The 121,896-nt window shown below is 44.6% G+C and overlaps 1 protein-coding gene and 3 long non-coding RNA genes across 14 annotated transcripts; 1 reads left to right on the forward strand and 3 right to left on the reverse strand.

Annotated features, from left to right (window-relative positions):
- Positions 1-32,931: 32,931 nt before the first annotated feature.
- Positions 32,932-37,836, reverse strand: LOC309366109. The gene is made up of 3 exons (XR_014166513.1): positions 37,699-37,836; positions 36,075-36,201; positions 32,932-33,117 (listed from the first exon to the last, which is right to left on the reverse strand). It is a non-coding gene; the product is annotated as an uncharacterized lncRNA (long non-coding RNA).
- Positions 37,837-44,600: 6,764 nt separating this feature from the next.
- LOC309366003 lies at positions 44,601-51,390 on the reverse strand. Of its 4 annotated transcripts, none has more exons than XR_014166380.1 (3): positions 51,188-51,390; positions 47,291-47,420; positions 44,601-44,822 (listed from the first exon to the last, which is right to left on the reverse strand). It is a non-coding gene; the product is annotated as an uncharacterized lncRNA (long non-coding RNA). The 4 variants fall into 4 exon arrangements; XR_014166381.1 differs by having other exon boundaries at positions 51,130-51,390; XR_014166382.1 differs by lacking the exon at positions 51,188-51,390 and adding an exon at positions 50,442-50,583.
- A 97-nt stretch (positions 51,391-51,487) lies between these two features.
- On the forward strand, positions 51,488-115,294 carry LOC309365898 (uncharacterized protein). 7 transcript variants are annotated; one of them, XR_014166272.1, is made up of 3 exons: positions 67,325-69,159; positions 79,861-79,996; positions 81,289-81,464. XR_014166272.1 is itself a non-coding variant. In XM_081904504.1 (3 exons), the coding sequence occupies exons 1-3, from the start codon at positions 67,998-68,000 to the stop codon at positions 115,142-115,144; spliced, it is 558 nt and encodes a 185-aa protein (XP_081760630.1). In that variant the 5' UTR covers positions 67,325-67,997; the 3' UTR covers positions 115,145-115,294. The 7 variants fall into 7 exon arrangements, 2 of the variants coding, with proteins under 2 accessions (XP_081760630.1, XP_081760629.1); XM_081904504.1 differs by lacking the exon at positions 81,289-81,464 and adding an exon at positions 115,119-115,294 and having other exon boundaries at positions 67,325-68,393; XM_081904503.1 differs by having other exon boundaries at positions 67,325-68,393.
- Positions 115,295-117,937: 2,643 nt separating this feature from the next.
- Positions 117,938-121,447, reverse strand: LOC309366092. Of its 2 annotated transcripts, XR_014166494.1 has the most exons (3): positions 121,309-121,447; positions 119,392-119,524; positions 117,938-118,113 (listed from the first exon to the last, which is right to left on the reverse strand). It is a non-coding gene; the product is annotated as an uncharacterized lncRNA (long non-coding RNA). The 2 variants fall into 2 exon arrangements; XR_014166495.1 differs by lacking the exon at positions 121,309-121,447 and having other exon boundaries at positions 119,392-119,753.
- Positions 121,448-121,896: the final 449 nt, after the last annotated feature.

A 121,896-nucleotide genomic window follows, 5' to 3' on the forward strand; every position in this document is an offset into this window, starting at 1 on the left:
CGTCTCCACCAAGGAGGAGAAAGGGGACTCCCCTGAGAAGGAGGCTAGTTCACCAACACAGGAGCCAGATATATGGAGAAATGTGACTCAAAGAAGTAGGAGGCCCAGGGTTCGCTCTGATTGTTTAGACATACACAATCACTTTGAGGTCCTCTCCCCTAGCATGGAAGACGAAGAGCAGACTCCATTTGAGGATCTCTCCCTCATTACAGTCGATCAGGTATATGAAGACGAGCAGCAAAGTCAGACCTCAGGGAATGTGCAGGCGACCTTGGAACACACAACTCACGGAAGAACCCCGACCAGACCTAAGAGGAGGCGTGTAGTGGTGATAGGGGATTCCCTACTGAGGGGAACAGAAGGAGTGATCTGTGGGCCTGACAAGATGTCTCGGGAAGTGTGCTGTCTCCACAGGGCTAAGATCCAAGATGTAAATGAACGACTGCAAGGAATCATAGAATCATAGAGTTGGAAGAGACCACAAGGGCCATCGAGTCCAACCCCCTGCCAAGCCGGAAACATCATCAGAGCACTCCTGACATATGGTTGTCAAGCCTCTGCTTAAAGGCCTCCAAAGAAGGAGACTCCACCACACTCCTTGGCAGCAAATTCCACTGTCGAACAGCTCTTACTGTCAGGACGTTCTTCCTAATGTTTAGGTGGAATCTTCTTTCTTGTAGTTTGGATCCATTGCTCCGTGTCCGCTTCTCTGGAGCAGCAGAAAACAACCTTTCTCCCTCCCTCCTCTATGTGACATCCTTTTATATATTTGAACATGGCTATCATATCACCCCTTAACCTCCTCTTCTCCAGGCTAAACATGCCCAGCTCCCTTAGCCGTTCCTCATAAGGCATCATTTCCAGGGCTTTGACCATTTTGGTTGCCCTCCTCTGGACACGTTCCAGTTTGTCAGTGGCCTTCTTGAACTGTTGTGCCCAGAACTGGACACAGTACTCCAGGTGAGGTCTGACCAGAGCAGAATACAGTGGCACTATTACTTCCCTTGATCTAGATGCTATACTCCTATTGATGCAGCCCAGAATTGCATTGGCTTTTTTAGCTGCCGCGTCACACTGTTGGCTCATGTCAAGTTTGTGGTCAGGATCACACTTCAAAACAACCTTGACAGATTAGAGAACTGGGCCAAAACAAACAAGATGAATTTTAACAGGGAGAAATGTAAAGTATTGCACTTGGGCAAAAAAATTGAGAGGCACAAATACAAGATGGGTGACACCTGGCTTGAGAGCAGTACATGTGAAAAGGATCTAGGAGTCTTGGTTGACCACCAGCCATCTCGTCCTCTGCCGTCCCCTTCTCCTTGTGCCCTCCATCTTTCCCAACATCAGGGTCTTCTCCAGGGAGTCTTCTCTTCTCATGAGGTGGCCAAAGTACTGGAGGCTCAGCTTCACAATCTGTCCTTCCAGTGAGCACTCAGGGTTGATTTCCTTCAGTATGGAGAGGTTTGATCTTCTTGCAGTCCATGGGACTCTCAAGAGTCTCCTCCATCACCATAATTCAAAAGCATCAATTCTTCGGCGATCAGCCTTCTTTATGGTCCAGCTCTCATTTCCATACATCACTACTGGGAAAACCATAGCTTTAACTATACGAACCTTTGTTGGCAAGGTGATGTCTCTACTTCTCAAGATGCTGTCTAGGCCTGTCATTGCCCTTCTCCCAAGAAGCAGGCGTCTTTTAATTTCGTGGCTGCTGTCACCATCTGCAGTGATCATTGAGCCCAAGAAAGTAAAATCTCTCACTACCTCCATTTCTTCCCCTTCTATTTGCCAGGAGGTGATGGGACCAGTGGCCATGATCTTCGTTTTTTTGATGTTGAGCTTCAGACCATATTTTGCGCTCTCCTCTTTCACCCTCATTAAAAGGTTCTTTAATTCTTCCTCACTTTCTGCCATCAAGGTTGTGTCATCTGCATAACTGAGGTTGTTGATATTTCTTCCGGCAATCTTAATTCCGGCTAGGGATTCATCCAGCCCAGCCTTTTGCATGATGAATGCAAAATACAGCCTTGTTGTACTCCTTTCCCAATTTTGAACCAATCAGTTGTTCCATATCCAGTTCTAACTGTAGCTTCTTGTCCCACATAGAGATCAGGAGACAGATGAGGTGATCTGGCACTCCCATTTCTTTAAGAACTTGCCATAGTTTGCCGTGGTCGACACAGTCAAAGGCTTTTGCATAGTCAATGAAGCAGAAGTAGATGTCTTTCTGGAACTCTCTAGCTTTCTCCATAATCCAGCGCATGTTTGCAATTTGGTCTCTGGTTCCTCTGCCTCTTCTAAATCCAGCTTGCACTTCTGGGAGTTCTCGGTCCACATACTGCTTGAGCCTTCCTTGTAGAATTTTAAGCATAACCTTGCTAGCGTGTGAAATGAGTGCAATTGTGCGGTAGTTGGAGCATTCTTTGGCACTGCCCTTCTTTGGGATTGGGATGTAGACTGATCTTCTCCAATCTTCTGGCCACTGCTGAGTTTTCCAAACTTGCTGGCATATTGAGTGTAGCACCTTAACAGCATCATCTTTTAAAATTTTAAATAGATCAGCTGGAATACCATCACTTCCACTGGCCTTGTTATTTGCAGTGCTTTCTAAGGCCCATTTGACTTCACTTTCTAGGATGTCTGGCTCAAGGTCAGCAACCACACTACCTGGGGTATACGAGACATCCATTTCTTTCTGGTATAATTCCTCTGTGTATTCTTGCCACCTCTTCTTGATGTCTTCTGCTTCTGTTAGGTCCTTTCCACTTTTGTCCTTTATTATGGAAATCTTTGTACGAAATGTTCCTTTCATATCTCCAATTTAGCCATGTTCAAATATATAAAAGGATGTCACATAGAGGAGGGAGAAAGGTTGTTTTCTGCTGCTCCAGGGAAGCGGACACGGAGCAATGGATCCAAACTACAAGAAAGAAGATTCCACCTAAACATTAGGAAGAACTTCCTGACAGTAAGAGCTGTTCAACAGTGGAATTTGCTGCCAAGGAGTGTGGTGGAGTCTCCTTCTTTGGAGGTCTTTAAGCAGAGGCTTGACAACCATATGTCAGGAGTGCTCTGATGGTGTTTCCGGCTTGGCAGGGGGTTGGACTCGATGGCCCTTGTGGTCTCTTCCAACTCTATGATTCTATGATTCTTTGATTCTTTGATTCTATGATTCTATTGAAGCACGTGAATGCTAGCAGGTACTCGCTTGGTGTTAAATAAGGATCAGGCAGACTCAGCAATGGAGAATAATAAGGTGAAGTTTATTGCCAGGCAATAAGAACCCAGTTTGGAATCTCTTCCAAAAGAAACTGGGACCTCGATTGACAGAAATCCAGAGGTCTTATACCTGAGCGGATCACAGCAAATCATAGATCATGAGACAACCATGAGACAGCCACGATATTGTCAGCAAAGAATTAGCCAATTAGCAAGCTTCTTGCCATGCTACCAGCTCCTGGTCAAGCACTGGTCAAGCACGGAGTTTTAGTTCTGCTTTCCTATGCTTTCAGTGACGCTCTGTCTAACCTCTCCCCTAGTTATGACAGGACAGGGAGTTTGGAGATTTTGTGGTTTCCCTCTTCCTCTTCTGTGGATTAATTTAGCCTGTATCTGAGGGGATTTTGTACCAGAATCTCTGATTCACGTCTTCCCCTTGTCCAGGGTACACAGATGTTTGTAGGGGAAAGGTCGGCTCCTAACTTTGCTGTTTCAAGCAATATGCAGTTAGCTAAGGCACAGCTTCCCTTTGATTCAAAATGGATTATAAAATACTGTAAGCCCTGATTATGTGTGAGCATATATGAATATATTGATTACTGATAACTGATTATATGGATAGCCTAGGGGTAGCCCTTCTTCCTTGCCTCACTATGATTCTATGATTCTATGATCAACTCCCTCCTGGAAACCTATGTCCCCACTGTGGAAGGACATGTGGATCCAGAATTGGCCTCCACAATCACTGATGGTCTCACTGTTAATACTGTGTTTATGGAAGACGTAGGATATATTGCTGTTTTAACTGCATTCTTTGCTTTTAATATTGTGTGCTGCTTGCAGATTTTAACAGGTTTGCTTTCAAGTCAATTCAGGTTTGCTTTTATCAAAGTGACTCTAGTGTTGCAAACTGTTTACTGTCTAGAAAGATTTTTAATAATCTCTACGGCCTTGGCCCAAGTACACCTGAAGGAGCATCTCCACCGTCTTCGTTCAGCTATAGACGTTGTTTAGAACCTCGAACCCAGATAATAGAAAATTGGCAACCAGTGCATCTCTGAGCAGCGTAACATGTCCCCAGTAGCTGCTTCTGTGCGGCGTCTGGCTGCTGATTTCTACTAGTTTTATCAACACTGTTTACAAGGTTTAGCCTCACGGAAAAACCAAAACATAACCCATGGTGGTTATAGGGTATATGCTGGGGGGGGGGGTTGCCACACCTCCCTTCCCATTTTGTCATATTTCGTTATCCTCATTGTGGCTCAACAGACTGTTTTGGGAGAATCCTTTCTCCTACTAGGGTTCTTTTGTACAGATCTGCTTTGCTTCTGCACAGCCATGCTGGTTGAAACCTCTGTCTCATAAGGGCAAGGTGCTATTTTGGCTGCATAAGCAAGGACGGATACCTGAAAACAGGAAAGAGAGGGAACAGGGTTTTTCAATTTGCTTTTATTGCAAGGGACAAGCTGGTATAATCATGGAACATTTTGCGATGGCTTATTCTTCCGATCCAGATGCTTTGGTGAAGAAGCAGAAGGCGTCTCTAGCTGGGGATGAAGCAGCATTCTATGTGGCTCTTAAAAGATCTTGGGTAAGCAGGTCTCCTCCATCGGTCTAACCTGTTTGAAAACAAAGCAAAATATACAGCAGTTATTTCCATTTCACCTGGAATCAGATGTCAAAATGATGAACATAGGAAGGTGGAGCATTGCAGGGAAAGAATGAGCTAAGGCAATCAATAACAAGTATTTCAGGGAAATGTAAACTCCTGTGGACAAGAACAAATCCATTTCTGAGCACAATTCAAAGTGTTGGTGCTGACCTTTAAGGCCCTAAATGGCCTTGGCCCACTATACCTGAAGGAGCATCTCCACCCTCATCGTTCAGCCTGTACACTGAGGTCCAGCGCTGAGGGCCTTCTGGAGGTTCCCTCCCTGCGAGAAGTGAGGTTACAGGGAACCAGGCAGAGGGCCTTCTTGGTAGCGGCGCCTGCCCTGTGGAATGCCCTCCCATCAGGTATCAAGGAAATAAACAACTATCTGATTTTTAGAAGAGATCTGAAGGCTGCCCTGTTTAGGGGAGTTTTTATGTTTGATGTTTCATCGTGTTTTTAATAATCGGTTGGGAGCCACCCAGAGTGGTTTGGGAAACCCCGCCAGATGGGCGAGGTATAAATAACAAATTGTTGTTGTTTGCTGTTTTCTTGGCATGGTTTTCTGAATATATTTGTATTGTTCTAGAGCAGATCCCCAGCTCATCTGAGAATTGAACAACAACAAAAAATGACAAATGAAGGGCAATAGAAGGTATAGACAATATAAACAGGTAAAAGAAAAAGAAGGAAAAAAAGTGAGGTATGCCTAGGTCTCTACTGTCAGATTCTGATGAACAAATGAGGACAGATTCCAGTTACACAATAAACTCTGAGAATGTTAAAACTCTTTAGAGATATTGACATGAGTTTTCAGAATGAAGGATGAAAAGAGTTAGTTATGTGAGGAGAGGACTTCCAGAACAGCGCACTCAGTGTTGGGTCAGAGTTTGAGCTCTGAGCTGCTCTAGACAGACTCGGCACCTTTAGAGGCGAAGCAGGAGCAGCAGGAGGCGTAAGTTGCCCCTACTCGGGTGGATTTCCCGGGAGCAGAGGCTCAGCAGCGCAAAAAAGGGGTTTCCCCACACTAGAACTGGACTTTAAGACACTTTAAAAAAGAAATTTAGGGGAGAACCTCTGCGCAAAGGAGCGACACCGCCCTCTGGTGCCTTCGCCTCCAGACCCCATGAGGTAGCGCTGGACTCTCCAGTAAGATATTGACACAAATTCAAGGAGCATTCCACCCCCCCAAATTTATACAGTGAGAAAGGGGTTATCTAAACCCCAACAATACATCAGAAACAAAAAAAGGGAGGACTAACAAACAGATAAAATTAAGAAGTTGCAAGTGGAATGCTAAAAGGGGGTCATCCCTCACAACAGAAATTAACGCTGGAGGACCGACAGTGCGGTAGAGATTTTGAGGGGCTTCTCTGCACTCCCAAAATAACACAGTCAACCCAAGAAGTGTCACTGGAGTTTGGAGCGGGAGAACAGTTTAGACCAGCTAAACAGACGACAGAAATAAGGAGAGCTCTTTACCAGAGACTTGCAGAGATCTGGAGATGCGAGGAGAAGGCTGAAGTCAGCAGATTGATAGAGGTGGGTGGTGGCCATTACTGAAAGACTACACTGGAGAAGACTTTAAAGAGCTGCTTTAACACCAGAGAAAGATAGAGTGAGGAACGGCAGGAAGAGTGACATAGCAGCCACTAGTGGAAGTAAAAGACATAACAGCTAAGAGACATAATAGTCAAGAACTGTAGGAAGAGCTACACAGCGGCCACTAGTGGAAGAAGAAGACATAACAGCCAAGAGGCACAATAATTAAAAATAGCAGGAAGAGCGACACAGCGGCCACTAGTGGAAGAACAAGTTACAGTAGCCAAAAACGGTAGAAAGAGCGACACAGCGGCCACTAGTGGAAGAACAAGTTACAGTAGCCAAAAACGGTAGAAAGAGCTACACAGTGGCCACTAGTGGAGGAAGAAGACATAACAGCCAAGAGACATAATAGTTAAGAACTGTAGGAAGAGCTACACAGCGGCCACTAGTGGAAGAAGAAGATATAACAGCCAAGAGGCACAATAATTAAAAATAGCAGGAAGAGCGACACAGCAGCCACTAGTGGAAGAAGAAGTTACAGTAGCCAAAAACGGTAGAAAGAGCGACACAGCGGCCACTAGTGGAAGAACAAGTTACAGTAGCCAAAAACAGTAGAAAGAGCTACACAGTGGCCACTAGTGGAGGAAGAAGACATAACAGCCAAGAGACATAATACTCAAGAATAGTAGGAAGAACGACACAGCGGCCACTTGTGGAAGGAAAAGATACAACAGCCAAGAGGAAAAGTAATAGCCATACCCGCAACGACAATACTTGCCTAAAGGAACTGTAAAGCATAAACATCAAAGGGGAAATTTAAAATTCCAAATATTTCCAGCATAAAGGTAAAATTAATTACCCATGAAAATTAGATCCAATTACACTTCCCACAGGGGAACTCCCAATAGCTTTAATCTTTGGAGACTATATAGAATCCGAGGCGGAGAAGTGGAATCAAAAGACAAGTGAACTCAATCTCAAAACAACCAGCCATCCAAAAATACCCAAATACCCAAATGGGTTCAAAGAAAATGCAATCAACAATTGGCTAAACTTAAATTGCCAGCCAAGCAAGGAGAACTTCGATGGCGGAAGGTGAAGCAAGTATGAATTTAAAGGATTTGATTATTGCCATGCAGAAAGACTTAGGGGACAGAATAAACTCAGTAGGCGGAAATATTAAATCACTGGAAGAGAAAGTAGTAACTATGGGCAATAAAATTGAAAAAAATTCAGCTCTTATAATGGACCTTACACATCAAATGAACCAATTGACAATGAAGAATAAAGAAATTGATAAGACAGTGCAAGAAGTAAAGGCAAAGACATTGAAGCAAGAGGAAATAACCAAAAAGATGGGGGCTGAGCAAAAAGAACTGAAAAAAACCCCAAGACAAAAACAAGGGGGAAATAGAGAACCTAAGGAAGATGCAGGAGGCAATTTGGGACGAATTGGCTGTCCTTGAGTTGAGACAAAAGGAAATGATTCTCCGCCTGAGAGGAATACCAGAGAGTCAGGATGAGGACATTTCGACAAAATTGTTAAAAGCCCTGGCGGACTGGTTGGGGGTTCAGGAGGAGGACTTATCACTTGATATTGATAAAATCTTCAGGATAAAACTGCATATAAGAGGAATTAACGTAGGAACTCGCTACTACAAAATTAAAGCCTTTTCCGATGATGTAATCGTAACCACTGAAAATCCAGTGGCAAGTATCCAAAAAACGCTTGCACAACTGGAAGAATTTGGGAAGGTCTCTGGGTTCAAACTGAATAAAGGAAAATCCAAATTATTAACGAAAAATTTACGGAAGTTGCAACAAGAGGAACTGGAAAATACAACAGGTTTAAAGGTAGCCAATAAGGTAAATTATTTGGGGGTTTGGATCACCAATAAGAATATAAACTTATATAAGGACAATTATGAGAAGAAGTGGAAGGAAATTAAAAAAAATTAGAGACTTGGGGAAAATTGAATTTGTCCCTGTGGGGGAGAATATCCACAGTTAAAATGATGGTATTGCCAAAAATGATTTTTATGTTCCAAATAATACCTATAATTAGAGGCGTAAAGTGTTTTAAGGATTGGCAGAAAGACCAAGTATTTGGCAAGGGGAAAAATCACACATAAAATTTAAGCTACTAACAGAGTTGAAGGAAAAAGGAGGCTTCGCGGTCCCTGACCTTAAACTGTACTTTGAGGCAGCGTGCTGGACATGGATTAAGGACTGGATATTAATTAAAAACACGGAAGTCCTAGATCTGGAGGGATGGAATATTGTGTATGGGTGGCATGGCTACATAGGCTATGACAAGGTTAAATCCCACAAAGGATTTTTAAATCATATTGTGAGAAGGGCATTATATGAAGTATGGGAGAGGAGTAAAAAATCAGTAGTAACCAAAACACCATGGTGGCTGTCACCAATGGAATCTATGTCGGTTCAAAGGATGAATATGAACAGCGATTGGCTAACATATAAGGACTTAGTAGAGGAAACAAGTAGTGATCTGAAAATAAAGGACCTAAGCAAATTGAAACAGAAGGGAATAACCTGGCTGGAGTATTATCAATTAAAAGCCGCCCTTGAAAAGGATAAAAGAACCAAATGATTTGACAAAAAAATATCCTATCTGGAGAAGGATATTTTATATAATAATCAAAAGACACTTTCTAAAATGTACAAACTACTTTTGAATTGGGAAAGAAAGGAGGAAGATATCAAAGAAATTACAGTAAAATGGGAGAGGGACCTGGGACATATGATCAAACCCAATATTTGGAACGAATTATGGACTAAAAATATAAAATTCACGGCTTGTTTCCTTATAAGGGAAAATCTTATGAAAATGTACTATAGGTGTTACCTGACCCCTGTAAAACTAGCAAAAATAAATAAATCAAATAATAACAAGTGCTGGCGGTGTAAGGAACAGATAGGAACATACTACCATATGTGGTGGTCCTGTGTAGAGATACAAAGATTTTGGAACATGTTTTATAAAGAGATAAAGAGATTGATAAAAACTACATTTAGCAAGAAACCGGAAGAATTTTTACTAGGAATGGTTTCAGATAATATTCCCAAAAACAAAACCAGGCTATTTATGTATGCAACGTCAGCAGCAAGGGTTATAGTGGCAAAACACTGGAAAGATAAAAATACGCCCACTAAAGAGGAATGGGTAGTCAAATTGTGTGAGTACTTGGAGCTCGCAAAGCTGACAGATGCAATAAGAGATAAACCTTAAAAAATGGTGAAAGAAGAATGGGAATGTTTAAATAATTATTTAGGGGACAAGGGCTCAGCAAGAAAGATCTGGCTATGTTTAGAATGATACCGCATAGAGAAATGTTCCCTGATACCAAGATGAGGGATTCCTTTGGAATGCAGATAGAATTAATTGATAAGAATAATGATCTGTTGTGAGCTTGACAGAAGTGTACAATAGATGAGCATTCCTGCTTTGGCTCATCTTCCTTTTTCTTTTTCTTTTTTTTCTTTTTTCTTTTCTTTTATCTTTCCCATAGTTGCTTATGTTCTGTGTCATGTACTTCGATATTTTTTGAAGTTTTTGAAGGTTTTTTTCCATTACTATTAATGAATTTTCCTTTGTAATTTTGGTTGTCTATATTATATGTAGCTGTTTACATGTACCTGTTTAAAGCAAAAAAAAAAAGTAAAAAAAAGAGTTAGTTATGTGAGAAATATGGGGAAATCCTGGTACTAAATTTGAGCCGGACCTTTCCTCTTTTACTCTATGCAAAAGCAAAGAATGGCACCAGGATTTAAATGATATTGTCAGAGCTGCCCAAGATCCCAGCTCACAGAGGACCAACGCCAGGTCGTCGTTATATACAAAAGTCTTTATTGAAGTTCAGTTTCCATTTCAAAGCCGTGGCGTGCAGCTCTACGTCTTAAACCTTAGACCGCCGAAGTTCCGTCTGAATCTCCTCCCCCCTGACACCAGTTTAAGACTCTAGCCCTGCTCCACCTCTTCCTCTGCTTTCTCCTCCTCTGGGTCCTCCTGTCCGCTGGGGCATTCCCCTTTCTGGACTCTTCTGACGCTGAGTCCCCTGACTCCTCCCCCTGCCTCCGGCGGGCTTTAGGACCTGGTTCCCAATCCTGGTTCTCTGCTGTCCCGCGCGCCTGTACATTTGAACTTGGCTCTCGTGCCAACCCAGTGACCTTCCTCCTGACCGTTACCCTGCTTCTGTCACTGCTTCCCTCTTCCGGGATGCTAGCTGGACCTGACCTCCCCTCCGTTGCCTGACTGTCCGATGGAGGCGTGGTCAGCCCTGACTCATCTTCTCTCCCTGCTGGCCCCGATACCTGGGACTCTTCCCCCCCACTATGCTCTGGTGGGGAAGCTGGTCCTGATCTCCAACTGCTGCTCTGAGAGTCCCCGCTGGCCCCTTGCTTCTGGAGTGTCCCCCTTGGGACCCCCCTTGCCCTGGCCACCGGCGCCCCCTTCTGTGAATCTTCCGATTCGCTGGAGAGGCTCATGGAATCTCTCGGGCCACTGTCATCTTCTCCTACGCTGGCCTCAGAATCTTCCCCTTCGCTCTCCATTTCCTCTCTTCCCTGTACTTCTGCTCCTGAGCCCCTGACAGATATGTTAATGAGTTGAGGAATGTAAGGCATATGACAATGCCATCAGCCCTACATGTTAAGTATATCTGAGCAAGGACTACAACACTAGAAGATAAGAAGAGGTTGTAATATTTGCAAAAGGAGATGTGTTTCCTTGGCTGTAAGTCCCATTGTGGTTCACAGAAATGAGTCTTTAGTCAAGCGATTGTGGAGAGAAGCCTGAAGACCCTGAAATCAGAGGCTTCTTGACATGCTCAGCCTGGAGGGTTCGGGCCGTGGATGCTATTTGTGAGATTACGCTTACCTCTGGCAGGTTGTTCAATCTCTTGTTTGGGGAACCGAGATTACTCATTTTTACAGCACTTCATGTTCAAGAACCCCTTGCATTTTCCAATCTGAGTCATGTGGAGACACGTGAAAGGTATGCAACGCCCCCCTGCAGCTTTGCATTCTTTCTTAGTCTGTGGTGACTCCTTGGGTTCTTGACTCTGTTCTGTCTCCTGGGGTTCCTCACTCTGTTCTGTCTCCTTAGAAAATCCTGCACAAAGAGAGAGAGAAAATATCACTGTACACTACAGGGACCAAAATAAAGTTACAGGTTTTCAGCGGGCAAAGAAAATTCAGAAGAGGAAGAAAAAGGGGGTACAAGTTCATTGGCAACTCAGGGTACAGTGACATTCCAACTCCCACCTCCAGCCATTGGCCACACATGTTGTCTGGGCTGGAGTCAGATGCCGGTCATCACAAAGAAACAGTTGTCAGTGAAGTTTACTTTTTATTCAAGGAATCGGAATACAGTTCAGTCACACGTCCCAGTAGGTCTTGAGCCTAATGAGCAGTTACCAGGACTGAAGGTCCCTGCCTTCCACTCCTTCTAAGGCTCCTCCTCTTTCAAACATTTCCCAAGCACTCTCTAAAGCCATCTGCCCACCTCTGATCTTTGTTCTGCTTTTCTCATTGTCCTGCACGTTCTTGGAGACCAGTGAGGGGGGAAGCTTGTCGCAACTGGAGAGAAAGACTTCTGGCATTCTTCAGCAGCACCACCACCCCTCCTCTGCTTCAGCCTTGGAGACGGAACTGCTCCCTGCCACAGGTTCCTCCTGCTCACTAAACCCTGTTGCCCCTTCAGCATCCTGCACATCCTCCCAATCTTCTCCCTCTGAGCTCTCCTCAGTGTCCCACCACCAATCCCTGGGCTGTGAGCCTTCCTCCTCTGGGATTTCCAAATGTTTAATGTTCTGAATAGTTCTCTCCTATCCATTCCATTCTCCCACCCCGGTTTTACAAACAAAGACACCTGTATAGACCTCATTAGGATATGGACTTATTTGGAGAGGACTTTCCCTAACATTTTGTGCGGTTTTCCCTGCCCTAAAGATTCTCGGAACTACTGCAAATCTTAAGGTGCTCCTCAACCCTTGTTGATATGTCTCTCTGCTGCATGAGTGCTGTTGCTTTAAACAATGCAGGATATCCAGTACTTGAGCTCTCCAGTAAGGATCTGCAAATGTTCAGCTGAAATCCACACTCTCGTAACTAAAGCCAGTTAGATCTAATTTCTCCCTCCGGGGCATCAGAAAGCAAACATTTCCACCCTTTCATGGAGCTGCCCAGCATCAACCAAGGATCCCCAGGCTGTGGCTCTTTCCTTGAGAGCCACAGTCAGTTGGTATAGACAGTATTAAGCTAGGTGGACCAGTGGCAGAAGGGTTAAAAGTACTGAGCTGTTCTCAAAACCTTTGAATAGTGTTGTTTCCCAGCCCACTATGCAGGACCTGAAGACAACTGCCTTCTTCTGTATCACTTACCAGACGTAGCCAGGAGCAGCAAGGACAGAATAGCCAAACATAGCTGGAGGATCTTCATGGCTCTGTTAGGATAGACGGTCTAGTGAGGCTGGGTGCAGGGCCACAGGCCAGAAGGTTGTCAGGAGAGAGACGAGTGATCCATATTTGTAGGATCCTTGGGAAGCTGTTTCCTCCCACTTCCTTGCAAAGTCCAGCAAGTCGTCACCATGCCCTGAAGGAAAGTAGGGCTGTTGGTTCAGCCATCAGCACACTGTCTTCCCCAGAATGACATGTAGAGATGGAAAGATTAGAGATTTTGGCCCATTGTGAGATCTGCAGGCACAAAGACTGGAAGAAGCACCCAGATGAGTCACTGAGCACCTACTGTTAGAAGTAATGTCTGTGTACTGGAAGAGGCAAAGGTCACCAGTGTCAAAGCAATGATTCTTCAAAATCAACATCATTGGACTGGTCATATTGTTCAGTTGCTTGATTAGTGGTCAACAAAAGAGGTTTAAAGATTCTCTGAAGGCAAATCTTAAAAAAAGTAGTATAAAGACCAAAAAATGGGAAACACTGGTCTGTGAGCACTCCAATTGAAGAACAGCCTTTATTAAAGGTATCATGGTATTTGAAGATGCTCGAACTCAGGACAAAGGGAAGAAACATGCTACGAGGAAGACACGCTTGGCAAACCCTCACCATGATCAACTCCCACCTGGAAACCTATGTCCCCACTGTGGAAGGACATGTGGATCCAGAATTGGCCTCCACAATCACTGACGGACTCACTGTTTATGGAAGACAATCTTACTTGGCTATGAGTGATTGCCAAAGAAGAAGGAGAATATTGTAAGATCGATCCATGACTGATTTGCTATAGACCAATAAGGACCTTTCACTCTCAATTGTTTAATGGGGCAGCAAAAAGCCTTTTGCTTCTCCGCTCCCCCTTCTATTCTAAATTATATGCCTAAAATAAAGGAAAGCTTGGGAGGAACCAGGAGTGGGATTTTTGTGTAGAAAGACAATGAACTCCACTCACTTCAGATTGTTGTTGTTGTTGTTTAGTCGTTTAGTCGTGTCCGACTCTTCGTGACCCCATGGACCAGAGAACGCCAGGCATCTCTGTCCTCCACTGCCTCCCGCAGTTTGGTCAAACTCATGCTGGTAACCTCGAAAACACTATCCAACCATCTCGTCCTCTGCCGTCCCCTTCTCCTTGTGCCCTCCATCTTTCCCAACATCAGGGTCTTCTCCAGGGAGTCTTCTCTTCTCTTCTCATGAGGTGGCCAAAGTACTGGAGCCTCAGCTTCACAATCTGTCCTTCCAGTGAGCACTCAGGGTTGATTTCCTTCAGTATGGAGATGTTTGATCTTCTTGCAGTCCATGGGACTCTCAAGAGTCTCCTCCAGCACCATAATTCAAAAGCATCAATTCTTCGGCGATCAGCCTTCTTTATGGTCCAGCTCTCACTTCCATACATCACTACTGGGAAAACCATAGCTTTAACTATACGAACCTTTGTTGGCAAGGTGATGTCTCTACTTCTCAAGATGCTGTCTAGGCCTGTCATTGCCCTTCTCCCAAGAAGCAGGGCAGGGAGGATTGCCTGGTTCTTGCCTCCTCAAAATCATACACCCAGGGCTACATTCTCCCTGGCCTTCCCCACTCTACACCCCTGCTCCAACCACTATCCATTCATTCAGAACACAAGCCCGCTCACCCCTTTGTGTGCAGCAGCATTGCAGGAAAGAGAAGTGAAAGGTCGTTATTAGTCTATTGCAAATCAGCCATGGATCTAATAGTCCTCTTCTTCTTCTTTGGCGATCACTCATAGCCGAGTAAAATTGTCTTCCATAAACTCGGTATTAACGGTGGAGGCCTATTCTGCATCCTACTTTTTTTAGATTTGCCTTCAGAGAGTCTTTAAACCTCTTTTGTTGTCCACCAGCATTACACTTTCCATTTTTAAGTTGGGAATAGAGTAGTCGCTTTGGAAGATGATAATTAAGCACAACAACATGACCAGTCCAATGATACTGATGTGGAAGAATCATTGCTTTGACACTGTTCACTCATGAGACAGAGGTTTCAACCAGCATGGCTGTGCAGAAGCAAAGCAGATCTTTAGAAAAGAACCCTAGAAGGTGGAAGGATCCCCCAAAACAGTCTGTTGAGCTACAATGAGGATAACGAAATATGACAAAATGTGAAGGGAGGTGTGGCAACCCCCCTAGCATGTACCCTATAACCACCACAGGTTATGTTTTGGTTTTTGCGTGAGGCTAAACCTTATAAAAAGAGTTGATAAAATTAGTAGAAATCAGCAGCCAGACGTCACACAGGAGCAGCTACTGGGGACAACATGTTACGCTGCTCAGAGGTGCACTGGTTGCCAATTTTCTATTATCCAGGTTCGAGGTTCTAAACAAGGTCTATAGCTGAACGAAGAGGGTGGAGAAGATCCTTCAGGTGTACTTGGGCCAAGGCCGTTGAGATTTTTAAAAATCTTTCTAGACAGTGGTTTTCTTTAAAAAAACAACAACCAAGCATGACAGTAAACAATTTGCAACATTATAGTCACTTTGATAACAGTAAACCCGAATTGATTTGAAAGCATTTATAAACCAGTTAACATTTTTAAAATCTGTAAGCAGCACACAATATTAAAAGCAAAGAATGCCATTAAAACAGCAATATATCCTACATCTTCCATAAACACAGCATTAACAGTGAGACCGTCAGTGATGGTGGAGACCAATTCTGGATCCACATGTCCTTCCACAGTGGGGACATGGGTTTCTGGGTGGGAGTTGATCATGGTGAGGGTTTGCCAAGCGTGTCCTCCTCATACCATGTTTCTTCCCTTTGTCCTGAGTTTGAGCGTCTTCAAAGACCATGATACCTTTGATAAAGGCTGTTCTCCAATTGGAGTGCTCACAGCCCAATGTGTCCCATTTTTTCTTAGATTTGCCTTCAGAGAATCTTTAAACCTCTTTTGTTGACCACTAATCAAGCAGCTGAACAACATGACCAGTCCAATAATGCTGATCTTGAAGAATCATTCCTTTGACACTGGTGACCTTTGCCTCTTCCAGTACACAGGCTTTAGTTCTAACAGTAGGTGCTCAGTGACTCACCTGGGTGCTTCTTCCGGTCTTAGCGTCCTCCACATCTCACAATGGGCCAAAATCTCTAATCTTTCCATCTCTACATGTCATTCTGGGGAAGACAGTGTGCTGATGGCTGAACCAGCAGCCCCACTTTCCTTCAGGGCATGGTGACTGCTGGACTTCGCAAGGAAGTGGGAGGAAACAGCTTCCCAAGGATCCTACAAATATGGATCACTCGTCTCTCCCCTGACAACCTTCTGGCCTGTGGCCCTGCAGCCAGTCTCACTAGACCGTCTATCCTAACAGAGCCATGAAGATCCTCCAGCTATGTTTGGCTATTCTGTCTTTGCTGCTGCTGGCTATGTCTGGTAAGTGATACTGAAGAAGGCAGTTGTCTTCCGGTCCTGCATAGTGGGGCTGGGAAACCACACTATTCAAAGGTTTTGAGAATAGCTCAGTCCTTTTAACCCTTCTGCTTTCTAGCAAATCAGACCACTAGTCCACCTAGCTTAAAACTGTCTCCACTAACAGACAGTGGCTCTCAGGGAAAGAGCCACAGCCTGGAGATACTGGGTTGATGCTGGTCTGCTCCATGAAAGGCTGGAAATGTTTGCTTTCTGCTGCCCTGGAGGGAGAAATTAGATCTAACTGGCTTTAGTTATAGGAGTGTAGATTTCAGCTAAACATTTGTAGATCCTTATTGGAGAGCTCAAGTGCTGGATTCCCTGCATTGTTCAAAGCAACAGCACTCAAGCAGAAGAGGGACATATCAACAAGGGTTGAGGAGCAGCTTAAGATTTGCAGCAGCTCCAAAAAGCTTTAGGGCAAGGGAAACCTCAGTAAATGTTAGGGACAGCCCCCTTCAAATAATCCCATATCCTAAAGAGGTATGTAAAGGGGTGTGTGTGGGTGTGTGGGTGTAAAACTGGGGAGGGAGAATGGAATGGAGAGGAGAGCACTACTCAGAACTATAAACACTTCCTTATTTTATTGTATTATCAAATTTGTTAGTTCCAGGTCAAAGCCCTGGTTATAAAGCCAAGCTTTGGCTTGGTTCACAAATATATGCAATGATGGCTCCAGGTGTGCCACCTTGGGGAGAGCATTCCGCAAACAGGGACCAGCAGATAAAAGCCCAATCTCATGTTACCACCCTCCAGACCTATCGTGGAGGGTGCAAATGAAGAAGGGCCTCAGATGGTGATCACAGGGTCTGGGCCGGTTCCTCTGGAACAGGTTTCTCAACCTGTGGGTCTCCAGATGTTGTTGAACTATGACTCACATCACCCCTAGCTAGCAAGGCCAGAGCTCAGGGAAGATGGGAGTTGTAGTCCAACAACATCTGGGGAACCACAGATTGAGAACCGCTGAGAGAGAGGCAGACCTGGAGGTATTGCAACCCTGAGCCATTTAAGCCTTCATAAGTCAAAACTAGAACACTGAATTGCAGCTGGAAATTAATGGGTAGCCAGTGCAGTTGGGCCAGGAATGGTGTAATATACTTGGGCCCTCTTGGCCAGGTGAGCAACCAGGCCACCAAATTCTACATCAGCTAAAGGTTCCAAACTGTCTTCTGAGGCAGCCTACGTATAACGTGTTGCAATATTCTTGAAGGTCCCATTTCTATGGATTCCAAAGCAGGGATGGAGAACATGTGTCAGGGACTGGCTGGACGAGGAGGAGTGGTGTTGAGGTGCCAGCTGGGAAGCCCCAAATGCAAATCCAAGAGGAAGAAGGCTCAGAACCCGGGGATTGTTGGTGGGACACTGAGGAGAGGTCAGAGGGAGAAGATTGGGAGGAGGTGCAGGATGCCGAAAGGGCAACCAGGTTTAGTGAGCAGGAGAAACCTGTGACAGGGAGCAGTTCAGACTCCAAGGCTGAAGCAGAGGAGGGGTCGTGGTGAAGAGGTTGCTGAAGAATGCTGGGATTCTTTGTCTCAAGCTGCGACAAGCTCCCCTCCTCACTGATCTCCAAGAAGGTGCAGGACAACGAGTATGGCAAATGGTTGAAGGAACTCGAGGTGGGAGTTGGAATGCCACTGTATCCTGATGTGCCAATGAACCCTTTTTCTTCCTCTTCTGAATTTTCTTTGCCTCCTGAAAACCCATAAGATTACTTTTCTCTCTGCTGTGTACAGTGATATTTTTTCTCTCTCTCTCTCTTTGTGCAGGATTTGCCCAGGAGACACCACAGAGTAAGGAAGCATGCAAGGCTCAAGGTGGTACTTGCTTACCTTATACGTGCGTCAAATTTCCTGAGATTGGAAGCTGCGGGGGGAAGATTAAGTGTTGCAAAGAAAAGTAATCTCGGTTTGGCAAACAAGAGATCAAACATATTGCCAGAGGTAAGCGTAATCTCAGAAACAGCATCCACGGCCCAAACCCTCCAGGCTGAGCATGTCAAGAAGCCTCTGATTTCAGGATCTTCAGGCCCTGGTTTCTCTTCAGATCATATAGATCTTTCGCCTTTTACTAATGACTCATTTCTGTGAACCACAATGGGACTTACAGCCAAGGAAACACACTTGGGTTTTGCCCCATATCCTTTTGCAAATACTACAGCCTCTTCTTATCGTCTAGTGTTGTAGCTCTTGCTCAGATATACATAAAATGTAGGGCCAATGGAATTGCCATATGCCTGACATTCCTCAACTCATTAACATATCATTTAAATCATGGTGCCGTGAACACTTTCAGACTTGATTCTGTAACTGGAATCTGTCCTCATTTGTTCATCAGAATATGACAGTAGAGTCCTAGGCATGCCTCACTTTTCTTTTCTTTTGCCTGTTTATATTGCCTATATCTTCCATTTTCCTTCAATGGTAATTTTTTGTTTTTGTTCAGCTCTCAGATGAGCTGGGGATCTGCTCTAGAACAATACAAATATATACAGAAAACCATGACAAGAAAAGAACAACAACAACAATTTGTTATTTATACCTCGCCCATCTGGCGGGGTTTCCCAAACCACTCTGGGTGGCTCCCAACCGATTATTAAAAACACGATGAAACATCAAACATAAAAACTTCCCTAAACAGGGCAGCCTTCAGATGTCTTCTAAAAGTCAGATAGTTGTTTATTTCCTTGTCATCTGTTGGGAGGGCGTTCCACAGGGCGGGCGCCACCACCGAGAAGGCCCTCTGCCTGGTTCCCTGTAACTTCATTTCTTGCAGGGAGGGAATCTCCAGAAGGCCCTTGCCGCTGGACCTCAGTATCCGGGCTGAACGATGAGGGTGGAGATGCTCCTTCAGGTATACTGGGCCAAGGCCGTTTAGGGCCTTAAAGGTCAGCACTGACACTCTGAATTGTGCTCAGAAACGTTGTTGTTCTTGTCCACAGGAGTTTACATTTCCCTGAAATACTTGTTATTGATTGCCTTAGTTCATTCATTCCCTGCAATGCTCCGCCTTCCTATCTTCATCATTTTGACATCTGATTCCAGGTGAAATGGAAATAACTGCTGTATATTTTGCTTTGTTTTCAAACAGATTAGACTGATGGAGGAGGTCTGCTTACCCAAGATCTTTTAAGAGCCACTGGATTGCTGCTTCATCCCCAGCTTGAGACGCCTTCTGCTTCTTCACCAAAGCATCTGGATCGGAAGAATAAGCCATCGCAAAATGTTCCATGATTATACCAGCTTGCCCCTTGCAATAAAAGCCAATTAAAAAACCCTGTTCCCTCTCTTTCCAGTTTCCAGTTATCCGTCCTTGCTTATGCAGCCAAAATAGCACCTTGCCCTCATGAGACAGAGGTTTCAAACAGCACGATTGTGCAGAAGCAGAGCAGATCTGTAGAAAAGAACCCTAATAGGAGAAAGGATTCTCCCAAAACAGTCTGTTGAGCCACAATGAGGATAGTGAAATATGACAAAATGGGAAGGGAGGTGTGGCAACCCCTCCAGCATATACCCTATAACCACCACGGGTTATGTTTGGGTTTTTCTGTGAGGCTAAGCCTTGTAAACAGAGTTGATAAAACTAGTAGAAATCAGCAGCCAGACGCCACACAGGAGCAGCTACTGGGGACAACATGTTACGCTGCTCAGAGATGCACTGGTTGCCAATTTTCTATTATCCGGGTTTGAGGTTCTAAACAAGATCTATAGCTGAACGAAGAGGGTGGAGATCCTCCTTCAGGTATACTGGGCCAAGGCCGTTGAGATTATTAAAAATCTTTCTAGACAGCTTGCAAAATGCTGGAGAAGAGGAGGAACTGGGGAGGTAGCAGGTGGAAGGGGCTGGGGGCAAAGGGTGCATTTGCAGTGCTGTGGATGAGCAAGATGAAGCACTGGGATGAAAGAAAGGGGTTGTGGGTCAGGGGGACAGATATTCTGGAAGGTAGTGATGTCTGTGGTAAGTGGCTGAGGGAGGTTGAAAGGAAAGACTGGAATGCAAGGAGAGTGTTTATAACATTTCTAGGCAATGCTTAGCTAAATGGACTCAATATGAGGTAGCTTCCTATCTTCTAAAACACACACCCTACCTCTGGAATCCTTTGGAAAAAGATGGCGGGTCTCAAACACCCAGAGATGGAAACCCTCCCATAGTAACTTGATATATTTCAGAAGTCATTTCTGGAAAGGATATTGGAGGCAGCCTGGTCCAACCTTCAGCTCAGGGAAGAATCTCCATCACAGGTTGGAACTGCAGCAACCTTAAGAGATGACTGTTCAGCCTCTGCTTATACCTCTTGGGCTTGCCGATCAGGTCGGTGGTTCAAATCCCCGTGACGAGGCAGCTTAAAAGCATACCAGTGCAAGTAGATAAATAGGTACCGCTGCGGCGGGAAGGTAAACGGCGTTTCTGTGCTCTCTGGTTTCGGTCACAGTGTTCCGTTGCACCAAAAGCAGTTTAGTTATGCTGGCCACATGACTCGGAAAGCTGTCTGTGGGCAAACACCTTCTCCCTCAGCCTGAAAGCGAGATGAGAGCTGCAACCCCATAGTCGCCTTTGACTGGACTTAACCATCCAGAAGTCCTTTACCTTTTACCTATACCTCTAGAAGAGAAGACCTCCCACATCAGACTGATCAACACAGAACCTCATTGCATGTAGAATACTAGCTTTCAGAAAGGAAGGCTACAGAAAGATGGGAACTGCAGCCACATTGGCTACTCCAGGTTTTGGATGTCTTTAAAAACACTAAAGCATTTTGCAGCTGCCAATTATCTGTTTTTCTCTTTGGCTTGATGGTATTCCAATCTCTGGATTAATTTGTAGTTTGAAACCCCCTTTGCTTCATCTTCAGAGTGCCTAATGTACACTATGAGCCTATTCATTTTTTCAGTTTGTGTTTTAAATCTCCAAACTTTTTTTTGTTGCTACACTGTACATTCCTGCTCTATTGCTTGTTTTAAATACTTCTATTTAAAAATGAAAAAAACCTCCACATTGCCCTAAGATAGGAAGGCAGCTTTTGTTTTGTAAGAATGAGGAAATGCTGAGAGAGGAAAGAGGCAACTTGAAACGCTCATTAACGTTTGTGGTTTGTAACTGGGATGTTGTATTTGTGGAAACTGCTCTGACTGACAGACTGTAGCAATACCTTTCCTTTTTTTTATATATAATTTTTTATTAAAAATTTTCCATAAAAAACTCCAATCATATCATTTTACACATCACATATTTTAACTTATTGGACCTCCCTCAACTTCTCTGACAATCATTCGTAGTTCAAATCCTATCTTCACATTCCTTGATTTTAATATTGCCATTAAATACTATATTTCTATCCTTGCTTGCCTTCTAACAATATTCCTTGTGTTTTCACAAAGCTTCTTTAAAACACACTAGCGTTGTACACTCCTCACATACAGTTTTCAAATACTCCGTAAATTTTCCCCAGTCCTCAAAAAACCTATGATCCTTTTGGTATCTGATTTTCCCAATTAATTTATCCAGTTCTGCATAGTCTGTTAATTTTGTCCTCCATTCTTCCAAAGTCGGAACTTCTTCTTGTTTCCATTTTTGGGCCAACAATGTTCTTGCTGCGGTGATTGCATACTGAAAAAGTTTACAGTCTCTCCTATTTATGTCCATTTTTGTTATTCCCAGCAGAAAGGTTTCTGGTTTCTTAACAAAGCTATATTTTAGCATTTTCTTTAGTTCATTATATATCATCTCCCAGAACCCCCTCACTTTCTTACAATCCCACCACATATGCATAAATGTACCTTCTTTCTCCTTACATCTCCAACATTTGTTACAAATTTTGTACATTTTTGCTAATTTTACTGGTGTCATATACCACCTGTATACCATCTTCATTACGTTTTCTTTCAATGTGACACATGCTGTAAACTTCAGGTTTTCATTCCATATTTTTTGCCAATCATCCATTTCTATGTTATATCCTAAATCTTTGGCCCATTGAATCATAACCACTTTTACTTCCTCATCCATTGTATGCCATTCCAACAAAATTTTATACATTTTGGAAATTATCTTACAGTCATTATTAACAATTTCTGTTTGAAATTTTGAATCTTTTTCTTTGTACCCTTTTTCTTTCACATCCTTTTTAAACATTTCACTTATTTGATAGTAGTGCAACCAATCATAAACATGTTCTTTTACTTGTTCGTATGGTTTTAATCTCCACTTCCCCCCTTCCTTCACCACCAAATCTCCATAGGTAATCCAGTCACTTCTCATATTAATTTTTTTAACACCTATAACCTCTAATGGGGATAACCAATGTGGGACCCCCATTTCCAATATATTTTTGTATCTGTCCCAAACTTCCAATAACGATCTCCGGAAGATATGATTTTCAAATGATTTATAACCCTTTTTCTTTTCTTTCCAAAGATACGCGTGCCGTCCAAATCTGTTGTCAAATCCTTCCAAATCCAGGAGCTTTGTATTTTTAAGTTTAATCCATTCTTTTAACCAGCAAAGACATGATGCTTCATAATATAACTTCAAATCTGGCAGGGCAAAGCCTCCTCTTTCTTTTGCATCTGTTAATAGTTTATATTTAATTCTCGGCTTTTTGCCCTGCCAGACATATCTTGAGATCACCCTTTGCCATTCTTTAAAGATCACCGCTCCTTTTAATATTGGTATCGTCTGAAATAGAAATAACATCTTTGGTAGCACTGACATCTTGATCATTGAGATTCTACCCCAAAGGGATAATTTTAGTCTTTTCCATACTTCCAGGTCCTTCTTAATTCCATTCCACACCGGGACGTAGTTGTTTTGGAACAGATCAAAATTTTTTGGAGTTAACCATATTCCTAAATATTTCACCTTCTTAGCAATTTCAATGCCCGTTTGTTGTTGCAATACTTCCATCATTGTTTTTTTCCATATTTTTAGCTATAATTTTGGTTTTCTTCCTGTTTATTATAAAGCCTGCCACCTCTCCAAATTTTTCAATTTCCTCCAATATCTCAGCTGCAGTCTCCGTCGGCTCTTCCACCATCAGAACTAAGTCGTCAGCAAAGGCTTTAACTTTGTATTGATTTTGGCCTACTGTCACCCCCTTTATGCTTATTGAATCCAATAAGACCTCAAGGACCATTATGAATAATAGTGGTGATAACAGGCAACCCTGTCTAGTACCTTTAGAAATTTTAATTTCTTCTGTTATCATATTATTCACTATCAACTTCGCTTTTTGCTCCGTATATATTGCCTTTATTCCATTTAAGAAATCATTCCCCATTTCCCTCTGTTCAATATTCTTCAACATAAAGTCCCATGATACGTTATCGAATGCCTTTTCGGCGTCCACAAACATCAGCATTGCTTGTTTCTCATTCCTGGCTGTCAGGTACTCTAAAATATTTATAACATTCCTCACATTATCTCTCATCTGTCTGCCAGGAAGGAAACCCGCTTGATCTTCATGAATGATTTCTTGTAAAACCTTTTTTAGTCTCTCTGCCATTATTCCTGCAAAAATTTTGTAGTCCGTGTTTAATAAAGAAATTGGTCTGTAGTTCTTTACTTGAGTTAAGTCCGCATCTTCTTTTGGAATAAAGGTTATGAATGCTTCTTTCCACGTCTCTGGAATTTCTCTCTCCTTTAATATGTTGTTCATTACTTCTCTCAGTGGTAACATTAGGGTTGTTCCCAATTCTTTATAGTACCTTGCTGTAAAGCCATCTGGTCCTGGGGCTTTCCCATTCTTCAATTTTTTTATCGCCGCCTTCATCTCCTCTATATCAATTGGGGTATTCAGCCTTTCTTGTGCTTCTGTCGGGATCTTTTGCACCTCTTTCTCTTTTAAATATCTTTCTATTTTCCTCATGTTGTTCTTTTCTTTTCGTTTATACAATTGTCTATAAAAGTCCAAGAATCCTTTTCTGATATCTTTGGGGTTGGTTATCTCATCTCCTCCCACTTCAATTTTATTTATTATGTTTTGCTCCTTCCTTTTCTTAATCTGCCAAGCAAGCCACTTTCCTGATTTATTTGCGAATTCAAAGTTCTTTTGTCTCAATTTTTTAATGTTCCATTCCACTTCTTTGTTTATTATCATTGCAAATTGAGTTTGTAGAACCTTAATGCTTTGTTTAATTCTTACATTATTTGGTTTCTTGATTAATTTTTGCTCATTTTCCATAATTTGTTTTAAAATTTCTTTCTTTTCTTTCTCTCTATTTTTCTTTTTGATCGAATTCTGTTGTATGAAGAACCCTTTCATCACCGCCTTGCTTGCATCCCAAACTGTACTCATCCTCGTTCCTTTGTTGCAATTATCTTCAAAATATTCTTTCAATTTCTTCTGTGCCTCTTGCACAACCTTTTGATCATCTAGTAGATAGTCATTCATTCTCCATCTGAATGTTCGTTCTTCAAAACCTTTAAGTTCTAATTTAATGGGACTATGATCTGAGATAACTCTTGGTTGAATTTCCACTTGAAGAATTCTTGGAGTTAATTCATTTGATATCCAAATTTGATCAATTCTGGACATTGACTGATTTGGTTCTGAATAAAATGTGAACTGTTTTTCCAATGGGTGTCTTAACCTCCAAATGTCTATTAAATTACAATTTTTGACCATTTCAAAAAAAGTTTTGGGTAGTTTTCCTTCTTTCGATCCATTATTTCTTAATCTATCCATTTCTGAGGACACCACCCCGTTCATATCTCCCATCACAACTATCTTTTGATCCGCAAATTCCAACAGCTTTTCTTTCAAATTCTTATAAAAATCAGTTTTATTTCCATTAGGTGCATAGATCCCGACAATCATTATTTTTTCGCCTTGCCAATTAATTTGAACTGCAATGATTTTTCCTTCATCATCCTTGAAAATTTGCTGGGCTTCAATTTTACTTTTTACATACAATATCACTCCCCTCTTTTTTTCTTTATCTGAAGATATAAATTCATTTCCAAGTCTTTTATTAATCAAAATTTTCCTGTGTCTCTTTGCCATGTGTGTCTCCTGCATACAAATTATATCTAAATTCTTCTTCTTTAAGAATTGTTCCACCTTATTTTGTTTTTTCTTTTCGTTCAGTCCATTCACATTCCAATTCCATATATTTAAAGCCATGTTGTTTCCAATTAATCAATTTAAATTTTTTCCCCTAAATTATTATAATCTTTCTTCCTCTTCCTCTTCCTCTTCCTCTTCTTCTTCCTCCTCCTCTTCATCCAGTTGTCCTCCATTTTTCATCTTTACATCCACACCTCCGGTTGCTCCTTTGGCTCTAGCAATACCTTTCCAACGGCATTTGATTTCCGCAAGTTTCCCTTCAACCACTCCCAGTGTCACAATGTCCCAAGGATCCTACAAATATCGAAAGCTCCGTCTTGCCCTGGAAACCTTTGAGACTTGGCCTTGCTTGTAACACTGAATCCAGCTTTCCCGCATTGCTCCATCCCAGCTGAGTCATGAAGATCCTCCAGTTGTGCCTGGCAGTTCTCTCTTTGCTGCTCCTGTCTTCCTCAGGTAAAGGAGAGGGACACTTGACAGCCAATGGGAAGGGGAAGAGGAATCAAGACGTTGTTCTGTGGCCCTGCAAAGGGAACAAGCGTTTCCCTCTAAATTTTATACCATAGAAGGAAACTGGCTTGGTCCTTCCATCAGAAATGGATTTGTCCAGAAGCTGCACCCTGCACCATGTGCTGCAACTCCCATTGCACACTTGCGCAGAACTGTAGCAGCTTCTGCTCTGTTTTGAGATTTCTAAACCATTAAGCAGCTTACAAATGCTTTTAAATAAATAAAATAAATACAAATAGCTAGTGATGTTTCTTTAGTGGACACTGACAGCCAGAAGATACTTGCATGAACAAGCACTGGTGGCCTTCTAGCTAAATTTCAAGCAGAGGCATGGCCCAGTCCGTGGTCTACCTGGCTCAATACAGTCTACACAGACTGCCAGTGGCTCTCTGGGATGCTAGGCAAGAGTCTATCCAAACCCTCCTTGGAGATGATGAGTTGGTGCTTGGCTGTTCCACCGAAGAGGGGAAATACTTGCTCTCTGCTGCCCCAGAGGGCAGGACTATTTGGATCAAGTTATGCATAGATTTCAGTTGAACATTAGAAAAACCTTCTTGATGGTAAGAGCAGCTGTGGTGGGCTCTCGCTCACTGAAGAGCCATCTGTTGGGCGACGCTCACATTCTGGATTCTCTGCATTGTTCACAGGGTGGAGTAGATGACCCAGTGACGCCCTCCATCCGCTCCTATAAACCAATAGGAAACTCAATCGGAATCCTGGTTTCCATGTGGGCAAAACAACGCCATCCTTGCACAAAAGGGATGCTTGGGGGAGGAGCTCAAGCACAGCAGATATTCAAATAAATCTTAAGGGTGAGGGACTCAGGAAACCTTCTCCCACCCAAAAAAGTAGCCCATTGTCTATTTGTGGGGGTGGGGACTGGAGAGGAGGGCGCATGGAATGATGTACCATGGAAGAAGCCATGGCCAGCTGAGACCATGAAAAGGAGCACTCTGAACTATAAGCACTTCGTTGAAGGTCCCATTTCTGATGAAGTGATTCTGAAGCAGGAATGGGGAGCAACTTCAGCTAATGGCTGAGAGGTGCTGGGAGTGGAACACCCCAACATCCAGAGAGTCGCGGAATCCCCCGTTCCTGAACTTGTGCCTCCCTTTCTTCCTCTTCTGAATTTCCCCTCCCCTCCCCAGTGGACAGTAACCTATTTTTCTTCCTCTGTGTAGGATCTGCCCAGCTATCGCCAGTTAATGGTCATCAATGCAGAGCCTCCGGTGGTCGTTGCAGAATTAGAAAGTGTCGCTCACCCAACATTGAGTTTGGGAAATGTGGATGGCTGAGGAGATGTTGCATAAGGTAACTTCAGCTTGATCTCCAGACAAGAGATCAAGTGAGTAGCCAGAATGTAAGATCAAAGTTTTTTTGATGCTTGCTAGACTTAACCAGATGTTTCTTTAGATGTCTGAAGGCAGCCCTTTTAAGGGAAGCTTTTAATGTTTAATAGAATATTTTATTTTAATATTTTGTTGGAAGCCGCCCAGATGGGTGGGGTTGTTGTTGTTTAGTCATTTAGTCGTGTCCGACTCTTCGTGACCCCCTGGACCAGAGCATGCCAGGCACTCCTGTCTTCCACTGCCTCCCGCAGTTTGGTCAGACTCTTGTTGGTAGCTTCGAGAACACTGTCCAACCATCTCGTCCTCTGTTGTCCCCTTCTCCTTGTGCCCTCCATCTTTCCCAGCATCAGGGACTTTTCCAGGGAGTCTTCTCATGAGGTGGCCAAAGTATTGGAGCCTCAGCTTCAGGATCTGTCCTTCCAGTGAGCACTCAGGGCTGATTTCCTTCAGAATGGATAGGTTTGATCTTCTTGCAGTCCATGGGACTCTCAAGAGTCTCCTCCAGCACCATAATTCAAAAGCATCAATTCTTCAGCGATCAGCCTTCTTCTCCCCCCCCCCATTTTATTTTATTTATACAACAAGAAAAACAACAACAACAACAACAAAACACAAATACCAAATTACACACAAATTACAAAAATAACCATACACACAAAATTTTCTTAGCAGACAATAAAACATCTATTGGTCTTAACACTAAAGACCCAACCTCCCGTCCATTCCATATTTCAAATTCATATTACTCATTGCCAATACACATTTTTTTTCATAATTAAACTTATTCTCAATAAATCTAATTTCTTATATCTACCTTGCAACTATTACTGAAGTTCCTCAAATGCTGCAACAGAATTTAAACTACTATATTTATTTTTCAGATATTCTTTGAAAACCTCCCATTTAGAAACAAATTCCTGTTTTGATTTATTCTTTATTTTTTCTGATAAACCATCTAATTCAGCATGTTCTGTCAGCTTTTGATCCAATCTTGCATAGAGGGGACCTCATCACTCTTCCACTTTGCTGCCATCAAAACTCTTGCTGCCGCCGTCGCATATAAAAAGATAACCTTCCTCTTTTGTGGAATATCCAAATCTGTTATTCCCAGGAGGCAGGCCTCTGGTTTTTTATTGAAAGAGATCTTTAGCATTTTTTGCAGTTCTGCATGTATACTCTCCCAGAATACCTGTATTTTCCTACATATGCACCACATATGGTAGAATGTTCCTGAGTCTCCGCATCTCCAACAATTACTTGACACATTTTTATACATTTTTGAAAGTTTCCATGGTGTTAGATACCAACGATGTTGCATTTTCTGAAAGTTCTCTCTAATCGTGTAACAATTTGTAAATTTCCAATTGATCTTCCATAAATTTTCCCATTGGGCCATGGTTATTGAATGGCCAAAATCCTGGGACCACCTCACCATTGCCACTGTTACCTCCTCCTCCTTGACTGTCCAGTCAAGGAGGAGTCGGTAAGTTTTGGAAAGAGTTTTTCTTTTAGAATTTACAAGATCAGATACGGATTGGGAAGTTTCTGTTGAGAACCCCTTTTGTTTGTCAGATTTAAATTTTTCAAATAGCTGATGGTATTGGAACCAGTCTGAAATGTGTTCTCTTATTTCCTCAAAGTTTTTAAATTTTATTTGGTTATCTTCATTTTTTAGAAGTATTTTATATGTTGGCCAGCTTTCCTGAGTATTTTTCCGTTTTACTGCTATGGCTTCGACAGGAGAAGTCCACCACGGGACTTTAGGCTCCATCAGGTCTTTATATTTTTCCCATACAGCAAAGAGTGACTTTATTATTATATGGTTGGTAAAATTTTTATGAATTTTCGCTTTTCCATATATTAGGTAGGCGTGCCATCCCGAACGGTTGTCAAAACCTTCCAGGTCCAGGAGGTCCGGATCCTGCAACGTGCACCAATCTTTTAGCCAGGTGAAACAGGCTGCCTCGTAGTAAAGTTTTAGGTTGGGTAGGGAAAAGCCTCCTCTCTCTTTTATGTCTATTAAGATCAGGTGTTTAATCCTAGGTTTCTTCCCTTCCCATAGGAATTTGGAAATTTCTCTTTGCCATATCTTGAGACAACCTGCTTCGCCCAGTATTGGAATCATTTGAAATAAAAAGATTAATTTTGGAAGCACATTCATCTTTATAATGGAAATCCTACCCAGAAATGTTAATTTTAGTTTACTCCAGGTTACCAAGTTTTTTCTAATCTCTAACCAAGTTTTGGTGTAATTATCCTGAAATAAGTTTATGTTATTGGGGGTGATCCAAATACCCAAGTATTTCGCTTTTGAAGAGATTTTCAGGCCCAATATTTTTTCTAAGTCATCCTTTTCATCTGTGGTTACATTTTAAAAAAACACATTCAAGGTCTCAGTATACATTTAATAAATTCCCTTCTTAGATCTGTCTCCTAACTCTCAACTGTTTGTTCAATTTCCTCTGATTCTCCCAACAATTGCCTGTTTCCTCCGAGCTCCTTCCGGTACTTTCTCCAGAACTTGTCCACATCAAATGCCGACAAGCACTTTCTACGTTTCCCTTTAAAGAAAAAGGAGATGCCTTCAGGGTACTCCCACCTATAGTCCACTGCCTTTGCCTTTAGTGCCTCGGCCAGAGGTCTGTAAGCTTCTCTCTTTTTTATCAACCGATTTGGAATAATCTTGTGGACGATAATATCATTTCCTCCCGATTGGAATTTCTTCGTTACTAGCTTGTAAAATTCTATTTCTGAAATCCATAGAGTTAAAAGAGACTAAACAGTCAGCCAGCCAGTTATTTGCTTTTGCTACATTAGATTTGACTCTGAATGCTTTTTCTATTTTTTGTGCTACTTCTGCTTCTTCTAGGTCTAACCAGGCTGCTAGCTCTTTTGAGATTTTTTTCTCAATTATTTCCTCTGCGTCCTCTGTTAGTCCTCTGAATCTTAGGGTATTCTCCCTTCTCTGCATTTGCAACATCGCAATAGAGTCCAAAGTTGAATCCTGCTGTGCTTTCAGATCTGCTGTTTCTTTCCTTATCTTTCTTTCCTTTCGGCTTTGGCCCAGCTGCTTCATCAGCTCTGGATCTACTTGTACTTGTCCTCCGCTCTTCCTCAGTAGCATGTTGGACGCCTTCCGACCTGAGGGGCTCATCTTCCAGCGTCATAACTTTTATATGCCTTTTGTCTTTGTCCATGGAGTTTTCTTGGCAGGGATACTGGAGTGTCTTGCCGGTTCCTGCTCCAGGTGGATCATGTTTGGTCAAAACTCTCCACTATGACCTGTCCATCTTGGGTGGCCCTGCACGGCATAGCTCATAGCTTCTCTGAGTTATTCAAGCCCCATCGCCACGGCAAGGCAGTGATCAATGAAGGGGATGGGCGGGGTATGAATATATTATTATTATTATTATTATTATTATTATTATTATTATTATTATTATTATTATTTTATTCCTTGCATCCCACCCATCCGACCAGGTTGCCCCAGGCTCTTGGGGCGGCTTCCAACAAATTTATTGCACCATTCCCCCACTGAGCTCAAGGCACTGTATGTGGCTGATCCCCAGCTGATATCCTCACAATGTGCTGGCTGGGTTGAGAGATGGCGACTGTCCCAAGGTCACCCCAATGTGCTTCATGGCTGGGCAGAGATTGTAACCTGGATCTCTGCAGCCCGCGCTTCTCATCACCATGACACAGTAGCTCTGTGACACATCTAGTGTCCTCCCTGCCAATTTGGATACAATAAAGGAACTGGAGGCCCCTCGACTGTCTTCGGGTCCAGTATTGGACCACTTTGACCGGATATCCCCAGCCGATGTGGACAGACTCCTCCGAGCTGGAAAGCCCACCACCTGTCCTCTCGACCCGTGCCTATCTTGGCTGATTAGAGCGTGTCCAGACGAGGTGCGGGCCCTCCTGGGGGATATCATCAATTTGTCCCTTGGCACGGGGACATTCCCTGTGGAACTGAAGGAGGCAGTGGTGCGCCCGCTCTTAAAGAAAACATCATTAGATCCTTTAGATCTATCCAATTACCGCCTGGTTTCGAATCTTCCGTTCCTGGGTAAGGTGATTGAGAGAGTGGTTGCCGAACAGCTTGGTAGGTTTCTGGATGAAACATCGGCTCTGGATCCATTCCAGTCCGGCTTCCGCGCGGGTCATGGGACCGAGACGGCTCTGGTTGCCCTAACAGATGATCTTCGTAGACAGCTGGATCAAGGCGGGTCGGGGCTGCTGATTCTTCTAGATCTGTCAGCAGCTTTCGACATGGTTGATCACGAACTCCTGGACCACCGCCTTGCCGACGTGGGGTTTCAGGGCACAGTCCTTCAATGGCTGCGCTCATTTCTCTCTGGTCGGGGACAGAGGGTGGCGCTTGGGGGGGAATTGTCATCGCGCCACTCCTTGGTGTGTGGAGTACCTCAGGGTGTGATACTCTCCCCGATGCTTTTCAACATCTTTATGCGCCCCCTCGCCCAGCTTGTCCGGAGTTTTGGGCTGGGTTGCCATCAGTATGCTGATGACACCCAACTCCATCTGTTGATGGAAGCTAAATCCTTCGAAGACAGAGGTCCTGTGGCTGGGACGGGACGATATGGGATCGGGGAGGCAACTCCCATCTCTTGCGGGGGTGCAATTAGTGCCAGCACCATCCGTTAAGAGTTTGGGTGTAATCTTCGACACCTCCCTTTCCATGGAGGCGCAGATTGCAGCTATAACAAAGGCGGCATTTTTTCATCTCCGCCAAGCTAAGCAGTTGGCTCCCTACCTCTCTCGCCCTGACCTAGCCACTGTGATCCATGCGACGGTCACCTCCAGACTGGATTATTGTAACTCGCTCTACGTGGGGCTGCCCTTGAGGCTGACCCAGAAACTCCAGCGGGTGCAGAATGCTGCAGCGAGACTCCTTACGGGGTCTTCGCTGCGAGACCACATTCACCCGGTGCTATACCAGCTGCACTGGCTCCCGGTGGAGTACAGGATCAGGTTTAAGGTGCTGGTTTTAACCTTTAAAGCCCTATACGGCCTAGGACCCTCGTACCTACGGGACCGCCTCTCCTGGTATGCCCCACAGAGAAACTTACGGTCTTCAAATAAAAACATCTTGAAGGTCCCGGGCCACAGAGAAGTTAGGCAGGCCTCAACTAGAGCCAGGGCTTTTTCGGCTGTGGCTCCGATCTGGTGGAACGCTCTGTCACTAGAGACTAGGGCCCTGCGGGACTTGACATCTTTCCGCAGGGCCTGCAAGACAAAGCTGTTCCATCAGGCCTTTGGCCAGGGCACAGCCTGACTCCCTCCCTCGGCAATCTTCGTGGAGCTCTGGCACAATGGTTGCCAGTGGCTTGATTTGAATCAATTTTACAATGAATGATTTTAGAGTGTTGTTTGTATTGTACTTTTGTATTGTTTTATTTTTGTTAGCCGCCCTGAGCCCAGCTTTGGCTGGGGAGGGCGGGATATAAATAAAATTTATTATTATTATTATTATTATTATTATTATTATTATTATTATTATTATTATTGTAAGTTTCATGGCCATGTGTGGATTAGAACACAGGCCTTCCTGGTCTAAAGCACCCTGCCCATAGATCACCATGCCCTTGTGATCTCTGGAAAGTAAAAATAAAGATAGTACATTAAAGTCCTAATAAAAACTCGAAAAAGAAAAAGAAAAAAACTGGAAAGACTTTTTAATTTGCTTTTATTGAAAGGGGTAAGCTGGTATAATCATGGAACATTTTACGATGGCTTATTCTTTTGATCCAAATGCTTTGGTGAAGAAGCAGAAGGTGTCTCTAACTGGGTATCAAGCGGCAATCCAGTGGCTCTTAAAAGATCTTAGGTAAGCAGGACTCCTCCATCAGTCTAACCTGTTTGAAAACAAAGCAAAATATACAGCAGTTATCTCCATTTCACCTGGAATCAGATGTCAAAATGATGAACATAGGAAGTTGCAGCATTGCAGGGAATGAATGAGCTAAGGCAATCAACAATAAGTATTGAAGGGAAATGTAAACTGCTGTGGACAAGAATAAAGATCTTGTCATGGTTTTCTGTATATATTTCTATTGTTCTAGTGCATGTCCGAGAACTGAAAAACACTACAAATGACAAATGAAGGAAAATGGAAGATATAGACAAAATAAACAAGTAAAAGAAAAGAAAAGAAAAGAAAAGAAAAGAAAAGGGAGACATGCCTAGGACTCTACTGTCAGATTCTGATGAACAAATGAGGACAGATTCCAGTTACAGAATCAACTCTGAGTCTGAACAAACTCTTTAGAGATATTAACATGAGTGGAACACGCTCCCATCAGATGTCAAGGAGATAAACAACTATCTGACATTTAGAAGACATTTGAAGGCAGCCCTGTTTGGGAAGTTTTTAATGACTGATTTTTTAATGTATTTTTAATCTTTTATTGGAAGCCACCCAGAGTGGCTGGGGAATTAATAATAATAATAATAATAATAATAATAATTAAAATGGAGGATTACAGAGATATTCCTTAGTTAAAAAGAGAACAAAAAGAAGGCAAAATTACAGTGGTACCTCAAGTTACAAACGCTTCAGGTTACAAACTCCGCTAACTTGGAAGTTACCTCGAGTTGAGAACTTTGCCCCAGGATGAGAATGGAAATCGTGTGCCGGCAGTGCAGCGGCAGATAGAGGCCCCATTAGCGAAAGAACGCCTCTAGTTGAGAACAGTTTCAGGTTAAGAATGGACCTCCGGAACGAATTAATTTCGTAACTCGAGGTACCATTGTACAGATCTAAAAGAAAAGGGAGACACGCCTAGGACCAGTGCTTTTTTGTCGGGTGGGGGGCCACAGGGGTACAGGTGTTGGGATACTGCCAGGGAGACATAGGCCATCACTGCCTCCACGCCGACTCCGGACTCCGGACGTCCATCGACCTCCCGTAGATACAGTATCAGCAATTAGCGACACGAACTCCAGAAATAGATTGCCACATTCCTGGGCGGATGCACGCTCTATCAGCAGAATTCACACAGCGAAAGTTGCACTCAGGAGAGTATCATTTAGAATGTTTATTCAGCGTTGGTCAGAACAAAGAAGAAACATGACTGCCTGCTAGCGTGTTCTGGCACAGAGAGGGAAAACGAAAGCAACAGAAAAACATAAACATCCTGTGAACAGGAAATACGCAGACTCTGTGACTCACAAGCCTGCTCCCTTTTAAGGTGGAACGGAAATATCCTAACAACAGGTACCCCTAAACATTTTTGTTGACATGCTTTCTGCGAAGAAGCAAAGCCTCTTTCAGCCACAGGAAGAGGCATCTTGAGATCTGGCGCGATCGTCTATGCCATTTCCATTGCCTCCTCCAGCAGCAACAGCAAAGGCAGGAGGGGGGAGAGGCGCAGCCCAGGTTTCCTTGCCGCTACGGGAACAAATCACAAAGCAGAGCCTTCCCAGTAGCTCTTTCCCCCTTCCCTCAAGGCCCATTTGCGCCTGGAAAACTCCGCAGGGCTGTCCTGGAAGCATTGTGTAGCTGCAGCTATAGACGAATTTTAAAAGAAACATTGAAAGATGCAGCAGCAGTTTCCCATGCGGTTTCCCCCTCCCGCGCACACAACAAAACGTCGTAACAAAAGGCAAGGTGCTCATGCTGTTTTTGCATGTGGGTCTTATTAGCGTTTTGAAAGCTGCCCTACACTCGTTATGGGTGAACTGTCAGCTGTGTAATATGAGGTAATGTATGTCCATTTACTGTATTTATTATTAAAGCTGTAGTTATTATTAAAGCTATGGTTTTCCCAGTAGTGATGTATGGAAGTGAGAGTTGGACCATAAAGAAGGCTGATCGCTGAAGAATTGATGCTTTTGAATTATGGTGCTGGAGGAGACTCTTGAGAGTCCCATGGACTGCAAGAAGATCAAACCTATCCATTCTGAAGGAAATCAGCCCTGAGTGCTCACTGGAAGGACAGATCCTGAAGCTGAGGCTCCAATCCGTTGGCCACCTTAAGTGAAGAGAAGACTCCCTGGAAAAGACCCTGATGTTGGGAAAGACTGAGTGCACAAGGAGAAGGGGACGACAGAGGACAAGATGGTGGGACAGTGTTCTCGAAGCTACCAGCATGAGTTTGACCAAACTGCGGGAGGCAGTGGAAGACAGGAGTGCCTGGCGTACTCTGGTGCATGGGGTCATGAAGAGTCGGACACGACTCAACAACTATACAACAACATTTGAACTATAAAATAGTGATTTTCTTGAGTCAACATGAGAGTACCCCTAAAAAAATTTTAAGAAAAAACCGCACGGCCTAGGACTCTACTGTCAGAGTCTAATGAACAAATGATGGCAGATCCCAATTACTGAATCAACTCTGAGACTCTACAAACTCTTTTAGAGATATTAACATGAGTTTTCAAAATGTTCAAAAGAGTTAGTTGTGTGAGGAATATGGGGAAATCCTGGTACTAAATTTGAGTTGGACCTTGAAGCAAAGAATGGCACCATGATTTAAATGATATGTTAATGAACTGAGGAATGCAACACATATGGCAATTTCTGCAGCCCTACATGTTAAGTATATCTGAGCAAGGACTACAACACTAGAAGATAAGAAAGGCTGTAGTATTTGCAAAAGGATATGGGGCAAAACCCAAGTATGTTTCCTTGGCTGTAACTCCCATTGTGGTTCACAGAAATGAGTCATTAGTCAAGGGCCTGAAGAGCCTGAAATCAGAGGCTTCTTGAAATGCTCAGCCTGGAGTGTTTGGGCCGTGGATGCTATTTGTGAAATTAAGCTTATCTCTCATAGCTTGTTTGATCTCTTGTTTGGCAAAACGAGATTACTTTTTGCAACACTTCATCTTCCCCTCACAGCTTCCGATCTCAGTAAGATGGAGACACGTCACAAGTACGCATTTACCACCTTCAGCCTTGCATGCTTCCTTACTCTGTGGTGTCTCCCAGGCAAATCCTGCAGAAAGAGAGAGAGAAAATATCACTGTTCACTGCAGAGAGCAGAGTAAGGTTATGAGTTTTCAGGGGGCAAAGAAAATTCAGAAGAGGAAGGAAAAGGGGGTACAAGTTCACTGGCACCTCAGGGTACGGTGGCATTCCAGCTCCCAACTCCAACCATTGAACACACAAATGCCGGTCATCACAAAGAAACAGTTGTCAGTGAAGCTTACTTTTTATTCAAGGAATCGGCATACAACTCAAGTCACACGTCCCAGTAGCTCTTGTCCCCACTGAGCAGTTACCAGGACTGAAGGCCCCTGTCTTCCACTCCTTTGAAGGCTCCTCCTCTTCCAAACAAGCCTTATCTAAAGTCGTCTGCCCACCTCTGACCTCTGTTCTGCTTTTCTCAATGCCCTGCACATTCTTGGGGACCAGTGGTCAGGGGATCTTGTCACAACCGGAAAGGGAGACTCCAGGCATTCTTCAGCAGCCTCTTCACCACCACCCCTCGTCTGCTTCAGCCTTGGAGTGTGAACTGCTCCCTGTCACAGGTTTGTCATGCTCACTAAACCATGTTGCCCCTTTGGCACACTGCACCTCCTCCCAATCTTCTCCTTCTGAACTCTCCTCAGTGTCTCACCAACAACCCCCATGATCTGAGCTTTCTTCCTCTGGGATTTCCATTTGGGGGTTCCCAGCTGTCACCTCAACACCAGCCCTCCTCGTCCAGCCAGCCCCTGACACATGTTCTCCATCCCTGCTTTGGAATCCATAGAAATGGGACCTTCAAGATTACTGCAACACTTATACATAGGCTGCCTCCAAAGACAGTTTGGAAACTAACTGATGCAGAATTTGCTGGTCTGGTTCCTTACACCTGGCCAAGATGGCCCAAGCATATTATACCATTCTTGGCCCAACTGCGCTGGCTACCAGTTAATTTCCAGCCCCAATTCAATGTTCTGGTTTCGACTTATGAAGCCTTAAATGGCTCAGGGCTGCAAGACCTCAAGGTCTGCCTCTCTCCAGATGAACCAGCCCAGACGCTGTGATCATCATCTAAGGCCCTTCTTCATTTGCCCCCTCCATGTGAGGTCTGGAAGGTGGTAACAGGAGAATGGCCCTTTCTGTGGTGCCTCCCTGTTTGTGGAATGCTCTCCCCAAGCAGGATCACCTGGAGCCATCATTACATATATTTGTGCAGCAAGTCAAAACTTTCCTTTATAACCAGGCCTTTGACCTTGAACTAACAAATTCAATAATAAAACAAAATAAGGAACTGTTTATAGTTCTGAGTAGTGCTCTCCTCTCCATTCCATTCTCCCACCTCAGTTTCTCTCTCTCTCTCTCTCTCTCTCTCTCTCTCTCTCTCTCTCTCTCTCTCTCACACACACACACACACACACACACACACACCACTGTCAGTTAGTTTACACAGTATTAAGCTAGGTGGACAAGTGGTTTGACTTGGTAGAAAGCAGAAGGGTTAACTGCCTTCTTCTGTATCACTTACCAGACGTAGCCAGGAGCAGCAAAGACAGTATAGCCAAACATAGCTGGAGGATCTTCATGGCTCTGTTAGGATAGACGGTGCAGTGAGACTGGGTGCAGGGCCACAGGCCAAAAGGTTGTCAGGGGAGAGCCGAGTAATCATATTTGTAGGATCTATGGGAAACTTTTCCTCCCACTTCCTTGCAAAGTCCAGCAAGTCGTCACTATGCCCTGAAGGAAAGTAGGGCTGCTGGTTCAGCAATCAGCACACTGTCTTCCCCAGAATGACATGTAGAGATGGAAAGATTAGAGGTTTTGGCCCATTGTGAGACGTGGAGGATGCTAAAACCGGAAGAAGCACCCAGGTGAGTCACTGAGCACCTACTGTTAGAACTAAAGGCAGTGTACTGGAAGAGGCAAAGGTCTCCAGTGCGATCGCCGAAAAATGGGAAACACTGGGCTGTGAGCACTCCAAGTAGGATCTTCATGGCTCTCTTAGGATAAACGGTACAGGGCCACAGGCCAGAAGGTTGTCATGGGAGAGCCGAGTAATTCATATTTGTAGGATCTTTGGGATGCTGTTTCCTCCCACTTCCTTGCAAAGTCCAGCAAGTCATCACCATGCCCTGAAGGAAAGTAGGGCTGCTGGTTCAGCCATCAGCACACTCTCTTCCCCAGAATGACATGTAGAGATGGAAAGATTAGAGGTTTTGACCTGTTTTGAGACCTGGAGGACGCTAAGACCGGAAGAAGCACCCAGATGAGTCACTGAGCACCAACTGTTAGAACTAAAGCCAGTGTGATCACCAAAAATTGTGAAACACTTGGCTGTGAGCACTCCAATGGGAGAACAGCCTTTAGCAAAGGCCTCATGGGCTTTGAAAACTCTTAAACTCATGCCTAAAATAAAGTTATGCTTGTGGAAACCTGTTGGGGGGGGGACCAGGGGCTGCACAGATGGTGAACAAAACATGATGTGCCTGTTATTCTAAAGCACCAATGCAGCAGCAAGCAAAGGCTATAGCAGCCAAGTCTGCTGCTTGTGGCTGGAAAGCCAAACAGGAAGTTTGTGACTGTTGCCATGGAAACAAAGGGGCAGTCCATTCTGTACTGAGCACCGGATGTTAGCTCAGTGGGTTTGTCATATGACCTGTGCTGGAAGTACATGGGTGGAGTTTAATTCTAACTGCTGATGAGTGCAGACATGTTTTCTCTGTACTGAAGTAAAAGACAGGAATAAAAGATGTAAATAGATTTCTGTCTGCTTCTTTCCCCTCCCTGGGGACACCAAAGGGGAGAGACGAAGAACGGTGTGTTTTTCTCACAGTCTGGGAAGAATCGCCGAGACCTCGGCTGCTTATCAGCAGAGCGGCGCAGCCGGGAGGTCACAAGGAATATCTGCCGGTGCCTGGAAGACTGGCACATCCCTCTGACCGGGCAGAATTCTAACAGTGCCAACCCAACCCTTGCCACTTCTGCTGGGTGGGCTTGGGGCACAGAGGTTTAATGGGGCCACTCTGCAATGTCTGCCAATGCAGAGGGCAATCCAGTTGGCTGACATGACCCTTGGCACACACACCTTTCCATTGCTGGCCAGGCAGCCATTCAGTGAGGTGCCCAGGGTCAAGGCAACAAGGCCAGACTGTGTTCTGGAGCCTAGAGACCCCCAGCTGCAGGCAGGTTGGGGATCCGTACATGTGGGTGCCTGGATCTCTCCTCCTCAAATTTATGCACCCAGGGCTATGGCCCCCCTGGCCTTCCCCACTCTATAGTCCTGCTCCAACCACTACCCATTCATTCAGAACACAAGCCCACTTTGTCAGACTTGTGTTCGACCAAGCTGGAAAAGCTCATCCTCCGGTCAAGTCCTCCGAAATCTCTTCCGACAATGATTAACGACCTGAGCCTTTGATAAGGCTCTAGGCACGTTCCCCATTCAGTAGAATATCAAAGCAGCAGAAGAGACGAGAAATATGAGCTACATTACTAGGTTGTATTTCAAACTACACAGACAGAAAAGAAATAAAACATCCTCTCTCTGTGAAAATCAGAGAGCAGCTGGATACAAAGAAACAGGAAACCAGTAATATCAACATCTGTCTCCTGTGAGACTTCCAACAGTCTGGGATGTCTGGAATGCAAAACAGAGTCTTGTGACTCCAAGCATGGCACAGTGGCAACACAGAGAAACCTAACACACTCACCCCTTTGTGTGAGGTGGCACTGAGGGACAGAGGAGGCTTATCTTGGTCCTCAACATGGGAATTCAATCTGCTATGCCCTTCTTGAAAGGCAGAGGAGGTTTGAACGCCCTACGCCCATCAGGAACCGAATCTTAGCTTGCCTTGGCAAATGGGGCTGCAGGCTGTGCCAGGGGCGGCGCTGATGGAGCCGAAAGTGGGCTTCCCTCAGATCCACCCTTGCCCATTTAAGCAGCCAGTACCTGGAGCTCAGTCTGTTTGTTCCTCCACCAGGTTTCTCCATCTGCCCACCCTCAGTTTAAGCTGATACTCGATGACTTTGCTATGGCTATGGTGGTTGCCGTCCTTCTAGGGGCCGGGTAGGAAATTGCCCACCAGGGTAATTGGCGCTGACCTGGTGGTTTCGCCTAGCTCACAGCAATCATCACAACTGGTTGGACATTGGGGAGGGGAGGTTATAGCCTCCGCCTGCCCCTTCAAATGCTGGGGTATCCCGTTAAAGGGATCCGGGGGGGGGGGTGGCCATGTCCGTGTGGTCAGGGGGGCCAGGGCCAAAAGCACTCTCTCAAACAGCTGTCCCTGCGGGGGTCACCCTATTGGATGTAAGTCTTAGGAACCCCAGCCTGGATTGACCACACGTCACTTCTGGCCGGCCCAAGCCAAACCTCTTTCATCTGTATTCAGTAAAGTTGTGGCCTGTTTTGACCCCATACCCATTCTTAATGGTCTCTTATTTTTTTATTTATTCAAAGTTATAACTTTGAAACATATTTTCCAAAAACATATCCTTATCCCCCCCATTTTTCCTCCCCCCTCTCCCCACAAAACCCATCCCCCCACCCCACTCCCCGACTTCCCTCAGTTCCAGTCTTTGGTTTCTCCAATAATGCTATTTTCTGCATGTTACAGAGTTGTATAAATCCTCCAACTATTTAGCTAATTATTATCAGTAAAAAAATAAATAAATAAAATTGTGGATGTTTATTTAAAACCTGCAAAGGAGTCCAGTTCGTTTTGTTGCGTCTTCAAATACTTTGTGAAAGGTTCCCATTCATCCTTAAAGTCACAGTTATCCTTGTCCCGTAGCTTATGTGTCAATTTTGCCAGTTCTGCATAGTCCATCAATTTTTCTTGCCATGATTCTTTAGTTGGGATTTCTTCAGTCCTTGTGCTACCGGAATTCTCGCTCCCGTTGTCGCATACATGAAGATGTTTTTCAACTTTTTTGGCAGGTCTTTTCCTACAATCCCCAACAAAAATGCCTCGGGTTTTTTAACAAATGTTAAATGCTTAATGGTCTCTTATTATATGGGTTTGCTGGAGGAGACTCTTGAGAGTCCCATGGACTGCAAGAAGATCAAACCTATCCACTCTTTAGGAAATCAGACCTGAGTGCTCATGGGAAGGACAGATCCTGAAGCTGAGGCCCCAATACTTTGACCACCTCATGAGAAGAGAAGACTCCCTGGAAAAGACCCTGATGTTGAGAAAGATGGAGGGCACAAGGAGAAGGGGACGACAGAGGACAAGATGGTGGGACAGTGTTCTCAAAGCTACCAGCATGAGTTTGGCCAAACTGTGGGAGGCAGTGGAAGACAGGAGTGCCTGTCGTGCTCTGGTCCATGGGGTCATGAAGAGTCGGACATGACTAAATGACTAAACAACAACAACAACATTATACGGGTTGGGGTATGGGGAGTTCGATGCCTGGTCCTGCAAGAAGAGTCTACTGGATCTGGCCATCTAGCATTCTATTCTCACAGTGGTCCACCAGATGCCTGCAGGAAGCCAGGATTCGAGCGCAAGAGCACTCCACCAACTGTGGCTTCCAGCAACTGGTATTCAGAAGTATTGCTCTCTCCAACTGTGGAGACAGAGCACAGCCATCAGGGATAACTGCTCTCATTAGCCCTCTCCTCCACGAAGGTTGTAGGCTCAGTCCTTGGCATCTCCAGGTAGGGCTTGGAGAGACCCCTGGAGAGATGCTGACAGTCAGCTTAGACAGCAGAGTCGTACCTTGGATCTCGAATGCCTTGCTACTCAAATGTTTTGGCTTTCGAACACCGCAAACCGGGAAGTGAGTGTTCCGGTTTGTGAACGTTCTTTGGAACCTGAAAGTCTGACGTGGCTTCCACGGCTTCCGATTGAGTGCAGAAAGCTCCTGCAGCCAATCGGAAGCCATGCCTTCATTGTCAAATGTTTTGGGTAGTTGAACGGACTTCCGGAATGGATTCGGTTCAACAACAAGGTATGACTGTACTGAATCCGATAGACCCATCTGACATGACCAGTGTCCTTTGTTCCTATGCTCTGTAGTAAGTCATTTTCATCATAAAACGGTACCATTGTTTAACCATCTTACGGTAGGTAACAATAATATCTTTGACAAGATGCAGAAATTCTGGTTTGTCAGATAAACTGTTGCCCTCTAGTAAAATGCTTTTTAAAAAATGCCATAAGATTAAATCAAATGGTTGCCTGCATGGTCAATCTATGTATTAGCAAAAATATGTTGAAATTGTTCACATAAAGCTTTGCCAACCTAATTTCTTGCCTCTAGGTTATTTTAAGACAAAGATTTATGGGAGGGGTTCCCCTTTGACTGTTTTTCCCCTCATTTTTGTATAGTTTTTGGCATATTTTTAATTCAGCTCTGAGGCATTTTTTGTTTGATAAAACCCTTTTCTTCATCTCCTGTAATCCAACGGTGTTTTGTTTGACCCCCCCCCCAACCTTTTTATACTGCTACTTAATTATTTTTTTGGAAAAATTGCTGTTTTAATGGCATTATTTGCTTTTAGTATGGTGTGCTGCTTACAGATGTTTAAAATGTTAAGTGGTTTATAAATGCTTTTAAAATCAATTCAAGTTTGCTTTTATCAAAGTGACTCTAATGTAAATTGTTTACTGTCATGTGGGTTTTTTAAAAAAATAAAAAAGCAAACCACTGTCTAGAAATATTTTTAATAACAAACAAACAAATTCCTGGATGATGAGACCCACCCCGGCCACTAGCTTGGGGAAGGCTGTTTTTTGCCATATTAAGAACTCAAGCCTTTAAAATAATCATTGCTTTTCAAGTTAAACATCTCTGAGTAACACAGAGAATAAAACCAGACCCCAGAGCTCCCCTGCTTTCTCTCTGTCCCTGTCTCTCTTTCTCTCTTTTTTTACTGTTTACTGAAATGCACCCACCAAAGGAGAACCTTTCCTTTCCTTCTGCTTCTGACTTTTTCGCAAAGGAAAGCGAGTCTCTGCCTCCACCTCTTGGAAGGAAGGCAAAACTACAAATATCAGCAAGCTGGCTATCATCTACCTTGGGCCAAGGAAGTCTTTGTCAGTCCGTACTGGAGAATCCGGGACGCGGGTGGCGCTGCGGATTAAACCACAGTGACATTTTAGTGTATTTTTCATTTCTGTTGGAAGCCGCCCAGAGTGGCTGGGGAAACCCAGCCAGATGGGCGGGGTACACATAATAAATTATTATTATTATTATTATTACTAGGACTTGCTGATCAGAAGGTTGGTGGTTTGAATCCCCGTGATGGGGTGAGCTCCCGTTGCTCGGTCCCTGCTCCTGCCAACCTAGCAGTTCGAAAGCACATCAAAGTGCAAGTAGATAAATAGGTACCACTCCGGCGGGAAGGTAAACAGTGCTTCGGTGCGCTGCTCTGGTTCGCCAGAAGCTGCTTAGTCATGCTGGCCACATGACCCAGAAGCTGTACGCCGGCTCCCTCAGCCAATAAAGCGAGATGAGCGCCGCAACCCCAGAGTTGGTCACGATTAGACCTAATGGTCAGGGGTCCCTTTACCTTTATCTTTACTGGAGAATCCAGAAACTGTGGCTTGGAAGTGTAAAAAAACAGAAAGCAAGAACATTTTCCAAGCATTGGGAGAGACTTCACTGTTTGCTTCCTACTTTCTCCATACTCCAGCGTATATAAGAGAAGAAGAGTGGGTTAGAGATTTCATGGCCAACATGCAAAATAAAATGTCGCTATGAGGAGGTGCCTTTGTTCTCTGCTCCAGCAAGCCAGCCATGCCCGTCTCTCTCCCTTGTGGTTGCTCTCAGCTTCTCATTTTTCCAATCTTAAATCCAGTTCCCTGATATAATGCATTCTTGTTTTCATTAATATATGCATACTTAGGCACACTTTCCCCAATGGCACGCATTTCCCCCCAAGTTGTGTGGTTGGAGAACTGCACTGAAAAATTCAGAGAACAGAGTACAGTGGTACCTCAGGCTACATATGCTTCAGGTTACATACCCTTCAGGTTACAGACTCCGCTAACCCAGAAATAGTGCTTCAGGTTAAGAACTTTGCTTCAGGATGAGAACAGAAATGGTGCTCCAGCGGCATGGCAGCAGCAGGAGGCCCCATTAGTTAAAGTAGTGCTTCAGGTTAAGAACAGTTTCAGGTTAAGTAGGGACCTCCAGAATGAATTAAGTACTTAACCTGAGGTACCACTCTATTCACATTCTGTTTCAGTTTACCTGTTGCTTCAGAAAATGCAAATAAGGTTGAATTGCCTTTAAAGGTGAACTGGATAAAATTGCTTCTCCTTAATTCCCATTCCCTCCTCCTTTCTTCTCCTCTTTGTCATTCAGTCCTTCTCTTGGAGCTGTGGGGGGGGGGGATTCCTCCCCGTAGGTGAAAAGTGCCATTTTGGCTTCAAAAGCAACAACACTCATACCTGAAAATAGGAAACAGAGGGGATGGAGTGCTTTATTTTGCTTTTATTGCAAGGAACAAGCTCATACAATTGTTCGAATTTTTCTGAAGTCTTCATTTATTAATTTTTATCTGGATGCTTTGGGGAATAAGCAGAAGGCGTCTCCAGCAAGGGATTAAGCAGGATCCAGTGGATCTCAAGGTGAGGGAACATATCCTATTTTTCAAAGGATCCTGGGTAAGCAGGCAGCAATCATTCGTTCCTGAAATATCTGGAAAAGAAAAATACCAGAGTTACTCCCATTTCACCTAGAATCAGATGTCGAAATTGAAAAGAGAGTAAAGGAAGGTGAAGCACTCAGAAGAATATGAACTGATGGTACAGGGAATCAATGAGCGAAAACAATTACAGGAAAGTAGTGAAAGGAAATGGGATGCAGGTGGCGCTGTGGGTTAAACCACAGAGCCTAGGGCTTGCCGACCAGAAGGTTGGCGGTTCGAATCCCCGCAACGGGGTGAGCTCCCATTGCTCAGTCCCTGCTCCTGCCAACCTAGCAGTTCGAAAGCACATCAAAGTGCAAGTAGATAAATAGGTACCACTCCAGCGGGAAGGCAAATGGCGTTTCCGTGCACTGCTCTGGTTTGCCAGAAGCGGCTTAGTCATGCTGGCCACATGACCCGGAAGCTGTACGCTGGCTCCCTCGGCCTATAGAGCGAGATGAGAGCAGCAACCCCAGAGTCGGCCACGACTGGACCTAATGGTCAGGGGTCCCTTTACCTTTACTGACAATGAACTTTGAGACAAGAAGATATTGTATTGGTTTTTTGGTATCTATTGCACGGACTGTTGGAGACCCCCCCGACCCCGGGCAACACTCGCATGGAATAATGACTCAAGACAACGTGTTATGGGATTAAAATTTGGTCACAACTTTATGAAAACTTCAGATGTAGGGAGACCTTGGCTTAAGCATTGGGCATTTATCCCTCCCAGTCCCCGGCTGGGGATCTGGGAAGCATCAGGGTTATCCAGAATATGTGGGGATTGGGCTGGCTCTGGAGAACGTCTGTTCAAGCAGAGAGCCCACCCCCCATTTTGCCACTGACGCAGGGGAGAGCAATGACAACCTCTTGGCATATGGCCAATGCCTCCCCTCAAAACAACCCCTTTAATGGGGAACCCTGGATCACTGCCACAAGGGGGGGGGGCGTGGGTCACCGATTCAGGGCCCCTCCCCCATATAGGGAAGATAAACTAAAGGATTCCACCCAAGACCTGAAACTGCCAAAGTTGTGACGTTTTGCTACGGGAAAGGCAAAACCTGCCAATGCAGGAAAATTCCTTTCCGGACCTTCAACAGCGACCCTGACATAGCAGCGCCTGCATACTGGTCAAGAAGAGGTTAACCTGCAAAAGAAGGCTTAACTAAGGGAGGGCAGGGTGGGAGAAGCTCTGAAGCCGACTGAGAACTCCCAGGTAAGTTCCGCCCACTGTTGTGTGGGTTGGTTGATCCCTCCCCTTACCTGGCCAGCTCTCTCTTGGGAACACCCTCCCCCCAGCCAGGATTGGGTATCTGGCAGAGACAGGCAACTACCTCCAGGCGTCCAGCTTGGGGGTGGGATATATCCAGGCTGTACTGCTGGGAGCCGCATGGGATCGGGTGGGGGGAGGACGACTGTGTGCGACAGTGCAAAAAGGCCCCCCAGATTTTGGTGTGGGGAGCGGTCATTTATATAGTGCAGGGCAGGTCCCACCTCAACTTGGCACAATAGCAAAACAGAACTGAATGGGAAGTGGAAGATTGAAGATATGGGAATTAAAGGTGAAGGGTAAAGGGACCCCTGACCATTAGGTCCAGTCGTGGCCGACTCTGGGGTTGTGGCACTCATCTCGCTTTATTGGCCGAGGGAGCCGGATTGCAGCTTCCGGGTCATGTGGCCAGCATGACTAAGCCACTTCCGGCGAACCAAAGCAGTGCACGGAAATGCCGTTTACCTTCCCGCCGGAATGGTACCTATTTATCTACTTGCACTTTGACATGCTTTTGAACTGCTAGGTTGGCAGGAGCAGGGACTGAGCAACAGGAGCTCACCCCATCACGGGGATTCGAACCACCAACCTTCTGATCGGCAAGTCCTAGGCTCTGTGGTTTAACCCACAGCGCCACCCGCGTCCCGTTATATGGGCATTGGGAGTAGGTAAAATAGAATTAAGATCATAGGCCTAAATGAAAAAGTAGAAGGGGAAGTTTTAGGATGTTATTTCCAAGATTTCCTAGTGGTATAAACTCAATATACTATGCCAGCACCCCGCACTGGTTGCAGATAAGAAATTGGGCAGGTGGGGTTGCCAGATTGAGGTTAGTGGGACAGGGAGACATTTTCCCCAATAGACGGGTCTCAACAATCTTTTAGCTGTTTTTTTAATCTGAGGAATTGTTTTTAACAGATCCCGTTCGCAACCAGAGGTACCACTGTATCTTGGCTTTGCAAATGGGACAGATCTATGGAGCTATATATCCCACCCATCTGGCTGGGTTTCCCCAGCAGCCACTCTGGGCAGCTTCCAACAAAATATTAAAATAAAATATTCTATTAAACATTGAAAGCTTCCCTAAACAGGGCTGCCTTCAGACATCTAAAGAAACTTCTGGTTAAGTCTAGCAAGCATCAAAAAAACTTTGATCTTACATTCTGGCTACTCACTTGATCTCTTGTCTGGAGATCAAGCTGAAGTTACCTTATGCAACATCTCCTCAGCCATCCACATTTCCCAAACTCAATGTTGGGTGAGCGACACTTTCTAATTCTGCAACGACCACCGGAGGCTCTGCATTGATGACCATTAACTGGTGATAGCTGGGCAGATCCTACACAGAGGGAGAAAAATAGGTTACTGTCCACTGGGGAGAGGAGAGGAAATTCAGAAGAGGAAGAAAGGGAGGCACAAGTTCAGGAACGGGGGATTCCGCGACTCTCTGGATGTTGGGGCACCAGCACCTCTCAGCCATTAGCTGAAGTTGCTCCCCATTCCTGCTTCAGAATCACTTCATCAGAAATGGGACCTTCAACGAAGTGCTTATAGTTCAGAGTGCTCCTTTTCATGGTCTCAGCTGGCCATGGCTTCTTCCATGGTACATCATTCCATGCGCCCTCCTCTCCAGTCCCCACCCCCACAAATAGACAATGGGCCTCATTAGTCTGTGGGCTACTTTTTTGGGTGGGAGAAGGTTTCCTGAGTCCCTCACCCTTAAGATTTATTTGAATATCTGCTGTGCTTGAGCTCCTCCCCCAAGCATCCCTTTTGTGCAAGGATGGCGTTGTTTTGCCCACATGGAAACCAGGATTCCGATTGAGTTTCCTATTGGTTTATAGGAGCGGATGGAGGACATTACTGGGTCATCTACTCCACCCTGTGAACAATGCAGAGAATCCAGAATGTGAGCGTCGCCCAACAGATGGCTCTTCAGTGAGCGAGAGCCCACCACAGCTGCTCTTACCATCAAGAAGGTTTTTCTAATGTTCAACTGAAATCTATGCATAACTTGATCCAAATAGTCCTGCCCTCTGGGGCAGCAGAGAGCAAGTTTTTCCCCTCTTCGGTGGAACAGCCAAGCACCAACTCATCATCTCCAAGGAGGGTTTGGATAGACTCTTGCCTAGCATCGCAGAGAGCCACTGCCAGTCTGTGTAGACTGTATTGAGCCAGGTAGACCACGGACTGGGCCATGCCTCTGCCTGAAATTTAGCTAGAAGGCCCCAGTGCTTGTTCATGCAAGTATCGTCTGGCTGTCAGTGTCCACTAAAGAAACATCTCTAGCTATTTTTATTTATTTTATTTATCTAAAAGCATTTGTAAGCTGCTTAACAGTTTAGAAATCTCGAAACAGAACACAAGCTGCTACAGTTCTGCGCAAGTGTGCAATGGGAGTTGCAGCGCATGGTGCAGGGTGCAGCTTCTGGGGAAACCCATTTCTGATGGAAGGACCAAGCCAGTTTCCTTCTATGGTATAAAATTTAGAGGGAAACGCTTGTTCCCTTTGCAGGGCCACAGAACAACGTCTTGATTCCTCTTCCCCTTCCCATTGGCTGACAAGTGTCCCTCTCCCTTACCTGAGGAAGACAGGAGCAGCAAAGAGAGAACTGCCAGGCACAACTGGAGGATCTTCATGACTCAGCTGGGATGGAGCAATGTGGGAAAGCTGGATGCAGTGTTACAAGCAAGGCCAAGTCTCAAAGGTTTCCAGGGCAAGACGGAGCTTTCGATATTTGTAGGATCCTTGGGACATTGTGACACTGGGAGTGGTTGAAGGGAAACTTGCCGAAATCAAAGGCCGTTGGGAAGGTATTGCTACAGTCTGTCAGTCAGAGCAGTTTCCACAAATACAACATCCCAGTTACAAACCACAAACGTTAAGGACAGTTTCAAGTTGCCTCTTTCTTCTCTCAGCATTTCCTCATTCTTACAAAACAAAAACTGCCTACCTATCTTAGGACAATGTGGAGTTTTTTCCCCCATTTTTAAATAGAAGTATTTAAAACAAGCAATAGAGCAGGAATGTACAGTGTAGCAACAACAAAAAAGTTTGGAGATTTAAAACACAAATTGAAAAAATGAATAGGCTCATAGTGTACATTAGGCACTCTGAAGATGAAGCAAAGGGGGTTTCAAACTACAAATTAATCCAGAGATTGGAATACCATCAAGCCAAAGAGAAAAACAGATAATTGGCTGCTGCAAAATGCTTTAGTGTTTTTCAAGACATCCAAAACCTGGAGTAGCCAATGTGGCTGCAGTTCCCATCTTTCTGTAGCCTTCCTTTCTGAAAGCTAGTATTCTACATGCAATGAGGTTTTGTGTTGATCAGTCTGATGTGGGAGGTCCTCTTTACTAGAGGTATAGGTAAAAGGTAAAGGACCTTTGGATGGTTAAGTCCAGTCAAAGGCGACTATGGGGTTGCAGCTCTCATCTCGCTTTCAGGCTGAGGGAGAAGGTGTTTGCCCACAGACAGCTTTCCAGGTCATGTGGCCAGCATAACTAAACTGCTTTTGGTGCAATGGAACACTGTAACCGAAACCATAGAGCACAGAAACGCGGTTTACCTTCCCGCCGCAGCGGTATCTATTTATCTACCTGCACTGGTGTGCTTTTGAGCTGCTAGCTTGGCAAGAGCTGGGGCAGTGCAACAGGACCTCACCTCGTCACGGGGATTTGAACCACCGACCTGATCGGCAAGCCCAAGAGGTATAAGCAGAGGCTGAATAGTTTTCTCTTAAGGATGCTGCAGTTCCAACCTGTGCTGGAGATTATTCCCTGAGCTTAAGGTTGGACCAGGCTGCCTCCAATATCCTTTCCAGAAATGACTTCTGAAATATATCAAGTTACTATGGGAGGGTTTCCATCTCTGGGTGTTTGAGACCCGCCATCTTTTTCCAAAGGATTCCAGAGGTAGGGTGTGTGTTTTAGAAGATAGGAAGCTACCTCATATTGAGTCCATTTAGCTAAGCATTGCCTAAAAGTGTCATAAACACTCTCCTTCTGTTCCAGTCTTTCCTTTCAACCTCCCTCAGCCACTTACCACAGACATGACTACCCTCCAGAATCTCCGTCCCCCTGACCCACAACCCCTTTCTTTCATCCCAGTGCTTCATCTTGTTCATCCACAGCACTGCAAATGCACCCTTTGCCCCCAGCCCGTTCCACCTGCTACCTCCCCAGTTCCTCCTCTTCTGCCCTACGTCACCATCATTGGGGACCTAACATTACCACACACCTCTCTCCCTCTCTCCCCCTCCAGATGCCCCCTAGTGAGGTCCACCTGCCCTCCCACGTTCCTTCTCTTTTCCTCCTGCCAATCACCAGAGGGCTAAAAAAGGTCGATGCAACCTACCCTCATTTGCTTCTCTCCCAATCCCGCATTGTCACACTGTTTTCTCAGAGCATCCCCATCCCACTCCTGCCTTTAGAACCTTCGGAAAGCAGCCAATGAAAACAGAGTGACGCCGACTTACAATTTTATTCTATAGTAAGAGTTACAGATATACTGCACCTCCTACGAAGTAAGCCCTCTCCTGCTGAACCCATTTTAAATTCACAATAACTTCATGAGATAAACCTAATTACTACAACTACTAGGTAAAGATAAAGGGACCCCTGACCATTAGGTCCAGTCGTGGCCAACTCTGGGGTTGCGGCGCTCATCTCGCTTTACTGGCCGAGGGAGCCGGCGTACAGCTTCCGGGTCATGTGGCCAGCAGGACTAAGCCACTTCTGGCGAACCAGAGCAGCGCACAGAAACGCCGTTTACCTTCCCGCCAGAGTGGTACCTATTGATCTACTTGCACTTTGACCGTGCTTTCAAACTGCTAGGTTGGCAGGAGCAGTTACTGAGCAACGGGAGCTCATCCCGTTGCGGGGATTCGAACCGCCAACCTTCTGATCGGCAAGTCCTAGGCTCTGTGGTTTAACCCACAGCGCCACCCACGTCCCTCTACTATTACTACTTAATTATTTGTATCCCACCCATCTGACTGGGTTGCTCCAGCCTCTCAGGGCAGCTTCCAACAAATTCATTGCACCTTTCCCCCACTAGACACAAGGCACTGTACGTGGCTAATCCCCAGTTGTTATCCTCACAACAACAGAGTGTGCTGGCTGGGTTGAGAGATGGCGACTTTCCCAAGGTCACCCCAATGTGCTTCATGGCTGGGCAGAGATTGCAACCTGGATCTCTGCAGCCCTCACTTCTCATCACCATGACACAGTAGCTCTGGTAGAAACAGTGTGTGGGTCAAAGTCACCTAGTAAGTTTCATGGCCAAGTGTGGATTAGCACTCAGGCCTTCCCAGTCTAAAGCACCCTGGCCATAGATCACCACGCCCTTGTGATGTAATGGAATAAACATTGCAGTGTTCCTGGGTGGGGTGTGTCGTTGGAGATCCCTTGGAAATTCCAGCTGGTTCAACCTGGTGGCCTTCAGCTGTGTTGTTCTGCAGCTCCCTTCAGCCCCAACCAGCATGACCTGGAGTCAGAGATGATGGTTGCTGTAAGGTAAAGGTAAAGGGACCCCTGACCATTAGGTCCAGTCGTGGCCGACTCTGGGGTTGCGGCGCTCATCTCGCTTTATTGGCAGTGGGAGCTGGCGTACAGCTTCCAGGTCATGTGGCCAGCATGACTAAGCTGCTTCTGGCTAACCAGAGCAGCGCACGCAAACGCCGTTTACCTTCCCACCGGAGTGGTACCTATTTATCCACTTGCACTTTGACGTGCTTTCGGACTGCTAGGTTGGCAGGAGCAGGGACCGAGCAACGGGAGCTCATCCCGTCACTGGGATTCGAACCGCCGACCTTCTGATCGGCAAATTCTAGGCTCTGTGGTTTAACTCACAGCGCCACCCATGTCCCTAATGGTTGCTGTAGTGCAACAAAAGAAATTATGGAGAGTGCAGCAGGTTAGCAAAGACAAAAATGTCAAGAGGGTATTATTTTGGGTAGACATCTAAATTAGCAAAGGATTTCTTGGAGTTGATATATAATGAAATGAAGAAAATGCTTAAAAAGACCAGAAACCTTCTTATTAGGAATATTAGGTATGGATGTCCCCACATTTTTATTTCTCTAGACAACCATAGCAGCGCAAATGGTTTACACTCAGAAATAGAGAGAGAAAATAATACCAACAGAGGAGGAGTGGCAGGTGAAAATGATGGAATATATGGAATTAGGGCTCAAGAAGATGCAATCTTTAAGGAAGGATGAAAAATGTTTTCAGAATAACTGAACAATTATCTTAAATCAGTTAAAAGGTTAGCAGGGTTGGAGTAAATTCAGTAGATGTAAGTATTGAAGTTATAGGGAGCAAGGAGAAAATAAAACATAAAGAGTAATTAGAATATGCAGTTGTAATTCATAAATAAATGAAATTGTGGAAGAGGAGAAGTCAATGATTATTAATGGTTATATTGATTGAAATGAAAAAAAAATGTAATGGAAAGTATAAATAAAAATATTACATTAAAGTCCTAATAAAACTCAAGAAAGAAAAAAGTGGATATTGTTCAGGAGTTGTTGCTGGGGCAAGATTTATCTTTGGAGGGGTTTTTTTCTCCTTAATCTGGGTTCAATTCTTCTATCTCTATTGCCAGAACTTACTGTCAATTTTCTGTGGAGATTTGTTAATATGAACTGTTTCCATTGTTTCGTTCAAGTTTTGTAATGCCCTGGAACTGTTAGTGTAGTCTGCAAAACGGCTTGATGTTGCAAGGAACTTTAAATTTTGCAATGCCCTGCAGCCGTTAGTGTTTTCTGCAAGGATGTTGTGAGGAACTTTGATCACACCAATAAGAGATGACTATCCCCTGTGGATTTGTCTAATGCATTTTTAAAGGCTTCCAGGCTGGTGGTCATCACAGTGACTTGTGGCAATGAATGAAGTGCTGTGACTATTCACTGGATGAAAATGGACTTCTCGTTGTCTGTCCTGAACCCCCCACCATTCCCCAACATCCAGGATCATTCAGTCCCCATTGGGTTCTAATATTATGGGAGAGGGAGAAAACATTATGGGAGAGGGGTGCTCAGTCCTCCTCATTGGCCTATTTTTGGGGGGTCCTCCCTCCCTTCAGGGTTCGCCTTCTGATGATGGCAAGGTAATAGTATTCAAGCAACGACACCCATGCCTGAAAACCAGACATTGAGGAAATGGAGTTTTTGAATTTGCTTTTATTGCAAGGAATAATCTCATATATTCAATGCGCAAGCTCATCGTGATGCTTGGGTGAAGAGAGTCAGAGCTGCCGGGGAGTGGGCCAGAGCCAACAGAATGGCTGGGGCAGGTTCCACAGGGTGTGTGTGTGTGTGTGTGTGTGTGTATGCGCGCACGTGCTGGAACACCTGATCTTGGTGATCACTGGTAGGAGGAGGAGTTATGCTAAGACCAGACCATGTCATTACCGAGGAGGCAGGTTTCGTCATTCCTGCCTCTGGGTCTGGTCTTGACCGGATGGATACTGGAATCAATAAGGGAGACCCACATGACCTGAAGGTGCTGCTGTGCAATGCCAGGTCAATGATGAATAAGACCACTGCCATCCACAACCTGATTGTGGATGGAGGACTTGACCTGGCATGTGTAACAGAGACTTGGTTGGATGAAGCAGATGGGCCTGTCCTTGCCGCTGCTTGTCCACCAGGTTTCTCTTACACACAGCAACCCAGGTCATGTGGGCAGGGAGGGGGGGTTGCAGTGATTTTTAGGAAGTCACTAGTTTACACCAGGTGCCCTGTTGGGGAGATCCAGTTTTCTGAGTTCATGTTCTGGAAGTTGGGCAATAGGAGCAGTACAGGATTCCTTTTGATGTACTGACCGCCCCACTGTGCCAAGGATTCTCTGCCCGAGCTGCTTCAGGTCATGGTGGATGTGCTCCTGGAGACACCTAGTTTGGTTGTCCTGGGGGATTTCAACATACAGATCTGCTGCACTCATGTTTCAGAAGGAGATAGCTTGGATCAAATGAAAAGGGCAATCTTCACATGTCTCCTCCTCCTCCTCCTCCTAACTCATCACCACCATATCTCTCAGACACCTTTTCAAACAGGACTCACATTTTAATACTGGAGGGGCTCTTCTTCTCTGCTCCCTCCACCTGCCATTTCCCGCTCTGCACCCCATAATAATTGGCCAGCCTGTCCTTCCCTTTCTCCTTTCCACCCTAGAAGATGACAAATCCCCCTTTCTCCTTCCCAACCCTGTTTCTGAAGCCGCTTCACTCTTCTGTTCAAAACCCCCTGGAACCACTGTCAGTATGGCTGTAGTTCGGGGTGATGGCATCTCCAGATCAGAAACATCCAAAGGGCAATGGATTAGGGTCCATTCCAGGTGATTTCATGCCAAAGGTGCTTGGAACTGAATGTGGGACACTGTACATGAAATATATGGGACTGAATCCTGAGCTATTTAAACAAGGTGGAGGGGGGCATGTTTTGTGCCTCTGCACAACCATGCCTGCTGACACCTCCTTCTCATGGGCGGAAGGTCCCATTTTGGCTTCAATAGCAATGGCGCTCGTGCTTGAAAATAAACAAGAGAAGTAATAGGGCTTTTGGATCTGCTTTTATTGCAAGGCACAACTCATGTAAGCCTTGAATATGTTGCTTTTTTATAATCTGGATGCTTTGGGGAAGACGTCTCTAGCTGGGGATGAAGCGGGATCCAGCGGATCTCAAAAAGAGAGGGAGCATCTTCCATTTTTCAAGGTCAGCCATTTCTTATCTACGTCCGAAACATAAAAACCAGCAACAAAAAGACAACAGTTAACTCCGTTTCATAGCAAGGTGACTAAGTTTGAGACATGAAAATACAAAGCAAGCCATGTTGGTCCATAAGAAGCATTTCAACAACAACAACAACAAATCTTTATTACGGTTGAGGACCAGCATAAGGAGGGAGGGATACAATCATTTTAAAATATTTTTTAAAAAATGTTTTAAGAAACTAAAATAAGTTAAGACTTATAAGATTCTATAAGAATCCAAAAGAAGATATGAGAACATTAGGCAAGCCTGGAAGAGCAGAAAAGGTTTGTAGTATATAGGACTACAGCCATCAGTCTACAGAGCACTCTAATATGAGTCCTCATTATATCTAGTTTGTGGTACAGGCCATCATGTGACAAATTTTGAGCACTGCTGTGCAGAATCTGGCAACGATGTCCGTTGCAGCAGGGTTTGTATCTGAAGGCAGCAGGGAGTTATTGAATTGTCCTGTGCACTGGCAATAACAGTTGGGGTCCTGGCTAGATCCCATTGGCGCTCAGTGTCTACAACATGTTGTTTTATGAGAGCTTTGGCTCTCATGACCATTGGGTTGGGATAGGTCTCAGTTTCAGTTTTTCATTTTCAGAAACTAGGAATTCAGTAGATTCACCTTTCAATGAGAACTGAATCCATTTCTTGCCCATCCCTACCCCTGGGGGACATTGTTTTCTAGGTACAATTAAATATGTCACAGAATAGTGAGTGAGCTTTCAAGGTCTCCAATATTCTCCTGCAGACTGGATGTTATGCACAGCAGGGATTTCTTGTCTTTGTGGCCCTGAGGAAGAATTATGGGGAAACAGGAAGCTTGCTCACTATTTTGTGACAATGTTTTGAGAAACATGGGAGAACTGGCACCCTGGAGTTCATTCCGTCCAGTTGCTAATTTCTCTGCCAGGACCCAAGACAAAAGTCTACTGCCTCAGGTTCTTTCTTTAAAAGATAAAATAAAAATGAAGCTGCTAGGAGTTGAAAGTGGGAGATTTCCTGGAATGTATGGGATGTGAAACTGAGGTAATCTTAAACGGTGGAGGGCAGGAGACCACACAGAGTAAGTGCGCAGCATCTGTTAAAGCTGCAGAATAGACATCCCTTAGGCACTGAGAAAACAATGGATGAAGCTGCACAACAAATTAAATGTGCCCATACGGTGTGGTTTAGGGATTTGGCAAAGGAGATCTGGCATAAGCTCACAGGGCAAAGGGGCCAAAGACAGCTGGACCAGCCATGAGGCAGGAGAGGATCCTGCTTCTGGTGGCAGAAGCCCCTCAGACAACAAACCCATTGGTGCCCCTCCTGCCCCGCTGCCTCTGCAGTAAAATAATAGTAAAATAATACATCATTCTAAAATCAATTCATTGTAAAATAAGTTCAAATCATATTAATGGCAACCATTGGGCTAGACTTCTGTGAGCATTACCAAAGGAGGGGATCAGGCTATGCCTTGGCCAAAGGCCTGGTGGAACAGTTCTGTCTTGCAGGCCCTGCAGAAAGATGTCAAGTCTCTTGTGACAGAGCGTTCCACCAGATTGGGGCCACAGCCGAAAAAGCCCTGGCTCTGGTTGAGGCCAGCCTAACCTCCCTGTGGCCCAGGACCACCAAGGTGCTTTTGTTTGAAACCGTAAGGTCCTCCATGGGTCCTGGGCCGTATAGGGCTTTAAAGGTTAAAATTCCATAAAAACCAACGAAACTGAGAAAAAAAGAGGCTACCTTTGGTTCTCCTTACCAGTTTTACATGCAGTTTTACATGCAGTGCAGTTTTCCATATATTGCTGCACCTTAATGGTCAATATGTGAACCAAAGGAGAGCCATCCGTTGAAAGGCAGTTCTCCCTCCAAGTAATGTGTTTATCCCCTTCATGGATCACTGCCTTGCCGTGGCAAAGGGGTCTTTTACATTTATCTTTTAATCCTCAGCTATTCAAACAAGATGGAGGGGAGGAGATCACAGTGAGCTATTGAAGTTTTAGGATGGACTGTTATGGTGATCCCTTTCCACTGAGATAAACAATAGATGAAACTGCATATTAATCTAAACAATCAAATACCATGTGACTGAAGGATTCGACCAAGAAATATTGGCAAAACCTCCCAGAGCAAAGCAACCAAAGACAGGACTGATCCCAGAGCCTTGAGGCAGGTGAAGAAGCTGCTTCAGGTGGCAGAAGCCCCCAACCAGGCAGAATGCCCATGGGTGCCCCTCCTGCCCTGCTGCTTCTGCCAGTGGAGGAGAAACACCAGCATCATCAGCAGTGATTTTGGAAAAGATCGCTGCCATTTGGGGCAATACGGGATGTGCCGCCCTAGGCTGATTCTGCCATAGGTGTCTTTTGCAATGGACAAAGTATGAAAACAACTGGCTGCGTAATCAATTAAGCTTGCAATCAAAGGACGATGTATTCAGGGACCACTTAAGTAATTGATGCTTTGTGTAACTAATGGAACAGGTAGCTGGTACTCACTGCTCTATGAAAATGACATTCTGTGTAATAAAAAGGTTTGTACTACCAGTGCTTGTTTAATTAATGAAAAACCTAATTAAGACAACTGCAAATCTTGCAGGCTGTATAATCAACCTACATAATGACTATGTAGTCATTACAATGTAGTCAAAACAATGAGTTTTGTTTTGGTTATTTCTGTTTCTGAAGGAATAGAATGGCTCTAAGACACGGAAGGGAGGGAAGAGGGAGGGAGGAAAGATGTGTTTGTTTTGATGCAGTTTTTACATAATGGATGAAATAATAAAGTTTTAATGGAAAACTCTTAATGGATATAGCAGACAAATGCTATATTAAAGGAGGGTAAACTGGAATCAAATAAATGATCATCAACTTGTAAAGACACCTTCTTCTTGTGCCCTCAATCTTTCCCATGTTTCATGTTAACAGGCATCATAAAAGTTTTACGTAATGAAACTATTTTCTCAGTTCACTGGCTCCCTCTGCCTAAATCTGAGAAGGGATGTCCATTTGGGGTGGTAGCCTAAAGCTACTCAGATCAGAGGCTCCTCAAAATGATCAATCTAAAAAATGCTACAAGAGGGGCAGGGCGTGGGGAGGAGAAATGATACTTTCCTCTGGACACTTGTTTGATTCTCATTCGCCAAGCAGAATTTCCCTTCTGCAACAATTATACAGTGGTGGACACAGGGGCGCCGACTTGTAAAAAATATTGGGGGGGCCCATACCGGGGTCCTACCCCGGGAAGTTTTCTAAGTTCCCCGCCGGACGGGGCCGCTGCAGAAGGGTGAGTGGCGAGGGCGGGACGGGGCCGCGCGCTCCTTTCCTTGGCTGCCCTCGTCGCGCGCCTTGGCTCCCGCGGCCGGCGAGGGGAGCCCGGGCCGCGTGTGGCTGCTGCTGCCGCCGCCGCCTCTCCTGGGGGCGCTGCCTCCCCGGGCGGGAACGCTGCGGGTGCACGAGCTGGCATGGAGCTGGCAGCAGAGTAACAGGAAAGTTTCTCTTCTCTCCTTTCCCCCCAGTCCTTCATCCAAATGCTAACTGTAAATAGCTGTTCTTTCACATCTTTATCTGCCTAGTTATAAAGCCTTCTAGTTCAGTATGCTAACAGACAGAGCACAACCTCTCGCCTTATCCCAGAATGAAAAGATAATAAAGAAAACAAGGTCCTTAAAAGAGAGGTAAGCGAAGCCACGTAATGGTTTATTACAAGGTGGCAGGATCTGGCTCATAGTAACAAATGATTCTACAGAATTTTTAGGGATAATCTTCATACTGCCTTTACAAATGCATAATTCTCTCAATGGCATTTATCCATAAAAGCCAAATGAAACCTCCATGCTTAGCCAGTATGTGTACCTCTGAACACAAGATGCTGGGGACAAACAACAGAGATGACTATGGCCTTCATGGGCTGCTTGCGAACTTCCAGGGCTATCTGGCTGATCCTGGTCTCTACAGGCATTACTGGAGAAAGAATGCTAGATTTGTGGATGATCACTAGTTCAGTCACTCCTATGTGTTCTTGCTTTGCAAGAGAGCCTCTGTTGATTCATTAAAGACATTGTAAGTTTTGCAAGAAGCCAAACTGAGGTCCCATTAAGGTGTACTACACAGGAAAGCAATGGTGGTCAACCTGTGGCTGTTTGGATGATGTTGGACTTCATTCCCCATCAGCCCCAGCCAGCATGGCCATTGGTCAGGGATTATCAAAGCCACAGTCCAGCAACATCTGAAGGGCCACAGGTTTCTAATCCCTGAAGTTGTGAAAAACCATGCTTAAGACAGAAATCTTACATGTATTACCTGGCTTTGAAAGTCCCATTGAACACAATGGAACTTACCAGACACCGATCTAGAGTTTGGGAGAGCCCTGGGCAGGCTGCCCTTTGTGGGTGCCCCATGCCAATTTCCCCCCAACACACATTTCCAGTTGGGTCCCCCAGCTGTAGCCATATGAGCATCTTCCCATCCCATGTACAGTGGTACCTCTGGTTACGTACTTTATTCGTTCCAGAGGTCCATTCTTAACCCGAAATTGTTCTTAACCTGAAGCACCACTTTAGCTAATGGGGCCTCCCACTGCCACCACCACACGATTTGTGTTCTCATCCTGAAGCAAAGTTCTTAACCAGAGGTACTATTTCAGGGTTAGTGGAGTCTGTAACCTGAAGTGTATGTAACCCGAGGTACTACTGTACTCACTCTTCTGTGAGCAATGGGGGAGGGGGGCAAGCACATAAGCAGGAGGCTGGCAGCTGCACTACCACCAAGGAGGACTAGTGGTGGTGCATGCTGGGGTGGGGGCAAGCAAGGTGCCCACCCTGGCAGACCCTGCTGAGGAACATGGGCCCCTACAAGTGCCCCTGCATTGTGCTTTCACTACACATTTTGAAATATGATGGCTGATTATCCTGGTTTCCATTAAACTTTGTTTATGGTGCTTCTTCAGCTGCACAAAGCTCTTTGCAGGGCTTCTTCCGTGCCCGTATAGCCTCACAACCCTGCTTAGCCACTACCATTCTATTTGCACAAACTGAGGCTGAAATATCTATTGCTCAAGGACAGCAAATGAGCATCTCCATGTCACTTCCTTCCTATTCTGTACTACTTCCCTGCTAGTTTCAGGACTTGGCCGTGTAACTTGTTTGCAATAGGCACTGTCTTGGAAGATGTGAACGAATACTAGGCTTATTGCCTCCATGCATGTACATAATGCATTTCCCCCACAACATGAGGTTACACTTGAAAGTAAATCCCGACCTTCTTCACTGCTGCTAAACTGCAGGGGGGGGGGGTGTTACGGTATTTGGAACAGTGAGGAAAGGAGATACTTAGATTCCCTCCCTACCCGTTTACCGCAACGATGCACTTTATCTTGCACCTAAACGGTTTACGAGGAGAAAGCAGCGCGTTAAGCATGAATGCCAACCTCCTCTTCATTGCAAACAGCCTTTTTGACAGCAAGAGGCTTCACAGCTGGAAATATATTTAAATAGAAGCTTTTAAAACATTTGCATGCACACACAACCTGATACAGGGACATGGGATCGTCAGTGCGACTCCTAGGGGCCGAATTCACTTCGCCCCTTCCTCCAATAAAATATTTGAAAGGGCTGCCCCCCCCCCTGAAAAAATTGATGAGCATTGCCATTCAAAAAGTGTGCGCGCACCGTGTCACGTGATTGATTATGCAGAGCAGGGCTCGCCTGCCCCCCACCCCACGCCCAATATTTTTTTCAAGTTGGCACCCCTGCCTGTGGCAGCACGCAGAGAAAGGCCGGGCTCCTGCGCTTTTGACGCTAGCCGTGCAGCATCGGTCCTCTTGCAAAGTTGAGAAAAGCGGCGCCTGCAGAAATCAACCCCTCCCGCCTTTCGGCACAACTTCTAAAAGCACGAGAGCCCTCTCCTCATGCATTGAACAGAGTTGCTTAGAAATCCACACGTATTGCGGGAGGAGGGGGAAAGCTGTGATCTCTTGGCGCCGAGACAACCTTCCTGGGATAAAGGGCCGAAGGGCGCAACCAGATCAGAGGGCGCACCTCGGGGGGAAGGGCTTTTGTTTTGTTTTTAACCAGCGATTCCAGTCTTCAAAGATCTGCCGAGCGTCCCCGCTGCCTCGCGTGCCCTCGGGGCAGCAGGGCAGACGTTTGGCTTGGGCGGCCCTCGCCCGGCCAAGGAAACAGCTTCTCCTCAGCTGCTGAGCGAAAACACGCCGCCAGGCAGGCAGGCTGGAAGCGCTAGTGGCGCCTTGGGGGGCGCCTGTTGCTGAGGGAGCCGGCGCCTCGCTTTCGCCCCCTCCCCTGCGCGGAGGGGCTGCCCCTCCAGCCTCCTTTCTCTCCGCCAGCTGCCCTCACTCACCCGCGTCGTAGAAGGCGTCCAGCACGGCCGTCTCGCCGAAGTCCAGCTCGCCAAAGTTGACGGTGCTGAGCTGGGCTCCCTCGGCCTCGCAAGCCCGCGCCAGGCACTGCAGCGCGCCGGCCTCGGGGCTCCGCGCCCCCGAGCCGCCCTTGGGGCCGTTGTTGAGCACGTACACCGCCCGCAGCGGGAACGCTGCGGGTGCGCGAGGGAGGAGGGCGGCCCCCGGGAGCTGGGAGAGCCGGGCTGCCGTGGCCGAGAGGGGGCTCGGGCCCCCTCAGGCCCCATGGAGTCGGCGCCTATGGGTGGACAGATCCCAATGTCAGTGAAGACAGCAGGACAAACGAATGGGAGGCAGATACCATCAGTTTGTCACAGGCCAAATCCTGTGTAGAGGAAGAACAAATACCATGGTCCACAAATGAAAGGAAGAGCATGAAACAGAGGCACAACTTCATAGCCCCCCCCTAAAATAAATCTTGGCTGCACCCATGCTTCCCATCATTTTAATTTCTTTGGGACGTTTTGACTTAGGCTGACATAGAGGAGAAATCACATGCTTGTGGGAAGATACTGCTGAAATCTGGTAGTCATAGCAGTTTCCACAGAAGTTAGATCCCAACTACAGATCGCAAACATTCAGATCTACTGCATTCATGTTTTACAAGGAGATAGCTTGGATCAAACAAAATGTTTATTAGGAGGATAGGCAGTGCCAGGGGGATGTATCCCTCAGGTAAATAACTCACCCCTCACCTGTTCCCATCACATTGCTGGACTCTTGTGGTTACCTGAAGGAAGGGCACCTTTCACAATAATAATTGGCCAGCCTGTCCTTTCCCTTCTCCTTTCCACCGTAGAGGATGACTAAGCCATTTACTTACTTACTTGCTTACTTACTTAAGGTAAAGGGACCCCTGACCATTAGGTCCAGTCGTGGCCGACTCTGGGGTTGCGGCGCTCATCTCACTTTACTGGCCGAGGGAGCCGGCGTACAGCTTCCAGGTCATGTGGCCAGCATGACTAAGCCACTTCTGGCGAACCAGAGCAGTGCACGGAAACAACGTTTACCTTCTCGCCAGAGCGGTACCTATTTATCTATTTGTACTTTGACTTGCATTCGAACAGCTAGGTTGGCAGGAGCAGGGACCGAACAATGGGAGCTCATCCCATTGCAGGGGTTCGAACCACGACCTTCTGATCAGCAAGTCCTAGGCTCTGTGGTTTAACCCACAGCGTAACCAGCATCCCTTACAGCGCCACCCGCGTCACTTACTTACTTATTTAATATACCGCTTTATAACTTGGGGGTCTCAGGGCAGTTCACAAAATATAATTAAGATATAATACCACATAATACCTAATAAAAATAAAAAGCAAACTCAGTACCCCCCCCAAAAAACCCCACACATAGTCAAATACAAATAATTAACAGGAGAATACTGTTAAGTTGTGAGCGAACATATCAGACGACACAGCGATTCTTCAAACAGCTCTTGTTTATTCAGAGGCCAGAACAGAACTGAGCTGAAGAACTCAGTCAGCCTACTTATATAGAGCTCCAGAACAACGTAACTGTAGCAACTTTCTAAAACTATCCAATCACTGAACGTCACTTTCGATCCTTCATTTGCATAACTATCTACAGTATCCCCCTGCTGGACCAGGGTGAGAACTTCAGTACATAACACCCCTCCCCACCGAGATAAGGCGTTGGTTACAATCGTAATGGTTTCCTTATATACAGCACTACACATAATGGTTCAATTAGGTACAAAAGCATATCGGTTACATTTCACATACTTAGACCAACATTGATACATGTCCAACAACATAGTCCTTTAAATAAGTTGGGCGCTTGGAAACTCTGCCAGACCGCCGGAGACTGGTAGCCAAGTCCGGGGGGGGGCACCCAATTCTTGGCACGGCAGTGGTCTGAGTCTGTGGTAAGTCTGGCAGACCCTCTGAATTGGCTTGGTTCGGCTCCGCGCCGGCAGTTTGCGAGAGAGGTGTAGGTGGAGCCTCACGATTTGTAAGTGTCTGTTCCGGAGCCACAAACGCAGTTGGGGGCACCACGGTAGTGTCCAAGTCCCCAACCCTGCACCTAAGCTGGTCTATGTGCCGGTGCCATGAGCGTCCGTCTTCGAGTGCCACCTGGTACGAGCAAGGTCCAGTGACTCCCACTACTGTGGCTGGCACCCAAGGAATGTCCCCCACAAAGTTCCGGGCAAAGACCTGGTATCCTGGAATAAATGACCATGGCACGTTGGCACAGCCTGGGGGTTCGGCCACGGCAAAGTCCAGGTGCAGCAGGGCGAGCAGGGACCTGAGGCAGCAGCCCATAAGCAGTTCGGCAGGACTCCGCCCTGTGGCCGCAGGAGGGGTGATGTGTTGTACGAACAAGTATTCGGTGACCCGCTCGTGCCAGTCTCCCCGGTCTAGGCGCGCCAGTGCCTCTTTTGCCGAGCGCACCATTCTCTCTGCTTGCCCGTTGCTGGATGGATGAAATGGTGCCGTTAGGGCATGGCAGATGCTCAGTCCCAAAAGATACCGCTCAAAAGCGCCTGACGTGAACTGTGGTCCGTTGTTAGAGACAAGGACATCAGGACACCCATGCGTTGCAAAGAGGCCTCGCAGCACCCAGATGACAGCCTCGGAAGTGGTGGAGGGCATCAGGGCCACCTCCAGCCATTTGGAATAGGCATCCACCACTACCATAAAGGTCCAGCCATGAAAGAGACCGGCCAGATCGATGTGCACCCTCGACCAGGGTGTCTTGGGCATCTCCCAGGTGTGTCCCTTAGCTGCCGGTGGTGCAGGCCAACGCTTTCATTTTGACGATTCCCGGGTGGCCAACGTGCAGAGCCTCCAGGACACGTTGGCGGAGTCTTTGGGGAATCACGACGCGGTCTCCCCACAGCAGACAGCCATGATGAGCTGAGAGTTCATATTGTCTGGTTGCGAACTGCAGGAAATCTGATGCAAAAGGCCCTTGTGGCCACCCCCTCCACACCCAGTTGAGCACACGGCTGATGGTGTGATCCTGGGCAGATGCGGTGGCCACAGAGGCAGCCGATACAGGCGCTGCCGGAAAATCCTCAATCAGGAGGAGCGATGAAGCAGGATCCAGGTCTTCCACAAACGCTGGAAGAGGGCAACGGCTGAGGGTGTTGGCATGGCCCATCAATTTCCCCGGGCGATGGACGAGCCGGTATTGGTAGGCAGCCAGGAAAACAGTCCATCGCAGCATGCGCGGCAAGAGGACTGGTGGAGTCGGATGATTACTGGCGAGGAGGCCCAGAAGTGGCTTGTGGTCAGTGATGAGGTCAAAAGTCCTGCCATAGAGGTATTCATGGAACCTCTTCACTTCAGCTACAAGTGCCAGTGCCTCCTTGTTGAGCTGGCTGTAATTCCGTTCAGTCAGAGATAGCATCCTGGAAAAGAAGGCGAGCGGTGCTTCTCTTCCGTCTGGAAAACGGTGACTAAGGACAGTGCTGATGCCAAAAGGTGAGGCGGCGCAGGCAAGAACCAGTGGCCTGGCTTCACTGTACTGTATCAGCACACTGTCCGATGAAAGGAGGGCCTTGACCGCATTGAAGGCCGCCATCTCCCGATGACCCCAGGACCAAGGTGTCTTTGTGCTGAGGAGTCGGTGGAGAGGCTCAGCCACCGTGGCTTTGTGGGGCAGGAACATGTTATAAAAGTTCAGCAGTCCCAGGAACGCCTGCAACTCACTCTTGTTCTTTGGGATGGGGGCCTGCTGGATAGCGCAGATCTTGGATGAGGTCGGGTGAAGGCCGGAGGCGTTGATAAGATAGCCCAGGACCTTCACCTGTGGAACGGCGATTTAGCACTTCTCCCTCTTTACCTTGAGCCTGGCCTCCTGGAACCTGGTCAGCACGGCACAGAGGCGCTTGAACAGCTGGTGTGAGTCTGCAGACACCAAGACGTCATCAATATATGGTACCACGCCTGGAAGCCCTTGCAGGAGACACTCCATAAGGCTTTGGAAGATGCCAGGAGCCACACTCACCCTGAACTGCAACCGGCGGCAACGGAATGCCCCTCGGTGGGTGACAATCATCTGGGCTTCAGCAGTGGCATCATCAACGGGCAGTTGTTGATCGGCTTGGGCAAGGTCCAGCTTAGCGAAGACCTTGCCCTAACCCAGGGAATGCCCTAACCAATTGGCCCTTGGACTTCTTTTGGAACTTCCTGCACTCCCGCTTTGTCTGGTGCATGTCATCGTCTTCACTGGAGGATGCCTCATCACTGCTGGCCTCTTCATGATGCACTGGAACTGGCTTCCTAGCAAGACGCGGGCTGCTGGCCTTGCGGATCTCCTGGGCGGAGCGTTCGGCAGCTTCCGAGGCCACAGCCTCCTCAATGGCTTCCTGTAGCGTGAGGTCTGGCTTGGCGAGGAGACGCCGTTGCAGACGGATGTCCCAGACCCCACAGACGATTTGTTCAATCAGGGCATCGTTTAAGTCTCGGAACTCGCAGTGCATTGCGGCTTGTCGGAGGGCGGCAGTGTAGTTGTTAATTGACTCCCCCTCTGACTGATTCCGGTGGTAGAATGCATGGCGGGCAGCACTCTTGGGCGGCTTTGGTGCGTAGTGGTTGCGGAGCTTCTCTTCAATCGTGTCCCATGTTGTTGCCTGTACTGCTTCAGGCGCAACCAATGCTCGGGCCGTCTCAAACACCTCAGGCCCACAGAGGCTGAGGAATAGGCCCCGCTTCCATTCCTTTGATACTTCTGTCAGCTCGTTGGCTTGGAGGTAGCAGTTGAACCGAGCAAGGAAGGAGTCCCATGATTCAGAGGTTGGCGCAAACGGCGGTAGAGGCACAAGTGAAGCCATGATTCCGATGCCGGCGTGAAGGGCGATGAATGGAACGCAGTGCTCTAGCCAGAACAGTCAGCTCTGAATTGGTTCTGTTCAGTGATTTCACTCAGTGATTTCGCTCAGTGATTCAGCTCAGTGATGCAGCTCAGTTCAGAGGGTGGCCACATCTCTCTGTGCTCTGATGTCCATCGATCCCATCCTCGTCGCCAGTGTTAAGTTGTGGGCGAACATATCAGACGACACAGCGAATCTTCAAACAGCTTTTGATTATTCAGAGACCAGAACAGAACAGAACTGAGCTGAAGAGCTCAGTCAGCCTGCTTATATAGAGCTCCAGAACAATGTAATTGTAGCAACTTCCTAAAACTATCCAATCACTGAATGTCACTTTCGATCCTTCATTTGCATACAAACTATCCAATCACTTAACGTCACTTTCGATCCTTCATTTGAATAACTATCTACAGTATCCCCCTGCTGGCCCAGGGTGAGAACTTCAGTACATAACAAATACAATATTACTTCAAGCTGCCTGACACGTTGTCATTAGAAAACAGCCCAGACCCTCTATCTCCCAGAACCTGGCGGGACTTAAAAGTAGGAGAGCAAAGACTTCAAAGACAGAGGACACTTAGCGGCACCCGTAGAGGAGATGATGATGATGATGACAAACGAGGAAGTGGGAGAGACAAGAGGTAGAGATTCACTGGGGACAACATCATTATCCAAGAGGCTGGGTCCTATACCCTCTCTCTGTAAAGTCTGAAATAAAAAAGGATTCCTTGTTTCTATGGATTCCTGGGGAAACAGCAAGGAGCTGCTGACAGCGTCCTGACAGATTGTCCCGAGTCAACATTAGTTGCCGGTTAAGTTATAAATCATGACAGACTGTGCAGGACCTGCCAGGGGCAGCCTCCCAACACTGATAACTGGGAAGAACAATTATCAAAATGCCGAAATCTCAGGGGCGGAGACAGAAACACAGAAATGGTCAGGAAGCACCCCCCCATTCCCCCATCAAAGTTCAATGGAGAGTCTCCCATGCATGAATGCTTAAGGGCCCCGTTGCTGTCACTCACCACCTGGCCCAGGGCGGGGCCTGACAGGCCTCATAAGGACAGCTACTGCTGCTGCTGTTCCTGCCCAGGAGGACTCAGAACAGTGCAGAGTTCTAAATAAATAAATAAATAAATATTCCATTTTATTTTATTGGGGGGGGTTGGATGTTTAGTCAAGTTCGGGAATTTGTTTAATTTTGGTATGTTTGAAATTTTTACTGTCTTTGGTTTGAGAGTGAGTGGAATTGTCAGGTGGAGTCAGATAGATAGTTGGGAATAATCAGTTTGGAGTTGTTAGGAACTAAGATTAAGAAACTGACAAGAGAAAAATAAACTGAAACCATACGCTTGTTCCTGCATTTAAAAATAAACTTGATTATTTGTTAATGTTAACAACTGTCTGGACTCCGTGTGTCCCCGTGAGAAGCTGGGTGGTGGCAGCGAAGAAAACAATCACAGTGGTGGCACAGGGTCAATAGACCGTCAAACGTCCGGGGGCCTTGTGTGATCGCAACAAAATTGGTGGTGTAGCAGTGGGATAAAACATCGGTGGAATAACATCACTACCTGTCTCCACAGAAGTGGTAGGCAAGTGGTGGGATTTGGTGGGAAAAACAATACACCTGGAGGGGGAAGGGTAAATTTGTGAAGGGATTACCTAACCCGGGGGTGTAGTTGTGAGGTATCCATGATAAGCCACAAAGCCAAGATAACAAAGAGAAAGAGAGCTCAAAGTCTGTTCTGGTAGAGGGTTTAGGCTCGTGGTCAGAGGAAGTAGAGCTTGAAGGGTTAGAGAGAAAACCCATAGCAGACCTTTGGGACCAGAGTCTTGAGAGAAGCCTAGGCAGAAAGAAGAGTACTGAGAGGAAATTTCTCTTATTTGTTAATTTATTGATAATTCTCACTCACACAACATGCCACCCAAAAAGATAAGAAACCCTGGGAGGGAAACAACTTATGAAAGCTCTGAAGGAGAGGAGAATGGAAATCCTCAGAGAGAAGAGCAGAGTTTAGAAAATGTAACTAATATTCAACCTGAGGCAGAAGGTCCAAAATTCTCTGAAGAATTTGTAAAATGGAAGTTAGAACAAGAATATAAATTGGAATTAGAAAAGATTGGATCTGCACAAGAAATAGAAAGAATTAAAGCTGAGAGCGAAAGACTTAAGGCTGAGCAGGAGAGCGAAAGAATTAGGGCTGAAAGTGAGAGCGAAAGAATGCAATTTCAGTTGGAAATGAGGAAACTGGAATTAGCAGCTATGGAGAATCAAAATAATAGTAATAACACCAGTAGTCCAACTCAAGTGAAGGTAGATTTAAAGCGCTTTCCTGAGTTCAAGGAAAAAGATTGCCCTGAGGCTTTCATTATATCATTTGAAAGAGCTTGTCAAGACTTTCAAGTGAAAGATGAGGAGATGACAATCCTTAGAGCCAGGATCAGTGGGTGATTAGCCCTAATTTATTCTAAAATGTCGGGGACCGATTCCAAAAATTTTGAGATATTTAAGCAACTAATATACACCTGGTTTGGGATTACCTCAGAACAACTGAGAAAGAAATTCAGAAGTGTGACTAAAGTGAAGGCGGAGACATATGCTCAGCTTGGGGCTAAAATCTCAAACTACCTCACAAAATGGTTAGAACAGGAGAGGGCAGACTCTGTTCCAAAAATCAGAGAAGTGTTTGCTCTGGAACAATTTTATGAAACAATAAACAGCCAATTAAAATATCTTATAAAGGAAAGACACCCTCAATCACTTCAAGAAGCCGCTAACCTAGCTGACCAAATAAACGAAATAAGGGACCATAGGTTTGATGAACCGAGTTTTGGCGGGAAAGTGTGGGGGACTAACAGAAATAAATTCCAACAAGCAAAGGGAAACCCCTCTTCAGAGAAAGACAAGGGAGATAGGCCATTGTCAAAAGGGCAAAATGACAAGGCCCAAGCCAACGCCAGTCTCACTGAGGAGAAAGGGTGGAAAACAAACTATACAAATCCCAAAGAAGTTCAATGCTGGGGATGTGGAAAATTTGGCCACAAAAGCTTTAATTGTAGATCTGGAGGAGAAAAGTCAGGTAATATAAGCCCTCAAAGAAAAACCTTTTGTATCAAAGAAGCTGAGAAGAGCCAAGCTAGTCAGCATAGGCCGAAGCCTGCTGAAGTACTGGGGGCTAAAGTGGCACATTGCTATGCTATAAAACAAGATAATCTTTTTAAAATGCTGGGGAAGATATTTGGATTGAAGGGAAGAGATTTCTGGGGTTAAAAAACACCGGGTCGCAAGTCACTACTGTCCACCCAGAAATCATCTGTCCCACCAAAATAATTCCAGGGAAAGTTATGTTAATTAAAAGGAATTTCTAAACAACCTGAGGTATTACCAGTTGCAGAAATCCATATTAAATTCTAAGATTGGTCAGGGAAGTGGCAGGTTGCTATTTCTGAGGAGATTCCTACTACTGTGCTGATCGGATGGGATCTCTTAGAGCATGTACAGAGTTCTTTTGTAGTTACTCGCTCCAAGGGGGTCAACAGTCACCCAATGCTGAGGGGAATACTACTGTTGCCCAAGGAGACAGAGCTGAGGAACAGAACTCTGCGGGGAGAAAACCAAGCCCTGCTAGTCCCTTTTGTAAAAAGCCAAAAACATAGTTTTGCCCAAGAACAGAAAGAAGATGCTGATTTAGTTAATTGTTTTGAGGCAGACAAATCAGATGAAGCTGATATAACATGCTGGGAAGGGAGAGGGGAGCAATTGTGCAATCTACAAGAAATAAAGATAGCTCCTACATTAACCCTTAATCAGCAGGTGGAGGTTAAGCAGATCCTACAAGATTTTAAAGACATTTTCAATAACACTCCAGGTAGAGCTAAAGGAGTTATACATCAGATCGACACTGGGGATGCTAAGCCTATTGCTGTCAACCCCTACAGAATAACTGGAGAGTATGTGGGGAAAGTTAGCAATGAGGTAAGGGCGATGCTGAAGGCAGGGATGATAACCCCTTCGGAAAGCCACTGGGCAGCACCCATAGTGTTATTAGACAAACCTGATGGATCTAATAGATTTTGCCTGGATTATACGAAGCTGAACCATGTCACTAAAGCGGATGCATATCCAATGCCGCGTTTAGATGACCTGATTGAAGCTATAGGCCAGTGTCATTACATCACCTGCCTAAACGACTAAACAACAACAACATATGCTGTTCTTGATTCTCTGAATAAATCAAAATGTTATCAAAACAGTCCACCAGGGCTCTGAGTATGTAGCTGATGAAATCTTAGAACATTGCTGCTCCTGACTGAAATGTTATCTCCCTCTCTCTCCCTGCCTTCTCTTGGCAACCTTTGGGGCTCCATTTGGCTTAAAAGCTGGCATTCAGCTTTGCCACGTCAACTCATCCTGAACCATGAAGATCCTTCACCTATGCTTCGCAGTTCTCTCTTTGCTGCTCCTGGCTTCCCCAGGATTTTTAGGAAGTTGTTAGTCTGCACCAGGCGTCCTACTGTGAAAACCCAGTTTTCTGAGTTCATGTTCTGGGAGTTGTGCAATAGGGGCAGTACAGGATTCCTTTTGGTGTACTGACCTCCCCGCTGCACCAAGGATTCCCTGCCTGAGCTGCTTCCTGGAGACACCTAGTTTGGTTGTCCTAGGGGATTTTAACATCCAGATCTGCCGCAGTCATGTTTCAGAATGAAATAGCTTGGATCAAATGAAAATTTTATGAGGAGGATACAATGCCCAGGGGATTTATCGCTCAGGTTAATAACTCACGCTTCACCTGTTCCCACCAGATTGCTGGATCCTTGCAGTTACCTGAAGGAAGAGCATTTTCACAGGCTCATATCCCAAAATTATTATTAGTTGTAGTCATAATAGCATCAAACAGTTCTTTAAAAAAAAATCCAAGTCGACTAATTGAAGAGGTTGAGTGGGCACATGCAGGGCAAGGAGATTTCAAAGGTGAATTGATGGACTCTTCAGCTTACTTGAAGGAAGGGCAATTTTCACATGTCTCCTCCTCCTCCTCCTCCTCCTCCTCTTCCTCTTCCTAATTCACCACCACCATATCTCTCAGACACCTTTTTCAAACAGGACTCAAGACAACTTAAAAAATAATTCAAAACTGGAGGGGCTCTTCTTCTCTGCTTCCTCCACCTGCCATTTCCCACTCTGCACCCCATAATAATTGGCCAGCCTGTCCTTCCCTTTCTCCTTTCCACCCTAGAAGATGAGAAATCCCCCTTTCTCCTTCCCAACCCTGTTTCTGAAGCCGCTTCACTCTTCTGTTCAAAACCCCCTGGAACCACTGTCAGTATGGCTGTAGATCAGGGGGGATGGCATCTCCAGATCAGAAACATCCAAAGGGCAACGGGTTCAGGTCCAGTCCTGGTACTTTCATGCCCAAGGTGCTTGGAACTGAAAGTGGGACACTGCATGGAATATATGGGAGCTATCTTAGATCCTGAGCTATCTAAACAAGGTGGAGGGGGGACATTTTATGCCTCTGCACAACCATGCCTGCTAACACCTCCTTCTCATACAAGAAGTGAGGCATGCATGGCTTAGGAGTTATAGAGAAACTAACGCCTGTAATTGTAGTCATCAGAAACTCAAGGACTACCCAGAATAATAGGCTCTATATTGCATCAAAAAACCTTTCCCACTAATTAGACGCTACATGCACCAAATTTCTTGAGAGACTTGTGGAAGAGACAAATCTAAATTTTATTTTAAAAAATGTATTCCGTAAAATTAATAATAATAATAATAATAATAATAATAATAATAATAATAATAATAAAAAATTTATATCCCACTCTCCCCAGCTGAAGCCGGGCTCAGAGCGGCTAACAACAGTAAAATTATACAGCATTCTAAAATCAATTCATTGTAAAATCAGTTCAAATCAAATTAATGGCAACCATAGGGCTAGACCTCTGTGAGGATTACCACAGGAGGGGGTCAGGCTGCGCCTTGGCCAAAGGCCTGGTGGAACAGTTCTGTCTTGCAGGCCCTGCGGAAAGATATCAGTTCTCTTGTGATAGAGTGTTCCACCAGATTGGAGCCACAGCCGAAAAAGCCCTGGCTCTGGTTGAGGCCAGCCTAACCTCCCTTTGTCCCAGGACCACCAAGGTGCTTTTGTTTGAAGACCGTAAGGTCCTCTGTGGGACATACCAGGAAAGGCGGTCCCATAGGTACAAGGGTCCTGGGCTGTAAAGGGCTTTAAAGGTTAAAATTCCATAAAATCCAATGAAACTGAGAAAAAAGAGGCTACCTTTGGTTTTCCTTACTAGTTTTACATGCAATGCAGTCTTCGATATATAGCTGCACCTTAATGGTCATTATGTGAACCAAAGGAGAGCCATCCTTTGAAAGTCAGCTCTCCCTCCAAGTAATGTGTTTATAAAATGTACAGGAAAAAGAATAACTTCATGAAAATAGCATGAAAATATGGGTTATATTAGGGGAAATTGCATAGCAATGATGGGCGTAATGGGGAAAATTCAGCAACACAGTGCATATTTCCACTAATAGACACACTTTTGTTGGCAATTTATCCAAAGAATTCCCACTAAAGAGATTTCCACTAAAGAAACATCTCTAGTGAGAAAAGTGAGCTTCCTTTGCAAGGCCACAGAAGAGCAACTGTACTCATCTCCCTCTTCCACCCCATAATAGGCTGGCAGGTGTCCCTCTGTCTTCTTCCTCTCCATCCCTTACCTGGGCAAGCCAGGAGCAGCAAAGAGAGAACTGCCAAGCACAGGTGAAGGATCTTCAGGGCTTCCTGATGTGGCAAAGCTGAATGCCAGCTTGTAGGCCAATTGGAGCCCCAAAGGTTGCCAAGAGAGGGCAGGGAGGGAGAGGGAGATTAAATAATTGTAATTTCTTTGGGACGTTGTGTCTTAGGCTGACGTGGAAGAGAACATGGCCAAAATCATATGCCTCTCCCTTCATTCTGGCAGTCATAGCAGTTTTCACCGAAGTGAGATCCCAGTTACAGATCACAAACATTCCTTTCCCTTTTCAACCTAGAAGATGACCAAGTCCCCTTCCCACCCCTGTTTCTGAAGCCGTTTCCCCTACCCCGTCCAGCAACACTCAAGGCTGCAATCCTCCCTTAATTTACCTAGGCACATGCCCCATGGAAACCAACAGGCGTTCCTTCTGAGTGGGCCTGTTTTAGGACTGCACTTTATGATGCCACAAGCAGAGATGGCACTCCTGCCTAAACCACTGTCCATACAAATACTTTCCTTAAGTCACGTAAGCCAAGCAGGGTCCCAGGGAAGGCAGCAAGGCCACCAGGAGGAGAGGGCCAGGGATGTGCAGCCAGTCAAGGCAACGACCTTAAACATCTTGGAGACCTTCCTGGCTGTGAGTCCTGGAAGCTCTTCTCCCTGCTCACAGGCCTTTTCCCACCTGGGTTCATTCAGCTCAGCTGCTAGTTACTCTGCAAAGTCCCAGAGCAAAAGTCTGCAACCTCAGATTCTTTTTTGGAACGGAATGTGGGACACTTTGCATGGAATATATGGGACCGAATCCTCAGCTATTCAAGCAAGGTGGGGTAAAGAAAATCGCAGTGAGCAAATGCCCAGCAGCTATTAAAGCTTCAGGATGGACAATTATATCGATCCTTTATCCAGTGAGAGAAACAATGGATGAAACTGCATATTAATCTAAGCATGCAAATAAAGTGTGGTTTAAGGATTGGACCAAGAAGAATTGGCAAAACCTCACAGAGCAAAGCAACCAAAGACAAGGCTGATCCCAGAGCCGGACAAGCCTTGAGGCAGGTGAGGATGCTGCTTCAGGTGGCAGAAGCCCCCAACCAGGCACAATGCCCATGGGTGCCCCTCCTGCTCTGCTGCTTCTGCCAGTGGAGAAGAAGCACCAGCATCATCAGCACTGATTTTGGACAAGATCACTGCCATTTGGGGCAATACGGGAAGTGCCACCCTAGGCTGATTCTGCCATAGGTGTCTTTTGTAATGGACAAGGTATGAAAACAGCTGGCTGTGCAACCAATTAAGCTTGCAATCAAAGGACGATGTATTCAGGGACCACTTAAGTAATTCATGCTTTGTGTAACAAATGGAACAGGTAGCTGGTACTCACTGCTCTATCAAAATGACATTCTGTGTAATAAAAAGGTTGCATTAGAGATACTTTGTGGTTAACAACCAGTGGTTGTTTAATTAATGAAAAACATAATTAAGAGAACTGTAAATGTTGCAGGCTGTATAACCCACCTATATGATGACTATAATGAGTTTTGTTTTGGTTATTTCTGTTTCTGAAGAAATAGAATGGCTCTAAGACACAGAAGGGAGGGAGGGAGGGAGGGGGGAGGGGGAAAGAGAGGAGAAATGAGTTTGTAACTGATGAGGTTTTTTCATAATGAGGATATAAGAAAGGTTTAATGGAAAAGTCAAATGGATTTTAACAGTGGATAAATGTTGTATTAAAGAGGTTAAATTGGAATCAGATAAATTATTATCAACTTGTAAAGAAACCTATTGATCATCATAAACCTTTTCCAAGTTATATGTAATTAAGCTATTTTCTCAGTTCACTGGGTCCCTTAGCCTAAATCCAAGAAGGGATGTCCATTCAGGGTGGTAGCCTAAAGCTACTCAGATCAGAGGCTCCTCAAAATGATCTGTCCAGAAAATGCTGTGAGAGGGGCAGGGCATGCAGAGGAGAAATGATCACCTGCTCTGGCCACTTGTTTGAATCTCATTTGCCAAGCTTCATTTCCCTTCTGTAAAAATTATACAATGGCGGAAAGCTCCCAATGTCAGTGAAGCCAGCAGGACACAAGAACGGGAGTTTGTCCCAGCCCAGGAGGAAACAGGAAGTTTATTTACTGGCTGGACAAACATCCCTTCTCATGTCTAAACATGTCCACTCTAGGAATGTTGTATTTGACTGCTTTGTGTTTCACACCCCACATACCCCTTCTCAGGCAATACAACATGCACAAACGTAAATAACTTTATTCAACCACCCAGAGTCCCAGCTTGACATGTAGGTTCTGGAAACTCTCTTGGCAGGGGTTTCGTCAGGATGTCAGCAGTCATCTCCTTGGTGCGGCAGTAAGACAGTTCCACAAGTCCGTCCTGGATCATCTCACATACATCATGGTACTTCACGCCAATATGTTTTTTCCTCACATAGAACTTCTCACTCTGTGTCAGCTTCAGGCAACTCTCATTGTCCTCTAGCAAGCTGACAGGTTCCTTTCTCACCAACCCAAAGTCCTTGATGAGTCGATCGAGCCAGGCAACCTCTCTGCATGCATCTGTCGCTGCAATGTACTCTGATTCTGTGGGAGACAATGCTACACAGCTCTGTTTATAACCACCCCATGCAACAGGTCCATCCCCAAACATAAAAACAAACCCATCTGTGGATTTATACCGAGCATTGTCCCCAGCCCAATCCGCATCAGTATACCCAACCAACTTTGGGTTTCTGACAGCTGGTAACCTTAACTTAGAATTCATGGAACCCTTCAAATACCGCACCACCCTTTTTACACCTGCCCAATCATGCTCAGTGGGAGAATTCACTTTTCTACTAAAAATCCCCACAGCATTTGCTAAGTCAGGTCTACATGTGGTAACTAGATACAAGAGTTCACCAATTGCCGACCTGTATTCACTGTTGTCTGGCAACAGCTTTGAATCCTGCTGATTCTTCAAGAAGTTCGTGGTCATGCATATTGCAGTCGGGTGTGCATCTTGCATCCACGGATCTTTTTTCTCTGATTGAGAAGAAATGAACCATCTTCTTCTTAAAAGATTTATCTATGTGTTTTTTGGGGGGGGCTATTCAGTGCCTTTTTATTCTTAGGTATTTTGTGGTATGACTGTATACTGTAACTTGAACAATAGGTTTCTTTACAAGTTGATGATCATTTATCTGATTCCAGTTTAACCTCCTTTAATATAGCATTTGTCTGCTGTTAAAATCCATGAGAGTTTTCCATTAAAACTTTATTATTTCCTTCATTATGTAAGAAGTGCATCGATACAAACACATCTCTTCTCACTCCCTCTTCCCTCCCTTCTGTGTTTTAGAGCCATTCTATTCTTTCAGGCACAGAAATAACCAAAACAAAACTCATTATAGTCATCATATAGGTGGGTTATGCAGCCTGCAACATTTACAGTTGTCTTAATTATGTTTTTCATTAATTAAACAACCACTGGCAGTACAAAGTATCTCTAATGCAACCTTTTCATTACAACGAATGTCATTTTCATAGAGCAGTGAGTACCAGCTACCTGTTCCATTCGTTACACAAATTACTTAAGTGGTCCCTGAATACATCGTCCTTTGATTGCAAGATTAATTGATTACGCAGCCAGCTGTTTTCATACTTTGTCCATTGCAAAAGACACCTATGGCAGAATCAGCCTAGGGCGGCACTTCCCGTATTGTCCCAAATGGCAGCCCAAAATCAGTGCTGATGATGCTGGTGCTTCTCCTCCACTGGCAGAAGCTGCAGGGCAGGAGGGGCACCCATGGGCATTGTGCCTGGTTGGGGGCTTCTGCCACCTGAAGCAGCATCCTCTCCTGCCTCAAGGCTCTGGGATCAGCCCTGTCTTTGGTTGCTTTGCTCTGGGAGGTTTTGCCAATTCCTCTTGGTCAAATCCTTCAATCACACTTTATTTGCATGCTTCGATTAATATGCAGTTTCATTTATTGTTTATCTCAGTGGAAAGGGATCACCATAACTGTCCATCCTCAAACTTCAATAGCTGCTGGGCATTTGCTCACTGTGATTTTCTCCCCTCCATCTTGTTTGATTAGCTGAGAATTAAAAGGTAAAGGGACCCTGACAGTTAAGTCCAGTTGCGAACGTCTCTGGGATTGCGGCGGTCATCTCGCTATACTGGTCGAGGGAACCGACGTTTGTCCGCAGACAGTTTTTCCGGGTCATGTGGCCAGCATGACTAAGCTGCTTCTGGCGAAACCAGAGCAGTGCACAGAAACACCATTTACCTTCCCAACAGAGTGGTACCTATTCATCTACTTGCACTTTGACGTGCTTTTGAACTGCTAGGTTGCCAGGAGCTGAGACCGAACAACGGGAGTTCACCCCGTCACGGGAATTTGAACCACCGACGTTTTGATCGGCAAGCCCAAGGCTCAGTAGTTTAGACCACAGCGCCAACCGTGTCCCTTAGCTGAGTATTAGGTCCATGCAAAGTGTCCCACATTCAGTCCCACATGAAAGCACCAGGCCTGAGCATGAAAGCTCAAATGAAACCTCAAAGCAGAGAAGGTTAACTCATTGGCCTTTGGATGTTTCTGTTCTGGAGATCCCATCACCCCCGATCTTTAGCCACAAATAACAGCGACTCCATGGAGCGAAGGAGAGAAGAGCGAAGCGGCTTCAGAAACAGGGTTGGGAAGGGGGAAAGGGGGCTTAGTCATCTTCAAGGGTGGAAAGGAGAAAGGAAAGGCCAGGTTGGCCAATTATTATGGGGTGCAGAGTGGACATGGCAGGTGTAGAAAGCAGAGAAGCAGAGCCCCTCCTGTTTGAAAATATTTTTGTAAGTGGCTTTGAGTCTAGTTAGAAAAAGGTTTTTTGAGAAATAGGATGATGATGATGATTGCAAGAATGAGAAAAAGGAGAAGAGAGCATGTGAAGATTGCCCTTCCTTCAAGTAAGCACAAGAGTCCATCATTTCACCTTTGAAATCTCCTTGCCCTGCATGTCCCACTCAACTCTTCAATCAGTGGACTTGAATTTTCTTTTTTTTTGGGGGGGGGGAGAACTGTTTGAGGCTATGACTACTACCAGTGCTATTTCCTGGGGGGATGCAGGGGTCCGCATTCCCCTAAACATTTTGTGAATCTAAGTTTGGCCAGATTGAGGAGCAGTATTTCAATATGAGTAGGAAAATGAGAGTAACCCTAAATATTTTTTTAGCGGGGGGGGGGGAGGGAGCACTGACAACTACTAAGAATAATCATTGTGGGAAGCGAGCATGTGAAAAGTGCCCTTCCTTCACGTAACCGCAAGGGTCCAGCAATGTGGTGGGGACAGGTGAGGGGTGAGTCATTTACCTGAGGGATACGTCCCCCTAGCACTGCCTATGTGGGGCATTGAATCCTCAGCATAAATGTTTCATTTGATTCAAGCTATCTCGCTCTGAAACATGAATACAGTCCATCTGAAAGTTTGTGATTTTACTTCTGTGGAAAGTGCTATGACTGACAGACTGCAGGAATGCCGTTCCAGAGGCACGTGATTTTGGCAACGTTCTCTTCCACGTCAGCCTAACTCACAATGTCCCAAAGAAATTACAATTATGGGAAGTCCAGCCCTTTCTTGGCAAGCTTTGGGGCTCCATTTGGCTTAAAAGCTGGCTTTGCCTGGCTTTGCCACCACAATTCATCCTGAGCCATGAAGATCCTTCACCTGTGCTTGGCAGTTCTCTGTTTGCTGCTCCTGGCTTCCCCAGGTAAGGGATGGAGAGGAAGAAGAGAGAGGGACACCTGCCAGCCTATTATGGGGTGGAAGAGGTAGAGGAGTACAGTGGCTATTCTGTGGCCTTGCAAAGGAAGCTCACTTTTCTTGCTAGAGAAATTTCTCTAGTGGTAAATTTAGCATAAAAATGTATATATCAGACAAAACTGCCTACAAAGGTGCATCTATTAGGGGATATATGCACTGTGTTCCTGAATTTCCCCCATTATGCCTATAATTGCTATGCAATTTCCCCTTTTATAACCTATATTTTCATGCTATTGTCATGAAAATACACTTTTTAAGGTACATTTTTTAAACACGTTACTTGGAGGAAGAGCTGCCTTTCAGAGGACAGCTGTGCTTTGATCTTCACATGTTGAATTCATTATGGCAGAGTAATATAAGGAAAAAGGGACGTGGGTGACCCTGTGGTTTAAACCACTGTGCCTCTTGGGCTTGCTGATCAGAAGGTTGGCGGTTTCAGTCGCCACGACGGGGTGAGCTCCTGTTGCTCGGTCCCTGCTCCTGCCAACCTAGCAATTCGAAAGCACATCAAAGTGCAAGTAGATAAATAGGTACCGCTCTGGTGGGAAGGTAAACCGTGTTTCTGTGTGCTGCTCTGGTTCGCCAGAAGCAGCTTAGTCATGCTGGCCACATGTCTGCGGACAAACGCCGGCCCCCTCGGCCTATAGAGCGAGATAAGCACACAACCCCAGAGTTGTCTGCAACTGGACTTAACTGTCAAAACAGTCCTTTACCTTTTTTAAAAAATATATGGAAAATGGCATCGCATGTAAAACTGGTAAGGAAAAACAAAAGTAGTCTCTTCTTTTCTCAGTTTGGTTAGATTTTATGGAATTCTATGCAAATTTATGGAATTTCTAATTAGTGGGAAATGTTTCTTGATGTAATATAGAGCCTTTTATTCTGGGTAGTCGTTGGGGCTCTGATGGCTTCAGTTACAGGCTTTAGTTTCTCTATAACGTATAAGCCATGTGTGCCTCACTTCTTGCTGTCGTGTTTCATGGACTGACACCCTCCACTCATGAGCAAATATCTGGATAAGCACATTTACCATTTCTTCTTGTGAATGTAGCAAGGGTGGTAAACACCAGTGGCCAGTGGCAAGGGGTGGGGTGGGGGTAGGAGTTGGGATGCCACAGCACCCAGAGCGTCACAGAGCCACTCCTGTTCAAAGGGCTGTGGAGTTGTTCTTCTCTTTCATCCTATTGTGAATTAACTTCCTTCTCCCCACTTATGTTTGTTTCTCTCTTTGCACAGGATCTGCACAGGCCAGGAGACCTAGGAATGCTAGGCAATGCCTTAACACAGAAGGTGGTGCTTGCTACCCTATGCGTTGTCCCGATAATTATGAAAAGATTGGACAGTGTTTTCCTAGTAGTCCCTGTTGCCAAAGGTAATTTCAGCTTACCAAAAGAGAATTACACCTCCTGCCCCTCTCCCATTACCCTCTGGATTGATCATTTTAACTACCCAATGCAGAGTCCCCTAAATTGATCATCCTTTGCCTGCAAGCTCAATTGCTCCATTGCAAAAATAAAAATAAAAATACCTATGCCAGAATCAGCCAAGGGTGGCACATCCCATTTTGCAGCTTGATGCAAAATGCTAATTGCTGCTTTGCCATTCTGCCGGCACGGCTCCTAAGCCCATCTACCAGCTCCTCCTGCCATGGCCTGATCTGCCGCTGACACACACCAAACCCCGTTGATTGCAGGCACAGAAGCGGCACTACCAGTGTTGCCCATTTTAAGCAAGATGGTGCTGAGTTCTTTCACCACAGGCAGAACCAGCGGGGCAGGAGGGGCACCAATGGGTTTGTTGTCTGAGGGACTTCTGCCACCAGAAGCAGGGTCCTCACCTGCCTCATGGCTGGTCTAGCTGTCTTTGGCCCCTTTGCCCTGTGAGCTTATGCCAGATCTCCTTTGCCAAATCCCTAAACCACACCGGATGGGCACATTTAATTTGTTGTGCAGCTTCATCCATTGTTTATCTCAGTGCCTAAGGGATGTCTATTCTGCAGCTTTAACAGATGCTGGGCACTTACTCTGTGTGGTGTCCTGCCCTCCACCATTTAAGATTACCTCAGTTTCACATGCCATACATTCCATGCAAATCTCCCAGTTTCAATTCCAAGCAGCTTCATTATTGTTTTATCTTTTAAGGAAAGAACCTGAGGCAGTAGACTTTTGTCTTGGGTCATTGCAGAGAAATTAGCAACTGGACTGAATGAACCCCAGGGTGCCAGTTCTCCCTTGTTTCTCAAAACATTGTCACAAACTGGTGAGCAAGCTTCCTGTTTCCCCAGAACTCTTCCTCAGGGCCAAAAAGACAAGAAATCCCTGCCTTGCATAACATCCAGTATGCAGGAGAATATTGGAGACCTTGAAAGCTTGCTCACTATTCTGTGACATATTTAATTATAACTAAAAAAAAAAAAAAGGCCCCCAGGGGTAGGGGTGTCTGAGAGACTGCATTTAATTCTCATCGAAAGGTGAATCTATGTAATTCATAGTTTCTGGAAATGAAAAACTGAAACAGACCTATCCCTACCCAATGGTTTATTATCACGAAATGTTTCTTGTTGCCCAACATGGCTTGCTTTCTATTTTCGTGTCTCAAACATGGTCACTTTGCTATGAAACTGAGTTAACTGTTGTCTTTTTGTTGCTGGTTTCTATGTTTTAGACGGGAGGAGTGATAGATGTCTTTGAAAAGTGGAAGATGCTCCCTCTCTTTGAGAGCCGCTGGATCCCGCTTGATCCCCAGCTAGGGACTTCTTCTCCAAAGCATCCAGATTGAAAAAAACAACAGTTTCAAGGCTCACATGAGCTTGTGCCTTGCAATAAAAGCAGATCCATAAACCTTTTCCCTCTGTTTTTCATTTCTAAGCATGAGTGTTCTTGCTAGTGAAGCCAAAATGGCACCTTACGTCCATGAGAAGGAGGTGTCAGCAGGCATGGTTCGTGGAGAGGCCCAAAACGTCATTAGAAAGGAAGCCTAAAAGGGGGTGAGGATCCCCCAAAACAGTCTAGTGAGCAGGACTGGGCCACAATGTGGGAAATGAAGAGTGACAAAATATGGGGGGTGGAATGATAGGGAGAAGAAGTTCAGTTCTGCTTCCATTTAAATGGTAACCAACCTGAGTGGCACTCTTTTAAAAAGTTTGCCAGTTGAAATATAGTCATCCTTCAAAACCCACAGGTGTCTGAATTTTGGGATTATTGAACTGACCAGACCAGATCTGGAAGCTTCTTCTTATAGATTCTAGGCTCCTCCAGCTACAGGATTACAGGATGGGAAGTAGTCCAGGCTTTTACAGAAACTAGCTTCACCAAGCCCACTGATGATGATGATTATTATTATTACGCATAATTGCATGCACATGTGCTTACTAAGAAGAATTCTTCATCCGAGCATCCCATGGCATCCAGTCTGTTGAGATCAGAAAATGCAAATAATAACAATAACAATAACAATAAAACAATAACAATAATTTATTATTTATACCCCACCCATCTGACTGGGTTTCCAGAGCTACTCTGGGTGGCTTCCAACAGAATATTAAATGACAATAACCTATTAAACATTAAAAACTTCCCTAAACAAGGCTGCCTTCAGATATCTTCTAAAAGTTTGGTAGTTGTTTTTTTCTTTGACATCTGGTGGGAGGGCGTTCCACAGGGTGGGTGCCACTACCGAGAAGGCCCTCCGCCTGGTTTCCTGTAACTTGGCTTCTCATAGTGAGGGAACTGCCAGAAGGCCCTCAGCACTGGACCTCAGTGTCCGGGCAGAATGATGGGGTGGAGATGCTCCTTTAGGTATACTGAACCAAGGCTGTTTAGGGCTTTAAAGGTCAACACCAACACTTTGAATTGTGCTCGGAAATGTACTGGGAGCCAGTGTAGGTCTTTCAAGACCAGTGTTATATGGTTTCGGCGGCCGCTCCCATTCACCAGTCTAGCTGCCGCATTCTGGATTAGTTGTAGTTTCTGGATCAGCTTCAAAGGTAGCCCCACATAGAGCGCATTGCAGTAGTCCAAGCAAGAGATAACGAGAGCATGCACCACTCTGGTGAGACAGTCTATGGCCAGCTAGGGACTCAGCCTGCGTACCAGATGGATCTGATATACAGCTGCCCTGGACACAGAATTGACCTGTGCCTCCATGGACAACTGTGAGTCCAGAATGACTCCCAGGCTGCAGACCTGGTCCTTCAGGGGCACGGTTACCCCATTCAGGACCAGGGAGTCATCCACACCTGCTTGCCTCCTGTCTCCCAAAACAGTACTTCTGTCTTGTCAGGATTCAACCTCAATCTGTTAGCTGCCATCCATCCTCCAACCGCCTCTAGACACTCACACAGGACCTTCACTGCCTTCACTGGTTCTGATTTGAAAGAGAGCTAGAGCTGGGTATCATCCGCATCATACTGATGAACACCCAGCCCAAACTCCCTGATGATCCCTCCCAGCGGCTGCATGTAGATGTTGAAAAGCATGGGTGAGAGGACAGAACCCTGAGACACCCCACAGGTGAGAGCTCAGGGGTCTGAACACTCATTCCCCCCCACTACTTTCTGAACACTGCCCAGGAGGAAGGAGCAGAACCACTGTATGACAGTGCCCCCAGCTCCCAGCCCCTCAAGACGGTCCAGAAGGATGTTATGGTTGATGGTGTCAAAAGCCACTGAGAGATCCAGGAAAACTAGGAAACAGCTCTCACCTTTGTCCCTAGCCCGCCGGAGATCCTAGACCAGTGTGACCAAGGCAGTTTCAGTCCCATGATGAGGCCTGAATCCTGACTGGAAGGGATCCAAATGGCATGCCTGGTGTTGTTCAGCAACCACTCTCTCAATCACCTTGCCCAAGAATGGAAGATTACAGACTGAGTGATAGTTAGCCATATTGGCAGCATCTAAAGATGGTTTTTTAAGAAGTAGTTTCCTAACTGCCTCTTTCAGCCAGTCTGGGAAGGTTCCCTCACAGAGAGAAGCATTCACCACCCCACGAAGTCCATCGCCCAGCCCTTCCCGGCTAGCTTTTATAAGCCAGGATGGGCAAGGATCAATGAGACAGGTGGTTGGTTTCACTCCTCCAAGCAGCCTGTCCACATCCTCAGAGGTAACAGATTGGAATTGATTCCACGCGACTTGACTACACAGGACTCTAGCACTCTCCTGCCCTGGCCCTGCTCCCACGGTGGGGTCTACCTCTTCCTGAATCTGAGTGACTTTATCTGCAAAAAACTTTGCAAAATCATTGCAGGAGATCATGTGGCCCATACTGGGCCCCGATGTCGCAGGTGGTTCCGCTGAATTGCAAACCACCTGAAAGAGTCTCCTGCTGCTGTTTTCTGCAGCTACAATAGAGGTTGTGAAGAAGTGTTGGACAGAAGTAAAAAAAGATCTAGAAATATGGTCTAGGTTGAGACTTTCCTTGTTAGGCCGAATTACGGTTATTAAGATGAATGTATTGCCTAGAATGTTATTCTTATTTCAGACGTTACAGATTTTGGACAAGATGGACTGTTTCAAGAAGTGGCAGAAAGATATATCTAAATTTGTCTGGCAGGGCAAAAAGGCCAGAATAAAATTTAAGATTTTAACTGATGCAAAAGATAGAGGGGGTTTTGCCCTGCCGGACTTAAGACTCTATTATGAACCAGCTTTTTGCTGGTTGAAACACTGGTTACTTCTTGAAGACACAGACATTTTGGATTTGGAAGGGTATGATAATAACTTTGGTTGGCATGCATATTTATGGTACGACAAGGCAAAGGTGTATAAAAGTTTTAAAAACCATATTGTCAGGAAAGCATTATACAATGTTTGGATTCGATATAAAGACTTGTTGGAAAGTAAAACTCCCAGGTGGTTGTCACCAATGGAAGCTAAGGCGGTAAAAAAACTTAATATGGACTCTAAATGGCCAAAATACTGTGAAATTCTAGAACAAGATGGTGAGAAGCTCAAACTTCAGAGTTATGAGAAATTAAAGTCCAAAGTACGAGATTGGTTGCACTACCATCAGATAAATGAGACATTTAAGCAGGACAGGAAAATAGGATTTCAGAAGGAGAGGTCAAAATTAGAAACAGAATTGTTAGAACCCAATACAAAAAATATGTCAAGAATGTATAACTTGCTGTTGAAATGGAATACACAGGATGAAACGGTGAAATCAGCTATGATTAAATGGGCACAAGACATTGGGCATGATATTATGTTTGCTGACTGGGAACAGTTATGGACCACAGGTGTTAAATTCACGGCATGTAATGCCTTAAAAGAGAACATAATGAAAATGATCTATAGGTGGTACATGACCCCAGTCAAGCTTGCAAAAATTTATCACTTGCCCAATAATAAATGTTGGAAGTGTAATGAGACTGAAGGTACCTTTTATCACCTTTGGTGGACCTGCCCGAAGATTAAAGCCTATTGGGAAATGATCTATAATGAAATTAAGAAAGTCCTTAAGTGGACTTTTCCTAAGAAACCTGAGGCTTTTCTCTTGGGCATGGTTGGCCAATTGGTGTCAAAGAAGGACAGGACCTTTTTTATGTATGCTACTACAGCAGCAAGAATTCTTTTGGCAAAGTATTGGAAGATGCAAGAACTACCAACTCTGGAAGAATGGCAGACAAAGGTGATGGACTTTATGGGACTGGCAGAGATGACCGGCAGAATCCGTGACCAGGGGAAAGAGACAGTGGAAGAAGATTGGAAGAAATTTAAAATATATCTTAAAAATTGTTGTAAAATTGAGGAGTGTTAAGATGTCAAGGGGTAAGAAGTAGAGAACTACAGCGGTAACTAATAAATTCAAGGAAATTTAACGAATGGGAACTAATAGACAAATTGATTAAAGGGTTGCTAAAGAATTCCAAAATAAGGATGCAGCGAAAGGGAGGTATGGGGAAGTCGGAGGAAAGAGGGTATATGAAATAAGATTATGAAATTATACATGTCTAAATGTTTTGTATGTTTTTGTTTTGTGTTTTGTTTGTTTTTTATTATGTGTTTGAAAAATGAATAAAAATTAATTTTAAAAAAAACAATAGAGGTGGTGAAGAAAGTCCTCTTTGCCATCGCTACCGCCACTTGGTAGGCTCGACATTGAGCTCTATTTTTTATATATATATAAATATTTATTAAAGTTTTGGATACAAATGCATAAATAAATAACATTACTTATTCCATAACATAATTTCATCACTTCTTTGGACTCCCTCACATCTCCCACTCCCACTTACATCATTGTGAAGTATTTCCACACAAATTATCATCTTATTTGCACTCTTATAACCGCTCATTTATCCAGAATCTAGCAAATCTTCAAAAAAAAATAATGTTTCCTTTAATCTCATTTATCATCAAATTTCGAATCTAATTTAGTGGTAGACAATTATTTATGATCTAACATCCTTCTTAACATTCAACCAAATTGCAATATTTTTGTCAATAAATCTTAAATTTCTTCCAGTCTTCTTCAACCCTCTCTTCTCCCAGGTCTCGGATTCTGCCAGTCGTCTCGGCCAGTTGCATATAGTCCATCAGCTGCATCTGCCACTCTTCCAGTGTGGGTAGATCTTGAGTTTTCCAGTTCTTAGCGATGAGTATCCTTGCTGCCGTTGTTGCATACATAAAAAATGTTCGGTCCTTCCTTAACACCTTCTGGCCGACAATACCCAGAAGGAAGGCCTCTGGTTTCTTAGTGAAGGTATTCTTAAATACCTTTTTCAGCTCATTATATATCATTTCCCAGAAGGCCTTCACTTTAGGGCAAGTCCACCAGAGGTGAAAGAATGTTCCTTCATTTTCTTTACATTTCCAACATTTGTTATCAGACGAATGGTATATTTTGGCAAGTTTAACTGGGGTCATGTACCATCTATATATCATTTTCATTACATTTTCCTTCAGAGCATTACATGCAGTGAAGTTCAGCCCAGTGGTCCACAACCTTTCCCAGTCCTCAAACATAATATTATGCCCAATGTCCTGTGCCCACTTTATCATAGCCGATTTAACCATTTCGTCTTGTGTATTCCATTTTAACAGCAAGTTATACATTCTTGATAGTACCTTAGTCTTTGGTTCTAACAATTCTGTTTCCAACTTCGATTTCTCCACCTGGAACCCTAACTTTTTGTCATTTTTAAAAACTTCTTTAATCTGAGCGTAATGTAACCAGTCTCACACTTTATCCTTCATTTTCTCCAAACTCTGCAATTTCCAATTGTCTCCATCTTTTTCTAGTATTTCCCAATATTTTGGCCATTTGGCCTCCATATTGGGTCTTTTTCGGGCCTTAGCCTCCAGAGGGGAGAGCCCTCTCGGAATTTTGTTTTCCAATAAGTCTTTATATTTTGTCCAGACATTAAATACTGCTTTCCTGACAATATGGTTCTTAAAGGCCTTATTGATCTTAACCTTGTCATACCTTAAGTATGCATGCCATCCAAAAGCATTATTAAAACCTTCCAGATCCAACACATCAGTGTCCTCGAGAAGTAGCCAATCTTTCAGCCAGCAGAAAGCTGCGGCTTCATAGTACAACTTTAAGTCTGGCAGGGCAAAGCCCCCTCTTTCTTTCGCATCAGTTAATATCTTAAACTTAATTCTGGGCTTTTTGCCCTGCCAGACAAATTTGGAAATATCTCTCTGCCACTTCCGGAAGCACTCCGTTTTGTCCACAATCTGCAATGTTTGAAACAAAAACAACATCTTGGCAATACATTCATCTTGATAGCAGCAATTCGGCCTAACAAAGAAAGCTTCAGTTTTGTCCAACTATCCAAGTCTCTCTTAATTACAGACCAACATTTTTCATAGTTATCCTTAAGTAAACTCAGATTTTTTGCTGTTATGTTTACCCCTAGGTACTTTACTTTTTTAACCACAGTTAGTTCTGTCTCTCTCTGAAACCGTTCTGACTCTGTATCTGTCAAGTTTTTCCCCAACACCTTAGTTTTCTGTTTATTTAATTTAAATCCCGCCACCCGACCAAAATATTGAATCAATTGTAATACTCTTTTCGTACTAGAATCTGGCTCCTGCAGGGTCAGAACTAGGTCATCTGCAAAAGCTTTTAGTTTATATTGTTTCGCTCCGACCTGGATCCCTTCCACCAACCGGTCCCCTCTGATCATGTTCAAGAGCACCTCCAGAACCGAAATAAATAACAAAGGGGAAATCGGGCAGCCTTGTCGTGTTCCTTTTTCAATTTTAAACTCTTCTGCGACCACATTGTTAACTATTAATTTAGCCTTTTGTTCTGAATATATTGCGTCAATCCCATTCTCAAAACCCCGTCCCACTCCCATTTCTTTTAAATTTCCCTTCATGAACTTCCAAGAAATGTTGTCAAAGGCCTTCTCCGCGTCTATAAATATTAACACAGCTTTTATATTTATGTCTGTTTGCAAAAGTTCCAAGATATCAATAATGTTCCTTGTATTAGCAAACATGTGTCTACCTGGGAGAAAGCCTGCCTGGTCTTTGTGAATTACTTCATTTAAAACCTTTTTAAATCTACTTGCCAAAACATCTGCAAATATTTTGTAATCCACATTCAAAAGGGAGATGGGACGGTAGTTCTTGAGTTGTGTCTTTTCGGTTTCCGATTTTGGTATCAATGTGATGAAAGCTTCCTTCCACGATTCCAGCGCCCTCTTCCCCTCCATAATCTCATTGCTGACCTCCATCAATGGTTGTATCAGATAGTCTTTTAGTGTCTTATAATACTTGGAGGTCAGCCCATCTGGCCCTGGAGATTTGCCCAGTTTCATGTTCTGAATGGCTTGTTCTATCTCTTGTCGTGTTATTTTGCAATTCAGGATTGATCTATTTTCTTGTGACAATTTTGGTAGTCCATTTTTTTCCAAAAATTGTTTAATCTCAGTCTCATCTTGCGGCCCTTGGGTATATAATTTTTTAAAATATCTCTGGAAACACTTTCTAATGTCCACAGGGTTCTGAATACTTCTTCCTTCAATCTCTAGGTTTGTAACTGTATTTAATTTTTGTCTCCTCTTCAACTGCCAAGCTAGCAGTTTCCCACATTTGTTAGCCGATTCAAAAGTTTTTTGTCTCATTAGTTTAATCTTCCACTCTATTTCCTGATTTATCAGTTTAGAATATTGTGCTTGATGAAGTTTAATTTCTCTCAAGATCGGCTGTGACTTCGGGTTAGATCTTAACTTCTTCTCTAATTCTTTAATTTTCTCCAAAATTTTATCTTTCCTCTCATTTTGTATCCTTTTCTTCACAGTATTCTGTTGTATCAAGAACCCCCTCATCACGGCCTTACTTGCGTCCCAGATAGTTCTTTTTTCCACCGTAGTGTTCATATTAATCTCAAAATAGTCCTTTAGAGCTTTTTGGGCCTTCTTAATAATCTCCTGATCTCTAAACAAGTTGTCATTCATCTTCCATCTAAAGGAGCCGGTTGGTAATAATGTCATATCCATTTTCAGTGCGTTATGGTCGGAGCAGGTCTTTGGGCAGATTTCCACCTTTCTGACCTTGGGTGCCAGACCTCTAGTTATCCATATTTGGTTGATTCTTGTCCAAGTCAGCTGGGCTTCAGAGAAAAATGTTCCTTCTCTTCCCAAGGGGTTCTTCACTCTCCAAATATCAATCCAATCCATATTGTCTGTCATTTCAAAAAAGGTCTTTGGTAGTCTTCCGTCTTTTGTGACATTTTGGCTTTGTGACTTATCCATATTAGTTGATACGACCCCATTCATATCTCCCATCATAATGATGTTGTTGTAGTCCAGATAGTCCAGCATAATCTCATGCAACTTCTTGTAGAATTCCGATTTCCCTTCATTTGGGGCATAAATTCATAATATCAGGATTTTCTCTCCTTGATGTTGTATTTCAATCGCCAAGATTCTTCCATGTTCATCTTTAAATAGAAATTTAGGTGAAAGGCTCTCTTTTGCATATATCACCACGCCTCTCTTTTTTACTATGTCCGAAGATATAAATTCCTGGCCAAGCCTTTTATTTATTAGTATTTTCCTGTGGAGCCTAGTCACATGTGTTTCTTGTAAGCAAATAATGTCCAATTGTTCCTTTTTTAATATGTGAAAAAATTTCCTCCTTTTTTCCGGAATGTTACAGCCATTAATATTCCAACTCAAAAGTTGCAGAGACATCCTGAATAGATCTGGTTATTCTCCTTGGGGTGGTACTTTATTCTCCGGTTCTTCAGGGTCCGAGGGTGCAGGTACCCCTGGTGGTTCAGGCCCCGGAGGTAGTCCAAGTTCTTTGTGAAGGTCCTCTCCGTATGAAGTCAGAAACTTATCTCTGTCTTCCAATGTTCTTATTTTAATCTTCTTCCCTCTGAAAGTAAAAGATAATCCTTGAGGAAAGTCCCATCTGAAGATGATTGAGTTGCTCCTCAACAGTCTTACTAACTCCAAATAATCAGATCTAAGATCCAACAGTTGTTTAGGAATGTCCTTGTAAATTTCAATTCTTTTATCCGAAATGTCCAGTGACTTTCCGTAATGCAGACCCAAAATCTTGCCCCTTTCCTCCTTTGATCTCAGTGTTATCAAACAGTCTCTGGGCTTCTCTTTCTTTATAAGTCTTCCAAGCCTGAAAGCTGATACAATTTTAAAGTCTTTTTCCTCTAGGTTCCAAAACTTGGAAAATTCTTTAGTCAGAAACTCAGCTAGGTTGCCTTCTTCCACTTCTGGAACCGACCTTATCCTTAAGTTGGTCTCCCTGTTCCGCAATTCTATCATAGATAGATAGGTCTGATGTTCACCTACTTGTTTACTGAGTGGTCTTACCTCTTTCTCAAGCTCTCCCAGTCTTTGGCTGGTATCCTCAGCCAGTTTCTGATTTTCACCTGCAGCCTCTTTCAGTTCTCCAATAGCTTGTGCATTCTGTGCAACTTGTCCAGTTAGTCTATTTAAACTTTCCGTGTTCTGATCAATTTTAGCTGTTTGCTGGTCAACTTTTTTATCCAAAGATTCCAATTTTTCAAAAATTTTCTCTAGGATAGAGCCAGTTGCTCCTGAGGCCATCTCTTTTTAAAAATAATAATAATAATTTTTATTCATTTTTCAACACATAACAACAAAAAAGACAGACAAAACACCAAAACAAAAACATATAAAACATGACTTCCCCATACCTCCCTTTTGCTGCATCCTTATCTTACAATTCTTTAGCAACCCTTTAGTCAATTTATCTATTGGTTCTCTTTCACTAAATTTCCTTAAAGTTATTATTTACAGCTGTAATTCTCTATTTCTTACCCCTTGACATCTTAACACTCCTCAATTTTACAACAATTTTTAAGATATACTTTGAATTTCTTCCAGTCCTCTTCCACTGTCTCTTTCCCCTGGTCACGGATTCTGCCGGTCATCTCTGCCAATCCCATAAAGTCTATCACCTTTGTCTGCCATTCTTCTAGAGTAGGTAGTTCTTGCGTCTTCCAATACTTTGCCAGGAGGATTCTTGCTGCTGTAGTAGCATACATAAAAAATGTCCTATCCTTCTTTGACACCAATTGGCCAACCATGCCCCAAAGAAAAGCCTCCGGTTTCTTTGGAAACGTCCACTTAAGGACTTTCTTAATTTCATTATAGATCATTTCCCAAAAGGCTTTAATCTTTGGGCAGGTCCACCAAAGGTGGTAGAAGGTACCTTCAGTCTCATTACATTTCCAGCATTTATTATTGGGCAAATGATAAATTTTTGCAAGCTTGACTGGGGTCATGTACCATCTGTAGATCATTTTCATTATGTTCTCTTTTAAGGCATTACATGCCGTAAACTTAATGCCAGTGGTCCATAACTGTTCCCAGTCAGCAAACATAATATCATGACCGATGTCCTGTGCCCATTTAATCATAGCTGATTTCACCGTTTCATCCTGTGTATTCCATTTCAACAGCAAGTTATACATTCTAGACAAATTCTTAGTATTGGGTTCTAACAGTTCTGTTTCTAATTTTGACGTCTCCTTCTGAAATCCAATTTTCCTGTCCTGCTTAAATATCTCATTTATCTGATGATAGTGTAACCAATCTCGAACTTTAAACTTTAGTTTCTCAAAACTCTGTAATTTAAGCTTCTCACCATCTTGTTCTAGGATTTCACAGTATTTTGGCCAATTAGAGTCCATATTAAGTTTTTTCACCGCCTTAGCTTCCATTGGTGACAACCACCTGGGAGTTTTACTTTCCAACAAATCTTTATATCGATTCCAAACATTGTACAATGCTTTCCTAACAATATGGTTTTTAAAACCTTTGTGCACCTTTACCTTGTCATACCATAAATATGCATGCCAACCAAAATTATTGTCATACCCTTCTAAGTCCAGAATGTCTGTGTCTTCAAGAAGTAGCCAGTGTTTCAACCAGCAAAAGGCTGCTGATTCATAATAAAGTCTTAAGTCCGGCAGGGCAAAGCCCCCTCTATCTTTTGCATCAGTTAAAATCTTAAATTTTATTCTGGGCTTTTTGCCCTGCCAGACAAATTTAGATATATCTTTCTGCCACTTCTTGAAACAGTCCATTTTATCCAAAATCTGTAAGGTCTGAAATAAAAATAACATTCTAGGCAATACATTCATCTTGATGACAGCAATTCGGCCTAACAAGGAAAGTCTCAACCTAGACCATATTTCTAGATCTTTTTTTACTTCTGACCAACATTTTTCATAATTGTCCTTAAATAAATTCACGTTCTTAGATGTTAAGTTCACCCCCAGATATTTCACTTTTTTCATTATTTCCAAATCAGTTTCACTCTGAAATCTCTCTTTTTCTTCCATTGTTAAATTTTTTTCCAATACTTTAGTTTTCTGTTTGTTCAGTTTAAATCCTGCTACTTGACCAAATATTTCAATTAGTTCTAATACTCTTTTGGTACTAGTGTCTGGCTGTTGCAAAGTTAACACTAAGTCATCTGCAAATGCCCTTAACTTGTAATTTTTGGCTCCGACCTGAATACCTTTAACCAACTGGTCCTTTCTAATCATATTTAACAAAACCTCCAGGACTGATATAAAAAGTAATGGAGATATTGGGCATCCCTGTCGTGTACCTTTTTCTATTGGAATTTCCTCTGTTACCATGTTGTTAACAATTAACTTTGCTTTTTGTTTAGAATATATTGTACCTATACCGTTTTCAAACCCCTGGCCTACCCCCATCCCTTGGAGATTCTTCTTCATAAAACTCCAACAAATATTGTCAAAGGCTTTCTCCGCGTCCACAAATATCGAAATGGCCTTCCTGTTAATGTCCACCTCCAGCAACTCCAAAATGTCTATAATGTTCCTCACATTGTCTGACATCTGTCTCCCTGGGAGAAAGCCTGTCTGGTCCTTATGAATCTCCCCTAGCAACACTCTCTTAAATCTTTTTGCCAAAATGTCTGCAAAAATTTTGTAATCCACATTCAATAATGATATAGGGCGGTAGTTCTTGACCTGGTTTTTTTTCAGTTTCTGTTTTCGGTATAAGTGAGATGAATGCCTCTTTCCACGACTCGGGAGCCTTTTTCCCCTCCAAAATTTGATTGCATACTTCCTTCAATGGTTGTATTAACCATTCCTTCAGTGCTTTGTAATATCTCGCAGTCAAGCCGTCTGGTCCTGGTGATTTTCCCAGTTGCATATTCTAGATGGCACCCTCTATTTCTTGTTCTGTAATTTTCTCATTCAAGATCATTTTACTTTGTTCTGAAATCTTTGGTAGACCATATTTTTTAATAAATTCTTCTATTTCTTGTTCATTTACTGGCCCTTGTGCATACAATTTCTTAAAGAAGCTTTGGAAACAATTACTTATCTCATTTGGTTTGTGGATAGTCTTTCCATCTACTTCAAGACATGTCACTGTATTCAATTTTTGCCTCTTTTTCAATTGCCATGACAGAAGTTTCCCACATTTGTCTGCCAATTCAAATGTTTTTTGTCTCATTTGCTTTATTTGCCATTCTACCTCTTGATTTATCAGTTCCATATATTGCATCTGATAATGCTTTATTTCTCTCAGAATCTCTTGAGACTTTGGTTTGGATCTCAATTTCTTCTCTCCTTCTTTCATTTTTTCCAAAAAAATTTCTTTCTTCTCATTTTGTTTTTTCCTCTTTATAGAATTCTGCTGAATTAGGAAACCACGCATCACGGCCTTACTAGCGTCCCAAATTGTTCTTTTCTCCACTTCTGTTCTCAAATTTATCTCAAAGTAATTTTTCAATGTTTTTTGGGCCTTCTTGTAAATCTCTTCATCTCTAAATAGGGTGTCATTCATTCTCCATCTAAAGGATCCAGTTGTTGTTAATTTCATCTCCATCTTTACCGCATTATGGTCGGAGCAGGTTTTTGTGCAGATTTCTATTTTTTTAATTCTTGGCGCCAGGCTACTAGTAACCCAGATTTGGTCAATTCTTGTCCATGTCATTTTTGCTTCAGAGAAAAAAGTTCCCTCTCTCTCAAGAGGGTTCCTTGTTCTCCAGATATCAATAAGGTCCATAGTCTCAGTCATTTCAAAAAAGGTCTTTGGTAATCTCCCATCCTTAGAGATCACTTGTCTTTGTGCTTTATCCATATTTGTGGAGACAACTCCGTTCATATCTCCCATCATTACGATTTTGTAATCCAGGAAATCCGTTAAAGTCTCATGCAACTTCTTAAAGAATTCGGCCTTCCCTTCATTGGGCGCATAAACTCCTACTATCAAAACTTTTTCTCCTTGAATTTGAATTTCAATTACCAGGTATCTTCCTTGTTCATCTTTAAATATCATTTTTGGAGCCAGTTTTTCTTTTGCATAGATCACCACTCCTCTTTTCTTGACATTGTCTGATGAAATAAATTCCAGTCCCAATCTCTTATTTGTCAAAAGTTTCCTGGCAATATGGGTTTCTTGTAAACATATTAAATCTAATTGTTCTTTCTTTAAAATATGAAAGACTTGTTTTCTTTTTCGGGGAAGGTTCAAACCGTTGTAGTTCCAACTCAGAAGTTGCAGAGACATTTTGTTACTGGGTACCTTTTCCACCAACTGCTCCAAGATTTTGTTCCTCCTCAGTTGGTATTGGGTTAAGTCCAAATGATAAATTTGCAATATCAGTTGGTTCTTTCTCTCCTACAGTTCCTTTCTTTAGGTCCTCTAAATATCTCTCCAAAAACTGTTCTTTATCTTGAATTGTTTTTATTTTAATCTTCTTGCCTTTAAAGTTAAAGGACAGTCCTTGTGGGAACTCCCACCTAAATGGGATGGTATTTTCCTTTAGCAGGTCAACTAGATCTTTATAGAAGGTTCTCACCTCCAAAATGTATCTAGGGATGTCCTTGAAGATCTGTATTTGACAATTCTGGATCACCAGTGCCTTTTGATAGTGTAGATTCAATATTTTATCTCTTTCTTCCTTAGATCTCAGTGTAATTAGACAGTCCCTTGGTTTCTTGCCCTGTCTCCTGCCCAGCCGAAAGGCTGTAGTTATCACAAACTCCTCCTCTCCCTCCAAGTCGTCATGCCAAAATTCCTCAAAGTTCTCTGTAAGAAATTCCACAAGGCTGTCCCGTTCACTTTCAGGAACCAATCTTAATTTCAGATTTTCCCCCTTTCTCTCCAGTTCCATCAGGGCCAAAGTTGCATCATGTTCATTCACTTTTTTTGCAATTGGCGCAAACTTTTCCCTTGTCTCCTCTGCAGTACTTTTAGCACTTTCAGCAATTTTTCTTGTTTCTGAGCTTTCTTGTATTAATCTATTTATAGAGTCAGTGTTAGATGTCACAGTTGCTGTATTCAAATCCAATCTCGCTGTCAGTTCTGTCAGTTTTTTAGTATTTTCTGTAGACTGCTTTGTCAGTGCTTCCAAAGATTGGTTTATTTTAAGCAGTGCCTGTGTCATAGATTCCATTGATGCTGTTGTTACTTTTTCCTGTGCAGCTGGTGCTACTCCTGACGTAGAGCCCCTTTTCTTTTGTGCTTGCTTTGTTTTTGATCTAGTTGATATCTCATCCACTGGGGTGCTCATATCCTCAAGGTCGTTCTCACAGGAAAAGTTTACCAGTGGAAAATCCCACTGTTTCTTCCTCAATGAAACTGTTTCCCTTTGACTCCTCTAGAGGGAGCAAATTGTATCCAAATGGAAATAAAGAGCAAAGAAACAGGGAAACATAGAGCGTTGAAAAAGTTCAAAAGTCCAACTGTAAATCCTTACTTTGTTTCAGTCCAAAATTCAACAATATAGGTCTACTAAAGTCTCGTAATTTTGTTTCAGATAAAGTCCCACTTTGTATCCAAAATCAATCTGACAGCTCACTTTCCCGGTGCCTTATTCAGGCAGCCCGAACCAGGGGATTTAGCAGTGAAAGGTTTCCCGTCCAGTTATTTTAATGCAGGTTAAAACAAAGTCCAAATTTTCTTCCCCCCTTCTCCTGCCTGATGGGGGGAGGTCTACGTTCGATGTCAGGTTTGACAGATTAAAGAAGAGTTTTTCTTTTAAATACAGCTTGCTTTTTCGTTGCTTTGTTAGTCATGCAGCTCGGGGAGGCAGACTTCCTTAATTTGTGCCTTTCCCGTTTTCAGCCGAATGTCAAAATTTAATGTCCCATTAAGTTTCTTATTCTCTTGTTCTTACTCACGGGTGTTGCTGTCAATCTGTAGTTTCGGGAAGGAATCGGCGCTCTCCGTTCATGGCGACGCGGCTTCACTCCACGGGCTGGGTAGCGATTCTCAGCACCGCGCTCACGCCCGATGCCGCTCCGGAGCCTTTAAAAAGGCTCTTTCACAGTACCGGGGGGCGCAAAGGTGCCCACCGAATCTCCTTGCTCACAGGCTTCTGCACCTGCAATTTTAGGGGTCCCCCGCTCGCCGTAGCGGGTCAGACCCGAACCCGTAGAGCAGTCCCGCTTCGGAGCTCGAAGCAAGGACCGCCATTAACGCTGGCGCCGACCGGAAGTCTCCGCTCCTGAGGCCATCTCTTCCAGTTGTAATTCCTCAATTTCTCCCTCCCCTGCCCGTGGCAGAGAAGCAGCTTCTTCCTCAGAAGGTAGAGTAGAAGGCAAAATAGGCACAGATGATCTACGCTGTGAGGCTGCAGTTAAAGTTGTTAAGGTTGCTTGTCTAGTTCTTCCCCTCTTTCTTGTGCCACTCATTCCAAAGTTATCTAAAAGTCAAGGTCAAGCTGAGTTGTTCCCATGGGAAAGCAAAGGCCCAGATGGTAACAGTCAAACAGGAGGCCGGGAAAAGGAAAGTAAAACAATGTCACTGCTGTAAGTCCCAAATCCTCTAGGGGGGGCTTAAAATGTCTTTGGGGAAGAAATCAAATCCAATAAAGTTGATAAAATCTAATTCAATATCCAAGAACCTTCACCACAATAAGTTTTAGCAGAGTCAATACTTAAAAAGCAACAATGTTTCTGACAGTGCTTACTGGAATCCGAAAGGTGCTTCAAAATAGCAAGTCCAAACTCCCTCAGAATGTTTCAAAGTTTAAGTTCAAAGTATCCAAGTCTGCAGGCTGACTGCTCAGTTGCTCAGGCAGTTCCAGAACCTGGGTTTCTTGCTTAGGTTGTAATCCAAACAGAAGAAAGGTACCACTGTCCCAATAAAAGTCATAAAATCAATTACTTAAAGTCTTTAATCCGCTTAAAGGTAATTTCAGTGGGTGCCAGATCAGTTAGGTTAAACGTTCACTCTTTGCCTCCACTCCTCCAGCTCTTTGCTTTCAAGTTCAGTGTCAGCGGAAGACGGACTTCCTGTTTTTCGTCACTCTGCTTTCAGCCAAATTCAGTGTTTTTAAATCCAAAAATTTGTAAAGTCCTTATTACTCACGGGTTGTTGCTTTCCAGATCAGAAATTTCAGGAAGAAAGGTCAGCGCTCACCGGCAGCAGCAACGCGGCTTCGCTCCGTTGATTGCGACACGACCCACAGCGCCGCTACCCCCTCCGTGATCCGGAGCCCCTTACGGGGTCCCTTCAGCGTTTCGGGGGCTGCTTCTGGCACCTGCCGGGTCCCAAGACCACAGGCTTCTGCCGCCTGTGGTTTTTCGAAGTGGGTCTCCGCTTCGCCGCAGCGGACGACCCGTTCTCAGCGGAGCTTCCCTCTCCCGGTTAGAAGAGGGCAGCCATTGCCGTTCGCGCTGCCTCCGGAAGTCCGGCTCGACATTGAGCTCTAACCCGTGTCCGGTCAGCTTCAGAATGAGTTATCCACCAACTGCGCTCTAGCCATCTCAGTGATTGCCTCTTTCAGCCAGTCTGGGAAGGTTCCCTCACAGAGAGAAGCATTCACCACCCCACGAAGTCCATTGCCCAGCCCTTCCCAGCTAGCTTTTATAAGCCAGGATGGGCAAGGATCCAGGAGACAGGTGGTTGGTTTCACTCGTCCAAGCAGCCTGTCCACATCCTCAGAGGTAACAGATTGGAATTGATCCCATGCAACTTGACTAGACAGGACTCTAGCACTCTCCCGCCCCGGCCCTGCTCCCACGGTGGAGTCTACCTCTTCCTGAATCTGAGTGACTCTATCTGCAAAAAACTTTGCAAAATCATTGCAGGACATCATGTGGCCCGTACTGGGCCCTGATGTAGCAGATGGTTCTGCTGAATTGCAAACCACCTGAAAGAGTCTCCTGCTGCTGTTTTCTGCAGCTACAATAGAGGCGGTGAAGAAAGTCCTCTTTGCCATCGCTACCGCCACTTGGTAGGCTCGACATTGAGCTCTAACCCGTGTCCGGTCAGCTTCAGAATGAGTTATCCACCAACTGCGCTCTAGCCATCTCAGCGATTGTTTCATTGCCCTCAGATATGTGGAAAACCATGCAATCGGAGAGGCCGCTTCGGAGCCTAACAGTCAATAGCCCTGGTTAATGCCACATTCCAGCGGGCCACCAGGGAATCAGCTGAAAGGCCATCAACATGAGATAAAGCATTCCCTGCCACTCTCTGGAAACCATTTGGGTCCATTAAGTGGCGGGACCAGAACATCCAACAAAATGGCTGGGGCAGGCTCCACCGGGGGGGGGGGGGATATGCTCTGGGAGAACCGATCTCAGTGATTAGCGGTAGGAGGAGAAGTTACGCTAAGACCAGACTACGTCATTACCGAAGAGGCAGGTTTAGTCGTTGTTTGAGGACTATCCCTGCCTCCGGGTCTGGCCCACAGATCTGAGGGCAAATGTTTTCAACATCTACATGCTTTACTTTTTTATTCAAAGGGATAAACATATCATCCTTATTTTCCCTCTTTTTCCTCCCCCCTCCCTTCCCCCACAGAACCCCCCCAACTTTCCTCAGTTTCAGTCTTTGATTTCTCTAAAAATGCTGTTTTCTGCATGTTACACAGTTGTATAGATCCTCAAACTATTTACGGTAAGTAATAATTATCAATAAAAAGTTTGTGAATGTTTATTCAAAACCAGCCAAGGAGTCCAATTCGCTTTGTTGCGTCGTCAAATACTTTGTAAAGGGTTCCCATTCATCTTTAAAGTCACTGTTATCCTTGTCCCATAACTTGTGTGTCAGTTTTGCCAGTTCTGCATAATCCATCAATTTTTCTTGCCATGATTCTTTAGTTGGGGTTTCTTCAGTCTTCCATCCTTGTTCTATTAAAACTCTCGCGGCCGTTGTTGCATACATGAAGATGTTTTTCATAATGATTATTCTTATTCTTAGTAGTAGTCTGCTTTTTTCAAAATAAATATTGAAAAACTGCCCCTCAATGAGGCCAAACTTAGATTCACAAAATGTTTAGGGGTAGGCGTACCCCTGCGACCCCCCAGGAAATCGTGTCCTCCAAATCATGGAGAGCCACATGTTGCGGTGAGATCACCAAACTGCCTTCTTGTTGCAGGGGCGGGCACGTTTGGATGACCTCCTTGCCTCACTGGTCGCCCCTTTGTTACTGGGCCAGATTTCTGTCAGTTGGGCTTTGATTGGCATATAAGGGGCTATTTAAGGGGCTGCACATGGCGAAGTACTTCCTTCGTATCGTGCAGCGGATCTCCCTCCCTCCCTATAATTTTAGGTTGTGTTTTTGACCTTGCTATGCCTGACTAGGGGTCGTCTGTTTTTGGAGCAGGGGCCCAGTAGGAATTTTGCCACTTGGCTGATTGGCTGGTGCCATTTGGTTTTTGCCTATCGTGTAGCAAATCGTCACAATTTTGTAACTTTGTTAGGCATTGGTTCATTCTTTGGTGGAGGGGATTGTGGATTGGCTGTGCCTGCCCCTCAATTTTGTTGTTGCTGCTGGGGAATTCCGTTAAAGGAATCCAGGGGCTCGATTTGCTCTGTCCGATCCCCTCTCAGGGGCAGGGCCATGCCAGAGTTCCTCAGAACATCTGGGGTGAACTAAGAGGCAGAAATCCGCCTCTGTGCTCCCCCCGTATGTTTTCCCTTACTTTCTTCTGGAGGTTCCAGTTGTCAGTCCGGTGCAGGTTCAGGTAGTCCGAACCAATGCCTAAGCAACCACTCACATGCTGTAAACAATAAAGTTGTGGCCAAATTAATGCCAAAAATATTCTGTTTCCTGTGTGATTTATTTTGGAGGTTGTTTGGGGGTCTTCACACGCAAAAAGCACAGGTAGTAGTAATAGATTCAAACAGTTCTTCAAAAAGAAAAGAACCAAGTCAATCGATTGAAGAGGTTGAGAGGGGACATGCAGGGCAAGGAGATTTCAAAGGTGAAATGATGGACTCTTGTGCTTACTTGAAGGAAGGGCAATCTTCACATGCTCTCTTATCCTACTCCTTATCCTTCTTGCAATCATCATCATCCTATTTCTCAGACACCTTTTCCAGACAAGACTCAAGGCAACCTACAAAAATATTTTCAAACTGGAGGGGCTCTGCTTCCTTGCTTGCTCCACCTGCCATGTCGCACTCTGCACCCCATAATAATTGGCCAACCTGGCCTTTCCTTTCCCCTTTCCACCCTAGAAGATGACTAAGCCCCCTTTCCCCCTTCCCAACCCTGTTTCTGAAGCTCCTTCATTCTTCTGCCCTACGCTCCATGGAGTCACTGTTATTTGTGGCTAAAGATCAGGGGTGATGGGATCTCCAGATCAGAAACATCCAAAGGCCGATGAGTTAACCTTCTCTGCTTTGAGGTTTCATTTGAGCTTTCATGCTCAGGCCTGGTGCTTTCATGCGCAAGGTGCTTAGAACAGAATGTGGGACACTTTGCATGGAGTATATGGGACGTAAACCTTAGCTATTCAAACAAGATAAAACCCATCCAATTGGTTTCCACAAAAGCAACATGGCAGTTACAGACCACAGATGCTCAGCTGCTTTTAACATTCCACTCTTTTGCATCACCCAACATTTCAACATGCCTGGAAGAAGTGGACCATTTGGATCCCTTCCAGTCAGGATTCAGGCCTCATCATGGGACTGAAACTGCCTTGGTCACACTGGTCTAGGATCTCCGGCGGGCTAGGGACAAAGGTGAGAGCTGTTTCCTAGTTCTGCTGGATCTCTCAGTGGTGTTTGATACCATCGACCATAACATCCTTCTGGACCGCCTCAAGGGGCTGGGAGCTGGGGGCACTGTCATACAGTGGTTCTGCTCCTTCCTCCTGGGACGTGTTAATAAAGTGGTGGGCAGGATGAGTGTTCAGATCCCTGACCTCTCTCTTGTGGGGTGCCTTAGGGTTCTGTCCTCTCCCCCATGCTTTTCAACATCTACATGCTGCCACTGGGAGAGATCATCAGGGGGTTTGGGCTGGGTGTTCCTCAGTATGCGGATGATACCCAATTCTCTTTCAAATCAGAACCGGTGAAAGTGGTGAAGGTCCTGTGTGAGTGTCTGGAGGCGGTTGGAGGATGGATGGCAGCTAACAGATTGAGGTTGAATCCTGACAAGACAGAAGTACTGTTTTTGGGAGACAGGAGGCGGGCAGGTGTGGATGACTCCCTGGTCCTGAATGGGGCAACCGTGCCCCTGAAGGACCAGGTGTGCAGCCTGGGAGTCATTCTGGACTCACAGTTTTCCATGGAGGAGCAGGTATATTCTGTGTCCAGGGCAGCTTTATATCAGCTCCATCTGTTACGCAGGCTGAGACCCTAGATGGCCATAGACTGTCTCACCAGGGGTGGAAGATGCTCTAGTTATCTCTTGCTTGGACTACAGCAATGTGCTCTATGTGGGGCTACCTTTGAAGGTGGCCCAGAAACTACAACTAATGTGGAATGTGGCAGCTGGCCTGGTGACTGGGAGTGGCCGCCAAAACCACATAACACCAATCTTGAAAGATCTACATTGGCTCCCAGTACGTTTCCGAGCACAATTCAAAGTGTTGGTGCTGACCTTTAGAGCCCCAAACAGCCTCGGTCCAGTATACCTGAAGGAGCATCTCCACCCCCATCATTCTGCCCAGACACTGAGGTCCAGTGCTGAGGGCATTCATGCGGTTCCCTCATTGTGAGAAGCCAAGTTACAGGGAACCAGGCGGAGAGCCTTCTCGGTAGTGGCACCTGCCCTGTGGAACGCCCTCCCATCAAATATCAAAGAGGAAAACAAATACCAGACTTTTAGAAGGCATCTGAAGGCAGCCTTGTTTAGGGAAGTTTTTAATGTTTAATAGGTTATTGTATTTTAATAATCTGTTGGAAGCTGCCCAGAGTGGCTGGGGAAACCCAGCCAGATTGGCAGGGTATAAATAATAAATAATAAATAATAAATAAATTATTATTATTATTATTATTATTATTATTATTATTATTATTATTATTTGCATTCTCTTATCTCACCAGACTGGGTGCCATGGGATCCTAGGATGAAGAGTTCTTCCTGGTGGGCACATGTGCATGCAATTATGCCTAATATACTATAATGAGTGGGCTAGGTGGAGCTAACTTCTGCAAAAGCCTGGGCTACTTCCTGTGACGTTAACATATGAGAGTGGTGGAGGTGAAATAGTTAAGCAGGTTACCCAATCAGAACCCAGGGGGGTGGAGTCAGAGGGACTACAAAACCAGCTCTGAGAGGGGCGAAGGGAGGAGTTTGTTGGGAGTGGGGTGGTTGGTTGCAGTGGGAGTGAATTGGGATAGAGTCTGTGGGTAGGTTGAATTAGTGTAGCGAAATAAGCTGAGTCAGGAACAGTTAGGAGCTAGAAAGACAAGTAAATATCTGAGAAGTGGTTTAGTGAGTGAGAGCAGGTATGAAACCACACGCTTGTTAAATTGCAATAAATCAACAACTTTATGTTCCAAGTTAACCCAGACTGGACTCAGTATTGTACCAGGTAGGGTCTGGGTGGTGGCAGCGAGAAATAAAGTGGTGGCACAGGGATCAATAGATGGTGAAACGTCCGGGACCCTGTGTGATTGCCTCACTTCCCAACCTGCAATTTTGGGGAGGGAGGGGTTAGGGCTTCCAGACCTGGTCTGGTCAGTTCAATAATCCCAAAATTCAGAGACCTGTGGATTTTGAAGAATGACTATATTTCAACTGGCAAACTTTTTAAAAGAGTGCAACTCAGGTTGGTTACCATTTAAATAGAAGCAGAACTGAACTTCTTCTCCCTCTCATTCCACCCTCCATATTTTGTCACTCTTCATTTTCCACATTGTGGCCCAGTCCTGCTCACTAGACTGTTTTGGGGGATCCTCACCCCCTTATAGTCATCCTTTCTAATGATGTTTTGGGCCTCTCCACAACCATGCCTGCTGACACCCAGTGGCATAGCGTGGGTTGTCAGCACCCGGGGCAAGGCAAGTAATTTGTGCCCCCTAACCCGTGGATTTGCGCCCCCTAACCCTAACCCCCAGATGTTGTGCCCGGTGTGGCCGGCCCCCCCTGCACCCCCACGCTACGCCACTGCTTCCAGTAGCACCTTAGAGACCAACTAAGTTTGTTGTTGGTATGAGCTTTCGTGTGCATGCACCCTTCTTCAGATACATGTGAAGGATCAATAGCTTCTCAAGAATTTGTCCAATTGACATGCCATGTAATTACAAGAAAAGTAATTAATTAAGCTTAATGGTTGCTGAATACAGAGACTGCTGTGGATCGTCTCAGCAGATCAAATCCCAAACTCTCTCCATCACTCAAATAATGCAATGCACAAATCGATACAGCTAACCTGATCCAAAACACCCACCCACCCCACTCGCACATGAAAACAAAGATCACCACAGCCAATCACAAACAAACAACCACACCCTAGGCCAACCCCAACCCCAAAGAAGCACAAGTAAATACGGTGGTACCTCTGGTTAAGAACTTAATTCGTTCCAGAGGTCTGTTCTTAACCTGAAACTGTTCTAAACCTGAAGCACCACTTTACCTAATGGGGCCTCCTGCTGCCGCCACTCCGCCACCGCCCAATTTCTGTTCTTATCCTGAAGCAAAGTTCTTAACCTGAAGCACTATTTCTGGGTTAGCGGAGTGTGTAACCTGAAGCGTATGTAACCTGAAGTGTATGTAACCCGAGGTACCACTGTACAGTCATACCTCGGATTGAAGACCCTTCAGGTTGAGTGTTTTCAGGTTGTCTTCTGCAGTGACCCGGAAGTAGCGGAATGGGTTACTTCCGGGTTTCGCTGCTTGCGCATGCGCAGACGCTCAAAATGACATGACGCGCATGCACAGAAGAGGCGAATTGCGGCCCGCGCAACCGCAGATGCTCAGATGCGGGTTGTGTTCTGCTCAGGATGCAAATGGGGCTCCGGAACGGATCCCATTTGCATCCAGAGGTACCACTGTAGCAGAGAACCTGCACAAGTGACGCTGACACAAAACCCCACATATATTAAGTAAAATAGAAACATCGCCACCTGACCCCACCCCCACTCACCTTTCCCCCCTCCACCTCTTTCCCCCTTTTCTTCCTAATGTCTTAACAAATGAAACTGATCTGTAAAAAATGTTACTTGAGAAAGAGAAAGAGAGAGAGATTGCACATACTTTTGTAAACCAAGAAAATCTTTAATAAAAATACATTAAAAAATAAATAATAATAATGCAATGCACATGTCCACGACTTCAATGTCTTATCATTGCACCTGTGTAAGCAATCCAGCTACACAGCCAGAGCCTCGTGTTACATACAGAAACTCACAGTTTTCTGAAAAAGAATGACCAACACCCCAAGAAGCAATTCCTATGTGGGGCAATGCATCCTTCTCATAAACTTTTCATTGATCCAAGCTATCTCCCTCTGAAACATGAATACAGCAGATCTGAATGCCTGTAATCTGTAATTGGGATCTTACTTCTGTGGAAACTGCTATGACTGCCAGACTGCAGGAATACCTCTCCAGAGGCATGTGATTCTGGCAACGTTCTCTTCCACGTCAGCCTAAGTCACAGTGTCCCAAGGAGATTACAATTATGGGAAGCATGGGTGCAGCCAGGATTTATTTTATTTATTTATCTGTGAAGAAGAAGAGAAGAGTTTGGATTTGATATCCCACTTTATCACTACCCGAAGGAGTCTCAAAGCGGCTAACATTCTCCTTTCCCTTCCTCCCCACAACAAACACTCTGTGAGATGAGTGGGGCTGAGAGACTTGAAAGAAGTGTGACTAGCCCAAGGTCACCCAGCAGCTGCATGTGGAGGAGCGGGGAATTGAACCCGGTTCACCAGATTACGTGTCTGCCACTCTTAACCAATACACCACACTGGCTCTCCTCCTCTTCTTCCTCTTGTGCCTCCTCTTCTTTCTCTTCTGAATGAACTTTCCTTTCCCTTGTGGACCATGGTACTTGTTTCTCCCACTACACAGGATTTTCCCTGTTACAACCAGATTTTATGTACCTTATACTGAATAGTCCCTTTCATGGATCACTGCCTTGCTGTGGCGAAGGGGCTTGAATAACTCAGAGAAGCTATGAGCTATTCCGTGCAGGGCCACCCAAGATGGACAGGTCATAGTGGAGAGTTTTGACCATACGTGATCCACCTGGAGCAGGAACTGGCAAGCCACTCCAGTATCCCTGCCAAGAAAACTCCATGGACAAGGACAACAGGCATATAAAAATTATAACACTAAAGATGAGCCCCTCAGGTCGGAAGGCGTCCAACATGCTACTGAGGAAGAGCGAAGGACAAGTACAAGTAGATCCAGAGCTGATGAAGCGCCTGGGCCAAAGCCGAAAGGTCGGTCAGTTGTGGATATGCCTGGAAGCGAGAGGAAAGTCAAATGCTGTAAAGAAAAATATTGCATAGGAACCTGGAATGTAAGAACCATGAACCTTGGTATGCTCCTGAAGCTGAGATTCCTGAAGCTGAGGCTCCTGAGGTAAGCTCCTGAAGCTGAAGCTGAGAACTTTGGCCACCTCATGAGAAGAGGAGACTCCCTGGAAAAGACCCATGATGTTGGGAAAGATGGAGGGCCCAAGGAGAAGGGGATGACAGAGGAAGAGATGGCTGGACAGTATTCTCGGAGCTACCAGCATGAGTTTGACCAAACTGCGGGAGGCAGTGGAAGACAGGAGTGCCTGGCGTGCTCCGGTCCATGGGGTCATGAAGAGTTGGACACGACTAAACAACTAAACAACATACGGAATAGTATTTGCCTCCTGTTCTTGTGCCCTGCTGGCTTCACTGACATTGGAAGTTGCCCACCAATGTATAATTGTTGTAGAAGGGAACTCCAGCTTGGAGAATGAGAATCAAACAAGTGTCCAGAGCAAAGTATCATTTCTCCTCCCCACGCCATAACCCTCTCGCAGCATTTTCTGGGCTGATAATTTTGAGGAGCCTCTGATTTGGGTGGTTTCTTTTCTTTTTTCTTACAATTTTAAAAATTGAGTTTATTTAACAACACATTACACACTCACTTATCAAAGAAAACATAAAAATAATAACTCCCAATCAAAACAACAACAACAGACAAACAAATAGCAACAGAACAAAAAACTAAAAGATACAAATAAAACGTAAATAACATACGGAAACTTATACAAAATTACTCGTCCATGATATATATACACACACACCATATTTCAAGTCTTTTTTCCCTCCAATTGTCTTCCTTCATCCTCAACACATTTCTCTTTTCAGTTTTTGGTAAACTGTCTCCTTTTTGGTTTTTTATTATCCCTTATACTTTCTGTTTTAACTTAAGTACCATAAATTATTTTTGCAGAAATTAATCAAAACAAGTCCAAGTATTCATTTGAGAGCACTGCTTTTTAAGGTAATCTTTATGTTCTTCCTATTCTTTTTTATATATTTGGTTGGGCTGGCCCCTGATTGCCTAGGTCAATTTAGCCAATTCCATATAATCAAATAATTGTCTTGCCATTCTTTTTTTGTCGGTATTGTTTCTTTTCCCCAATTTTTAGCAATTAGTGTTCTCGCAGCCCCTGTAGCATAAAGGAATGTTTTCTTATTTTCTCTGGCAATATCTGTGTCTAATATCCCCAACTGAAAGCCATTCTATTCCTTCATAAAAAGCATAAAAAGCCAAAACAAAATCATTAAAGTCATTATATTGAGTGGTTGTACCTCCTGCAAGATTTTCAGTTGTTTTAATTATGTTTTTCATCAATTAAACAGCCACTGGCAGTACAAAGTATCTCTAGTGGAACTTGTTTATTACACAAAATGTCATGTTCATAGAGCAGTGAGTACCATGCTCTGGTCCATGGGGTCACGAAGAGTTGGACATGACTAAACAACTAAACACGTGAGTACCAGCTGCCTGTTCCATTAGTTACACAAAGCATCAATTACTTAAGTTGTCCCTGAATACATCGTCCTCTGATTGCAAGATTAATTGGTTGCGCAGCCAGTTGTTTCCATACTTTGGCCATTGCAAAAGACACCTATGGCAGAATCAGCCTAGGGCGGCACATCCCGTATTAACCCAAATGGCAGAGATCTTGTCCAGAAATCAGTGCTGATGATGCTGGTGCTTCACCTCCACTGGCAGAAGCAGCAGGGCAGGAGGGGCACCCATGGGCATTGTGCCTGGTTGGGGGCTTCTGCCACCTGAAGGAGCGTCCTCACCTGCCTCAAGGCTCTGGGATCAGCCCTGTCTTTGGTTGTTTTACTCTGTGAGGTTTTGCCAGTTCCTCTTGGTTGAATCCTTAAATCACACAGCATTTGCATGTTTAGAATAATATGCAGTTTCATCCATTATTTTTCTCAGTGGATAAAGGGATCACTATAATTATCCATTCTGAAGCTTAAATAACTGCTGGGTATTTGCTCAGAGTGATCTTCTCCCCTCCATCTTGTTTGAATAGCTAAGGATTACTTCTCATATATTCCATGCAAAGTGTCCCACATTCTGTTCTAAGCACCTTGCGCATGAAAGCACCAAGGCTGGGCATGAAAGCTCAAATGAAACCTCAAAGCAGAGAAGGTTAACTCATCGGCCTTTGGATGTTTCTGATCTGGAGATCCCATCACCCCTGATCTTTAGCCACAAATAACAGCGACTCCATGGAGCGCAGGGCAGAAGAGCGAAGCGGCTTCAGTAACAGGGTTGGGAAGGGGGAAAGGGGGCTTAGTCATCTTCTAGGGTGGAAAGGAGAAAGGAAAGGCCAGGTTGGCCAATTATTATGGGGTGCAGAGTGGGACATGGCAGGTGGAGCAAGCAAGGAAGCAGAGCCCTTCCAGTTTGAAAATATTTTTGTAGGTTGCCTTGAGTCTTGTCTGGAAAAGGTGTCTGAGAAATAGGATGATGATGATTGCAAGAAGGATAAGGAGTAGGATAAGAGAGCATGTGAAGATTGCCCTTCCTTCAAGTAAGCACAAGAGTCCATCATTTCACCTTTGAAATCTCCTTGCCCTGCATGTCCCCTCTCAACCTCTTCAATCGATTGACTTGGTTCTTTTCTTTTTGAAGAACTGTTTGAATCTATTACTACTACCGGTGCTTTTTGCGTGTGAAGACCCCCAAACAACCTCCAAAATAAATCACACAGGAAACAGAATATTTTTGGCATTAATTTGGCCACAACTTTATTGTTTACAGCATGTGAGTGGTTGCTTAGGCATTGGTTCGGACTACCTGAACCTGCACCGGACTGACAACTGGAACCTCCAGAAGAAAGTAAGGGAAAACATGCTGGAGGAGCATAGAGGCAGATTTCCTCCAGATGCTCCCAGGAACTCTGGCATGGCCCTACCCCTGAGAGGGGATCAGTCAGAGCAAATTGAGCCCCTGGATTCCTTTAACGGAATTCCCCAGCAGCAACAACAAAATTGAGGGGCAGGCACTGCCAATCCACAATCCCCTCCACCAAAGAATGAACCAATGCAGAACAAAGTTACAAAGTTGTGACGATTTGCTACATGGTAGGCAAAAACCAAATGGCACCAGCCAATCAGCCAAGTGGCAAAATTCCTACCGGGCCCCTGCTCCAAAACCAGACGACCCCTAGTCAGGCATAGCAAGGTCAAAAACACAACCTAAAATTATAGGGAGGGAGGGAGATCCGCTGCACAATGCGAAAGAGGAAGTACTTCGCCATGTTCAGCCCCTTAAATAGCTCCTTATATGCCAATCAAAGCCCAATTGACAGAAATCTGGCCCAGTAACAAAGGGGCGACCAGTGAGGCAAGGAGGTCATCCAAACGTGCCCGCCCCTGCAACAAGAAGGCAGTTTGGTGATCTCACCGCAACATGTGGCTCTCCATGATTTGGAGGACACGATTTCCAGGGGGGTCGCAGGGGTACGCCTACCCCTAAACATTTTGTGAATCTAAGTTTGGCCTCATTGAGGGGCAGTTTTCAATATGATTAAAAAAAATTTGAATATGACTTCTAAGAAAGTTAATTTATTTAAAGACAACTATGAAAAGTGCTGGTCTGAAGTGAAAAAAGATCTTGAAATTTGGACAAACTTAAAGCTTTCCTTACTGAGTAGAATTGCAGTTATCAAAATGAATGTATTGCCAAGACTGTTGTTTTTGTTTCAAACGTTACAGATTATTGACAAGATGGACTGTTTCAAGAAGTGGCAAAAAGAAATTGCTAGGTTTGTCTGGCAGGGCAAAAAGCCCAGAATAAAATATAAAATTCTTACTGATGCAAAGGACAGAGGGGGGTTTGCCCTGCCGGACTTTAAGTTATACTATGAGGCAGCAGCTTTTTGCTGGCTGAAGGAATGGCTACTTCTTGAGAATACAGATATTCTAGATTTGGAAGGATATGATAATGTTTTTGGATGGCATGCATACTTGTGGTACGGTAAGGACAAAGCACATAAGGCGTTTAAAAATCATATTGTCAGGAAAGCATTGTTTAATGTCTGGGTCAGATATAAAGACTTCTTGGAGAATAAAACCCCAAGGTGGCTCTCACCTATGGAGGCAAAGGCCTTGAAAAAATCTAATATGGGATCGAATTGGCCAAAATATTGGGAAATTTTGGAACAGGAGGGGGACAAACTGAAATTGCAGAGCTATGAAAACTTAAGGATAAGGTGCAGGATTGGTTACATTATTTCCAAGTAAGAGAGGCCTATAATTCGGACAAAAAAAATGGTTTCCAGGTGGAAAAATCGAAGTTGGAAACAGAATTGCTAGAACCCAGTGCTAAGGTATTGTCGAGAATGTATAATCTGCTGTTGAAATGGAATACTGAGGACGAAACGGTTAAATCTGCTATGATAAAATGGGCACAAGATATTGGTCATAACATCCCAGTTTGTTGACGGGGAACGGTTGTGGACCACCGGCATGAAATTTACAGCATGTAATGCCTTAAGAGAGAATATTATGAAAATGATTTACAGGTGGTACATGACCCCAGTCAAGCTAGCAAAAATCTATCATTTGCCCGACAATAAATGTTGGAAATGTAAAGAAATGGAAGGAACATTCTTTCACCTTTGGTGGGCCTGCCCAAGGATTAAGGCTTTCTGGGAAATGATCTATAATGAACTGAAAAAAGTATTTAAGTATACTTTCCTAAAGAAACCAGAGGCCTTTCTCCTGGGCATGGTCGGCCAGTTGGTGCCAAAGAAGGATAGAACCTTTTTTATGTATGGCACAGCAGCAGCAAGAATACTCATCGCAAAGCACTGGAAGACACAAGATCTACCCACCCTGGAAGAATGGCAGATGCAAGTAATAGACTATATGGAACTGGCAGAAATGACCGGCAGAATCCGAGATCAAGGAGAAAAGCAGGTGGAAGAGGACTGGAAGAAGTTTAAAGTTTACCTACAAAAATATTGTAAAATTTATGAATGCTAAGGGCATTGTAAATGAAAGGAAGGGGTTCTAGTGATTAAGATAAATAAGAGTATAAAGGGAAGGATAAAGGATGAATTTGAATAATAAATGATCTTACTGAATTAATTTTTAAAGTGGAATACAAGAAAGGAAGGCGGGTGGAAGTAAGGAAAATAAGATCTGGAAGGGCATTAACTTGAAAGAGAGGTTTTTTTATGCTAAATTTTCTTTTTTACGTTTTTCTTTTTTTCTGTTTTTCTGTTTGTATTTTTGATGTGTGTTGTTTGTTGTTTTTGTGATTTTAGTTATTTTTTTATTGGTTGTTAACTTATGTAAAATCTAATAAAATATGATTTTTTAAAAAAAGTTTGGCCTCATTGAGGGGCATTATTTCAATATGATTAATTTATTTATTTTTTAAAAAAAGCAGACTACTACTAAGAATAATCTTTGTGAAAAACATCTTCATGTATGCGACAACAGCCGCGAGAGTTTTACTAGCACAAGGATGGAAGACTGAAGAAACCCCAACTAAAGAATCATGGCAAGAAAAATTGATGGATTATGCAGAACTGGCAAAACTGACACACAAGTTATGGGACAAGGATAACAGTGACTTTAAAGATGAATGGGAACCCTTTACAAAGTATTTGAAGACGCAACAAAGCGAACTAGACTCCTTGGCTGGTTTTGAAAAAACATTCACAATCTTTTTATTGATAATTATTACTTAAATTGTTTGAGGATCTATACAACTGTGTAACATGCAGAAAACAGCATTTTTAGAGAAATCAAAGATTGGAACTGAGGGAAGTCGGGGGTGGGTGGGTTCTGTGGGGGGAAGGAGAGGGAGGGAGGAAAAAGAGGGAAAATAAGGATGATATGTTTCTAGATAATATGTTTTGTTTTAATTTTGAATAAAAAAGTAATTAAAAAAAATCATTGTGGGAAGCGAGCATGTGAAAAGTGCCCTTCCTTCAGGTAACCGCAAGGGTCCAGCAATGCAATGGGGACAGGTGAGGGGTGAATCATTTACCTGAGGGATACATCCCCCTAGCACTGCCTATGTGGGGCATTGCACCATCCTCACAAACCTTTCATTTGATTCAAGCTATCTCGCTCTGAAACACGAATACAGCACATCTGAATGTTTGTGATCTTCTGTGGAAAGTGCTATGACTGACTGAATGCAGGAATGTCATTCCAGAGGCATGTGATTTTGGCATGTTGTCTTCCACGTCAGCCTAAGTCACAACGTCCCAAAGAAATTACAATTATGAAATCTTCTTCTCCCTGCCTGCCCTCTCTTGGCAAGCTTTGGGGCTCCATTTAGCTTAAAAGGAGGCATTCGGCTTTGCCACCACAGTTCATCCTGAGCCATGAAGATCCTTCACCTGTGCTTCGCAGTTCTCTCTTTGCTGCTCCTGGCTTCCCCAGGTAAGGGATGGAGGGGAAGAAGAGAGAGGGACACCTTCCAGCCTATTATAGGGTGGAAGAGGGAGAGGAGTACAGTTGCTGTTCTGTGGCCTTGCAAAGGAAGCTCACTTTTCTTTCTAGAGATGTTTCTTTAGTGGGAATTCTTTGCATAAAAATGTATATATCAGACAAAATTGCCTACTAAAGTGTGTCTATTAGGGAAAATATGCACTGTGTTGCTGAATTTCCCCCATTATGCCCATCATTGCTTTGCAATCTCCCCTAATATAACCTTTATTTTCATTCGGAATTCGTGAAGTTACACTTTTTCATGTGCAGTTGAGTAGACACATTTTTTAAAAACCATTACTTGAAGGGAGAACTGCCTTTCAAAGGATGGCTGTGCTTTGATGTTCACATGTTAACTTTATTATGGTGCATCACGTGTAAAAGTGGCAAGGAAAAACAAAAGTAGCCAACTTCTTTTCTCAGTTTGGTTAGAGTTTATGGAATTCCATGCAATTCTATGGAATACGTTTTAAAAATTTTGATTTCTCTCTTCCACGGGTCTTTCACTAAATTTGGCATATGTCGTGTCTAATTAGTGGGGAAGTTTTCTTGATGTAATATAGAGCTTTTTATTCTGGGTAGTTCTTGGGGCTCTGATGGCTTCAGTTACAGGTTTTAGATTCTCTATAACGTATAAGCCATGTGAGCCTCACTTCTTGCTGTCGTGTTTCGTGGACTGACACCCTCCACTCATGAGCAAATAGCTGGATAAGCACATTTACCATTTCTTCTTGTGAATGTAGCAAGGGTGGTAAACACCAGTGGCCAGTGGCAGGGGGAGGGGGTAGGAGTTGGGATGCCACAGCACCCAGGGAGTCACAGAGCCACTCCTGTTCAAAGAGCTATGGGGTTGTGACTTTCTTTCTGCCTATTGTGAATTAACCTCCTTCTCCACACTTACGTTTGTTTCTCTCTTTGCACAGGATCTGCACAAGAAGATGACTTTAATAATTATGACGAGTGTGAAAGGAGCGACGGTATTTGCATAAGTGGAGGTTGTCCTGATTATTCTCAATACGTTGGAATGTGTGATTACGATCTGTTCTGTTGCAGAAGGTAATTTATTCTTGCCAAAGGGGAATGACACCTCCTGCCCCTCTCCCTTCAGCCTCTGGATAGATCATTATTTCATTTCATTTTAATGTTTGATGCATTATTGTATTTTATTATTTTGTTGGAAGCCACCCAGAGTCCAGATGGGTGAGGTATAAATAATAAATTATTGTTATTACTACTACTATTTATTATTATTATTATTATTATTATTATTATTATTATTATTATTATTATTATTTGGCGTCTCTGCTTTGGGTGGCTGCCACCCTAAATTGACACCCCTTCTCAGACTGAGGCTAAGGGACCCACAGAACTAAGAAATTAGTTTCATTACGTACAACCTGGAAAACTTTAGGATGGCTTGTCACAATTAACTATTGATCAGTCTGCATGTTTACAATAATCTGTCTGATTCCAGTTTAGCATCCTTTAACGTAGCATTCATCCGCTGTTAAAATCCATTAGACTTTTCCATCACAACCCTCTTATATCCAATTTGTTAATTACAAATATTGCTTTCATAGGTCCATGAGTACCAGCTACCTGCTCCATTAATTACCCAAAGCATCGTTTACCTAAATAGTTAATTGCTCCACGTACCAAATGCAGAGTCCCCTAAGTTGATCATCCTTTGCCTGCAAGCTCGATTGCTCCATTGCAAAACAAGGACAAAAAAATCTATGGCAGAATTAGCCAAGGGCAGCATATCCCATTTTGCTGCTTGAGTAAGAATTGCTTCTTTGCCATGCTATCAGCACGGCTCCTAAGCCCATCTACCTGCTCCGCCTTCCATAGCCTGATCTGCCGCTGACACACACCATACCCTGTTGCTTGCAGGCACAGAAGCGGCACTACCTTTGTTGCCCATTTTAAGCAAGGTGGTGCCGAGTTCTTTCACCATAGGCAGAACCAAGCGGGGCAGGAGAGGCACCAATGGGTTTGTTGTCTGAGGGGCTTCTGCCACCAAAAGCAGTTTCCTCACCTGCCTCATGGCTGGTCCAGCTGTCTTTAGCCCCTTTGCCCTGTGAGCTTACGCCAGATCTCCTTTGCCAAATCCCTAAACCACACCGTATCTTACTGCTCCTGCTGCTATGGCCTGCTCTGCCACTGCCACACAATCTATCCTCATTGGCAGAGAAGCAGGACAGCCTTCATTGCAAATTTTAAGCAAGATGGTGCTGTAGTGCTTCACCACTGGAAGAGCCAGTGGGGCAGGAGGGGGATCAAGGAGTGTGTTGTCTACAGGGCATCTTATCACCTGAAGCACGGTCCTCACCTGCCTCATGGCTGGTCCAGCTCTGCAATCAGGCGTGTCTTTCAGATATAAAGAATTTGAAAGAAGGAATTTTGTCCTGGGTCATTGCAGAGAAATTAGCAACTGGACTGAATGAACCCCACGGTGCCAGTTCTCCCGTGTTTCTCAAAACATTGTCACAAAATGGCGAGCAAGCTTCCTGTTTTCCCAGAACTCTTCCTCAGGGCCACATAGACAACAGTCCCTGCCGTGCATAACGTCCAGTCTGCAGGAGAATATTGGAGACCTTGAAAACTCCCTCACTATTCTGTGACATATTTAATTTTACTTATAAAAGGAAGTCCCCCAGGGATGAGGATGGGCTAGAGATTGGATTCAATTCTCATCGAAAGGTGAATCTTTGTAATTCTTAGTTTCTGGAAACGAAAAACTGAAACAGACCTATGCCTACCCAATGGTTTATTATCATGAAATGTTTCTTATAGTCCAACATCGCTTGCTTTGTATTTTCTTGTCTCAAACATGGTCACTTTGCTATGAAGCTAACTGTTGTCTTTTTGTTGCTGGTTTCTGTGTTTTAGACGGGAGGAGTGATAGATGCCTTTGAAAAGTGGAAGATGCTCCCTCTCTTTGAGAGCCGCTGGATCCCGCTTGATCCCCAGCTAGGGACCTCTTCTCCAAAGCATCCAGATTGAAAAAAGCAACAGTTTCAAGGCTCACATGAGCTTGTGCCTTGCAATAAAAGCAGATCCATAAAGCCTTTTCTCCTCTGTTTTTTATTTCTAAGCATGAGTGTTATTGCTAGTAAGAACCCAAAATGGCACCTTACGTCCATGAGAAGGAGGTGTTAGCAGGCATGGTTTGTGGAGAGGCCCAAAACGTCATTAGAAAGGAAGACTAAAAGGGGGTGAGGATCCCCCAAAACAGTCTAGTGAGCAGGACTGGGCCACAATGTGGGAAATGAAGAGTGACAAAATATGGGGGGTGGAATGATAGGGAGAAGAAGTTCAGTTCTGCTTCCATTTAAATGGTAACCAACCTGAGTGGCACTCTTTTAAAAAGTTTGCCAGTTGAAATATAGCCATCCTTCAAAACCCACAGGTGTCTGAATTTTGGGATTATTGAACTGACCAGACCAGGTCTGGAAGTTTCCTCTTATAGATTCTTGCCCCCTTCCCCCACAGTATTGCAGGTTGGGAAGTGTGGCGATCACACAGGGTCCCCGGACATTTCACCATCTATTGATCCCTGTTCCACCACTTTATCTCTTGGTACCACCACCCAGGCCCTACATGGTAAAATACTGAGTCCAGTCAGGGTTAAGTTGGAACATAAACTTCTGTTTATTTATTGCAGTTTAACAAGCGTGTGGTTCCATAAACGGTCTCTGTGAATTACAATCATGGGGTGCCTATCCAGACCTATAACTTCTGCTACCTGCTCTCACTCACTAAACCACCTCTCAAATATTTACTTGTCTTCCTTATTTCACTACACTAACTCAACCTACCCACAGACTCTATCCCAATTCACTCCTACTGCAACCAACCACCCCACTCCCAACAAACTCCTCCCTTTGCCCCTCCCAGAGCTGGTTTTGTAGTCCCTCTGACTCCACCCTGCTGGGTTCTGATAGGGTAACCTGTTTAACTATTTCACCTTCAGCACTCTCCCTTCAGATGTCTTCTAAATGTTTGGTAGTTGGTGGGAGGGCGTTCCACAGGGCAGGTGCCACTGCCGAGAAGGCCCTCCGCCTGGTTCCCTGTAACTTGGCTTCTTGTAGTGAGGGAACCACCAGAAGGCCCTCAGCACTGGACCTCAGTGTCCGGACAGAACGATGGGGGTGGAAACGCTCCTTTAGGTATACTGAACCAAGGCTGTTTAGGGCTTTAAAGTTCAACACCAACATTTTGAATTGTGCTTGGAAATGTACTGGGAGCCAGTGTAGGTCTTTCAAGACCAGTGTTAAATGGTTTTGGCAGCCGCTCCCTGTCACCAGTCTAGCTGCCGCATTCTGGATTAGTTGTAGTTTCCAGATCACCTTCAAAGGTAGCCCCACACAGAATGCATTGCAATAGTCCAAGCGAGAGATAAGTAGAGCACACACCACTCTGGTGAAACAGTCTATAGCCAGCTAGGGTCTCAGCCTGCGTACCACATGGAGCTGGTAAACAGCTACCCTGGACACAGAATTGACCTGCTCCTCCATGGACAACTGTGAGTCCAGAATGATTCCCAGGCTGCACACCTGGTCCTTCAGGGGCACAGTTACCCCATTCAGGACCTGGGAGGCTTCCACACCTGCCCGCCTCCTGTCCCCCAAAACAGTACTTCTGTCTTGTCAGGATTCAACCTCAATCTGTTAGCCGCCATCCATCCTCCACTGGCACCCTGGGGTTCATTCAGTCCAGTTGCTAATTTCTCTGTATGCACCCAAGACAAAAGTCTACTGCCTCAGGTTCTTTCCTTAAAAGATAAAATAATAATGAAGCTGCTTGGAATTGAAAGTGGGAGATTTGCATGGAATGTATGGCATGTGAAACTGAGGCAATCTTGTTACAGATAGGTAGCCGTGTTGGTCTGCCATAGTCAAAAATCTGCCAATCACCCATTCCCACCACCCTTCTGAGTAATACCCCTCCCCACCTTCTCACTATATAGAAGGGTCTGGTGACTTCTGTTTCAGTGTATCTGAAGAAGTGTGCATGCACACAAAAGCTCATACCAAGAACTAACTTAGTTGGTCTTTAAGGTGCTACTGGAAGGAATTTTTTTGTTTTGTTTTGAGGTAATCTGAAATGGTGGAGGGCAGGACATCACACAGAGTTGGTGCCCAGCATCTGTTAAAGCTGCAGAATAGACATCCCTTAGGCACTGATATAAACAATGGATGAAGCTGCACAACAAATTAAATGTGCCCATACGGTGTGGTTTAGGGATTTGGCAAAGGAGATCTGGCATAAGCTCACAGGTCATAGAGCCCAAAGACAGCTAGACCAGCCATGAAGCAGGTGAGGACCCTGCTTCTGGTGGCAGAAGTCCCTCAGACAGTAAACACATTGGTGCCCCTCCTGCCCCACTGGTTCTGCATATGGTGAAAGAACTCAGCACCATCTTGCTTAAAATGGGCAACAATGGTAGTGCCGCTTCTGTGCCTGCGACCAACATGGTATGGTGTGTGTCAGCGGCAGATCAGGCCATGGAAGGAGGAGCAGGTAGATGGGCTTAGGAGCTGTGCTGGCAGAATGGCAAAGCAGGAATTACCATTTTGCATCAAGCGGCAAAATGGGATGTGCCATCCTTGGCTGATTCAATAATCCCAAAATTCAGACACCTGTGGGTTTTGAAGGATGACTATAGAACACTCATGCTTAGAAATGAAAAACAGAGGAGAAAAGGCTTTATGGATCTGCTTTTATTGCAAGGCACAAGCTCATGTGAGCCTTGAAACTTTTGCTTTTTTCAATCTGGATGCTTTGGAGAAGAAGTCCCTAGCTGGGGATCAAGCGGGATCCAGCGGCTCTCAAAGAGAAGGAGCATCTTCCACTTTTCAAAGGCCTCTATCACTCCTCCTGTCTAAAACATAGAAACCAGCAACAAAAAGACAACAGTTAACTCAGTTTCATAGCGAAGTGACCATGTTTGAGACACGAAAATAGAAAGCAAGCCATGTTGGGCCACAAGAAACATTTCATGATAATAAACCATTGGGTAGGCATAGGTCTGTTTCAGTTTTTCATTTCCAGAAACTATGAATTACATAGATTCACCTTTCGATGAGAATTAAATGCAGTCTCTCAGACACCCTTACCCCTGGGGCCCTTTTCTTTTATAGTTATAATTAAATATGTCACAGAATAGTGAGCAATCTTTCAAGGTCTCCAATATTCTCCTGCAGACTGGATGTTATGCACGGCAGGGATTTCTTGTCTTTGTGGCCCTGAGGAAGAGTTCTGGGAAAACAGGAAGCTTGCTCATAATTTTGAGACAATGTTCTGAGAAACATGAGAGAACTGGCACCCTGGGGTTCATTCCGTCCAGTTGCTAATTTCTCTGTATGCACCCAAGACAAAAGTCTACTGCCTCAAGTTCTTTCCTTAAAAGATAATGAAGCTGCTTGGAATTGAAAGTGGGAGATTTGCATGGAATGTATGGCATGTGAAACTGAGGTAATCTTAAATGGTGGAGGGCAGGACACCACACAGAGTAAGTGCCCAGCATCTGTTAAAGCTGCAGAATAGACATCTCTATTCTGAGATAAACAATGGATAAAGCTGCACAACAAATTAAATGTGCCCATACGGTGTGGTTTAGGGATTTGGCAAAGGAGATCTGGCATAAGCTCAAAGGACCAAGGGGTCAAAGACAGCTGGACCAGCCATGAGGCAGGTGAGGACCCTGCTTCTGCTGGCAGAAGCCCCTCAGATAACAAACCCATTGGTGTCCCTCCTGCCCCGCTGGTTCTGCCTGTGGTGAAAGAACCCAGCACCATCTTGCTTAAAATGGGCAACAATGGTAGTGCCGCTTCTGTGCCTGCAACCAACGGTGTATGGTGTGTGTCAGCGGCAGATCAGGCCATGGCAGGTGGAACAGGTAGATGGGCTTAGGAGCCGTGCTGGCAGAATGGCCAAGCAGCAATTAGCATTTTGCATCAAGCGGCAAAATGAGATGTGCCACCCTTGGATGATTCTGGCATAGGTATTTTTATTTTTATTTTTGCAATGGAGCAATTGAGCTTGCAGGCAAAGGATGATCAATTTAGGGGACTCTGCATTGGGTACTTAAAATGATCAATCCAGAGGGTAATGGGAGAGGGGCAGGAGGTGTAATTCTCATTTGGTCAGCTGAAATTACCTTCTGCAACAGGCATAACTAGGAATACACCTTCCAATCCTTTTATAATCATCAGGACAACGTAAAGGGTAGCAAGTACCATGCCGTCTATGGCATTGCAAAGTAGTCTTAGTTTCCTGGTCCTGTGCAGATCCTGTGCAAAGAGAGAAACAAACATAAGTGGGGAGAAGGAAGTTAATTCACAACTGGATGAAAGAGAGGAACAACTCCACAGCCCTTTGAACAGGAGTGGCTCTGTGATGCTCTGGGTGCTGTGGCATCCCAACTCCTACCCCCCACCCCACCCCCTGCCACTGGCCACTGGTGTTTACCACCCTTGCTACATTCACAAGAAGAAATGGTCAATTTGCTTATCCAGATATTTGCTCATCAAGAAACTTTTCCCACTAATTAGAAACTTTATACCCAAAATTTATTGGCACACCTGTGGAAGAGACAAATCAAAATTTTATTTTCTAAAATGTATTCCATAAATTTGCATAGAATTCCATAAAATCTAACCAAACTATAATAATAATAATAATAATAATAATAATAATAATAATAATAATAATAATAAATTTTATTTATATCCCGCCCTCCCCAGCCGAAGCTGGGCTCAGGGCGGCTAACAACCGTCAAAATAGTTCAACATTCTAAAAACATTCATTATAAAATTAATTAAAATCAAATTAATGGCAACCATCAAGCAAAATTCTCTGCAGGTTGCCAGAGGAGGGGGTCAGACTGTGCCTTAGCCAAAGGCCTGGTAGAACAGCTCTGTCTTGCAGACCCTGCGGAAAGATGTCAAGTCCCGCAGGGCCCTAGTCTCTTGTGACAGAGCGTTCCACCAGATTGGAGCCGCGGCCAAGAAAGCCCTGGCTCTAGTTGAGGCCAGCCTAACCTTTCTGTGGCCTGGGGTCTTTAGGATGTTTTTATTTGCAGACCGTAAATTTCTCTGTGGGACATACCAGGAGAGGCGGTCCCGTAAGTACGAGGGTCCTAGGCCGTATAGGGCTTTAAAGGTTAAAACCAGCACCTTGAACCTGATCCTGTACTCCACTGGGAGCCAGTGCGGCTTGTATAGTACTGGATGAATATGATCTCGCAGTGAAGACCCCATAAGGAGTCTCGCCGCGGCAGAGAAAAGAAGAGGCTGCTTTTGTTTTCCTTACCAGTTTTACATGCGATGCCATTTAATTCCAGTTGCAGACAACTCTGGGAGCCGGCATTTGACCACAGACAGCTTCCGGGTCATGTGGCCAGCATGACTAAGCTGCTTCTGGTGAACCAGAGCAGCACACGGAAACACCGTTTCCCTTCCCGCCGGAGCTGTACCTATTTATCTACTTGCACTTTGATGTGCTTTTGAACTGCTAGGTTGGCAGGAGCTGGGACCGAGCAATGGGAGCTCACCCCGTCGTGGGGATTCAAACCGCCAACCTTCTGATCGGCAAGCCCAAGAGGCTCAGTGGTTTAAACCACAGGGTCACCCACGTCCCTTTTTCCTTCTATTACCCTGCCATAATGAAGTCAACATGTGAACATCAAAGCACAGCCTTCCTTTGAAAGGCAGCTCTCCCTCCAAGTAATGTGTTTAAAAAATGTACCTGAAAAAGTGTATTTTCATGACAATAGCATGAAAATATAGGTTATAATAGGGGAAATTGCATAGCAGTTATGGGCATAATGGGGGAAATTCAGCAACACAGTGCATATTTTCCCTAGTAGACACACTTTGGTAGGCAATTTTGTCGGATATATACATTTTTTATGCAAATAATTCCCACTAAAGAGATTACCACTAAAGAAACGTCTCTAGACAGAAAAGTGAGCTTCCTTTGCAAGGCCACAGAACAGCCACTGTACTCCTCTCCTTCTTCCACCCCATAATAGGCTGGCAGGTGTCCCTCTCTCTTCTTCCTCTCCATCCCTTACCTGGGGAAGCCAGGAGCAGCAAAGAGAGAACTGCCAAGCAGAGGTGAAGGATCTTCATGGCTCAGGATGAATTGTGGTGGCAAAGCCAGGCAAAGCCAGCTTTTAAGCCAAATGGAGCCCCAAAGCTTGCCAAGAGAGGGCTGGGCTTCCCATAATTGTAATTTCTTTGGGACATTGTGAGTTAGGCTGACGTGGAAGAGAACGTTGCCAAAATCACGTGCCTCTGGAAAGGCATTCCTGCATTCTGTCAGTCATAGCAGTTTTCACAGAAGATCACAAACATTCAGGTGTGCTGTATTCATGTTTCAGAGCAAGATAGCTTGAATCAAATGAAACATTTATGAGGAGGATTCAATTCCTCACATAGGCAGAGCCTGGGGGATGTATCCCTCAGGTAAATGACTCACCCCTCACCTGTTCCCACCACATTGCTGGACCCTTGCGATTACCTGAAGGAAGGGCACTTTTCACATGCTCACCTCCCACAATGATTATTCTTAGTAGTAACCCGTGCTTTCCTCCCCTAAAAAATGTTTAGGATTACTCTCATTTTCCTACTCATGTTGAAATACTGCTCCTCAATCTGGT

The sequence above is a fragment of the Podarcis melisellensis genome (assembly GCF_964234715.1).
Source record: "Podarcis melisellensis genome assembly, chromosome: 3".
NCBI lineage: Eukaryota > Metazoa > Chordata > Lepidosauria > Squamata > Lacertidae > Podarcis > Podarcis melisellensis.

Bases quoted from the DNA above. Each gene is read 5' to 3' on its own strand.
- LOC309365898 (XM_081904504.1), top strand. From the start codon at position 67,998: ATGCCACCCAAAAAGATAAGAAACCCTGGGAGGGAAACAACTTATGAA. The intron at 68,394-79,860 runs GTAGATTTAAAG...CTCTTTGCACAG, and splicing joins GTAGTCCAACTCAAGTGAAG to GATCTGCACAGGCCAGGAGA. The intron at 79,997-115,118 runs GTAATTTCAGCT...TCTGTGTTTTAG, and splicing joins AGTAGTCCCTGTTGCCAAAG to ACGGGAGGAGTGATAGATGC.